The 144,179-nt window shown below is 41.7% G+C and overlaps 2 protein-coding genes across 3 annotated transcripts; both read left to right on the forward strand.

Moving 5' to 3' along the window:
* Positions 1-18,436: 18,436 nt before the first annotated feature.
* LOC133958535 (zinc finger MYM-type protein 1-like) lies at positions 18,437-22,023 on the forward strand. The gene is made up of 3 exons (XM_062393404.1): positions 18,437-20,299; positions 20,785-20,884; positions 21,133-22,023. The coding sequence occupies exons 1-3, from the start codon at positions 18,675-18,677 to the stop codon at positions 21,658-21,660; spliced, it is 2,253 nt and encodes a 750-aa protein (XP_062249388.1). The 5' UTR covers positions 18,437-18,674; the 3' UTR covers positions 21,661-22,023.
* Positions 22,024-42,960: 20,937 nt separating this feature from the next.
* gfra3 (GDNF family receptor alpha 3) lies at positions 42,961-120,974 on the forward strand. 2 transcript variants are annotated; one of them, XM_062393419.1, is made up of 8 exons: positions 42,961-43,416; positions 87,723-88,019; positions 98,899-98,970; positions 99,745-100,099; positions 100,575-100,684; positions 102,525-102,659; positions 107,247-107,383; positions 118,739-120,974. In XM_062393419.1, exons 1-8 carry the CDS (start codon positions 43,377-43,379, stop codon positions 118,952-118,954), a joined length of 1,362 nt encoding a protein of 453 aa, XP_062249403.1. In that variant the 5' UTR covers positions 42,961-43,376; the 3' UTR covers positions 118,955-120,974. The 2 variants fall into 2 exon arrangements, with proteins under 2 accessions (XP_062249403.1, XP_062249404.1); XM_062393420.1 differs by lacking the exon at positions 118,739-120,974 and adding an exon at positions 107,568-108,195.
* Positions 120,975-144,179: the final 23,205 nt, after the last annotated feature.

Consider the following 144,179-nt stretch of genomic DNA (forward strand, 5'->3'; position numbering starts at 1 on the left):
CAGATGGCCACACTGAAACAATGAAAGCTATGGTCCTAATAAATACATCTCAGAGTCTTACTCCTGATTTGTCAATTTTATCTCAAGGTTTCTTTTAAATATCTGTTAATATATTTTTTTGTGGTTGTGTTAGTCTGAAAAAAAGTTTCGACAGCTTTCAGACAATGATCCAAACTAATGCACACTTGTATCACATCCTGTTGAATGGGTTGGGACCCTTATCTTGTTAGTCACAAACTTGCTGCCCTGGGCGTCAACAGTATGGTCTTAAATCAACTGACATAAATAATATGTGCTTAAGTGTGATAGAAGGTCCTGATCAGGTAGTGACAGGGCTGTCATGTCTGCAGGTGATCTAACTGTTTCTGACACTGAGAACAAACCTTCTCTGTCAACAAGCCGTTCTCTTTTGCGCTGTCACTTTCTTTGTGTGCGGATGTGTTTGTGTGCGTGAGTGTGCATATGCGCCTGTTTGTGGTTAATGGCATTGCTCATGTTATGGGGACCTACAATTCTATTCTATGCATGCAGTCGCCAGGAAATTAATGTAAGTCAATGTAATATCACCTGAAGATGAGGTAGAACAACTAGTTGTGTGTTTGTACGTCTGAAGTTTTGCTGGTTAGTTAATTATCATCATCAAGAGCCTTGCAGTGCATGTTCCCCTGGCAAGATGTGAAAAGTTTCCTGAGTGTCTCATGTTTTCATCCTCAGAGTCTTAGTTAGTGAAAATTAGTTTGTGAAAATCTGTCAGTCTTTCAGTGTGTCAGCTGCTTAGCGACAGCAGATCTTTTGCCGCAGGGCCTTGTCTGACACACACACCCTTGTGCAAACAGACACACAGGCCAAAACTGTCAGACACCACACTCTCACACACACACACACACACACACACTCCCATGTATGCACTTAAGCTTGTGCATGTACATGCTTATACTGCATGCTCAATCCCTCCCGTTTTCTCTCTGTCCGCACATAAACACACACACACATACAAACACACACAAACACATACACACACAAATACAAACACAGCTGTGCTCTCCATCTTCCTCTCCTAAACATCAGTGGGGGTGATCTGTCTTCCCCAGTCTCACCTCAGGGTGAGCTCTAAGCGTCTGCAATCTGTCAGCTGTCACTCTCCATCACTTTTCAATCCTCATTCCCCACCGATACACACAATCCAGAGCCGCAGCAACTCTTTAAAGACTTTGAAACAACTCGAGTCATTTGACTGCAGTTCAACAGCTGCTCAGTAATGAAGGGACCTTGATGTGGGGAAGGCCTGCAGTCTGTGGTCCGTGTATCTTTGGGTCTTTGGATTTTCCTTTCAGAAATGGATATTACAAAACATAAGGGGAATGGTGATTTGATCTTTATTTAAAAATGCAAAAGTTAAAATTTAAAAACAGGGATAAGGGAAATTTTGAAAATTATAACAAATCTGTATTTAATCCGTTTATTATGTTTTGCTCAGATCAAAAATAGAAAATGAAATAACCTGTCACGGGCCAATTGATTTTGATAGTTAATTTGTTTGATTTCTGTGACACGAAAGTCAGAGAACTAAATAACAGACTGCCATAAATAAACTTCCTGTTTCCACAGACTAATTTGACTTCAGAATGATGGTTCACCATCTCAGAGCCTCGGTCTGACTGTATCATGGTCGTGTGTTTTGGATTGGAGGCTGGTTTAACGGCAGTTACTGATCCATGTTCATCATTGTCAGTTGAGCAGACAACATCGTTTTTTTCGCTCTACACTTGCCAATTACCACATCTGCTCTTAAAACTAGAAAAATGGGCCGTGTTTTGTCTCGTCCTCAAGTGACATTTTTTGTTGTACGAAATCATTGTCAAATATTGATATAAACAACATAAAAATAATCTGAAATCTGCTGTACTGACAGCTAGCTACCTATTCAACGTGGTCTCATGAAACGGTTCGGAAGATATCGTACTAAATGTTATGTTGTAGTGTATGTGACTAACATAATTCACCCTTGTTCTTAGTGTGGTTCTATACACTGTTGTTTCATGCCGTTATTTAATTAATGTGTTAAGTATGACTGTGCCGGGATCGTGTCCCTTTAAATATATATGTGTGTGACGACGTTGAGCCCAGTGCTCGAGACACAGACTTGCATTCCCAACTTCAGGAATTGTTTTCTGTGTTTAAAATGCAATTCCCACAATGTCCAAATTTCCGTAAAGAATCATACGAATTATACCTGCGTAGACCTTCGCAGCGCTCTGATAAAGCAAGAAGACGGAGATTGCTGTATTCCTGGTGGAAAACTCTGTATTTTAGCAATGTTTTCTTTAATAAAACTGTGTTTTGATGATATTGTTGGGCAAGAGTCCCTACAGAACTAACCATGTTGTAGGTTCCACACACAATGGGTCGTAAAAGCGGGGCCTTTGAGCCAAGATTAAGCCAGCTAAAGTCTCCCTCTAAGATCCAGCATGGAGATTGTATCTTCTGGTGTTAACTTAATCCCTGGGGTCTCCCCAGAAACCCCTGCTCTGCTCCTGGCCCCTCCCACTCTCCTTTGACCTCTGACACTCAATTGGCTAAAAGCCAGCATCATCCCATGACCAGCACCTCAAGGAGGCAGAACCTCTCAGGTAGAATAAAACCACTGAGACATCAATGCTCGCTGCCATTTTTTCCCTGCTCTGAAGACATCATGAGGCCCCTTCGGGGCCTCCCAGCTGTTTTAGTTGCTAAAGGGGGCAACCAGAGTTATTTTCTTTCATTTCTTTCATTGTCTTTTATCTCAGTCGACGTTTTTATTTTCAAAAGGACTTTGCTGTTTTAACTTGAAAAGACCAAACAGGAAATTGCACGCGGAACAATCTCAGACTGTTTCACTTTCCCCACGGACTTTACTTTCTTTTCCCAACAATCTACAAACGGCTTCCACAGCCGTCCCCTGCAGAAGCGCGAGATTCATTCCGCTGAGGAGCACGACCTCCACATCCCTGAAGAAGGACGATGTTCATCCCGTTGAGGAGCAAGACGAATCTACTCCTATTCGGCCCGGCCGACGCCGCTGCGACAGAGGAACCAGCGCAACAGAGCTTGAGCGGCCACGATTATTCACTGGACTTCCGAAATATCCGCGCGACACGCGCATGCAACACCGTGAAGGTCACAGTAAGAGGCTTTATTGTCTGGGCAGATGTTAATCTAATACGTAGCGTATTGTTTTAATACTTGAATGTATTTGTTTTGTATGAGACCGCAGAGTCTCTAGTGTTTTAGCGGCGATTCGCCACTTCCGGTTTCCGGTTACGGCCTTGTGCCATAGTTTTTAAGCGCCGTGAGCAGCGTCTCCAGCTCATTGTGACCGTTTGAACAACGTTGAAGATACTTTACCGGTTAAACCTCAGCACACAACGCCACTTGGGTGCTGAGTGGTAAAGTAAATGTAACTTGTCTCTGACGGTGCTTTTAGAGAGCTTTGCTCTCTCCTTGTATTCTCTCTCTCTCTCTCTCCTTCTAAACCGACCTATACACACATCCGATCTGTATTTAGAATACAGTTCATGTATCATAGTTAAATCTATATTCAGAGAGGCTGGACACATCTGGAAGCCATGCGGCCGAACGCCAAAGCAGAGACAAAGAATTCTCTTTGTCTGAAAATCCCTTTGTGTAATTCATGTGACCACCAGTGTGAGCTCCGGCCACATGGTGTCATTAACATAGACTCCATTTTGAAGAACGCAAGTTAAACCACCATTTTGAGTCTATTATTGCCACGCCTCCTCTCTCACTCTCCTCCCATTCTGGCTCTAAATTCATAACGGCTCTGCCATCTTGTTTTGTAGTCAATTCGCCATTTTGAGAGTTTTTAGGCCTTGGTTCCACGAATCATGATCGGCCGCCATCTTAGATGTGACGTGACTTCGTCATCGCCACGCCCCCCTTCTTTTTCTCTCTCTCTCTCTCTCTCTCTCTCTCTCTCTCACACACACAGACACAGAGACACATTGATAGACACAGACAGATACACACACACAGATACACATAGATGAATACATGTGTTTTCTAAATTGTGATAAGCGGCTGCTGTTGTTATCTTTGAAATATGGGAGTTTGTTAAAATGATGAATCATTAAATAACACTAACTGTATTTCACATGCACCCACATAGACACACACACAGAGAGACACTTTGACACAGACACACACGCATACCATGACAGACATACATAGGTAGACCGCCGGTTTTACATGTACTTTCTGACTTGTGATAAGTGCTGCTGCTGTGTTTATCTTTGAAATATCGGAGTTTGTTAAAATGATGAAACATTAAATAACACTAACTTTATTTCCCCTTTTTAATAAATGCTTTTGTAATTAAAGTATCTGCAGTCTGTGATTATTTGTGCATATGTATGTGATTGCAGCTGGATTATGATTGCCTGTGCTCGAACTTAGAAGCCTTCACTGTTAATTAAATAATTATTAATATTAAATATTGAGATTATTGATTTGACATTTATCATTATGAGACTGATATTTAAAGATTGAATTGTTGGTCCCTGTAACCAGGGTGGTGCCCCGCGACAATAAGCAATGATTACAGATTTGTATTATTCTTAATTGATAATTTTATTGTTTTCATTAATTATTTTAACTATTATTAATGGATAACCGTATCATTTCTAATTAAATGTGTTACTGTTCTTAATTAATAGCTTTATCATTTTTGATTATTTTTAATAAATAATTGTTAATTTAATAATCATATTTCATGATTATTAATAATAAGCCAACGTCAATTCTACTCCTACTATTGCACAACATAAATGGATCCCCGTGTGAGGCCGGAACGCTGCACCTAATTAACATAAATGGTGCAGCCCGTGTGAGGGAATCTAACTCCAGCTGTATCATAATACTGTGTACAATAATCCAGATTCATTTTCCCCAGAAATAAAAACATTTTTTTTTTTTTTTTTGAAAAATTAATTTTTTTCCCCTCTCATTTTGAATTGATCATGATTCGTTGTTAAAGAAGAAAGAAATTTTCGAAATTTCTTCTTTGCAAAGTTTTATTTTTAATACATTTGAACCTTTAGCAAACCGGTATACCAGTGCCTGGTGTATCCATGGTTGGCTGCAGATTGCAAGCGGTGTTTGTGTTCTCGATGCACAATAATCATAAATAATTTTAAGAAAAAGAAAGATAATTTTGGAAATTAATTTCTCTTAGAAAGTTTTTTTAATCCCGTTGCACCTGTCCCAAGCAGGTATACTAGTGCCTTGTGTATACGTGATTGGTTGCTTATAGCATATCAGTGGTTGTGTCATTTCAATGCACAATAATTATGATTAATTTTTGAAGAGAGAAACAGGTTTAGAACTCATTTCTTTTTGAATTTTCTTCATTCTTAATTCCCTTTGCTAAACAGACTTTTGTGAAATTATGGTTGGTTGCTAACTGCGTTTCAGTAGTTAGTTATTTTTATAGGAGATTTTCTGTATGTTTTTTTTAAATTTTAAGGAAACAAACTAGATTTGAGAGACTTGTTTTGTTGAGATTTGTTGGTTAACCAACTAGGTCTTAAGGATTGAGCCATCGAGCTATCCTTCAGTGACACTATATAGACACAGGGTGAAGCGCACCTCTGCATCTTGTTGTGTAGTTTTAATTAAGTGTTTTACCCACTTTTTCTAAGCAGGCGTGAGCAGTCCACCAGGTGCCTTTTCGCACTCAGAAGATGAGTAGCATGTAACACCATGTGGCAACTGCTCCCTCAGGACCAGACGTCCTATAAGAGACTGTAGCAGTCTGATAAATTTTTCTAATGATGCGGTGAGTGAGTTGAGTGAGTATGATTTAAGTACCTGCGATCATAAGATTAAAGAACTGTCCATTCACCTGATCAACCCCACTGGCCCGCATCCAAAAATACCCCATGCTCTGGGTCAACTGACACTCCTCTACCAGCAGAGAGCCGAGCTGCAGGCCCAAGAACATGCGAAGGAGCTCCAGGCCATGCAAGCAGCATGTCGAGCGGAGCAGGAGAAAAACTCCCACCTGCGGCATATCATCGAGACCCGCACAGAACAGGACCAGGCGGTGCAGGAGCACGAAACTCTGCACGCGAAGGTCAAAGGTCAGCAGAAAGGGGGACACAGTCAGACAGAGCTGCCCCCCCCTCGAGCTGATATCCCTGATGACAGGGCCAGGAGCTGACGTCATTTCCGGTGGAGCCAGCGGAACAGAGACACTGGGAGAAAAGCTGCGAGCACAGCTACGCAACCCTCATGCAGAGGAAGCTTTGCTCTGGAGAGCCAGACACACCCAGCAGTCGACCGCTCCAACCCCCTCGACACAAAAGGGGGGGGGGGCTGGACTCAACCCCTAGACGTGCAGTGACCTGGGACCGCTATGAGGCACTCCAAATGCCTTTCCAGCGGACACACAGCATCCACTCCAGCCAGAAGGAACACGTCCTGCATGGAGCCATGCTGATCCACACCACAACGACGGAAGGAATCCGTCCTGGAGGGCTGAAGGAGATTCCCAGTCTGCCACTCAGGCAGGGGCGCACCATGACTCACGGTCGCGTCCTGGATGGTCCTCCACTCCCGGTGCAAGAGATGGTGGCCACAAAGATGAACACTGTGGCACACACGAGTCAGAAGACCCTGATGACTCAGCACCCCCTCAAAGAGAGGAAATCTGCACCCGGCAGCTAGAGCCCCTTAAAAAAAAAGACATTTATCGCTTCGACCCAGACAACCGAGGGTTCAACGAAGACGACACCGTGGTTCTGGCAGTTCAAATCCAACTAAATGTGGACCCGGCGCTGGAAGATGACAACTTTCCCCACGCCAAGATGAACCCCAGCAAAGAGAACCAGGAACAGCGACCCTTCCAGCAGGGCGCCCCACAAAACCAAGGGGGTGAGGATTTCAACCAGCCCCACAAACAGTTTCGACCTCAGCACCTGAATCCCTCTCAACAGAGAAGCAGGGGCTGGAACAGACGGAAACCCTATCAGTACCAGGAGTATAGATGTGGTGACCGAAATCCAACACATGGGATGCATCCTGGGACAGAGGAGTAAATACGGAGATGTGTGGATGAAGCAATGAGAAGACATTGTGCCACGTGTTCCTCCAGGCTCCACTGAGAGACCAGACACTGAACCCCGTTGGCGAAACAAGGAGCAGACGCCCTCCTTCTCCACTCCCAAAGATGACTTCAATGACGGGGAAGGACCAAGGCGCTGCCAGAAACCCCCTCTCACCTCCACATCTGAAAAGGGGGGGAAGAAATCCCAATTTTAAAACAAAAACCGCTCAAACCACTCACTCCATCAGTAGCTGCATGCTTTAGACCCTCTGTCAGTAAATTGTATAACATAGTTCAGGTAGTGAACCTCCTTAGACCTCGTTGAGGATTTTGAAGTCGTTACCACTACGGTTGTGCAGCCCTCACGGGTACACTTGGCAATTCAGTCTTGGCAGTGAAATTCCAATATCTGTAGATCTGAAAACCTAGAAATAGGATTTATCATAAATTCACAGATTAGCGAACAACAGAACGTGACTTGCCGTTCTAAATGTTTTGGTTTGACAGGATAACACATGTTTACCTCAAAACACCAGCACCTACTCAAACATTTTCTTCTGTTTGTGTTTCCACTTTTCTTTCATTTCACTCTTCACCGAAATTCATTTGGTATTTTAACAATAACTGCTGATAAGCATTATGTGAAAGTGAAAATGTGTGCCGTGTTTTAGAATATGTTAGTTAGCCTGTCTGCCCAGACAATTACCTCTCTCTGTTTAGACTCATGCCTCGAAGACATTTATGCCTCTCTGCCTCATAATGAACTAACTTTCAATGCTTCAACTCCACTCAAGGATTACCTCTCATGGATTATCACTGGACTCTCGACCATAGTTTGCCCTGGAGACCGGGGTCACAGCCCACTCTCCAGACCAAAAGGGGGACTGTTGGGCAAGAGTCCCTACAGAACTAACCATGTTGTAGGATCCACACACAATGGGTCGTAAAAGCGGGGCCTTTGAGCCAAGATTAAGCCAGCTAAAGTCTCCCTCTAAGATCCAGCATGGAGATTGTATCTTCTGGTGTTAACTTAATCCCTGGGGTCTCCCCAGAAACCCCTGCTCTGCTCCTGGCCCCTCCCACTCTCCTTTGACCTCTGACACTCAATTGGCTAAAAGCCAGCATCATCCCATGACCAGCACCTCAAGGAGGCAGAACCTCTCAGGTAGAATAAAACCACTGAGACATCAATGCTCGCTGCCATTTTTTCCCTGCTCTGAAGACATCATGAGGCCCCTTCGGGGCCTCCCAGCTGTTTTAGTTGCTAAAGGGGGTAACCTTAACTTCTAGTTTATCAGCCATTTTTACCCTGCTCTGAAGACATCATGAGGCCCCTTCGGGGCCTCCCAGCTGTTTTAGTTGCTAAAGGGGGTAACCTTAACTTCTAGTTTATCAGCCATTTTTACCCTGCTCTGAAGACATCATGAGGCCCCTTCGGGGCCTCCCAGCTGTTTTAGTTGCTAAAGGGGGTAACCTTAACTTCTAGTTTATCAGCCATTTTTACCCTGCTCTGAAGACATCATGAGGCCCCTTCGGGGCCTCCCAGCTGTTTTAGTTGCTAAAGGGGGTAACCTTAACTTCTAGTTTATCAGCCATTTTCCCTGCTCTGAAGACGTCAACAGACCCCTCCGGGTCTTTCCAGATGATTTAGTTGCTAAAGGGGGCAACCAGAGTTATTTTCTTTCATTTCTTTCATTGTCTTTTATCTCAGTCGACGTTTTTATTTTCAAAAGGACTTTGCTGTTTTAACTTGAAAAGACCAAACAGGAAATTGCACGCGGAACAATCTCAGACTGTTTCACTTTCCCCACGGACTTTACTTTCTTTTCCCAACAATCTACAAACGGCTTCCACAGCCGTCCCCTGCAGAAGCGCGAGATTCATTCCGCTGAGGAGCACGACCTCCACATCCCTGAAGAAGGACGATGTTCATCCCGTTGAGGAGCAAGACGAATCTACTCCTATTCGGCCCGGCCGACGCCGCTGCGACAGAGGAACCAGCGCAACAGAGCTTGAGCGGCCACGATTATTCACTGGACTTCCGAAATATCCGCGCGACACGCGCATGCAACACCGTGAAGGTCACAGTAAGAGGCTTTATTGTCTGGGCAGATGTTAATCTAATACGTAGCGTATTGTTTTAATACTTGAATGTATTTGTTTTGTATGAGACCGCAGAGTCTCTAGTGTTTTAGCGGCGATTCGCCACTTCCGGTTTCCGGTTACGGCCTTGTGCCATAGTTTTTAAGCGCCGTGAGCAGCGTCTCCAGCTCATTGTGACCGTTTGAACAACGTTGAAGATACTTTACCGGTTAAACCTCAGCACACAACGCCACTTGGGTGCTGAGTGGTAAAGTAAATGTAACTTGTCTCTGACGGTGCTTTTAGAGAGCTTTGCTCTCTCCTTGTATTCTCTCTCTCTCTCTCTCCTTCTAAACCGACCTATACACACATCCGATCTGTATTTAGAATACAGTTCATGTATCATAGTTAAATCTATATTCAGAGAGGCTGGACACATCTGGAAGCCATGCGGCCGAACGCCAAAGCAGAGACAAAGAATTCTCTTTGTCTGAAAATCCCTTTGTGTAATTCATGTGACCACCAGTGTGAGCTCCGGCCACATGGTGTCATTAACATAGACTCCATTTTGAAGAACGCAAGTTAAACCACCATTTTGAGTCTATTATTGCCACGCCTCCTCTCTCACTCTCCTCCCATTCTGGCTCTAAATTCATAACGGCTCTGCCATCTTGTTTTGTAGTCAATTCGCCATTTTGAGAGTTTTTAGGCCTTGGTTCCACGAATCATGATCGGCCGCCATCTTAGATGTGACGTGACTTCGTCATCGCCACGCCCCCCTTCTTTTTCTCTCTCTCTCTCTCTCTCTCTCTCTCTCTCTCACACACACAGACACAGAGACACATTGATAGACACAGACAGATACACACACACAGATACACATAGATGAATACATGTGTTTTCTAAATTGTGATAAGCGGCTGCTGTTGTTATCTTTGAAATATGGGAGTTTGTTAAAATGATGAATCATTAAATAACACTAACTGTATTTCACATGCACCCACATAGACACACACACAGAGAGACACTTTGACACAGACACACACGCATACCATGACAGACATACATAGGTAGACCGCCGGTTTTACATGTACTTTCTGACTTGTGATAAGTGCTGCTGCTGTGTTTATCTTTGAAATATCGGAGTTTGTTAAAATGATGAAACATTAAATAACACTAACTTTATTTCCCCTTTTTAATAAATGCTTTTGTAATTAAAGTATCTGCAGTCTGTGATTATTTGTGCATATGTATGTGATTGCAGCTGGATTATGATTGCCTGTGCTCGAACTTAGAAGCCTTCACTGTTAATTAAATAATTATTAATATTAAATATTGAGATTATTGATTTGACATTTATCATTATGAGACTGATATTTAAAGATTGAATTGTTGGTCCCTGTAACCAGGGTGGTGCCCCGCGACAATAAGCAATGATTACAGATTTGTATTATTCTTAATTGATAATTTTATTGTTTTCATTAATTATTTTAACTATTATTAATGGATAACCGTATCATTTCTAATTAAATGTGTTACTGTTCTTAATTAATAGCTTTATCATTTTTGATTATTTTTAATAAATAATTGTTAATTTAATAATCATATTTCATGATTATTAATAATAAGCCAACGTCAATTCTACTCCTACTATTGCACAACAATATCTATGTCGAGATTTGTGTGTTTTCAGTTTCAATATTTTCATTCATGGTTAAAAAAAACCAAACTAATATTTTCTAAACCCTATTTTCAAAACCCTAATCTCAACCAGGAAGAACCATACAGAGAACTACAATTTGAATGGCGTTGTGAAGGTGGAAGTCAGGTTCGGACCCCGAAGCAGACACAGACGGGTAAATAGTTGAATGAAGAACAAAGTTTATTCATGTGAACGCAGGAGCAGGTTGGAGCGGCCGGAGCTGGCTGGCTGGATGATCCGGGATGAAACCAAGAAGTGTTTGTAGAGTGGAGAGTCACCAGGAGATTCTGAGTAGGAGTGAAACACAGGTTAGAGGATATCCAGAGGCAGTGAAGGTTAGAGTCTCTGCAGCGCACACGATACCGTTGAGTAGTGAATAATCCGGCACTGAAGTGATGGACAAACCAGGCCTTTATGGGGTGGATGATGAGTAGGGATTGATTGCAGGTGTGTCTCGTCTGTAGCACCCAGAGCCAGCCACGCCCCGTGCCACAACCAACCTGCACAGGGAGGAGACGACAACAAAACAACACAATACACACAGTCCTCACAGGCGTCCCTGTACGTGTGTGTGTGTTGTTCCCATATTTTGTTGTTCTAAAGTGTTTTCACTATTATGTGAGATTGCGACCGGGTACTTTGCTTTGATAATCATAAATAAGATATAAAAAAAAAAATGCCTGGTGCTCCTAGGGAGAGGAAAGTCAGTGTGCAATCTAAAAATTAGGTTGGTTCATCTGTAAATGAAAGCCTCTCATTCGGCAGGTTACAGATGCAGGAGAATCCTCTTGGATTTTTGGACAGATCAATCCAGGTTCGTCTTTTGTTGTCTCTCCGTGGAGTCGAACCAGAGACGAACCAGAGACCTTCTCTGCCCATAGTCCAAGTTTCTGCCACTAGACCACCGCCTCTCCGTACCAGCCCCCTATGTATTAAACTTAAAATGCTTAAACAGGTCTATTCTAAAATATGATTTAAACATATGTGATTAGTTACATGATGATTGGACAAATATATACAGAGACTTAGTCGCACAATGCTTTATACTGAAATTGGTGTTGATTGGTTGAAAAACCAAAGAGTAGTTGTCAGATTAGTTTGTAAATTTATGCAAATCAGGTAAATATTTATCATGGTGAGCAGTTATGGTCCAAGAGGCTTTTTTGTAGAGCAAATTGAGTTTGACTTTGTGTTTTAGTGTGTCAAATTTCAAGTCAATCAGATTTAGGGTGTTAGGGGCATGACCTGTCAAAATTGATATTTTTGAGACCTAATTACAGCACCACCATGTGGCCAATTGAGGTCATGTTCCAGAGAAAGTAACTGCAAATCAATTGTTTTTCTGGGTCATTTCAGCTCACGGAAATTCCTTAACCTTTGACAACCAAAATGTAAATGTGCGCAGAAATGAGGCGTACAGCTTTTCAAGGTGCTTTGCGCGATTCTGCCTCCAGTGTGTCTCCGGTGCTGGAGGACGATGGTGTGACGTTACTGCATTGGTTAACATTGCATTCATCACGTCATGATAAATAAGCCTCTTGAGACGCCTACTCGACATTTTGCGCCCTAGGCAACCGCCTATGCCAGGAGCCGCCCCTGAGTCAGACTTTTGATTGATTGATGAAAATCTTAACCCCATAACAGAGTCAAGAATGGTACTCTGCCGAGGCCCAGTCCCCTTATGGAACCAACGTTCAAACTCACTAGATCCAGTTTTTTATTTAGATCTGCACCAAATTGCACACACTCCAATATCAGTTCATTGAAAATGTATTTTGGCCTTATGACGCCTGGTCGGTGACCACCCATAAACACTAGCTGGCAATCATTCTAATGCTCTAATATAAGCTGTTATGTGACCACGACAAGATGCAAACACTGCTCACTGGGACTGGCCTGCTGTAGTGCTACAGAGCTACTGACACATGCTACAGACAAGGCTGACAGCTGGGAGTAAGAAGGAGATGATCAAAGGAGATGGATGCTACAGGTAGAGAAAACCAGGTCCCAGATTCAAAACATTTGTGTGAAATAAACTGAAAAGGGAACATTAGTGGGGGAAAGAATGGGCGTGTGTGTATGTGTGTGTGTGTGTTCTGTTGGCACCTACAAAACATCACAGAGTAGCAGTAATCTTACCAATAAGAGGAGGAGGTTTATGTACAACTCCCGATGGAATTCAAAGCCATGTCCCGAAAAATGTCTATGACGTCACTGCGGTTGATTGGAAAATCCTTATCAATTGGCAATAAAATAAGCTCTGACAACCACTTTGCAAAGGCTGCAGAGTTTGGTTTGCACCAGCTTTCATTGTGAAAAAGAACATTCCAGATGTCACATTGATTGGTGGGGGGCAAGAGTATGACTTATGAAAGACCTCAAATTCAGTCTGCAATTTGTCATCCTCTTCAATGTCATAGAAGGGGCAGAGTTTCTACACAACTTGCTTCTGTCGTACTTTCTGCTGTTTTTCAATTATTTGGGACTGTCAGACAATAGAAGGCATTCAAGATTTCCTATGTGGAATTATCTCCTCTTTTGAAGCATCTCTGAAGCTTCTGTGTCCACAAAAACATCATAAACCTTCACATGGTAGTACTCTTCCAAATTTGGGAAAGCAGGGTCAGCAGTAGCTCGGTTCAAGATGAAGATTAAGATTAAGATGCATTTATTAGTCCCAAACACATGCACTGACATGCAAATGTATGGAAGAGGATTAGGGCCACTGTGGAAAAAACAAGTGAGTTCTGAGTTTAAATTCAGAATTCTGACTTTAATCTCAGAATTCTGACTTTTTTCTCAGAATTCTGACTTTAATCTCAGAATTCTGACTTTAATTTCAGAATTCTGAGATTAATGTCAGAACTCAGAATTCTTACTTTTCTTCAGAATTCTGAGTTTAAAGTCAGAAGTATTAGTGCCTGTAGTGAACCAACTTCGGGGCTCAGAGCAACACAACATAGGCTACTACTTTCCCACTTCCTGTGGACCGAAAATGTCGGACCTCAGTGAGTTTTTGCGTGCGCGAAGGGTCCCAGAGGAAGCCATTTCATTCATGCAAGAGCAGAAGGTGAGTGAAGAAGATATGTGTTGGTTTGGTGCTTGGTGTTTGCAAAAACAAAGAAATGGCTGCAGATATGATGTATGTTTCAAGCTCGTTAACTCGTTGCATGTTTGTTAGCTTAAATGATTGTGCTACTGCTACCGGACAATATCCACAAGTGATCTGCCGCTGTGAGGAACACTGCTCGCTGTCTACACTGGGCACTGGTAGGGATGTAACGATCGTGAATGCATCGGTTCCCAAAGACGAGTTGCCTTTGGGAACTGATGCAGAGACGAACTGCTGCAAATAATTTGAGAAATGGAAGACATCTAAATATAAACATGAAGTTTTTCCCAGTCACATAATGTGAAAGTACTTGTCTTATCTAGATTATTATTTTCTTGTGTTTTATACAAGATATTCGATTTTAATAAACTTGATATGTGCAAACACAACCTATAAGTTTTCTTGTAAAAATGTACTAAATAAAGGGCCACAAACATTTGATTCGGCAGGGAAAGCGAAGGGGAAATTAACTTGATGAGCGACTGTTTATCCATTGATTGTCCGTTTTTTTGTGCATGTTATTGATGTAAAAACATTCTAGAAATTTTAGGTAAGACATTCACTTTGCCTGACACCCACTATTGAACTTGTGGGGATAGAGGGCCAACTGGAGAGACAGACTGCCCTCCAGGAGGAGATGGTGCATATCAAACGCCAGAAGTGGGAGCTGCAACGGTGACAGCTGGAACTTGCCAAGGTGCAGTTCAACCGTCCCTCCATCCCGGTCCCAATAATTCTCCCCCAGGATGCAGGTAAGGGGCATTTCTATTTTTTTCTCCGCATTGCACAATGTATCCCGTTCAATTTCACTAATCAATCTCCCTTCATTGCAGGTGATGCAGATGCAGACGCCCGGTAAAGACAGCGGTGCCACCGCTTTTTGTTTCTCTTTATGTTTTTTTAATTAACTACTTTTCCTTTTCAACCATGTGATGTGTGGATCATTTTGCATTGAAATAAGGGTGTCAAACCTAGCAACAAAAAGTTCCAGGCAATTTGTATTGTGTGTCATTGATTTGAGTAGATTCATGACATGTGCGTCCATATCCTCTCACTACTTTCAGCACCGCTAATTCCCCACTTGTTACCTGGCCTCCTCTATCCAAAAGTTGGATTTCATGTATACTTTCACATACTGTACGCAGGAATACTTCCTGTGCTAGACCTTCAGATATAGCACCCAAACATTGCAGCAATAAATTGGTGTGAGCCCCGAAGTTGGTTCGCTACAGGCACCAATACTTCTGACTTTAAACTCAGAATTCTGAGAAAAAAGTCAGAATTCTGAGTTCTGACTTTAATCTCAGAATTCTGAGTTTAAACTCAGAACTCACTTGTTTTTTCCACAGTGGCCCTAATCCTCTTCCGTACAAAGGCACACTCATGCCGGTAGGGAAATTTAATCTCTGCTTTTGACCCATCTGGTGCAGGACACACAGAGCAGTGAGCGACCATGTACAGCGCTCGGGGAGCAGATGTTGGGGGAGTAAGGTGCCTTGCTCAGGGGCACTAGACAGGGTAGGGAGACTCGTATTTGGAGTTTTGTACAGATCAATCCAGGTTCGTCTTTTTGTTGTTTCTCCATGGAGTCGAACCACTCATTATAGCACCCATTCATGTTTGCAGCTCCATCATAACCTTGACCCCTAATGTTGTCTATGTTGTGCAATAGTAGGAGTAGAATTGACGTTGGCTAATTATTAATAATCATGAAATATGATTATTAAAATAACAATTATTTCTTAAAAATAATCAAAAATGATAAAGCTATTAATTAAGAATAGTAACACATTTAATTAGAAATGATACGGTTATCCATTAATAATAGTTAAAATAATTAATGAAAACAATAAAATTATCAATTAAGAATAATACAAATCTGTAATCATTGCTTATTGTCGCGGGGCACCACCCTGGTTACAGGGACCAACAATTCAATCTTTAAATATCAGTCTCAATGATATAAGTTATATTAATAATCTCAATATTTAGTATTAATGATTATATAATAAACAATGAAGGGTTTTAAGTTCGAGCACAGGCTATAGTAATCCAGCTGTATTCACATACATATGCACAAATAATCACAGAAATACAAATACTTTAATTACAAAAGTATTTATTAAAAGGGGAAATAAAGTTAATGTTATTTCAATGATTCTTCATTTAACAAACTCCAATATTTCCAGGATGGCAACAACAGCAGCAGCACTTATCACAATTAAGACCACGCATGTGATACGGGGTATCTGTGTGTGCGTGTGGTCGTGTGTGTGTCTGCCTGTCTGTGTGTGTGAGAAAGAAAAGGGGGAAGTGGCTATGGCGTAATGACGAGGTCAAGGTGATTACATTCACGTACTTTCAAGATGGAGGTTGCCTAGTGAAGCCACGTTGCGAAAAGCAAAATGGCTGCCGGTCACTGACCTTAACAAAGGGGATCTTTAAGACAAAGGGATTTCTTATCTCTTGGTTTTGGCGCCGAATGGCGTCGAGATGTATAAAGGCTCTTTAAATCTAGATTTCTCCATGTAACATGAAATGTATAAATGTAGGTCGGGACGTGTGTAAAAACAGGTTTAGGAGGAAAGAGAGAGAGAGAGAGAGAGATCAGGTAACATCAGAAACATCGTCAGAGACAACTACTAGCAAAGCAGGCAGTCCAGTTACGTGAGATTTATCTTTTAACAGATGTAAATCTCCGCACAATATCTCTGACGGTAACACGTTAACATGCTTCTCAAAAACACAGTAAACAAAGGAACCGGATGTGACGTCTCGGCCCGCCGTGTAGCACGGCTAAAGCAGATCAGCGATCTACAAACAAACATACAATCAAACAAATGACACGCTAAGTATTTAAACTAGTCTCTGCCCAGACAATAAAGCCTCTTACTGTGACCTCCGCGGTGTTGCTTGCGCGTGGGGCGCGGATTTCGGAAGTACAGTGAATCTCTCGTTAAGCCTCAGGATGCGTGCGAACGGGCGGATTCCTGGAAAACAAATCAGTGTCCTGGCCTCTTAAGTGGTGCTCCCGTGGGTCTCGTGGTTGCAACGGAGGTCAGCGCTGGGCCGAATAGAGCGAACTTCTCTTGCTCTTGGAACGGGATTTTGCTTCGTCTCTTCTCTGACGGGATACTGCTTCGTCTCTTCTGCAGGGATGAACAGCGGTTGACGCAGCTGTGGATTTGGAAAGAAAGTCTCTGAGCTCGGCCAGCGAGCGAGTTCCTGTGCACGGCCTTTTCAAGTTAAAAACAAAAATAGTCTCTATCAAAGTAAGATCAAACTTAAGATAAAAGACAATGAAAGAAATGAAAGAAAATAACTCTGGTTGCCCCCTTTAGCAACTAAATCATCTGGAAAGACCCGGAGGGGTCTGTTGACGTCTTCAGAGCAGGGAAAAATGGCAGCGATTATTGATGTCTCAGTGGTTTTATTCTACCTGAGAGGTCCTGCCTCCTTGAGGTGCTGGTCATGGGATGATGCTGGCTTTTAGCCAATCGAGTGTCAGAGGTCAAAGGAGAGTGGGAGCGGCCAGGAGCAGAGCAGGGGTTTCTGGGGAGACCCCAGGGATTAAGTTAACACCAGAAGATACAATCTCTATGCTGGATCTTAGAGGGAGACTTTAGCTGGCTTCATCTTGGCTCAAAGGCCACACTTTTACGACCCATTGTGTGTGGATCCCACCACATGGTTAGTTCTGTAGGGACTCTTGCCCAACATTTATTATCAGATGATTTTCTTCCATTAGTTCCATCACAAGATCTTCAAGTGCATCTCCACTTGTTGAATGCACATTGCTCAGCTGAATGAAGCGCGCCTTGATTTTCATGTTGTGTGCATATCTTACAACGAAGGAAACATGTTCAGTGTGTGAAAGGGTGAATGTAAATGTGTACTGTAAAGCGCTTTGTGTGGTCATCAGGACTATAAAGCGCTATATAAAAACAAAACCATTAAAACCCAAAATATCTGTGGTTTCATTGATTAGTATGGAAAATATTTAGCTGTCTTGAATTTCTGTTTGGATGAAACGTGTTACTCATAAGGCCAAAGCTTTGATTAAGTCGTTCTTGGTTCTGTTTGAGAGGAGCGAGAAAGGGCATATTTTTTTAGTTCATTGCTTCTCTTTTATGGCATCAAGGTGTAATTCAATCACACTGGCATGCCGGTTGAACAACTCCAATAACTTTCCCTCGATTTTGGCTTGACATGGTCTCAGGGTCTCACCTGAAAGATATACCCTGTCTTACCAGGAAAACAGTAACGGCTATCATAGGAGAGAAAATGTATCTGCTCTTCTCCCTCTCTTTGTCTTTGTAGCTCGTGACTCCATGTCCCCCACTTCAAAAGCTGCCCCCCAATCAGGGGCGGCCGGCCAATAGAGGGCGATAGGGCGCCGCCCTCCTTGAGTCAAAAAAAAAAAAAAAAAAAAAAAAGATAATATGCCTAATATTTTTTTTTAATAATATATCATATGTATATATTTTTTAGTGATAATGATGCTAACCAATACATTTTGTAAAAAATTAAGCCTGTTTTCCTCTGAGCAGTTGTGTTTCATACCAACCGAGCGCTATGGGCGATTTCAGCCTGCCTGGAAATCGCCCCCAGCGCTCTCATTGACTTTCATGTAAAAGCTTTTTTTTTCAAACTGCAAGCCCTGCAATGCATTCTCTATGGGTTCCGGGAGTGCTTGCACTAACGTGATTCCGTCATATCATACGTACACTACAGTGAACGTCACGTGGTGCTTTGCTGCCGCCGCAGTCACGTTCACGATCGTCATGGCGAATATTACAGCTCAGAGCAACTCCATCATTTCATTTAGAGAATTACCATTTAGTCGTCGAAGCAATCAGGAAAAATTGGCTGTTAAACAATTAGGACCACCCCGACCAAATTTAAATATAAAACAAATATCAAAGAAAGGAGGCAAGTCGTACACCAGGGGATTTTCGCGGTGCTGGTACGAGAGGAAAAACTGGCTAGCAGGATGCGAGCTAGCCAACGGACTCTTCTGCTACCCCTGCGTCCTCATCCACCCTGATGGCTGCACCACGGAAACACCTTGGACTACAACAGGTTTCAAAGATATGCATCATCTGTCCGAAAAAATAAAAAAGCATGAAGCATCGAGGATCCACATTGACAGCTGCTTAAAACTGTCAGCGTTTGGGAGCGTCAACATTGCTACGCAGTTGGACGATGGCTACAGGCTAGCACTGCGTCGGCACAATGATGAGGTGGGAAAAAATCGCCACATTCTGGGCCGCCTGATCGACGGTGTTAAGTTCTGCGGTGTATTCGAGTTGGCCTTGCGTGGCCGAGACGAGAGCGAGGGATCCAGCAACCCCGGAATTTTTCGAGGATTGGTACAGTTTATTGCATCCCTAGATGAAGTTTTTGAGGAGCATTTAAAAACGGCCACCGTCTTTAAAGGCACATCCAAGACCGTCCAAAATGAGCTGCTCGACTGCATGGCAGCTGTCATTAGGGCACGCGTTACGGAGGAGGTGAAGTCGGCCAGCTTCGTTGCGATACAAGCTGACGAAACAACGGACGTCTCGACTCAGACTCAGATGGTCATGGTATTGCGATACATTGATGGGAGCCATGCTGTTCAAGAGCGTTTTTTTGAGTTTGTCCCCCTCTCGTCTTCAACGGCTGACTCGATTGCCACTGCTATTATGGAGAGACTGAACAGTCTATTCACCGAGGAAGAGAGGGGTAAACTCATCGCGCAAGCATATGACGGGGCCAATGTGATGAGAGGAGAGAAGGCTGGTGTGCAGCAAAAAGTGCGAGAGCATTACAAAAATGCACATTATTTACATTGCTATGCACACCAGCTGAATTTGATCATGCAGCAAGCCACTTCTCAGGTCCCAGCAGTGAGGGTTTTTTTCTCGGATCTGAATGGCATTTCTAGTTTTTTTAGTCGGTCACCCAAACGCACCACCATCCTCGACCAGGTTGTTGCACGAAGGCTGCCAAGAGCATCGGCCACAAGATGGAACTTCAACAGCAGGGTCGTGAACACAGTCTATGAGAACCTAGATGACCTCATAGAGTGTTTTGAAGCCATCAGCACAGACGGCTCATTTGACTGCACCACAGTGAGGGAGGCATCTGGCTACCTGAGGATGCTGCAGGACGATGACTTCAAGTTTTTCCTGCATCTATTTCATCAAATCATGCCTCACGTTGACATTATGTACCAACAGCTGCAGAAGAAGGACATTGATGCAGTCTTCATCAAACGTGCTCTGCAGAGCTTCACAAGCAGTGTTCAAGCCATACGGTAAGATAAGTTACACTTTATTGTCACCATGGGGAAATCTGTCTTGGGCACAGTGAATGATTGATTCATTAAAAACTATTAACTATAACTATTGCACTTGAACTTGGGAATAAGGTGCAGGTGCTAAAGTATGAGTGCTAAAGTTAAGTACTTTCCTATTTATTGCACATTATTCTATTGCACGTTCTATTGCATCAGCTTAATGGAGGCCAGAACAAATTATCATTTTAAGCGATTTGATTTGCATCTTAATACACATTCTTCTGCCTGATGGCAGCGTTTCATATTCAGGGAAACTATATTATTTGCCTTTTTCCTAACTGCCTTTTAATATAGGCTCTGTAATGGCTCGTATAGGAGATCTTAAAACAGGACAAAACATACTATTATTACTGGTTTTCTAAGACAGGAACTGTAGGTAATTGCATTGACATACTGTATACGTTCATATACTAACACACACTCTCCTTGTCTGTCGGTTTCAGGGACCAGAGCTCATCTCCAGAGCAGCATCAAGTAGCAGCAGGAACTACAGGAAAAAGGAGGGCCTTGGGAGAGCAAGACAAGCAGAGGCTGTCTAAGGAGGTAGATGATTTTGTAGTTTTGTTTGTTTATTTTCTTTTTTTGTTCTATTTTTCTCTCACTTCACTTCATTGCATACCTTACTGTATTGTATTCTAAAGTCATGCAGACCTCCTTTTTAAGGCCTCTGGAACCTAGTGTTAAAAAATCACCCCTTCTGTATTTACAGTTACATTCAAGGATGGATGGTGGCAGTGTTTTTAACTCATAGTGTACTTCCAATTTGTGATATACTCTCTTTATTTTGACAGGTCTGTGACACCATCTTGGGCCATGCAAACGAGAGGTTCTCTTTCACAAGCCACCTTGTGAGTGCAACGCTGCTACAAGGAGACCTGTTTGAGCAGTACTCCCATGTGTTCCCTGATGAGGCTCTGAACACCACTGCCAAGGCATACCCCATGCTGAATAAGGCGAAGCTCAAGACTGAACTGTCCCTTATCTACGAGAGTCCAGATTTCAAGGGCTGCAGTGGTGCTTTGGCACTCTACCAGGTTCTACAGAGGAACAACCTCCACGAGACCCTATCTGAGACTGTGGCTCTGTTGAACATCCTCATAACCACTCCCATGACAACTGCTGAAGCTGAGAGGTGTTTCTCGACCTTAAAGAGAATCAAGACATTCCTGCGAAACTCAATGGGACAGGATCGTCTCAATGCTCTGGCCATGCTTTCCATGGAGAGGGAACTAGTCAGGAACATGCCTGATTTTAATGAGAGGGTCATTGATCACTTTGCTGCTTTGAAAGAGAGACGAGCAAAATTTCAATACAAGTGAGAAATGTTGTTTTAATGTTGTTGTGTTGTTGCACTACTCAAATGTTGAATTGGAAATAGCTGTATTAATTGCATATCATTAGCCAATTTTTTTGTTTGCTTTGTAATGTACATGTGTCTTATGGGTAAATTCTTGTTAAATAGCACCCAATGTTTTGATTATCACCTTGGATCATTCTTGTTTTAGGAATACTGTAAATATTGCAATGAGTAGGCTATGCCACTAGTTTTTATATATGCTGTCATCAAGTTGTGTGATGAGAACTGTAAATATTATAATTACTAGGCTATGCTAACATCCATTTTTTGTTAAATCAGAACACAACTGCTGCACTTAAAATAAATGTTATCAGATGGAGAAAGAGTATTGTGATTTATTGTAAAGCAGTCTCTTTTAACTTTCCGAGGTATTTAAGGAGGCAAAATGGTAGATGAAAATGTACCGTTAGATGACCACAGTGGGATAGTTCATTCATCAGCCAAAAGCATGTTAACATTCACTATAAACTTGATTTAGCTGTATCAAAAAAATCATATAGAACATGCAGTCGATGTCTGATGTTGCCATTTAGCTGTTCGATGAGGTAAGCAGAAAACAATCTGATTGTACCGTGGATCTTAGCCATCATCGCAACAATTGCCCCCCCTGAGAAATTTGTCAGGAGCCGCCACTGCCCCCAATGATTTTATCTTAAATGTGTTCCACCTCACCATACCACTCATGATAGTCTCTGAGGCACTGTGCTCTTAGAAAAAGACAACTGCTGAAACAAAACATGGCCTCAGCACTCTGAGAATATTCTAGCCATGGGTTATCTCAAACAACTTCTTTGGAAATGACCGTCAACATTCTTGAAATGACAGTGGTTGGCAGGGTCCAATATTGGTACACATTTGGATAAAGCCTCATAATACTTTACCTAATAATTGTGGGACATGGGCAGGATCAGTTGGATATTGTAGTTCAAGTAGGTTCGAGAATGCCCCCTCTCTGGCTTTAGACTCTGTCTCCTCAGCATCTGTTCCCTGCACTCTTTTTCTGAGCTGTGACACAATGTCTTCCTCTTTCTCTTGAACTACTGCATTGTGGAACAGTGGCACATGTCTTATTCTTACCTGTTGTGGTCTTTGTAATCCAGCTGGTCAGGGATCCACTGCTTTTAGCAGCCTCACACACACAGTGGTGTTTTATAACTTTTCCACAGTATTTTGATTTCAAGAACATTATTTAGCCTACTGAAACTCAGATTTGTTTCCAGTGAGATATGTTGTTTATTGTGATTGGGCTGTTGTAAATATAACTGTTGCCGCTGTTGAAATAATATCTATTCTAATCCTTTTCTGAATTTATATTTTTTTCAATTTTTGATGATAATTAAATAAAAAACAAACAAAGTATTGATAATTGAGAGGATGAGAAATCACAGTTCAAATCCATTCACCTGTCTTGTGATTCAAATTTGTTTATGGCACGCCAGCATGCCTAACGCACACACTCACACACACACACACACACACGTTCATGTAGAAATACACCAAATAATGTGCACTCTGCTGCTAACCCCATTTACCGGCATTGAAGTTTACGCAGGTGCAAAAAACTGTAAGACTCCTTCGTCATATGCGTTCTTCACTTGCATCTAATCTTGTCACCTTGCCTGTTGTGTCAGACATTTAATTTGGTTTTTGTTTAATTGACCCCGTCTTAAGCCACCGATCCATCTTGGCAGCTTGACAGTGCTGTTCATATTTACCTCAAATAAAGTTGTCATTGATGCAAAACGGACACAAAACAGCTTAAGTCAGACAACAGGGCAAAAGAGCAAATTCAAATATTACAGTTTGGGTTTATATATTGATTTAATATTGGAAACAACACATTAATGCTACTCAAATATCCATTTCTCTTGTTTGTAAGTTTTTTGCCCTCACAATAGGCTTTTGTCTGACATCTTTCACTAGGTGTCTAAGACCATAAGCACATCAACAAACAGGGCTTCCTGAGGCTTCCCCTTTAATATCAAAGGAAGCAGGTCTCTGTGGCGCAATTGGTTCTGTCGAGTTGCCCACATATTTGCCACTATCTATGTTGAGCTTCAGTAAAACTTATTTCGGTAGCTCTGCATAATGCTGCCCTGTAGATGATTCACATCCCACCATAGCAATTAATGACACATCACAGTTTAAAATAACACATATCCTTTAGAGTTGGTCTTTGTAAGCTGGCCTCCCGTCCACACCTTTCTTTATGATGTCTTTTGACAGCAGGGTAACAACAGATACTATCCCCTTTGACCCAGTTTTATCCATTCAACTGATTACATGCTGTTGGAGACAAACATCATATTTGCTCAAGAGTAGAATAATTCCTAGGATGTGTCCATGATGAACAGCCATGTTTTTTAAGCTAAAGACTGCCTCTTGATCTCCCCTGTAGCTAATGTCACATTTGCTTATGACCTTTGTGACATCCACTACACACTCCCTCACCTGACGATTCTTCCTCATCTGCTCGGTATGAAATTACATTTGGCTGCCTGTCAACTGGCTTCTTACTACATCTCTCTTTTTTACATTTATAAAATAAACATCTGCACTATCTCTGTGGAGTGTACTTGACCACCTTTCTTTGGTAAATATGTTTCCAGGCTTTCATACCTGGTATGGGAAGTTCCGGGAGCTTTTGTGGAGGATAACAAAAGACCATATCTAAATCCTGTGGCTGAAACCGTGCAAAACCATCTGTGTTTTTCACCAACAAATTCTACTTTTGCTGCTTGTTATGTACCTTCAAGCAGGTGCAAGCTGGTTTTTTAAAAAATGGTCCATTTGGTCGCGACAACTTGTAATGATTAGATCTTTTTAATTCTGGCCTTTTCAGCCCCTTAATTTATTTTTTTATTTTCCATCTTGTGTATTTCATCTCCGTATTCTCGCTCACTTGATCTACCTCCTCCTGTGCTGTGAGTGTCCTGTGGGGTTAAGTGAGAAGCCTGCATGCATGATGATTTTGAATGAGATAAAATTATTTTTTCATTTATTTATCTTTATGCACCCAGCCTCAAATACCAGTTATCCATACTGAAGTCTGAAAAATATGACACAATTCAAGCCTGAAAAACAGGTCAATCAGAAAGCTTATTTTCTTTCTGGCGAAAGTATACAGATGTGATCTCCCGTACGGGTAAAGCGGATCTCTAAAATTGAAAAGTTATAGACCAACAATGACTCTAGAAATTAAATGCCTGGCTGAACTTAGGCAGATTCAAATATAAACGTGTATTTCTGCAGCATGTACTGTATGATTGAAGCTTGTGTTCACCCGCCGTCCCTCCCTCTCATTGTGTGGTGTGTTGCTGATCAGACTGACAGACGGAGGCTAATTCATCCAGATGATAAGGCGTATCATTGGCTCTTCGTTCTCCATTGCTACTGTCTTTAATGTGACCTGCAGCATGTCACGAGCTTGCTGGTCAATATTAGCTCGGCACCTACTGACTCAAAAGGACATGTTTGTTCACCCTGCACCCCACCCCCCCACCATAGAAAACAAACACACACTGACAGACAGACTGATGATAGCCCTGATAGTAGCATGGAACAATCTCTCATCGAGGCCTCGAGCCAAGAGCAAAACAGTGGCAGCAGATGTTTGGGGAGCTGGGGTATCACATGTTTTTTTATGTTTCACGTGGTTGTTAATGTTATTAATTATGTTTCATAGATTTTTTTTTAACGCTTTCATGAAGACTGGTTGCCAATTCCTGTTTCATTTTTCCATGTTAAAACATTGCATCCATCAAAATAACCAATCTAACCAACAAATTTAAAGTAACCTAACCTAAAACAATTTTTTACAAAGTAGAACATTTATAAGTTTCTTCATCGTTTCTTACTATTTACATTTAAATGAATTATTTGATTGCTAAATCAAACATTTAAATGAAATAATTGATTGCTAAGTATCAGTAAAGATTAAAGTTCCTCTCCTGGCATTGATTGCATCCCTAGAAACTCATCTCCCATCAAAGATTAAAAGGTGGTGATAAAAAATTCTCCTATGAAGTGACCTGGAATGAAATTGTGTGCATGATAGAGGAGAGAGAAAGAGAAGAAATTAACAGCATACATAGCCACATCAACAACCGGTACCAGAACTAACAGCTAGCTATAAGAGGCAACTTGCTCGCCATTCTCAGTGGGGACATCCTGGCAGAGCCACCAAAGAAACCAGAGGACATTGTCAGAAGAAACGATGACGAGGAAAATAGAACGTGACTGAGTTAGAAATCAAACAAGAATGAATATCCCACTTGCTCCTGTGTCAAATGATTTTGCAGTAGCCACCGGTTTAAAGCTCTGGCTCAGATAAGCAATGGAAACGTGAAAACCAGGGTAAACTCACGCTGTATTTGTGACGTCAAACATGAAGCACTAGGGGTAAAATAAATTGCAATTGCAAAGGAGATAATATGATTTTTTAGTGGGTTTACTTGGATTTGAAAAACTGCATATACCTGCTTTGTTGTAACAGAAGTATAAGGGAAGTTATCGACCCGCTAGTTTATCATCCGAAGCCAGGTATAACCATTTTAAAATTCATGCTCCACATTGATAACTACGCTGACTACTTAGTTAACAGTCATTTGTCTTTCATTCTTTTTATGTAATTTTCATCTCCAATGTCAAACTTTTTACCTTTTTGTAAATACCTACCTTGTCAGTCAACATGGTTTTTGGCTTCTGAGGTTGCCAGTATTTTCTCCGCCAGCTTGTCAACAAATGCACAAGTCTAATCATGGGGAAGCTCAGACCAGTTCACAACAGTGGAATACGCATCCCAACTGTAGGGAGGCGGAATATATCCAAGAGTGAATCTCACATTGTGTTGGCTTTCAGCGTGCCTGCTTTCCTTTCCTTTTTTGGGTCAATGAGCAGGGTCTGTGAGGGGACCAACTGGAGGCAGAGTATTTCCGGTTTCACAGTTGCACAAACTCTGTCAGAGTTAGATCAGCTTGCTCAGGCCGCTAATTTGCAAAACTGGGAAAGAGGAAGGCTTGTGGCTTGAGTGAATACTCCTATTCTGGCTACCTGAGGTTCGAAACTCCTGCAGCGAAACAGGGCTGGGATCCAAAAACTCCAGGAGAGGATCATGGTCAGAGTCAGGCTGAAATCATAACTATGTGAAATTATACAGGGTGAGTAGAACTCATGTTTTGTACTAGACTAATTACCAGGACACTTCGGGTCACGGCAGCAAATAGCTTGCTGTAACAGAGATAGCATAATTAGGAGATATGACCCTCTTAAGTAGGTTTTTCGGAAGAAAGTGGTAATTCCCAGTTTACGTTTTGAATTAAAAAGTGATCTTGGGTTGAAAAGGTTAGTTACCACTGATTTAGACTATATGTAACAGTGAAAAACTGATGGAAAATATTCTTAGAAATACAAATAAAAACATGAAAAGTATAATACATTAAAATCACTGAAGCTTACATTAATTCAAAGGTAAAAAATTACTATTTCTGTTTTGCCTCAGCTTGTGTGTGCTTTAATTCTATATGAGGAATCGTGGTGGGTGGGAAGGTGTGGAATGTGTGCATGTTTCAGCTTATATCTGTTTGTTTAGTCTCTGCAGCTCTCTGAGGGCAGCGAGGTAGCAGCTCACTGGGTTTAGATTGTATATCATTTGGCATTTCAAGTGGAACTAACAAGCCTATAAAATGGTAAAGAGAGGAAGACGAGAAGAGACTGAGGGAAACCTGAAGAAGAGAGAGAGGGAGAATGAGGAAAAAAATGAGAGATGGGGGAGAGAGGAAGAGGTAAGGAGAGGAAGTAGGCCTGGATGATAGAAAGAAAAGAGAGAAAAAAAGTAAGATATAGGAATAGGTTGAGCGGGAAAAATTTCTTGTGAAATTGTTGGTGAGTTCTGTCAGACAACTCACGTTTGATCATGTAATATATTTATTACAACAGATTTAGTGTTTGGCGTCTAGGCTCCAACTTAATCACTCCCCCATATGATTACACAGGAATGATGGGAGTGATGAGCAAATACTTGTAACCCCCCGTTGGAGCCTACAGGTGGATGCTGGGCCTACAGGTGGATGCTGGGGTGGTGGAGGGACTGAAGCAACAGGTAGCAATACTGCAGCAGCAGTGCGAGCAAGAGGGGTTGATGGGAAATGTCTCTCTGGTTAAATAGACCACCTGATAAGGTGGGTGTGTATTATAGATGGTTGTGGAGATTGAGGTATGTCACATGATGTATGTCACGTGATTGGCGCAGCGCAGCTCGAGTTGCCTGCCAGAACTAGCTCGCAGGCGTCGCCATATTTCTGTCAGACAACTCACGTTTGATCATGTAATATATTTATTACAACAGATTTAGTGTTTGGCGTCTAGGCTCCAACTTAATCACTCCCCCATATGATTACACAGGAATGATGGGAGTGATGAGCAAATACTTGTAACCCCCCAAAACTGCAAATAGTTGGAGCCTGACGTCCGGATCGGTATCTGCTATGTGTGCGCCATTCACCGCCGCGGTGTGGCCATTCTCCGTAGGGGCATTAGCCTGCAGGAGAATATGCTACCTAGTGAACTGTTATGTGTGCCATTCACTGCCGCGGTGTGGTCATTCGCTGTAGCCAAATTGTCTGCGGGGAATATACTACCTGGTGAGGTTCCCTATACGTGAATATAGTGAACTTGGCACATGGCAACATATGCACCGGAATTTCACCTTTAAGCCCAGCAAACCACCTGAAATGCAATAAAATAATCAGTCTGAAAGCACATACAAATTATTCACTCACATGTTTTGTTTGTATCGCCAATATTCAAACATGATTCGTTTCATCGGGCTTAACAAATGCGACATCCTGTCCTTAACCCTCGACAGTAAGGAAAAACTACCAAAAAACCCCCATAAACAGGGGAAAATGTAGAAACCTCAGAGAGAGCCACATGTGAGAGATCCCTCTCCCAGGATGGACAGGAACAGATGTATGCCACGGCAAGGGTGCAATGAATCCCTTGGCATCGTTCGCATTGTATCGTCACCATTTGAGGGGATGAAGGCGCACCGAAACATGCCTGTGACTACCCCGGACGCGGAGACGTGATGGATCCCGAGATCTGACATGCAACAAAGGATTTATGCAGCGGAGATTACATATTAAAACATCAAGGCTGCAGATGATGTTTGAGAGTCAATATTCCTTCTTGTGGTGTCCAACATAGCATGAGTAGCATTGATGATGGAGTGTTGCAGTCATAGCGGTGCAACATTTTAGTGAGTGCGGGGACAGCATCCAGGTGTTAGGCCTCAGCTCTGGCAGGGATGGCGAAGCTTTGAGGAGATCTCGTCATGCATTTTCGACCATTGTTGGTAGGCAAGGGTGTCGTCAGATGGGTTGAAGAGGGATGCAAGCGTTTGATCATAGAGGAGAAAGAACAGAAAGCAGTATTATTCTTAGCAATGATAATTCAGAAGTCTCGACAAGATCTATCTTGGATGAATACCATGGGGTCAAGACGCTCGGGTATGGTTGGACAGATGGGATTTCCCTCTGCTTAAATAGACCGCCTAATGCGGTGGATGAGTGCTGTGGCTGATTGTGGCAAGTGAAGTATGTCACCTGATAAATGTCACATGATTTAAGTCACCTGATGTATGGCACATGACTGAAGCAGCGCAGCTCGAGTTGCCTGCCAGAACTAGCTCGCTGGCTTCGCTCCATTTCAGTCAGACAACCCACGTTCGATTATTTATCTTATTTATTATGATATTTATTATTCATAGTAGAACAGGTTTGTGTTTGGCATCTAGGCTCCAACTTAATCACTCCCCATATGCTAACACAGGAGTGATGGGAGTGATGAGCTAATACTGTAACCCCCCAACACTGCACAGATTTGGAGCCTGACGGATGAATCTGTATCTGTTATGTGTGCGCCATTCAACGCCACTGCGGTGTGGCCATTCTCCATAGGTGCATGCCTGCTGGTAAATATGCTACCCAGTGAGCCTGTTATGTGTTCCACGCCACTGCGGTGTGGCTATTCTCCATAGGCGCATGCCTGCTGGAGAATATGCTACCTAATGAGCCTGTTATGTGTTCCACGCCACTGCGGTGTGGCTATTCTCCATAGGCGCATGCCTGCTGGAGAATATGCTACCTAGTGAGCCTGTTATGTGTTCCACGCCATTGCGGTGTGGCTATTCTCCATAGGCACATGCCTGCTGGAGAATATGCTACCTAGTGAGCCTGTTATGTGTTCCAAGCCACTGCGGTGTGGCTATTCTCCATAGGCGCATGCCTGCTGGAGAATATGCTACCTAGTGAGCCTGTTATGTGTTCCACGCCACTGCGGTGTGGCTATTCTCCATAGGCGCATGCCTGCTGGAGAATATGCTACCTAGTGAGCCTGTTATGTGTTCCACACCACTGCGGTGTGGCTATTCTCCATAGGCGCATGCCTGCTGGAGAATATGCTACCTAGTGAGCCTGTTATGTGTTCCACGCCACTGCGGTGTGGCTATTCTCCAAAGGCGCATGCCTGCTGGAGAATATGCTACCTAGTGAGCCTGTTATGTGTTCCAAGCCACTGCGGTGTGGCTATTCTCCATAGGCGCATGCCTGCTGGAGAATATGCTACCTAGTGAGCCTGTTATGTGTTCCACGCCACTGCGGTGTGGCTATTCTCCATAGGCGCATGCCTGCTGGAGAATATGCTACCTAGTGAGCCTGTTATGTGTTCCACGCCACTGCGGTGTGGCTATTCTCCATAGGCGCATGCCTGCTGGAGAATATGCTACCTAGTGAGCCTGTTATGTGTTCCACGCCACTGCGGTGTGGCTATTCTCCATAGGCGCATGCCTGTTGGAGAATATGCTACCTAGTGAGCCTGTTATGTGTTCCACGCCACTGCGGTGTGGCTATTCTCCATAGGCGCATGCCTGCTGGAGAATATGCTACCTAGTGAGCCTGTTATGTGTTCCACGCCACTGCGTTGTGGCTATTCTCCATAGGCGCATGCCTGCTGGAGAATATGCTACCTAGTCAGCCTGTTATGTGTGCCACGCCACTGCGGTGTAGCTATTCTCCATGGCGCATGCCTGCAGGAGAATATGCTACCTGTGAAACTGTGATGCGCACATGCACCCCTGTGGTGTGGTCATTCGCTGTAGGCACATTGTCGCGGGAGACTATATACTGCCTGGTGGGGTTCCCCCCAACTGCCCTGGCTGTAGGAGAATATATTGTGAACTTGGCACATGGCAACCTATACCCCAGAATTTAACACTCTAAGTCCAGCAAACCACCTGAAATGCAACAATTTATTTTTGTCCCTCTGCTTCAACTTCTACAGACCTCAGAGTGACAATGGGAGCCACAACAACTAGGGCTGCACAATTAATCGAATTGCATGATCATCAGCGATATTGACATTTAAAATGCGTGCTTTGCTACATATCCAATCAAGCGCTTTTTCGACTAACATTCGCTAAACACCAGAGGGAGAACAAGATGGGAGTTGTCACGCACGCACCCTGCAGCGATAGCCAGAACAAACGTTTTGTCTGCAGCCAGTTCCGGTATTTCTTAGAAGAGTAGAGACAGAAAGTAGCCAGTCATGGTGTTGTGTGAAAGGTAAATCAATTATCAGGAGCAGAAGGCGAGAAGCTAGTCCTTCGAAAAGGATCATCATCCGTTGTTTGGTAATTTTGGATTTTAGGGCAAGTGATGATAACCAAGAACAAATCATGCCAGAGTGCGTTTAGAGTTGTGTTTGCGCCGCATAGCAATACAACTACCTTGTTTAACCACCTGAAAAAAAACAACCCACAAACCATAGTACAACAAGTGCATCAAGGCCAAAGCTAACATTACCTCCCTGAATCTCCGTCCATGTCATGCCAGAAGTCACAAGAACGTCATATATACAAGTTATTTACAATTATTGCATTCAACATCTATGAGGGCCCATTTGAGGGTTCAGTATCTTGCACAAGATTGAACCCCAACCTTTGGTTGGAGGAAGACCACTCTACCCACATATATATTATATTATATAATTGAATGTTTCCGGAATAACAAAACATATTACCTGCTAGCATTTGATTCCTTTGGGAAAGGTACTGTTGTCAGGAGACAGGAGCTTCCAACCGATGGCTGGAGATTGGACTACAACTCCCATAATCCTGCTGGAGTGACGTACCAGGAAGTACTATAGCACGAGCCGGCCGTAGTTTTGTTTACATCACGTGCAGGGAAGATGGCGTGTGATTCGAGACTGGATTGTTTCATTCATAACGTTCAGTGCAGACTTCATTCAGCAGAGGCGACAGGATGAAAGCCCCAGCGGATCCAGGCGCGCTTCGTCTGCCTCTGAGGGACAACATCCCGCGGTGAGGGAGAAGTTGGTAGAGCAGAGATGTCCCGGGAAGAATCCGTCAGCGAAGCTGCCTTCAGTGACGCTGCCACCAGCGTTTGTTCGGCCTCGCGGAGCCGTCTTCAGTCAAGAAGTAGTTGAAACTAACTCGTGGCTCAGACCGGATGAATTAAACGCTTCGGGTGCGCAGCTCCTCCAGGATGTGGTGCGCACTGAGAGGCCCGCGGGAGTCGTGACGCTTGACGTCCGATTCACACGTAGTGAATCTTGAGGACGGAGCCGATGAAATCAGCAGATTACAAAAGCAATCCAAAAATATTTTGTCCTCATGTCAGAAAAGGTCTTGGGCCTTTCAGCAAGGCAATGACTCAAATAAGCCGCAGAGCAGCACTACATAACGGTAAAAATGTTAAAGATGAACTAGCCAGCATTACCAGCAATTAGTTAGGAACTAGCATATCAGACATGAACGACAAAGCCATCACACGACTAGCAGTTGCCAGAGCAAATGACACTGACCACGACCCTCAATCACCATTTCACAATAGTGCCATCAGAGGAGTCTCTGCCATTGCAGCGCTAAAAAAACTGTCACGGTGAATGTGTCATTTATGGATTTATGGTTTTATATTTCATGGCTGAAGTGTATCTGTAAAATGTGCCTATTTGTGTTTATCTTTACTGAATTGGCTGTGAAAACAAAGGGGACAATAAAGTCATTGGATGTCTAAATCTCTTGACAGTAGGTTAGAGTAAATACAGACAACCAGTTAACACTGATACTATTCTTTACTACATACTAATTATTAACAATAAAATACTAACACACATTTAAGGCCATGATAACAGATGAATGTAAAACCAGGGTTTGTTAGGGAAAATATTCAAAAGGTTAGCAAATGCGACCGGTAAACTGGTGTATTAGGAATCAGATTTGGACAGAAAAGACTATGTAACATTTTCTATTACGTGCTGTTTGTAAAGTGGAAGGTACTTGTGTGTCTCTGACACAGCTTGGTCAATATGGCAGTGACTAGAATGAGGAAGATGGTGATGGGGTCACAGCAGAGCTGAAACCGTGAAGAAGAAGAATGATTTTTGTTGAAGCTGGTTAGGCAACAAAGAAACAGAATGGGACCTTTAAATCATGTTTAAAAAAATGCTTCTCACCGTCAGAGTGTCAGAGAACTTGTTGTATCGCCTATTCATTTCAATAATCCCATTCAAAAAGGCAAGATTATTGAATTCAAGGAAGGCTGCGGTGTCCCCAATCTATAAAATGTAACAGGATTAGTCGAATATCCCAAAAGAGACAGAAAGGAAAATATTATACAGCTTTAATCATTTCACACAAATATGTCGGCTGTTCAACCCATGGTGATCTGCAGTTGTGTTTCTGCTGCGATGGTTCGGTTATAATATATGTAATATATAATATATATTTTGGGCTCAGTGTCTTGCCCAAGGATATTTCGGCATACAGAATTGGGAAGACTGGGATCTAACCACCAACCTTGTGTGTGTGTAAACAGATTTGACAGATTTGACGCTCACTGTCAGAAGATATTAAAAACTACTAACTACTACTACTGGCTATTCACTTTTACAAACTAAGGTTCTTATGGAACAGTTGTGTTGCACAAACAGAAATAACACTGCTGGTTACATTTTTATTTCCCTGCTTCATTTTCAGGTGCAAAAACACTTCCCAGAAATGTAATTCCTTTCTGAAGTGCTATTCTACTAAATATCAACAAACTTCAAAACATTGAGAAGATTGCCTCACCATCACACCATCATCCTCTCCGCCAGTGTGTGGTATCTCCACCCTAAATACCACCTCTTTCAGCTAGTTAGTAGAACCAGGTAAATCCCCTAAACTTGTTGGCATGACTCCAGATTTACTCATCTTTCAGGCCTCCCTCCCAATGTATCTCCAAGCACAACCAAGTAAGATGTACCATGCATGACCTCCACTCATCCCTCAGGTCGTTCCTTTGTCTTTCATTTACTATTCCTGTTTGCATCCATCTTGTGCCTCTATATTTGCATTGTGTTGGATCTTACCTGCAAAAGCCTAGATTTTGTTGTGACTTTCTCTCCTCTTAAAATGGCACTACAATGTACTATTCCCTTTAGTTTTGCTGTTATCTTCTCTTTGGGGACCTGAAGCCAATACCAACTAACATTGGGTGAGAAGCAGGGTACACACTTGACAGACATAGTCAATAAATGTAGTCCTAATTATTCCAAGTAGGTCAAAATTTCGGAAACATTGCTTGACAGGCTGCTTCTTACCAATTCAACTTATGCAGTGATTCTTAATTATGTTAGAACATATTTGTGATAAAATATTCTTAAATCTACATTTGGTAAGTTCAGCTGACAGATCTCTGTCAAAGTTTTATCAAACTTCACTACTATTTTCAGTGTCACGTCATTGACTCCTTTGTTAGACTAAAGCAGACAAAATATCTATAATTTCGGTATGAAATAAAGAAAAACAAAACAGTGCATATGATGTTAATAACTTTATTGGGCTGATTCTGCATCAGAAGCACCATGTATTTTATCAATATCATCAAACAGAAGGTTTGACAAATTGCAAAAAACAAGAGGCCATGTAGAGATGTCACAGTTGAGGAGTGAGATTCCAATTGGGAATGTACATTTGTTTAGATGTTTTGAAAGGGCGGCATGTTTTATAGATGAGCCACATGAAATAACTGAATATTATCACAATAGTTACATAACTTGACTTTCAGTGTCCTAGCTGACGTTCCTCATAGATATGAGAATAATAATTTTCACTCTGTCAGATTTTCCTAAACAGGTTTATTTTCTCCATCAGCAATCCAGGGGTTCACGCACCAAAAGAAGCTGCCATAGAATGCATCCTACCAAATATATGTTGTGCTCTTTGTCCTGTCTTACAGACTTCAACTGGGGTCCTCTTTATTGTTTATTAGATTAGTCCGTTTTAAGGAAGCTTTATTGTAAATCTACTACTACTTCTGTTAAATATTGCACTTCTGTAAGACTCTTCAGAATCTTTCAGGAGACTGGGATCAAACCGCCAACCTTGTTGGTAGTAGACTACCCTCCTAAGCCTAGGCCACTCATGAAATAAAAATCAATGCTGTTGTATTTTGTATGTTTTTCTGGACCCAAATTGCAGATAAAGCAGCAGGTTTGTTGCGCAGAACAGAATATGTTCAAACAATAAATTTGGGTTACCATCTCTGATTTCATTTGAAGCAAGACTCAAACTAAAACGCAGATAGAAAAACACTGGTAAAACTCAGAAACATAGACAGAACACTCCAGGGGATAAAACCCCAACTTGAACAGAGACCTGTGAAACAAATCAGGGTGGGGTAAATAATCACAGGACCAGGAAGCAGGACAAAGAAAGGAAGGAAGAGACATACAAGAGCTGTATATCAATTCAGAGGCTGCATCCTTTAAAGGATGCGATCACCCAGCCCATTAAGACCTCATTCGAGTATACGGTGAAGGCTGAACTGAAATCATTCTACAGAGGCTTTCTGTGATAAGTGTCACCAGCTCATCCAGCCTTACTCCTGTTGCCTGGTCGCAGAGCTGAAGTTGGACACAACATGAACAATTTAACGAAGGTTGTGTACTGTTAGCTTTTTGGATGAGTTGAAGTATGATACTCGAGCGCTGGAAATCTTGTCAGTTGCCACCCCTTTGATAAATGGTCTTCCACTGAGACACAGTGGATCCTGCAACTTGGGCAGGATAAGAGCCACCTTTTGGAGCCTTTATTTCTTAGGATGGATGGACACATTTGTTGACTGTATTTGAAGGAGCAGTAGATATGGAACTGTCATGCACCACCGCTCTGATTCCAATGCGGCCCCTGAATTTAGACACAAACAAAGGTACTGACAAAGTAAAACAGGAAATAACCAGAATGGCACTCAGTAGGACACATGCTTCCATCACGGCCCAACAGTCCCCTTAAATTCAATCAAGGTGAACCAAATTTTACACAAAATTTGTAGCATCAAAATCTATGGATTATTCCCTGTGAATAATAAATACAAAATACAATACAAAAATCATTAATGCGTTAACTTTTTTTGTTATCTAACGAACAAACATGGACAGGGGGAAACAACTTCCTTGGTCATCTGTTCAAAGTCCAAACAACTGAAATCAAGTGCATATCCATTCAATAAATCTTAACAAGTCCTAAGCATATCTACCCAAAGAATAAAAAAAAAAGTCCATATAGTCTGTCAGATGAGCTTCAAAATCCTTAACAAGGACAGATCATAATCAGAACAAGAAATGTGGTATTTTTCTATTCCACAAATTCTACTTCATTTATTAAATTTATCTCTACAGGTTCAAAAATATTACACTTTGTTGGCAAACATAACCTGGAGCCTCTAGCTAGCAACTCTACTCTACCAGATTTTTTTTCTCGAAGTGATCCTTGCAAGAATAAGAGTTAGATATTGGATGGAAAGATGTCTAAAATGCAAGCTGCATATTTGCAATAAAATAGGAATGCTATCTTCCAGTCCCTTTTAAACTAAGTTTTCTTGCACATTGGCAGATGGTATTATAAAGATGAGTTTTCCACGTAGAATAAGACAGCACTTTTCCGGAGAGGAAACAGTTTAAATTTGCCCAAAAGGAGATGGCTTGTGCAAGCAGAATGTTGAAGTGATAAGCCCTTAGAGGCTGTGGTTAATGTTGATTTTAGAAAAGCTAAGGGGGTAAAGGCTGATGCTACTCCGAGTCCGTTAGGCGTGGGGGGACGGACGGTTCGGACAGACTCTTTTTCATGTATGGTTCTCCGCACTTTGGGTGCTGAAAACAATTCACCGCGAGAACAGTAGGTGGCGCAACGTTTTTTTTGTCGATGACGAGCTTAGAGAAGCCTACCTCGTGACGTGTTTATATGTAGAAGAAGTCCATGTAGGTTTATTTACCTCCTCCCGGCTTTCCTCACACACAGTCAACGATGGCAACAAGCAGACAAAGGCTGTTGATGGAGCTGGAGATGCTTGACATGGAAGAGGACTTGCTTGGCAAAGCTTATGGAATCGTATTGACTCTGAACACGCATAGAAAGGACAGTTTTAGCTGAAATAAAGTGAAACCCAGAAGGTAAAAATGCTTATGTTATCGTTTCTTAACACAGCGTCAACGCGGTCTTGTTTCCGAACTGTGTTGCTAATTCAGTTTCATGATAGCCGTGGAATTAAAGTCGAGACAGCGGGTTTTTGCACTGTTACCACCGCAGTTAGAATGGTGGCTAGCATGCTAGCGTCGCTATGACAGGGCGTTATAAATGTATGTGACTGTACACACATGCCGTTAGTGCTCTAGCCAGCCCCCGTAAGCCGAACAACTCTGTTGGCTTAACACACTTGTCACATTAATCGTAGAATCGTAGAATCATAGTTGTGGTTGGGTTTATTGTGCTATAGGGAATGAAACAGGAAGTTTGAGGTCCGGAAATGTGAGATTCCGGAAATGATGTCGTTCGGAAATGCTGGTGTTAGCGGACCAATCACAGCCAGGGGCTATCTCTAGGCTCTCCGAAATACCGACGGATAGTTAGAAAATCAGAGGTGCACAAAGAGCTCTCCGAGGTGCTCGGAGAGGGCGTTCCACGGCCGCAAAGCCGTTCCCATGTGTCCGTTTCCGTCCCCAGATGCAGGAGCCGGGTTGGCATTGGCCGGGACCCCCTGATGCAGAAAAAAACTGAATGTCGGCAGAGAGCCCTCGGCTTCTTGGTGTCACTGGAAGTGCTGTGCAGTGAAAATCCAGAGGTGCTGTGCAGTGGAGACCCAGGCAGCTTGCAAGCCTGTGACTTTGGCATGGAATGACCCCTAGAAAACTGAGGTCGAAGCTTGGAATGGTCACCAGGGACCTGAACTCCCTGTCCCCTAGGGGCTCCAACCCCATGATATCTGGATTTGGCAGCTAAGCGAGTCCCACGAAAAGGGGACTGATCATCCAAATATGGTCAGTCTAAGTTATATTCAGACCAAGGATCTAGCAGCATGCTACCAAGTCGGACATAAACAGACTGGGTGGCTGTCTTAAGGCTAACAAGCTAAAGGCTAGCCGACAGGAAAATGGGATGGAGGCTAGCAGGCTGGAGTCTGACTGACTGGGTTATGGTCCGGAGGCTAGCAGGCCAGAGGGTCGTAGACTGAGAACCTGGCTGGAGGCTGGCAACTGCAAATACAGACTTGATTGATTTAACTGCAACGGTAATGTCCGCAAAGTTGTTTAGGAATGGTGGCAAAAAACATATTAGCCATAAGGGGCTTTGTGCCTAATTCTGTGCAGCCTCATGGTGCTCCCGGGTGTTGCCTTTCTTCTTCTCATCATACAAATAATTATTGTATAAATTATTAATTATTTCAGAAGAAGAAGGGCTAAACCAGAATTTATTTACTGGATCCATTTTGGCCAATTTGTCCTGTAACGTCTTGAGACTTGTGAGGAGCCATAATACAGATGACACACAAGGATGAATTATATTTAAAAATGTCAGCCCAAAAGTTGCTTTTGAGGAATAATCACAGTAGCACAAGGGTCAGATGAAATCAGTCTGTTCAGAATTTCAAGGCAAATCTATGAGTATGTGTTGAGATATTTAAGACTGAATAGAACCAAACAGAAAATTGCTGCTTGTGTAAAACATGTATACAGTATACAATATACACATGCTATGTGGCACATAATACAGTAGTGATAGAATTTATATGACATGGAGCAGCTTAAATTGTTATAACATGACATCGTCGCATGATATGTACCATCTCTTAAAATGACCTACAGCCTCATCACTATGGAGTCCTGTTGGCCAGTGGCTGCATGTAAAGATTTACTTCCAGATTGGCAGCAGACCTCCATGGGGGAGCCAGATGTGGTCACAGAGCACACCTTGATTATGATGTCACAGAGGTTGTTATTTGTTGTGATGTCACAGTGCTGTGCACCATATGTCATTCCCTGGAGAGTTGAGGCTCTCCACTGATTAGCTGAACAGCTTGTTGTCCAACAGGCCATGACGTTGAATGACCTCTGGGGGTGAACAGAGGGGCATGTAATTTGCTTGATGGGATAAGGTGGTACACTTTTGTGTGAGCCTGAGTGTGTATGTGTGTGTATTTGCATATCATTATTATAATGAGCCCCCTGATTTTACGTTGAAATTGCATGTTGGCTGAAAAAGCGGATCATACATAAAGCTAGATTATATATTTCTTCATCTCCATGCCCTCTTTGCTGCTCGGCTGTCTAAGGAGCTGGCTGATCATCTTGTTTCTCATGTTGTTAACATTTTGTAAATGCAAACCCATAATAACTCTGTCCCCTCTCAGCTGCTTCCACCACAAATCACAGGAATTGCATGTGATGAAACTGAAGCACACGTGATGGGGGATTGTCTGTGAGCATGTGTAATTGTGTAAGTGTTTTACATGTTAATACTATTTATGGCTGGCCACCTATAAAACTGTCTGGGCCCGCTCTTCTCTCCTCCATTTATACAATTATCCAGTTCAGCAGTGCACCTAACAACCTCACACTATAGCAGCAGACAGCGCCCCACATTTTCAGCATTGAATCCACACGCCATCTACACTTTCATCACAATGAAAAACCACATGCTGTAAGTAACAAAGTGTGAGCTAAAATGTTCTTACATTCACTCAAAATCAATAACATCACATACAAATGCAGGTAATTTAAAGTCTGTTATGTTTCATTATATAATTTCTTTCTCTTTTGTGAAAAGGTTCTCAAAGTAAATTAGAGTAAGGTTAAATGTGCTTTTGTTACAATATAAGAAACCTTTAAGAAAAAAGTTGACTCTACAATTATTCTATTATCAACCTTCATTCAATGTGACACCATTGCAGGCAAACAGTGACTACACCATACATTTACATTTGTACACAAAAAGACAATGAAAGTAGGCAACCCCCTTTAACGTAATATTTTTAATAATACAACATTAATAACTGCAAATGATTTATACTTAATGCATGGACCCTATGAGTAGTATCTTGTGCGCACACACACACACACCATCAAACAAGGATTTACATGCATGTGCTAGAACATGTTGGTGCCACACATTTCTAGCTCTAGTGTCACACTATTCAACAGAGAAACACTGAATGTAAAAATAACTTTTGTCTCTGTTCAAGAAAGCTCCACAGGGAACCTTTAACCATGTACAGCACCAGGCTGTTTCCCTATGTTAAGGTGGAGATGCTACAACGTTATAAAGCAACGCAACAGTTCCTACAATGAACACACAACAACAGTGACAAATAAAGTCCCTTTTAACATGAAGAAACCTCAGACAGAACCAGACCCAGGGGGGGTGGGGTGGGGTGGTCATCTGCCTCAACTGGTTAGGTTAAAAGGAGAGAGAAAAAAGAGAAAAAAATAGAAAGAGAGTAGGAACAGTGGAATAAAATTTGTATTTAATCACTGTCAGACTGGCAATTGGAATGACAAAATAATAGTGATCTTTTAAGATGTAATATCAGCACCAATCATTTAATTATAGTAATAATGACAACAATGCTTAGAGCAGTCCCCTCAGCAGTCGGCTTGAGGTCTGTACAGGCCTCCCATTTCTCCCATTCTACTCTTACAGGTGCTTAGAACTACAAGTGAGTCTGTATTTAGGGACCAGATGATCTTCTTCGGGGTAAACCTGGAGACCAAGGTAATTAGGTAATATATTGTTTCTCTAAGGGGAAACAATTAATAGAAATAAAAAAATAAACAAACTGAACTTGGAAGTGAAAAATATATCACAGGTCATTCAGGCCACTATGTTTTTACGACATTCCTGAAGTTTGTTCATTTTATCATTTTAATCTGGCTTCATGGATAAATTCAGATTTGTGTCATCTGCCAATGGAAGTCTCCACCCATTTCTTGTCATCTTAATCAATTACAATCTCTATAATATTATTTAAATGTTTGTGTGTATACAGTATTTCTATGGCATTCGTTCACGATTTTTGTCTTGCTGAGAAATGTGTAAATTAATCTGATAAATATGTGGATGTAAACTAAATCACACCGGGTCAACAATTAACAGATGATTATCATCACAGAGATTATGTGACAGCTAATATAGCTTTTAAGTGATTTGAGTGGTTTTATTCAGCATTTATCCTGAAACAAACTTAACTAATGGTTGTGTGGCATAATAAAAAATAAAAGGTATATTATGAGAGGATGACTCATCTCTTAATGCTGCAACTGCTGAAGTTGCACCTCTGGGTACTTCTCAGAATTCAGTCCTCTTTATCCTGTTATTACAGACACGTCTGCATCCCTTCAACTCAGCTCTGTGAAGGTGCAGGGCTTATAGAAAATAGCCTTTGTTAAAGACCAATAAAACCTTAATATTGAATAAATAATATTATATCATTAACAAAAAGTAAATGAATTGAGCATCATAGCATACCATTGAGAGAGACAGCTTAAAATTATCTAATTATCTAAATTAGTTCTAATGTTTCACCGATTTTAGTGTTCCTTTTATTTCTTGTTTTTATTCAATTAAATTATACTTCTGTAGCGCAACATACATTATCTCAACACACAAACAATGAGCAGCACTTTGGTGACTGTGGAGATAAAAAAAATCTGTCATTGACTGGAGGAAACCTCTAGCACAACCAGTCTCAATGTGGGCAGCCTTCTGCCTCAACCAGCGAGAGAGAGAGAGATCGAGAGAGATCGAGAGAGAGAGAGAGAGAGAGAGAGAGAGAGAGAGAGAGAGAGAGAGACACTATGGGATGGGGGGGTAGTGACATGTGCTAAAATAAAATAAATGGGGGGGGGGGGGGGGGAACAAAGAGAAAAAGAGAGGGAGAGTGAGAAATGCTCAGTGCATGATGGGAGGTCCCCAAGCAGTCTAGGCCTATGGCAGTATAACTAGGGGGCTGTCCAGCCAGCTATAAGCTTTATGAATAAATGTTTTAAGTTTAACCTTAAATGTAGCGATGGTTCCACAGGAGAGGAGCATGAAGGCTCTATCTCCTGTTCTATACCCAAACAGATTCTAGGAACCACATATTTTGGGAGCAAAGCAATCTGTTGTGCTATGAGCTCTTCAATAACGGACAAACGATGCTTCTTACTTGTACTTTATGTTTCTTTTATCTCTGTAAAGCACATTGAATGGCCTAATGCCCTCTACAAATAAATAGACCAAAAGTTCCACGTCAATGGAAGAATTTTAACTTATAATGTATAGTTACGATTACATGATTTTTAATGATTTTTTTCATACCTTCAGGCCACCTAGATGGAAAACAAAACGAACTAAAAGATGAGCACAGAGCTGTGAAGAAATGCAAAGCATTTGATTGTATGTGCAATGACTACAACTATCAAGGTCTGTAGGTCATAATAACCTTCTGCTTTAGAAACATTCCATCAACCGAATTTTAGAGTCTTCCAGATGTGTTGAGAACTGCAGCTATTCTCAACTTGTCCTTTAAAAGACCAACATACTTCCCTGATTTTGTTGCAGTTTTCAAACATATAAAATGTGTTTACTAAATGTTAGGATCATTTTCGCCGGGGACAAAAGTTTCAGAGTCCACTGGAAGATTCGTCACTGTCTTTACCACATGCAACAGTGGGCTAGATTGATAATAAAACTCAAACGAAAGCAATGTGAGCGGTATCATCATGATGGCTCAGTTCTAATGACCTCAATATACGAATTATTCCCATCCCTTGGTTTATTGTCCCCAAGGTGATGATGTGAAGAAGAGGAGGAGGAGGAGGAGGAGGAAGAGGAGGGTGAGGAGGGATACCACCAGTTAATAACCCCTGCCTCTCCTGTCTGACAGCATCATGAGTGCACAATGTGCGGGACTTCTTCAGCAGCGGAGCCGCGTCGTGATGACTGTCCGCGGGCAGAGCAGCAGCCCGGTGACGCCTGACGTGTCCTCCATCCAGAAGCGGATTTCTCCCCGCAGCGCGCCGTGAAGCTGGGCTTACAGACACTCACACACTGCCACACACTCGCAGCGCTTGTTTGTGTTGGCTCCGACACATTTCTCCCAGGCGGCTCAGTCCTTCCATCTGGGGATTGAAACTTGAGGGACTTTACCGTGGCAGTCAGAGAACAAAAGGCGCACGGAAGGACGGAGGGAGCGCGGTGAATGTAGCGGCCGGCTGGGTGTCTGTCTGCGGGGCGCAAAGCGGTGCTGCTGGAACAAGTCCCGTCCCACGTCCCGTTTTACCCCTGGTGACACGCACACGGCAAACATGATTCTCCTCGGGACTGTGCTTCTTCTTTTCTTCTCAGGTACGTCCAGCAGTTTCCTTACCAGTCAGCTATAACACATGCATGATTAATCTGCTGTGAGACACGGGAACAAAAGCGCAGTTACACAAGTTATGTTGCAAAGAAATTCTTCACACTTAGCCAAAAAGAGAATTGCCTCCTCATTTTTATTCTCCACTTCCATCCGTGAGAGGTGCAGGGTGAGGATCCACAGGGACGTGATGCTTTTTCTTTCCTCTCAAATTTTCAGCAGAGTGGAAAAAGCATACGAATGTTACTGACTTTATAAGTTATCAATGGTAGGTTATGAATTCATAACTCAGTTTCAATTCAGAATTGTATTCTTATAAAACGTAATTTGGCTACGCCCTTCCAGCTCCAAGCTCAGAACTGAAACTTTAAAATGAGCGCAGAAAAACTCAGGCTGATCGGATGAATCCCAGCAAAAGCCAACGTCAACAATTAGGTCAAGTCTTTGCTCAATCTTATATGGACCAAAAGATAACAAAAATACCGTGATGAGTTCGTCCTAAAATATTTTTCTATTTTTTAGTTTTGGGTATTGTTTGATCCCATATTTTGCACGATTGTACACAAATTAGCCATAAAGCATAGAAATATCAAGACAATAAAAAGTGACTTTGTTGAAGCCAATGTCCTGATATTTATGAAATCAGCAAATATAATTTGATGGATGTCTTGAACCCTAAAATCTCCTTAAATGTGTGATTTAGAATGGGGTCACTGGGGAGAAAAAGGCTTTTAATAGAAAATATGATATAGAGAGAGAGAATATGATTGTACATCGACAAAGCCTTAAATATGTCCTCAGTCTGCTCTCATGACTAAGGATTACCGCAGCGCCATCTGCAAACAAAAGCATAAAATGAATTGATTTTGGCACCTGTATTTAATTTAGACATAAAATAAAGTATTCTTTCTAAAAATCTGTTTTCCAGCTGCTTATATTTATTCACTTTTATAGATTTTTAAACTGTGTTCGAGAGGCGGATTTTGGTTATGGTGAATACATGAGTCATTGAAAAGGTTTCAATATTTTTACCTTCGTCGTTTTACTGTGAAGGTCCCAATAACTTATTTGTGGTCTATAGTTGACCTGTAGTAATTGACTTGAGTTTTTCCCATGTATTGTTTTTTAATGATGCAGGTTTGACTGTTTTAAAGTGTTGTAATGATACTCATGAACATTGGAACCTATTAATTCCATGAATAATTTTGTGACTTCTGAGAAATACCCAGCAAAACTTGAAATTTCAAACGACGATTAAAGTCATATATTTTTTGAGTATTTGTAGGACTGAGGATACGTGCTTTTACTATCAACCAGTCAGCTTTTTGATCATGACTTAGTAAATGATGAACTTATTGTTGCTTTGGGTGTGATTTTGTCCTGAGGATGAGCTAGTCTTTTTCCTCTTTGTGTGATATGTATGGAGGTGATGTGTTCAGTAGTCAGAGCAATAAATAATGACAAAGCATAAAAAGGGATAGTTAACTGCACAATATAAATACTCTGGACCTTCTCTAAAAGGATGTTTACAGAAGCCTAAAATAGTGGGTTGTGCTCAGGCCTTTAACGACCATTTTGTGGTATTCCATGGCACACATCTGGGAGGGCAGTGTCACCAAAACAGCAAAAGGGAGTTTCCGCATCAAAGACAAGAAGACTCAATTCAGTGTTTGAGGATCTGTGATTCTTCCTTACAGATGTAATAACATACGTTCATAATAGTATATGTCAGTGTTAAGAAGCTACTTTACCAAACCCAGACAAAGAAACAAAGACGGATTTTTGGTCTCTAATGTTGGGAGTGATCATGACTGAACAGACTCCTGAAATACATGTTACCACAGTCATAGGAATCAATAAACGTCTGAAAAACATTTCTGTTCATCTGCAATAAAGAGGGTTGTGTGAAGCCTTCCTAGGACTGAAGATTAGATAACAGAAGTAAAGACTTTACACTCTGTGGGTAAATGGGGAGATTTGTCTGTGACAAAATATGAGAGTTACAATTTAGTACACAGGGAGAGAACCAAATTTCTCTGCAGAGTTTTAGCTATCTCCTTTCTGGTTTTTGTAAGATGCTTAGAACTTTAAAATGTGAGAAGGCCTTTCATAACAATTTCCTCAGAGCATGTGTGGCTCTTACACTCAGACGCTTTTCACAGTTAGAGTATGATCTTATTGTGAAAACATGACAAGAGCACATGGAAAAGTCGCCTGACATATCTTATAACATGGAATCTCACAGGATGACAAATCAGCTTCAGTTCTGCAAACCAAACCTGTCCTTCCTTGATGTGAACTTTAATTAAACTGAAATAAAATAAATTGTCTTAATGTGTATAAATGATGAAAGACTTATGAGACAAACACCCACAGCTCTGTAAGATAGGCTAATTGGATGGGTTGGCTCTGTGGACTTATCTGACAATATTAGGTTACAGTGGTTATGGTCCACTATTGCCTGTATGTGGTTCCACAGGACATACAGCAATCCTGGATTTGTTGATATTTAGGTCTATTTTTCATAAATGTTTTGTCTGCATTTGTATTTTTGTCATTGTATTTACACAGTGCTGTAGGGGCGGGTGGTAAAGCGGACAGAGGTTTGTGGAATCACATCCAAAATGCTAAAGGTCATATATTTGTGTTTTTTATCCAATGAACACACATATATGTCCCCGCCCCCCGGTAGCAGAAGGACCTCCTAGTGCACAAAGACGACTTTGGAATTAGATCATGTCAGTGCGTTGGAAGGACTAATGACATTCCCCTACAGTGGCTTTACGTGAGCATGGTCTGTGCTGCAGAATAGCCCCACTGTGTTCATTAGCCATGTTAATGATTGTCCAGCTTGTAGTGACAGTGTAATGTTGAGTGACAGGCTCATATATCTCCTTGTCTCTCTGCGTCAGTTTCACCCAGCCACCCCCTGCTCTCCCTCTCCCCCAAGGCTTTCAGGTAGTGTCTGATTTTTCCTTTTTTCAGGCTAAATCTAAATTCCCCCTCGGATTCAGTGGCGCGTCAGAATAAATTGTTTAAGTCGTTCAATGAGGAAGTGCAGTCAACCAACGCCGGTGTGCAAACACATTTGGTGCAGTGGTGGTTGAGGTCTTATCGGTGCACAGGCAGGTGTTTTTGTGTGTTTTTATCGGTTGGAGGGCGTGTGACAGGGCTCATTTTGTGTAGACGGCCCTAGTGGGTTTTTGAAGACCTATACTGATACCAATAACTTGGGAGAGAAGCTGCCAAGTGGGAATATTTACCCTGTGTTTTGAGCTTATTAGTATATATGCTTATGGTTTCCCTCAAAGAAAAAACTGTCTCAATCATAAGCATGGAGTCAAAACAAACACATCCTTTTTGTTAAAGTTACACTTGGTCTCCTTATTAAACAGCACATATGTTTGTGTGAAAACAAAAGGACAGTTTTCTTCTCCTTGGTTCAAAGTGTGTGCAGCTCTGTAATGTCACATATCCCTATGCACCAATTAGAGGTTAGCAACATTTTAACGAATTGTCAATCAAATATGATCAAACTATTGCAATTTATTTAGTTGATCAAAACAAACAAAAAACACATCACTTTAAATTGATTAACTATTTATACATTTATATTTAATGACATGCAGCTACATTTTCTGGGTGTTTGTGATGCTTTATTACAATATGATCCAAGCCAAGATGTTTTTGTGGCTTCACCATTCCATCAAAGGCAGTAATCTACATGTATTGTGAATGGCTTGTAAACATTTCCCCTCAAACTCACCCTGACAGATTAGTATCTTTCGGAAACCTTGAACGTGAGTTTAGCTGATTTCCTGTCAAAAAAAAAAAGATGAAAAAGTGATAGCAGTGATTAGTCCAAACAGCTCTCCAAACTTCCCCGTACTTCCTATGTATGCTAGTCTTGTGTTTTGTTCCCCATTTGAGAAATTTGTATTAATTTAATCTAATGTAATTTCTTACCAACTGTTAATATTTACCACTTCTTGTTAAAACTTACAACAAATGTACTCTTGTATCTGTAACAAAGTAGTTTTTTGTGTAGCAGTATGTTGAAAATAACTACTTAACTTACTTGAACATTTTTAACTCAAGTATCTTTGCTGCATTTCATTAGTGCTGCTAAAGTCATATGGTGAAGTTATGATGAACCATTTGAGCCTAATCAGCAGCTACAGCAGCGAAGATGCTGCTGCTTTAATGCACCACCTGGCACTCGTAAAGTTTCCCGAATAAACGTCATAAAATAAATATAATGTCATATTGCGTCATCAATAGATGTTTGCTTGTCTGGGCTAAAGACCTTTCGATAAGATATTAAATGGTTGAATTTTTAGTTCTGACTTCAAAGTGGTAACTTTCTGCTGTGTTTGATAATCAAGTTGTTACTGAACAGTTGATTCAGCTCAGTGTTGGAAAATATATATATTGCTGTATATATAGTAATATGTTTGTCAAATTTACAAACATATTACACACAACCTCCACTTATGGCACAGAAACACACACACACACACATGCACACAAAACCATGCCAGGTATTTCAAACTGTAGGCTATCCTACCATGGTAACACACCTATTACTGATGATTCTACAGCACTGCAGGGGTGTGTGTGCTGTGAACAACTGGAGTCCTTCCAGTGGGCAGAGAGAGGAAAGAGAGAGCGAGAGAGAGCGAGAGAGAGAGAGAGAGAGAGAGAGAGAGAGAGAGAGAGAGAGAGAGAGAGAGAGAGAGAGAGAGAGAGAGAGAGTATAATATACTTAGTGAAAGAAGTGAGGAAATCCATCTTCCTTCTCCTGTCACATCCAGTGAAAGATGAGCAACTTATGTGGCCTCCATCCACCTGGTTCCATCTGATCTGGGTGCAGAGGTGTGTGTATGTGATAGAGTTCTTCTCAAAGGGAATGGTGTAAGCAAGAGGAAGTTTGGAGGTCTTCTTTGTGTTTTGTTGATAACCAGGATTTGGAACTCAAACACAGGGGCAGCAGATGGTGTGTTGGCTTCTGCTTCCTTGGCGGTGTGTGTTTGTGTTTGTATTTGTGTGTATCTCTGAGTGTGTGTGTTATAGTTTGTGTGTGTGTGTGTGTGTGTTCGTGTGTGTGTCAAATAAGTGAATGAGAATTAGATTGAGTGCTGTGTGTGTAGGAGCTTATCCTTACCCAAACTCAGTGTCGGGCATGCCTCAGTGGTCCCTGAAGATACCACTGCTCTCTGCGGTCAGAGCCTGGACTGATCCCAGGTCAGCCATGGCCTGACCTCAGGCCCATCTGCTATCGTGATGACAGCTGTGTCAGAGACTGGCTTCAGATCTGTGGCTGGACCCACAATCCCTAGTTAGACTTTCTGAAAGACCTCACTCCTTGTTGGCAGGAGGACCTCTTCCAGAAATTTTGTCAGTAATTTGAATCTAAAATATGTTTGGATATACACTGGACAAATTGGCTTTTGATCTTGACTTCTTCTTGTCTCATTGTAGAAGGAACTGCAGTATTATTTCATCCAAGTTTATTTCTAAATGTCTCTAGCATAGCAAAGCCATCCTACAAGTTTTCACAAATAAATTGGTTTTACAAATTAAAGAAGGTAGAAAAGTTAAAGGCAGAAGGATCAGTGGCTCCTAAACGTGAAATAGTATAAATCTGACAATGGGTTGTGAGTTAAACAACAAATAAAAGCAACCCAGTTACCTGCAGTTATAGGCCAGAGCGGGGTAATGTGAGACATCGGGTAATGTGAGACATCCCCTGTATCTAGACAATGGTACACATTTGTGGTCATGTGACCATTATGTGTTCAAGCCCCTCCCATTCCCCCCTTGCCATGAAGGAGAAGTTGGTGCTGGTGCTGTGGTAAATATGTTTGTTCACAGTATTTTTTTGCTTTGAACTTAATCAACTGTTATGTCATAACAAATTGATTCAGGTAGAAAAACTTCATGTTGATGAACTTCCAACATATAAAACCATGTGATTGATGCTAGCTGAAGATTAGCCTGAATTGCTAAGACATGTTTTTTCTAAAATGTTGGCCGTGGGGTAAAGTGAGACAAATGCTGTGGGGTAAAGTGAGACAGGAAGCACAAGTTAAGTTTAGTATTAAACATATTTTAGTGTAATATTACATTACATATGTTTTATTTTTAATGTCATAAACATTGTAGAAAAGCCATCATGACAAGAAACTACACCAGGAATACAACCTGGGGCCAAACACCCCTCGTAGAGATGGCGAGTGCAGCTGGAAGGGATAGAAATATTGATAAGACAACCCTCAAAAGTGAAAAAATGAAGTAAAATCAGTAGCCTGGGGTGCAGTATCAATCAATCAATCAAATTTTATTTGTATAGCCCATATTCACAAATTACAATTCATCTCATAGGGCTTTAACAGGGTGTGACATCCTCTGTCCTTAACCCTCAGCAAGAGTAAGGAAAAACTACAAAAAACCCTTTTAACAGGGTAAAAATATGTAGAAACCTCAGAGAGAGCCACATGTGAGGGATCCCTCTCCCAGGACGGACAGAAGTGCAATAGATGCCACGTGCAGGAGAACATCATCAAAAATCAAAGTCTCTAGCAGCATTGATGAAGCACAGTCCATGCTCAGCAACCATCTAGACCACGATCCACCATCCAGACCAGACGCCACTTCAGTCCTCAGTCACCGTCCACCGCCGCCCACCAGGAGGACCCATCACAAGCCACCACTGCGGTCTTGGTCCACCGCCCGTGCCCAATGCCAACGCGACACAGGGTCCGCCACCAGCACCACGATCAGCCCACATGACTCAGAATCCGCCACACTGGATCCAACACCGCGACCCCCGGTGCGCGATCCACAAACCGTAATCCATGGTGCGGCCACAGAGGCCCTGGATCTGCGGGTGATAAAGCAAAGGGATTCCGGGGAAGGGGGATAGGGATGGAGAAGAGGAAGGAGAAGCTGGAAAGAGAAGCTCCGTGTGTCATGTGTCATAAAATAGAACAAGTAACGTTCTGGCGCACTAATTAGCTCTAACTATAAGCTTTATCAAAAAGAAAGGTTTTGAGCCTACTTTTAAACGAACAGATGGTGACTGCCTCCCGAACTGAAAGTGGTAGATTATTCCACAGCCGAGGGGCTTGATGGCTAAAAGCTCTGGCTCCTACTCTACTTTTAGAGAATTTAGGGACGACAAGTAGGCTTGAATTCTGGGAGCGGAGTGCTCTAGTGGGTTTATAAGGTATTAACAGCTCTTTAAGGTATAAAGGCGCTATATTATTAAGGGCCTTGAAGGTGAGGAGGAGAATTTTAAATTCTATTCTAGATTTAACTGGAAGCCAGTGTAGCGATGCTAATATTGGAGAAATGTGCTCTCTTCTCTTTGTTCTCGTCAGGACACGTGCTGCAGCATTTTGGACAAGCTGTAGAGTCTTTAACGACTTCCTGCTGGAGCCTGATAATAATGAATTACAATAGTCCAGTCTCGATGTAACAAAGGCGTGGACTAGTTTTTCTGCATCTTTTTGTGAAAGGACATGTCTAATTTTTGAAATATTACGCAAGTGGAAAAAAGCGGTCCTAGAAATTTGTTTTAAGTGACTATTAAAGGATAAATCAGGATCGAAGATCACTCCCAAGTTCCTGACTGTTTCATTGGAAGCAAGGGCAATGTCGTCTAGCGCAGCTATATCATTAGATAATGCATCTCTAAGGTGTTTGGGGCCAAGTATTATAACCTCTGTTTTGTCTGAGTTTAATAAGAGAAAATTGCGGGTCATCCAGGTTTTTATGTCCTTGAGACATGTTCGAAGTTTAGTTAATTGATTACTTTGTTCAGGTTTTATTGACAAATATAACTGGGTGTCATCCGCATAGCAGTGGAAATTTACCGAGTGTGTCCTGATAATGTTTCCTAGTGGAAGCATATATAATGAGAATAAAATTGGGCCGAGCACAGAGCCCTGTGGAACACCATGATTAACTTTGGTGCGCACAGATGACTCATCATTAATTTGCACAAATTGGGAGCGATCAGAAAAATACGATTTAAACCAGTTAAGGGCGGTTCCATTAATGTTAATTAACTGTTTTAGTCTTTGTAATAAAATTTGATGGTCAATTGTGTCGAATGCTGCACTGAGATCTAACAGAACGAGGACAGACACAAGTCCCTGATCTGAGGCTATTAAAAGGTCATTAGTGACTTTTGCCAAGGCTGTCTCTGTACTGTGATTGGCTCTAAACCCCGATTGAAAGTCTTCATATATATTATTTTCCTGGAGAAACTCACACAGCTGATTGGCTACCACTTTTTCTAAGATTTTAGAAATGAAGGAGAGGTTAGATATTGGTCTGTAATTGGCTAAAACCTCTGGGTCTAGGGTGGGTTTTTTGAGTAGGGGTTTGATGACAGCTATTTTAAAAGACTGTGGTACATAACCTGATGATAATGACAGATTGATAATGTTAAGTAACGAACTATCAATTAGGGGCAGAATGTCTTTAAGTAAGTTGGTAGGAATGGGATCTAAGATACAGGTTGTTGGTTTAGAACCTGAGATTAATTTGGTAAACTGATCACGGGTGATCAGAGAGAAGCTGTCTAAGTAATGGGTAGGATTCTCAGCCGTTTCTGAGATCTCTGTTGTTGGGAGGGTATTAGTGCCAATTGAGGACAGGAGATGGTTGATTTTATTTCTAATAGTTTGAATTTTATCATTAAAAAAGGTCATAAAGATATTGCTATTTAGGGATGGAGGAATACTGGGTTCGGTGGAGGTGTGACTCTCTGTCAGCCTGGCTACAGTGCAGAAGAGAAACCTGGGGTTATTTTTATTCTCTTCTATTAGTTTTGAATAGTAGGCGGCTCTTACTTTGTGGAGAGCCTTTTTATATTCTTTAACACTATTCTTCCAGTCTATGAGGTTTTCAACATTGTTGCTGGAGCGCCACTTCCTTTCTAGTTTTCTTGATAATTGTTTTAACTCATTTGTCTGGGAATTATACCACGGAGCTAATTTACTATGTTTGACATTTTTCTTTTTTAGAGGCGCTATTGAGTCTAATGTTAATCGTAATGAGTCTGCAGAGCTATCGACGAGGTGGTCGATCTCAATGGAGCTCAGGGTTTTAAAGAATTTGTTGTTTATATCTACTGCTAATACGGGTTTAAATGTAATTGGGATTATTTCCTTAAATTTAGCTACAGCACTATCAGGTAGACATCTAGAAAATGAATTTTTTATTAGTGGCATATATTCAGTTATTGAAAAATCAAAGGTTATTAAATTATGGTCTGATAGAACTGGATTGCGCGGAAGTACTGTTAAATTTTCAATTGCGACACCGTACGATAATACAAGGTCAAGTGTGTGGTTACCACAATGAGTAGGTTTGTGCACACACTGACTGAAACCAATAGAGTCTAGTATTGAAATAAATGCTACGCTAAGGCAATCTTTATTATTATCAACATGAATATTAAAGTCACCAACAATAATAATTTTATCGGTCTTTAGGACTAAGTTTGATAAAAACTCAGGGAATTCCTTTAAAAATTCAGTATAAGCCCTGGGAGCACGGTAAACTACGGCAAATATGATTGGCTGTTGGTGGTTCCTTGATTGGCGTGGAAGACTAAGAACCAGACATTCAAATGACTTGTAGCTGAGTTTAGGTTTAGGATTAATTGATAGACTGGAGTTAAAAATAGCAGCAACTCCACCTCCTCGCCCAATTTCTCTAGGAACCTGTGAATTGATATGACTGGGGGGAGTAGATTCATTTAGACTGACATAATCATCAGGATGCAGCCACGTCTCAGTGAGGGACAATAAATCTATGTTGTAATCAGAGACTATTTCATTAACTAAAAGAGCCTTTTTTTCCAGTGATCTAATGTTTAAAAGACCACATTTAAAAGTCTGGGTTTCCTGTATTGTTTCAGAGGTTGTTTTAATTTGTATTAAATTTTTGTGTGGAGTTCTCGTTCTATTATTGTTTAATTTCAATAATTTAATCGGACGGTGAACAGACACAATCTCTATGGGGTTTTGTGACTGATCCAGAGGGAGCGCAGAGAAGTGTTTAGCACTGCAGCTCTGCTTCCTGGTCCCAACTATGGGTTGTCATGTTATAGACTTAGTAATATTCCTAGATAAGAGAGCTGCTCCATCCCAAGTGGGATGAACGCCGTCTCTCCTAACAAGACCAGGTTTTCTCAAAAAAGTTAGCCAATTATCTATAAAGCCCACGCCGTTTACAGGACACCACCTCGACAGCCAGCGGTTAAAAGACAACATGCGGCTAAACATGTCATCACCTGTTGTATTAGGGAGCTGAGGTAAAGATAATATTCACAGATGAGATGGAGGAGGAGCTTGCCAAACACTTGAAACAACTAGCTGACCAGTTCCATGGCCTTGCTCCAATTAAGTGCCATGAACTGGCATTTGAATACGCAGAGAAAGACAATATCCCTGTCCCTGCCAATTGGACAGAGAAACAATGTGCAGGTAAGCTAGGGTGTGAGATCACATGAATCATAAATGTACTTAATTGACCAATCCCCATGATTCTGTTACTAGTCCGATATTAGTTTTGGAATGTGTGGTTGTCAATCTAGCTGTCAAGATTTGAACTATTACAACATGTGTTGTAATGGTAGTTTTAAAGTGGAAAAAGTAAGTGGATCACTTTACCCCCTATCATGATTTCTCTGGTCTGTCTCACTTTACACAAGCTGGGGTAAAGTGAGACACGAGACCACTTTTTTTTTTAAACAGTCATATTTTCACTGCCCTTTGTCCTGAAGACATTCTGATTATTTTCATTGCAGGGGAACATCCTCAATGAAATGTGTACATTTTACTGATATACCATTTCAGCTCGCCTAGAGTGGAGCAAATGTAAAAAATGTCTCACATTACCCTGCTCTCCCCTAGTATGTTCCATATGTTTGAAAATAAAAATTTGATATGATGTATTATCATAAACCATATAGAATGGCAGAAGCGTGCATAAGAGTTTATAGCTGTTAATGGGTGAAAAGCCTTCTGTCAATATCACACTGTCCCCAAGCCTATTTACAAGAATGTGATGTATCAGACAAAAAGGGATAAGAGTGCTTTCTAACTGACTCTAATCAATTGCTAGGTGTTGTAATTTAGCACAGAGTGAATGATTGGGGAATCATCTCCACATAGTTACAAAAACAGCTGGACGCAGCCCCTCCACATCCTGCCGTTGCAGACATCTTTGATTTCCTTTGAATGCAATGGATAGTCTAATCTGAATGGTGTTAGTTATGTTAAAGACTTTGTTACATGTCATTCACCATCTCTCCTTCATTTTTTTCAGCTCTCTAAAGTCACTTATAAAAGCAAAAATGGAAATAAATATGACACGAAAACAGCATCAGAAAAAACACTGTTACAGTTTAATAAAAAAACTATGATTATTATGACAGCGCCCACAAACCTTTATAGAATGTCAGTTAAATGGGAATGGTTAATAAAATTGAAAAACTAAATGTGGAAAATTGGGAATATTTTATTACCATGAGCATTTGAAACTGGCAATCTGGTGAGTGGGTTTACAGGTACCTTTAGTTCAGTAGTAATACTTGGTCACTTGTGGTCTGATGCATGTTCAGGATCCTGACGACCCCACTAGCTTAAACATGGGCGTGTTTGCTACTGAAAGGTGGGTTACATCCATTTTGTATCTATGCTGGAAGAAAAATGATCACAATCATCTTACCTGGGGCTTCTAGAATCGCCATACTTTCTTTACCACAGCAGGCTCAGTGCAGACCTAAAAGCTCGTAATTTTGGCAAGCATAGGTTTCTAAACCTTGAAGGGATAGTTTATCCAAAAATGAAAATGTACACATTATTTACTCACCACTATGCCAATGGAGGGACGGGTAAGTGTTTAAGTCCACAAAACAGAGTCTGGAGTCTCAAGGGGTAAACTTTGTTAGAGCAGAATCCAATACAATTGAAGTCAATGGTGAATCCTTCTTGAGACGTAATAAAACAACAGAAAAAGACAGGCCTCCATACTGCTCCTGTGGTATCATCCGAGTGTCTGCAAGCCCCAAAATTATTCAACTCGTAACTACGTATATTAAATCGTCAAGCATAAAAGTCCATCAGAAGTGGCTAAGCTAGTGGACGTTATCATTTTTCCTGATTGCACTTCGTCGTAAGATATCAGGAACATTTAGGCTAAAAACATGGTGTAAATGACGTTGTTTAATGTCGAATAGGAATGTCGGGGCTTGTGGACACTTGCATGACACCACAGGATCAGTATGGAGGCATGTTATGTTTTTTATGTTGTTTTATTACATCTGAAGATAGGTCACTTATCAGCTGTTTACACCTGAAACTCCAAAAGTGTTTTGTTGACTCAAACACCTATCCTACCCCCTATCGGCATAGGGTTGAGTAGATTATGAGTGAAATTTTTGGTTGAAGCATCCCTTTAAAGTAGTCAAGGTTTGCTACCCAAAATTTGGTCAAAAAACAGGAGTTATGGGTTTATCTACTACTCTAACAGGACTTGGAAAGCTTTTAAAGCTCTCTCCCACATGTGTTTTCCAACGTTGGCTCTAGTGTGCTCTCTGGTCACTGTCTTCCAAGTTCACCCTATGGCCAGTATACAGGCGTCAGCAGTTGTACGTGAAACTAAAGACAAACACACATTTAATGAAAAATGTGGCAGATATAACTTTGATAACATTCTCCTGACTGACAGCGTCCTGAATGAGCTGTGTGCCTTTCTCAGTTCATGCTAGCGATTGGCAGTTAGAAAAATACTTGTTAAAATGGGATGTGACAGTTATATAGATATTTTCATGCAATTGTTAATGCAAATGAAATTCAGTTCACACTTAGGGATATTATTGATCATACTATCAATTTCAAAAAAAGTTAGCACAGTAGCAATTTTAAATGGTGACCACGGATGCTGAGGCACTGCATCGCTGGATATGTTGTGTCCGAGATCACCCACTCACCCACTATTCTCTACTTCACTATAAAGTAGGGTTTTCAAAAGATAAAAAATATCAGCTACTTATCAATACAAAAAATGTGTATCGGATTAGATTTAAGCTGAGAAGAGTCGACCAGCAACTATACATAAACAGTTATGTTGATGATATTGTCTGAATTGTTATAATCTTTATTTTTTATTTTTACATGTATGCTTCTTAATTTTTGGTAATCTTTCCCCTGTGGTATCGAAAAAATTCTATTGTGTCCTTTTCTTGGTATCGGTATTGATTTTCAATTTCTAGTATTGGGACAACCATATTTTATAGTGACTTCTATATAGAGAACTTTTGGACACGCTTTTTCTCTGCATCGGTAATCACGTCATTGCCAAAGGATTATTTTGTACAACAACAGCTTCAGCCAGTGGAAATACATAAAATACATTTTAAATGTATATTTTACACTTAGTATTAAGTATTATGAAAAAAAACATGGTGAATGATCATCTTTTAATGTAGGAATACTCCTTTTAATGTAGTTCTAGCTGTGATGCACTGCTCGGCTTGTATTTACATTGATAAGACAGGTTGGGCTGTTCCTGCTGCCATCGCTCCTCTCGTCTCACCACCAGGAGTAGTACATGTTAGTCGGTTGTGCACTGTTTTTCATGATGCCTTATGAGAAATAATGAGTGCACTATTTAGGTTATAAAAACAGTCACTAAACCTTCAAACACAACTACAAAATGGCAAACTCACTATATAGTGTGCTATATAGTAATGAGGGAGATATTTCAGACACAGCCAAGTTGTTATCTATTTAACATTTATAGTTAACAATAGAAGCGAAATCCTCAACGATACTTTCAGGAACTGACTCTCTAAGTGTTAGTTCTGTAATGTAAAAAAAAAAATTGTTTTGATGTGTAGGTGTTTAAAGGAGGTAAAAATGACATGGATCACTACTTGGCAGAATACACAGACTATTCAAATATGAATTCAGGTTGCCAACAAAAATTCCCAAAACTATGTCTTAATGAGGGCTCTAATTTGGATACCCTCTAAGTCTGTACTATGGTGACCCTCTTACTGCAGGTCTTAGCTGTTGCCTTTTTTGTAAAAGAGAATACAAATAAGAAAAAAGCAGTCCTACTCAGCAGGAGTTAGAAATTGGGAGACATTCATCACAGTCTGAGACCTTTGCAAAATTTCAGACATGATCCATTATTTTGCTCTTTGATCGTAATTACAGCTTCTCTATTACGTCAGTCTTTCATAAACAAGGAAGTGAGGGAAATGAGAATGTCTAGGCGTGCAAATTCAGAGCCTCAGTGTTGGACTTTGCAGGTGACTCACTGACTACACATCTTTAGAGATATAAGTGGACTTACCCTGGTGTAACATAGCTAATTTTACCAATGCGATGACTCGGAAAATTCAGCCATCAGCCATAATTGGACCCTTGTTTGAAATTCAATGAACGCTGCATGGCTGAGAAAAATGAGATTTTGTAAAATGTTCTATAGTTGAAACTTGTTTTCTGACCAAAAATCATCATTGGCTGTGATTCTTACTTAAAAATGTACCATTTGGGGTGTTTCACTTGTTTCATATTATGAAGGATCCTCATGTTCGCTGTTTTCAGTAATGACAAAAAAAAAACTACATAAATACAGCCCAACCCTGTTTACATGAAAACTTTCCAATGCAGGTTTTTGAGAAAAAAACTTTTTGAGGATTGGCAACACCTTGAAACTCATCCTGTTTCTTTGAGAGCTGACCAATCAATAAAGGAATACTCATCATCATTGGAGACTTTTCACTTGTTTAAATGAAACATGAAATATGGTTATATCACATCACTGTATCTGATCAGTGGCAGACTTAGACTGTCATGCTGTTGAAGCATCAGAATCATTGTACGTTTTACAGTTAACACTTTACTGACTTCAGTCTCTTTCGGCTCATCATCTGAAACACATGTGATTTGGGGCTTTTAGACAGATTTTCTCGTTTTCCTGCAGTGAAGCTGTCGCAAGACGACATGAAAACTTGTTTTCACTCATCATGAATTTACTTCCTCTGCCACAGCAAAAAGATGAAATATCCTGCAGGTTAAACGGGACTGGCCATACACTAAGTGGTGCAATACCACAAACACACTGAAACCCTTGGCTTCAACATCAAGGTTACAAACAACATATAATGTAATACGCAATAGAAGATTGTGCGACAGTGGGTTATATGTGAGAAGTGTAGGATGGATAGAAGAAATATATTTCCAGAAAAAGAAATATCATATATTTCATTATTCACCTTACAGGAATACTTTGACTGCTTTATTTAGCTCAGAGACAAGCTAGTTAGTTGGCCTTGATATGTGCTAATTCTGTCAGGCTGTTATGTCATTTTTAACAACAAAGCTGCAGAAGAAGACACCATTGCTTTTTGTGTTCATAATGTGGAATTAGAGGATGGACGTCTCTTTTCTAAAAGAAGTCCATCCATTTGTTGGACGCTGCACTTTACCATTGCTGTAGTAAGTCAAAAGCTCCAGAATTTTCTGTATATCCCTGATAAAGTATGAAGAAGCTTTCCATAAATAAGGCAAAGTGTATTGTATTCATCTACTGTTACTTTACGCAAGCCCTACTTCAGCTTTACAGTGCAGTGAAGTGCATGAATAATGAAGAAGCTTCCTGGTCATTTACTGATGATCTCAATCTCCATTTGATTATGACTGTTTTGGCTCTTGCTAAGCACTGGTTGTGCTTTGTGTGGTTTCTGCCTTCTGTACAGTTATATTTTCCAGCACACACTGCTTCCCCCAGAGAACTTTTTCTGTGGTGTTAAATTGAAGTTGTTGTTTTTATAGATGTTTGTCTTCTTTTTGTCTGTTTGTTCAGTTCTTGTTGCCATCACTTCTCAATCTGACCAGACAGTTATTCCTCTCTTTGTCCCTAACAAAACCAGAATGTGAAACACATCACTTTCACTTCCACCAATGGTGGAATTTTTTTCTCACCCAGAGTAACACATTTATTCACCACAGCCAGCTCAGAGGTTTGCTGTGTATTTTATTTATATGAGGGAGGTATTGGAACAAATAGAAGGATACATATAAAGCATATTGTGCAGGTAAGTCAGTGAGATAAGTAGTTACAGAATAGAAATTGAATCACATGTGGATTACTTGCAGATTACTGGCACATGATATAAACTGAAGGGTTAGCCAGCAGTATCTGCTGCTATATTTTAAATAATGATATCACTGCCTCAGAATTAATGTAGTAACGATTTATTGATGTTGGAGTGCATTATTATTACAAGATGAACTGTTTGAACTGTAGCCTCAGGTTATGGTACAGTATATTAACCTCTTTGTCACACTTCATTGCGATTTGGCAGCTTGTGATTGATTTAGTTTTGTCAGGTTTGTCTGTTCATTGTCCTTCACACACAATATATCAAGAGTGGTGAGAAAAGCATTATAACAATGCCATTCAATTGTATGTTATCAAAATTCAACAATCCCTTGATGGGGTTGAATGGTCTGTATTAGTTTAGCACTTGTCTAGTCTTGAGAACCACTCAAAGCGCTTTACAGTACAGATTTCCATTCACCTATTCACATACACATTCATACAGTGCATCTATTACCAGCACTTTATTTTCTATTAGGGGTGCAATTCGTAGTTCAGCATCTTGCCCAAGGACACTTCCGACCTTCTGGTTGGGGGACGCCCGCTATACCGCTCAGCCACAGCTGAAAAGTTGCGTAAATGTAGCAGTTGTTCATATTCCCTTGCTGGGCTCACCACTCACAACCAAGTTAATAAGTGTGTGTTAACATTGTAAACTGATGGTAAAGTAGCAGCACCCCCACTGTCCCAACAAACCCAGTCCTCTTTAAAGCAAGGTTTGACCCCTGAAAACTTGACATAACTGCCTCTGAAGCAAAACATAACAAGTGTGTTTTTTATTTTTTGTTGGCTGAATTTTCAAAACCCTATTGATAGACATCAAAGGAGTGGCAATGATTTACAATAAAAATTGTAATGTCTGAATATTACTGCAGAGAGCGACCCACTCAGAGAACACTACACATTGATTAGCAGAGAAGAAAATAACCTACGAAGCTGAACAGAAGTAAAGGTTTACAAGTGTTTAAACCTATACATATCAGGTTATCTGTATATGTGATGTTGACCAGGGCAATGGAAAAACCGGACAGGACATCTAAGAGAGGTGTCAGTGACAGAGGTATCTTAAAGAAATGAAGCAGACCAGTGTGCAACAGTCATACATTTACAGTAATTTCATCCTGTTGTTAAATCTATTTAACGGTAATTGATGATGAATCAGTATATGTGAGAATAATTCTGCTAGCCATGTCATATTTGATTGGATTGGATTGGATTCAATTTATTGTCATTACACAGAGTACAAGTACAGAGGTAACGATATGATGGCAATGAGACAAACCAGGAACACTAACACCAGCTTGTGACCATTTTACATTTACATTTTTACAAACCCTTATTGAGGCAAAGTGTATTGTATTCATCTACTGTTACTTTACGCAAGCCCTACTTCAGCTTTACAGTGCAGTGAAGTGCATGAATAATGAAGAAGCTTCCTGGTCATTTACTGATGATCTCAATCTCCATTTGATTATGACTGTTTTGGCTCTTGCTAAGCACTGGTTGTGCTTTGTGTGGTTTCTGCCTTCTGTACAGTTATATTTTCCAGCACACACTGCTTCCCCCAGAGAACTTTTTCTGTGGTGTTAAATTGAAGTTGTTGTTTTTATAGATGTTTGTCTTCTTTTTGTCTGTTTGTTCAGTTCTTGTTGCCATCACTTCTCAATCTGACCAGACAGTTATTCCTCTCTTTGTCCCTAACAAAACCAGAATGTGAAACACATCACTTTCACTTCCACCAATGGTGGAATTTTTTTCTCACCCAGAGTAACACATTTATTCACCACAGCCAGCTCAGAGGTTTGCTGTGTATTTTATTTATATGAGGGAGGTATTGGAACAAATAGAAGGATACATATAAAGCATATTGTGCAGGTAAGTCAGTGAGATAAGTAGTTACAGAATAGAAATTGAATCACATGTGGATTACTTGCAGATTACTGGCACATGATATAAACTGAAGGGTTAGCCAGCAGTATCTGCTGCTATATTTTAAATAATGATATCACTGCCTCAGAATTAATGTAGTAACGATTTATTGATGTTGGAGTGCATTATTATTACAAGATGAACTGTTTGAACTGTAGCCTCAGGTTATGGTACAGTATATTAACCTCTTTGTCACACTTCATTGCGATTTGGCAGCTTGTGATTGATTTAGTTTTGTCAGGTTTGTCTGTTCATTGTCCTTCACACACAATATATCAAGAGTGGTGAGAAAAGCATTATAACAATGCCATTCAATTGTATGTTATCAAAATTCAACAATCCCTTGATGGGGTTGAATGGTCTGTATTAGTTTAGCACTTGTCTAGTCTTGAGAACCACTCAAAGCGCTTTACAGTACAGATTTCCATTCACCTATTCACATACACATTCATACAGTGCATCTATTACCAGCACTTTATTTTCTATTAGGGGTGCAATTCGTAGTTCAGCATCTTGCCCAAGGACACTTCCGACCTTCTGGTTGGGGGACGCCCGCTATACCGCTCAGCCACAGCTGAAAAGTTGCGTAAATGTAGCAGTTGTTCATATTCCCTTGCTGGGCTCACCACTCACAACCAAGTTAATAAGTGTGTGTTAACATTGTAAACTGATGGTAAAGTAGCAGCACCCCCACTGTCCCAACAAACCCAGTCCTCTTTAAAGCAAGGTTTGACCCCTGAAAACTTGACATAACTGCCTCTGAAGCAAAACATAACAAGTGTGTTTTTTATTTTTTGTTGGCTGAATTTTCAAAACCCTATTGATAGACATCAAAGGAGTGGCAATGATTTACAATAAAAATTGTAATGTCTGAATATTACTGCAGAGAGCGACCCACTCAGAGAACACTACACATTGATTAGCAGAGAAGAAAATAACCTACGAAGCTGAACAGAAGTAAAGGTTTACAAGTGTTTAAACCTATACATATCAGGTTATCTGTATATGTGATGTTGACCAGGGCAATGGAAAAACCGGACAGGACATCTAAGAGAGGTGTCAGTGACAGAGGTATCTTAAAGAAATGAAGCAGACCAGTGTGCAACAGTCATACATTTACAGTAATTTCATCCTGTTGTTAAATCTATTTAACGGTAATTGATGATGAATCAGTATATGTGAGAATAATTCTGCTAGCCATGTCATATTTGATTGGATTGGATTGGATTCAATTTATTGTCATTACACAGAGTACAAGTACAGAGGTAACGATATGATGGCAATGAGACAAACCAGGAACACTAACACCAGCTTGTGACCATTTTACATTTACATTTTTACAAACCCTTATTGACGACAACAGGCATGATTAGATAATCTGCAGTAATTGGAAAATAGGGTTGAAATGACTGACCTCCGTTGACTTCATACTTTCATCAGACTGACATCTGGCACCATCTTCAGCAGTACATGGCCTTCAATGCAACTTGCCTTGCTTTAAAATGAATGTACATCTGTTTTAATGGCATCTATGAACTAAGTGACACCTTTCCCTCCAGGGAAGGTGTAAAACTAATGTTGGCTTATACTTTCTTCCAAAAGCAGCTACTTATTTTGCTTTAGTGCTATGTTACAATTACTGAACCTTCCACATTCCTTGTGGCTGATTGCTTTTAATGGGGTTTGATTGCATGTTATGATTTAAAATCTAACCGATTTTACTTGAACCAGAGTGAACCTGCAATGGCACAGAGGGTCGACCAATCACATAGATTGAAAAAAAGTAAATCAATACCAATTCGCTGTAAATAAAAGTGGGAGTGTCTGGGTTGCAGAGAGCTGCATCCTGTTGACAATCTTCGGAAACCAATTTAAAAGCGGCCTCAGGCTGGTGGTTGCCGAAAGTTTAAAGAATTGCATTGTAGGGTGCTCGCCAAATAAGGGTGACTACACCCTTCACCAGGAAGTATTTCAGGTATTTAGAAATAAATCAAATGTTATTTGAAAACAATTTTTATTGAATTATGACAGGCACTGACGGTCTACCAGGTGCTTAATCTGAATAAACCACTTAAATAGTTTAACACCTTTACATTTTTTTTTTTTCTCAGGATGTGGGAGGGGGTGTTGCCTAGTGGCCCATATTAACAAGCCACCACTGATCACAACAATTATTTATTACTAAATGGTAATTTAATAAAATATTAAATTGACTATATCATAGGGACTAATAGGGATGGGGGATATGATTTCAAATCAATCTCACGATTATTTCAAACTTTCAACCTGATTACAATTAATGAACGTGATCGTGACTTGAATCCACATGAGGCGCATCACTCGGTGCCAGTCAATAAGTGATTCTGCTCCTCCACTCATCTCAATCTAATCACTCACACGTAGAACTGATCCTTATTAAAACCTGCTGAATTCATATTTATGTTGATGGTGAAATGGGGCGTTGCTTCTTCTGCTACAATGAGTTAATCATTTGTTGACATAATCTGCAGGAAAAACTTTTCTCCTGTCTGTAACAGTGCTTGTGTGCGTGTGTGCTTGTCTCTGTTGCTCTTCACACTATCTGACGATCACATTTATTTAGTTATTAATTGATGATGTTGGATCATGAATCTGGATCGTTCTGGATATAAAGTGAGTGAGTGGAATGAAACCTGAAAGTTCTGGTTTCAGTTTGTCCCTCTTTCTGCCTCCACTCTCCCAAGTCTGCATCGTCACCTTAAAGAGCCTAGCTAGCAACACTTATAGTTGTGTGTGTGTGTGTGTGTGTGTGAAGACTTTTTTTTTGCTGCAGCTCTGACTGATCTCAAAACTCACCATGCTGTTACTTTCCTCCAATGTCTCAAGTGGAGTTATAAACTTTTGGCATAAATTCAACTCTTTTGCTCAGCCTGAAACACTTTCACTTCACACACAGAAAGCTGTTTAAAACATTTGCATCCTTCAGTGTATTGTGTATGTTGTGATCCATTTATTAAAATAATTTTCAAGTAAAAAAGATGAATTTTGACTTATCAGCAACATAATATATTTTCTTAACAGAATTGGTTGTTGTATGTAAGTATATGAATTATATGTATTTCTTCGCTGGCAGGGTTAGGGTTAGGGTTAGACTTTCTGATGTCGCAGTGAAGCCATACACCGAGGAGAGAGGCCCTTGCTTGGTGAAACATTGGTGGAGAGACTTTACTCAGGACAGAGCAAGTCTCAAGGTCTGGCTTGGGGGTCCCGCTAAGGGGGATAGGGGTTCGGAGGCTTTATGGCTTTATGGAGCTCCGCAGCTGATGCTGTGGAGCTACCTTGTTGAATCTCTGTGGAGTTTGGCAGCTTTTGCGATTTGACAACATAATGACCCAAGCTTTCTTCTCAACCCATAGATCTCTTGGGCAGTAGGCTAGTTAAAAATGAAGGGGCTTGCTCAATGTTTTCAAGGTCAGGATGTGACATAATGCTAGCAAACTGGGGGGCAGAGACAGGCAGGTGGCTACCCGCCTTGATTGTAGGCCAACAATGGGCCCAATGCCAACTGAGTAGAGACCAACAGAGGCTAGATTGTTTGAACTGGTTGGTTCCGAATAACTTGCCACCAAATAAAATGTCATTGATTGATGATCTGATCAAGCAGGCTGGGAGTAACCCAGTTGGGAAAAGTTGCTTGTGGACCTGAACTCAAATGGGAAGGTCAAAAAGTAAAATTGGAAACAGATTTGGGACTAACAGATTTAATGCTAGCTGAATCAGGGGTGTTGTCAAGTTTCTGAATCACTGATGCAATTGACTCTTGAACAAAGGTTTCTTAGACAATTCTCTGCATTTCTTGCCCTAGTTTTATTCCAAGGAAACATGTCTGTACTTCAGCATCCGTGTTTGTGATAGTTCATTAAGTTCATCATTGAAAAAAATTTCACTGGGACCATTTTTTTTTTCACAATGAAGAGGAAAGAACATAAATAACATAGGCTGAAGCGTTGAAGGTGCTTTGATATGAAAAATCCTGGCATACAAGCAGTGGCGATGACAGTGCTGGCAGACAGGCAAAAAACAGTATACTGGACCAGGTAAACACACTGGACAGCAGGCAGCAGTAACGCAGGGACAACACATGGGAACTGAAACAGACAAACTGACAATGAGTGAGAGGGAACACAGAGACTAAATACACCGGGTTGAGAAGAGTAATTGGGAACAGGGGGAAAGTAATTGGGGTGGTGTAGGCAATCACAAATATGTGAAACACTCAAGGGCAGAAAGTAAAACACCAACAGACACACAAGGTAGTCAGTTTTAAAATGTAGGGAGCACAGAGAAATTAAACAAGAAACATAGAATGTTTCAGAAACCTCAGTTTAATTCTACAACTTAATAGAAGCTCACAGTTGAATCTTGAATCTACATACAGCTGCGTCATCTAATGCACATGTAAGTCATGAGGTGTTTCCACAATTAAAACATTCATAATTCTGTGATTTCTCATCCGATTTTCAAGCTGTTCTCTTTGTTACAGATGACAGATGTGTATATATGTTAAAGAATGCTTGGTTACAAGTCTTTTTTACAAACATATGTGATCTTTTGTAGATGATAATGTTATATGTCTATAATATTTAAGATGAACTTACCCCAAACTATATGGTTCTAAGGGCATTATTTTTTTCTTATTTCATATAAAATGGCTGTCATGGTGTATGCCATGCATTGTCTGTATCTTTTTGGAAATAAATGAAGTCTTATTTCATTGAAAAAACACTAAATCAAACTGTTAAATATGTTCAGTTTCTAGAAAGCTTCATAATGTTGTGGACTTTTACACAGTGACAGCAAACAATTAGAGATCAGCTTCTTCAGGATAACAATACCTAATAAGGCATATTATTTGTTTATTATTAATTTATTATTAATGGGTGTTGCTTCTCTACTACTAGTGTAAAAGACTGCTGCTGTAAATAGCCTGTAAAGAAAAGTCAAGTCAAGTTTATTATATAGCACATTTCATACAACAAGTGTAAACTCAATTAACTTAAGTAGATTTTATCACTGCAACAAAATAACAAGTAAGTAAAAGGAACCCAGTGATATAAGTCTATATAAGAAAGAAATTAAGTGCTTATGGAAATTATTCAAAAATATGTCATCAGGCAAAGGTAACTCAGAGAGAGGGGCTAGGCAGAGACAGGCAGGGACACTCACACAGAGGCATAGACATAGGTAACTCTGTCTCCAAGTTATGATGTAGATCACTATCATATTTAGACTTGTAAAAAGTAAAATCATTAGTCTTGTCGTGTTGAACTCTGTAGTTATGAGTTTGGAAAAACCCTTATTTCTCTTCTAGGAGACAGACTGTTGGGGGTCATTGACAGTGGTTGAAGGGTCAGATCCAGGGAGAGAACCAAGTGACAGGGGCCCAGCACATCATCTTTAATCTTACTGTTGGGGGGGACAATAAACAGAGAAATTTCTCAAGAGCAATTCCTGGAAGTGACAACAAAGGGGACCACAGAATGCACTGTAAATATATATATATATACCCTCAATGAATATCGATAAAAGAGGAGATGGGACCCAGCCCGGAGGAAGCCCGGGGCCCCCGTCTGGAGCTAGGCCCAGACGGAGGGCTCGATGGCGAGCGTCTGGTGGCCGGGTTTGCCACGGAGCCCGGTCGGGCATAGCCCGAACAAACTACGTGGCACCCCCCCTCTCTTCATCTCATGGGCCCACCACCTGTGGGAAGACCCGTTGGGGTCGGGTGCGCAGCCACATGGGTGGCAGCGAAGGTCAGGGGTCTCGACGGACCAGACCCGGGCGGCAGAAGCTGGCTCTGGGGACGTGGAACGTCACCTCGCTGTGGGGAAAGGAACCGGAGCTTGTGAGGGAGGTGGAGCGCTATCAGTTAGATCTGGTGGGGCTTACCTCCACTCACAGTCTCAGCTCTGGTACCGTACTCCTGGATAAGGGTTGGACTTTATTCTTCTCTGGAGTTGCCAAGGGCGTGAGGCGCCGGGCGGGTGTGGGGATACTCATAAATCCCCGGCTGAGCGCCGCGGTGTTGGAGTTTACCCCGGTAGACGAGAGGGTCGCCTCCCTGCGCCTAAGGGTTGTAGGGGGGAAAACTCTGACTGTTGTTTGTGCGTATGCACCAAACAGCAGTTCAGAGTACTCGGCCTTCTTGGAGACCCTGAATGGAGTCCTGTATGGGGCTCCAGTAGGGGACTCCGTACTTCTGCTGGGTGACTTCAACGCCCACGTGGGCAACGATGGAGACACCTGGAGAGGCGTGGTGGGGAGGAACGGCCTCCCTGATCTGAACCCGAGCGGTTGTTTGTTATTGGACTTCTGTGCTAGCCATGGATTATCCATAACAAACACCATGTTCGAACATAAGGGTGCTCATAAGTGTACCTGGTACCAGAGTACCCTAGGCCGAAGATCAATGATCGATTTTGTGATCGTGTCATCTGATCTGAGGCCGCATGTTTTGGACACTCGGGTAAAGAGAGGGGCGGAACTGTCAACCGACCACCATCTGGTTGTGAGTTGGATCAGGGAGTGGGGGAAATTTCCGGATAGACCTGGTAAGCCCAAACGAGTAGTGCGGGTGAACTGGGAACGCCTGGAGGAGGCCCCCGTCCTAGGTATCTTCAACTCACACCTCCGGCGGAGTTTTTCTGGCATTCCTGTGGAGGTTGGGGGCATTGAGCCGGAGTGGGCGGTGTTCAAAGCCTCCATTGCTGAAGCTGCGGCGGCTAGCTGTGGCCTCAGGGTCTTAGGCTCCTCAAGGGGCGGTAACCCTCGGACACCGTGGTGGACACCGGTGGTCAGGGAAGCCGTCCGATTGAAGAAGGAGGCCTTCCGGGATATGATATCCTGGAGGACTCCTGACTCGGTTGCAGGGTACCGACAGGTCCGAAGGGCTGCAGCTGCTGCCGTGTCGGAGGCTAAGCAGCGGGTGTGGGAGAAGTTCGGAGAGGCCATGGAGAAGGACTTTCGGTCGGCACCAAAGTGTTTCTGGAAGACTATCCGGCACCTCAGGAGGGGGAAACGGGGAACCATCCAAGCTGTGTACAGTAAGGATGGGACTCTGTTGACCTCAACTGAGGAGGTTGTCGGACGTTGGAAGGAACACTTTGAGGAACTCCTGAATCTGAATAACACGCCCTCTATGTTGGAGGCAGAGCTCGAGGTTGATGGTGTTTCATCGTCAATTTCCCTGGGGGAGGTCACTGAGGTGGTCAAACATCTCCGCAGTGGCAAGGCCCCAGGGATTGATGAGATCCGGCCAGAAATGCTAAAGGCTCTGGGTGTTGAGGGGCTGTCATGGTTGACACGCCTATTCAACATCGCGTGGGAGTCGGGTACAGTGCCAAAGGAGTGGCAAACCGGGGTGATGGTTCCCCTGTTCAAAAAGGGGGACCAGAGAGTGTGTGCCAATTACCGGGGCATCACACTTCTCAGCCTCCCTGGTAAAGTCTACTCCAAGGTGCTGGAAAGGAGGGTTCGGCCGATCGTCGAACCTCAGATTGAAGAGGAACAATGCGGTTTTCGCCCCGGACGTGGAACTACGGACCAGCTCTCACTCTCGCAAGGATCCTGGAGGGGGCCTGGGAGTATGCCCATCCGGTCTACATGTGTTTTGTGGATCTGGAGAAGGCGTATGACCGGGTCCCCCGGGAGAAACTGTGGGAGGTGCTGCGGGAGTATGGGGTAAGGGGGTCTATCCTCAGGGCCATCCAATCCCTGTACTCCCAAAGCGAGAGCTGTGTTCGCGTCCTCGGCAGCCAGTCAGTTTCGTTCTCAGTGGATGCTGGTCTCCGCCAGGGCTGCGCCTTGTCACCAATCCTGTTTGTGATATACATGGACAGGATATCGAGGCGTAGTCGTGGTGGGGAGGGGTTGCAGTTCGGTGGTCTGAGGATCTCGTCACTGCTTTTTGCAGATGACGTGGTCCTCATTGGATCATCGGCTTGTGACCTTCAGCACTCACTGGATCGGCTGGCGGCCGAGTGTGAAGCGGCTGGGATGAGGATCAGCACCGCTAAATCTGAGGCCATGACTCTTAGCAGGAAACCGATGGATTGCTTACTCCGGGTAGGAAATGAGTCCTTAGCCCAAGTGAAGGAGTTCAAGTACCTTGGGGTCTTGTTCGCGAGTGAGGGTACTATGGAGCGTGAGATTGGCCGGAGAATCGGAGCAGCGGGGGCGGTATTGCGTTCGCTTTACCGCACCGTTGTAACGAAAAGAGAGCTGAGCCGCAAGGCAAAGCTCTCGATCTACCGGTCGATCTTCGTTCCTATCTTCACCTATGGTCATGAGGGCTGGGTGATGACCGAAAGGACGAGATCACGGGTACAAGCGGCCGAGATGAGTTTTCTCAGAAGGGTGGCTGGCGTCTCCCTTAGGGATAGGGTGAGAAGCTCAGCCATCCGTGAGGAACTCGGATTAGAGCCGCTGCTCCTTTACTTAGAAAGGAGTCAGCTGAGGTGGTTCGGGCATCTGGTAAGGATGCCCACTGGGCGCCTTCCTTGGGAGGTGTTTCAGGCACGTCCAGTGGGGAGGAGACCTCGGGGAAGACCCAGGACTAGGTGGAGAGATTATATCTCAACACTGGCCTGGGAACGCCTCGGGATCCCCCCGTCAGAGTTGGTCAATGTGGCCCGGGAAAGGGAAGTCTGGGGCCCCCTGCTTGAGCTGCTCCCCCCGCGACCCGACCCCGGATAAGCGGATGAAAATGAGATGAGAGATATTAGTGCTGTCATTATTAACGGCGTTAACGCAAACCCATTTTAACGCCGTTAATTTTTTTATCGCGAGATTAACGCAGAGCTGCCAACTCTCACGCTTTCGCCGTGTGACACACGCTTTTGCATGTTGGTGGTTGACTAAGTCACAATAATTTTTTAAAACATCATCGTATCAGGCCGTCATGAAGTAAAAGGAGCGGGCGAGTGTGTGTGTGCGTCTGTGTGTGTGTGGTTCCAGATAGCGCACCGTAGCCCTGACCCCTGCCCCGCTTCTTAACTATGGAAACAGTGAAAACACAGAGTTTCTCTGGTCTCAGCTGATCAGAGATCAGCGCCTCAGCTTCTCGATCAGAGCAGAAGCTGCAGTTGGTTTCTACCGAGCTTCAGTATCTGTGTTTGCCTCCAGTCTGACCTGCTCTCGGTTTTTGTTTTAGTATTTCGCCAACTAAAATATATATTTTTAAGCTATTAGGCTGCAGGTATATGTTTTTATTTATTTCAAAATAGGGTACTTCTTATTTCATACATTATCCACAAATATGGGGATTAATCACGATTAATTTTTAGTTAACTATGACATTAATGCGATTAATCACGATTAAATATTTTAATCTCTTGACAGCACTAATATATATATATGCTGCTCACCAAACTGCCCTGCATCAGCTAGCAAATCATCAGCTCCAAGCCTTTAAAAGAAGACGATGTTGAGTGAATGTATAAAAATACTGTTTTTGTGCTGTAAAGGGATTTCAGACACTGTTATTCATTCAATGTTTGGTATGTGTGACTGCGGATGTGTGCAAGTTTTGTGTGAGAGCATTATTATGACCCAGTTTGGTCTGTGCGTAATATACAGTGCGTTCTGTGGTCACCTTTGTTGTTCCTTCCAGGAATTGCTCTAGAGAAATATCTCTGTTTATTGTCATGCCCAATAGTAAGATTAAAGAAACACCCCTGTGTGACAAAACAACAGGAACCTTAAAGCCGGGGATCCAGCAAAGAACCATTTTGCACAAAACTACCCTAATATTATGTGATATTTGGTGTAAAATTTAAGACTAGCTGAAAGCAAGTGGTTTGTTAATTCAAGGGCTCTAATTTCAGTGACCCTGAATTAAGTCAATGTCAGTCAGGCCTGCTTGGAGGTTGGAAGAGCTTGGGTATGGGTAATGTCTCCCTGGCCGGGTGAGCATGAGAGGAACGCCTCTCCTCCAGGAGCAGTGATAAGAAGAGAGTAGGAGAAGTGAGAGGAAAAAGAGAGAGCAGAGGAGGACCTGGGGTTTTATTGGCCTGGTGACCTCATTGGTCCTCAGGAACACACTGAGGGAAGGTTTCACATCTAGATGAGAAAATAAAGGACCCTGGGAGTCTGAGTTCTGGAAGCTCTCCTTTATCTTCAGGACAAAAGGAATCATGGGGTCAGGATTTGTCTAAACATGTAGTCCAGACTATTGATCACAAATAGTAGGTCCCAACATTAGGAATGGAGATGACATTTTTTTACTTTTCCGACTTTAGCCCCCTTGCAGTTCATGCAATATGACTTTCAAAGTTGTCTGAATACTGAGCAGTTTACACTACACAACTTGCTTTGTTGTGATCGGCAGAGTTCATATATGACGGACTGGTGACAGCGGGTCACACACAACACAATCTTTCACAAACCCACAACCAGTGGGCTGTGTCTGCTCTCCAAACTACATTTGATTATGAGAACACTTGCAAGATGTGCCACGGTGAGTCCAAATGAGTAATCAGTGAAAATAGGAGTTGGGGATCCAACATATATTTCTCTTGGGTGTGAGTGAGAACAATCAAAGCTTCAAGTTCCCTTCAAAAGCTTGAATGTTTGATGACCATGGTTTTGAATTGAACTGTGAATATTTAACATACATGCTCAGTATGAATGGTCTTCCATAGAAGGCTCTTCTGTGATGTCCCACATTGCTGATGTGCAGCAGATGGCATTTGGGATGCTCATCATCCATCCAGTGGGACAAAACAATGATAAACTCCACTAGCACTGATGAAGAATGCTGCCTGCCTTCTGCAGCCACAGTGGTAACAAAAATTGAATTTCCCCTTCTGCCATCTACTTATGACAAACAGCTTTTGAAAATGTGAACAAAACTGAGACATGTTCATTTATTTGATAAATATATTAGTAAAGTGTAAACTTTCTCCATCAGATGATTTTGAAATCTGGGAGGGAAAAATCTACCAGGGCCTATGATAACAAGGCAAAACAAAAATATATCTACCTTATTCATTTCGATCGATCGTACTTTCTGTAATTTATTAAGAGAGTCCTAACAGTGTACTACAACCCAAAAGGTAAAATATTATATATAATATAATTAAAATATTAGCAAAGAAGGTGCTTCTATTTGTTGTTTTGTTTGCCAATATAGCAAGTTAATACAGACTGTTGACATATAGTGTGAGTGTGTAGGATTTACATTTTTATATTGGCAGAGAAAGATAATACACTCATATTTGGAATGTTATTTCATTGGTAGTAGGGTTGGGTAATTGGGAAAAATATATAGAATCCGACATTTAGAACCTCTAACTGACCTCATCCTGTTCATGTCGGTTAATTGAGTTAATACTTTCCCCAATGCCTGCATTCATGAACTGTCAGTGTTATTAGGACATGTACAGTCCTTGAAGTTAACTTTGTGTTTGGTTGATTCACGCTTGAGTTTATGAGGAACATATTTAAAGACATTGAAAAAAAGTCACTTTGCACTCACTCAGTTCAACTGCTTCATACAACACAAGACATAATGTGACGTGCACAGGACATCAGGGTTAAATTGTCCAGAACGATCTGGATTCCTGATCTGACATGTGATGAGCACACACACACACACACATCTATCTAAGTGACGACACTTTACGGCAGAAAGGATTTCCTAGCCCGTTACCCCATCCTCAACCAACAAAACAAAAAATCGGTATCCTCACCACTGGAGTCATCTTGATCTTATACACTGAATATTTAAAGTAACATACTTCGTCAGACCCTCTAGCTGCCATCCCTCTTATACCTTTATTCCCCACAAGTCATGATTTACAGAAAGCATTCTTTTCTATCTCGTGTCTAATATTCATCACGATAAAGCTGAATTAGATGTGTTGTCATAATTTTACTAGATAAGAAACTAGTAATTAATTTAATCAAAAATAAAAATGCGGCAATGGCTTTGATAAGGTTGATAGTTTACTACAATATATTCCCTTTGCCCATAATGAGCAGTATTGCAGATCCTGTACGATACATAAAAAGTATGTATGGGTCAGATATGTGGTCCACCTAATGGATATTTGTCTTGATTTGGAAAACATCCTCCATGGTTAGCAGTCGCTGCTTAGGTTTTACTCAGAGAATGTGCTGTGAATTGTGTTCTCTTAAACCTTTAGTACCTTCTTGTGTGTATTCCTACAGAAAGCTTAGCAAAGGCCAACAGACAGCAGTGTTTCTGATGTGGTATTAGGCTGTCAACAGCTTTGACACAGAGCCAAAGTGGCCTGCTTTCTGCTGGATTCACTTGTCTGTTTAGCATTGAATAAAGCTGTTTTGATTAGTGTCTCAATAGAAATAAATAAATATCAAAGTATTATATAATTATTTGTTCAAAAAAATTACTTGGGGGTTTTGTGTTATCCATTTTGCTCCAAGTAAAAATGCTCTGCAACCAAGTAAATCATTTTAACATCTCTATGCTTGAATTTATTTATTGGCTTTATTTTTGAGAGTTTTACCGGTTAAAAAACAAGATATAGCATGTTAATTAGACAGCTTTTGAGCTGTGGTCAGATTACCTGCCTCCTTGTTTCCTTTCTGTATGTTGTGCAACAGTTTATTAGATTTCTTCGAGGGATAGTTCACCCCAAAAATTATATTCACTGATTATCTGCTCTCTACTATGCCGATGGAGGGGTCGGTGAATTGTTTGAGTCTAAAACACTTTCGGAGCTTCAGGGGTAAACAGTGTTGCTTTTCAACAGAAAGAAAGTACTGCTCCTGTGGTGTCATCCAAGATTCTAGTGGAAACAACATCATGAGCATCACCTCACAACTGCAGCAGTCATTTGGAGGAGGAAAAGACCTGACATATCATGTCCTCCATGTTATAGCGAACTGTACCTTGACTGCTGAGATGAAATCCTCAGAGCGATTGTCAGACCTTTCGCTGGTGCAGTGGGCCCTGGGTTCCTCCTGGTTTAGGATAATGCCCTTTGTCTTAAACCATTTCACAAAGGCAGTGGTGTAGCGTTATTGTAGTATCATCTCGGCAGAAATGGACTAGTTGCTTTCTTTGAGAAGACTATGTAGCTGTCTGAAAAGCAGAGGTTAAGTGTTATTTGTACCTAACTGCACCTAACCAATAAATATATTATACAACACCTCAAAGCTGCATGCCGCGAAATTGCTCAAAATATTCTTGTCCACCATCAACGACTGCAGTCGAATATGACAACATGATGCTAAATTCAGTGTAATTCACGGTTTTACTCATTCCTGATACCTTATAATGGAAAGGACTCCAATTTTGCAGTACTCTGCTTGCCTATTTCACCATATGCAAGCACAATATACATTTGATAATGACCGATTCAATTGCTGTTGCTGCCAAATTCCAGCGGCAAGGGAAATAACAGTGTTCAAACAGACTTAGGAATTCATAATTGGTCATCGGAATTTAACTGTGAAATAAAAAATCTTTAACTGAAATAAAGTCTTGGTTGGTAGTGCATACTCGGTTCTATGTAAGTGTGTGTGTTGAAATGCTACTGTCAGACATTATATTTATGACCTGAGCTTGACATTACCCCACATACAGCTGTGAACCTCAGAGGACACTGTGTTTAAATCTGGAAATGGAGTGTCTCCTGTGAGATGAAATTGAATTTGTTTGTAGAAGGTGGAGGATGGAATGAGTGGACAGGTTCTGGTCAAAGCGGTGGTCAGGATCAAGCCAGTGGGGCTGGGCTTGATGTGTGGACACAGTGAGTGTTAGGATGTGGTGCTCCACAAAGGCTGTTTGTTCACCCAACAATGTTTTATGTATGTGGTTAGTCTTTCATCAGCACACTCAGTATTCAATTTACATACTGTGTACTGATCCGGCACTGAATGTTAAGCTGTTTATGCTATCTCAGCCACTTTATTCTGACACTGAGATGTGTGTGTGGAAATCTGTATGTGTGCTCTAGACAGATTGCTTTGCCCCCTCTGCCCCCTCTCCTGTGGTTGTGCAGTATTGTGTTCTGGTAATAATGATGGGTTCCGTGCCTCCCAGTCTCTCTCCCAGCAGGACACACACATAAAAGGGTCCTTCTCAGGGTCCTTCTGTGTGTGTCTATGTGTTGCTTTTGCAATTGTGTATGTGTGCGTTTGTCCACAATTTTGTGTGATTCTAAGAACATCATTTTCGAAGGTGCATGCTGATTGTGCCCCACACTGTGCGCGTGTCCAACCCATCAAGGTTCACATTGGTTCGCTCGCTCTTTGTCTCTGCTATCTCTCTCGCTCGCTCTCTCTCCCTCACTCCCACCTTTCTCTCCCTCACTCCCACCTCACCCTTTTTCCATCTATCTTTACGTTCCCTTATTTTTCCTCCACGTTTGATTTCTGCTGTCCTCAACAAACATTTCTGCTCTTCCCCTGTGCAAATGAGTGATTGGATTTTACCAGGGTACCCTCTCCTATTTTCTCGGATGTGTGGCAGAAATTGAAGCAACGGTGAACGAAAACAATAGTTCCTCCTGGAAAAACTTTGAGTTCCAATGACCCCTTATTCCAAACGCTTTCTGTTATAGATAAATAAATTAAAACTAGTTCAGATCTTCATCCATGCCAGCCAACTGTGACTGTCTTGGCTGAAGACACTGTATTCTGCTACAAAAGAGGAGGACAGTAGGACAAAGAGGGAGAGAATAAGAATGAATCTCACTGAGATAGCTGAGAGTGTTTTTTTGTCTGAAGCACACCATGGTGTGAAAGCACCCTGCAGGTCAGAAAACACTGTGGACCTTTATGTATGTGGTCAAACAAACTTGTGCTGTTTGTTTTTCCTGTTTGTTTCATTTCATTGAGGCATATGTGAAAGCTTTACATTAAACTCTCATCTTGTTTGATTCATGTGTGGGATGAAAGCAAAACAGACAAACAGGATTTTTTCACGATAGTTTTAATTATTTTTAACATGATTAAAAAGGCCAAACCCTTGTTAAATGACTCTATTTAACCATGGAAACTCTCCGGAGAGTTTTTCGATCGCTTCAGCAATCTATGTCAGGACATGTATATTGTAGTAGGATGCATCTTTTCCATCCTCCTCATGGCAAACAGTATGTTTCTATATAATATTGTAAGGTTACATATGTGTCAAGTGCCTTGAGATAATGTATATTGGGATTTGGCGCTATACAACACAAAATTGAATTGAATAGCAAAGCAAACTGTCCTTACAACACAATTATAAAACACTGTCCTGTTGATAGAACACCTTAACTGCAAACAAGGTTAATCACTAGTCATTATTATGACAGGATATAGAGATTCATTACCAGTTTTTTATTTAAATTCACAAACTCCAAAAACTATTTCTGTTCCAAAAACTGTATCCTTACATTAACCTTTAGAACTTTCATTTACTTTACATTAAATAAATGAGCAACAATGTTGATTGTCTTTAGTAAGAGATGTTTTATGTCACATAACCGGCAAAAAATTGTCCTGATAGTAACTGTTAGCAGAGGATGCTTCAGCAAAATACAGACATCCCCTTTGTCTGAACTCATTTTGAGCACAGACAGGAGAGAAAGTGAAAGTCTTCTCCCTGAATCATCTGCTCTTTTTCACCCCATATCAGTCTGATATTTGCAGACTGCTGTTAGCAGCAGGGACTGCTGAGTCTACGGCCCCACATCTCATAGCAGAGATGATAACTGTTCAACAAACACAAACTGAGCTACAATCGGTCTTTGTCAGTCTCACAATTCTGTTCAACTCACAGTTCATGGGACTGTCATAACTCAAGGTAGCTCATACTTTCTGTTACATTATAAGTTAAAATCATAATCACAATTTATTGATTAAAACTCTCAGCTCTAACTGAAAGCTGCAGCAAGTAATCACTGAGGGGTTCTCAAATTCTTGCAAGCTGGGCCCCCCAAAAGCTAGTTAGGGGTAGTTGGGGCCCCCCCCGTGGCCCGCCACCGCCGCCCTCAACAACACCACCATATATAGATAGATAGATAGATAGATAGATAGATAGATAGATAGATAGATAGATAGATAGATAGATAGATAGATAGATAGATAGATAGCATATTGTTATTGATAGGCCTGACATGTCAAGGTTAGGCCATTGTTATTGTTAGGCCCATACAGACAATTATTATTACAATTTTGTTATTATTATTATTAATATTATGATCAGTAGTAGTAGGACTATAAGTAGGCTTTGAATATTAGCAGCTATGTGAGCCAGCGCTTTCTTATTATAACAATCATCATTATTATCACCATCATTAAATTATTATTATTATAATTAATGATAATCAACAAATTATTATTATATTATTATCATAATAAGTTTTATTATTGCTATCATTAGGATACTGTTATTATTATGGGCCTCTTGTGATCTTTAAAAAAAATCTTGCAGGTCTGTCAATGTGAGACATGAGACTGCTTTGCCTTGCAAAGGTCCTCAAATCTTGGTGCAATGTTTGACAAACATATCCTCAGGTCATCCTCGATCTATGTGTGGTTGCGATATTTAGTTTTGAGCGCAGTCAGTCTTGGAAACAAATAAGTTGACGAGAAAGGAGGATAAGGCTATGTCACAAAGCTGAAGATATTCCGGCATCATTGCTACCCAGAATGATGAAAGAAGGGAGGTGGTAAACAGATGCTTTACGCTGGGTTCACACCGGACGCGGAAGCGACGCCAAAGAGTGGTGTAAGTGCTAAGCGCTTTCCAAAGCTTCTCTATTTGCGAAGCTTTGGCTTCTTTGCAACTGCTGCATCAGTTGCCTGACTTTTACGAATCAGAAACTTGCACATAGTTGTGTTTGTTTGCTGATACAGTGTGTGTGAAGTAAATAAAGTTCTAATTGCAACGTCGTGTACTTGTGAGTGTGTTTGTATGTGTGGCTTTGAGCGACTTTCACACGAATAATGAATAAGGCTGTGCTAGGCAATAGTTCCTAACAAAACGAACAGTACACAATGTAGACAGGGACAGCACAGAATAGTATTCAAGTGCTGGTGTTTTATTTGTTGCAACAGGGTGGATGATTGAAGATGTAAAGGTAGGTGTTAAGGAGTAAAGGGCTAACTGCAGTTGGAAGAAGTTAGCTAGCAAGAAGGCTAGTTCTTGGGGCTACGAGCTTTCTGAAAAGACTGTGGAGCAAATTACTCCTTAGATGAGGCTACGAATAGCTTTACTGCTAGTACAGGAAGGTATTACTAAGGAAGGAGTGAGTTTTTAAAAAGACTGTCTATAAATCAATGAATATCTGAATGATTGAGGTAACGAGCAATTGCACAAACTCTGCAGGGTGTCGTCTCAGTGAAGGTGAGCACTGACCATGCCTGCAGTTACTTTTATACTCGGAAGCGTACATGCAACTCGCGTTGAAATGATAATACTCCTCTTTTGATTGGTGGATCAGGAGCGAAACAGTATTTGATTTGTTTGTGTCAGTCCAGCCCCTTGCATTTCGCCACTTTTTTTTTCTCTGTCTGTGACATCGGACCCCCCCTGGAGAGTGTTCGCGCCCCCCACTTTGAGAACTACTGGTATAGGGTATATAGAAAACTCTGGTTAAACAATAAAAAGAGACATTTTGCTAAAGTCATTATAAAATAAGAGGAACTACACAGTTTGTGCTACTGCTAATTCAAATCAAACCAATTCAATAATATTTGGTGTGCAGACATCCACTGAGAAATATCAGTCAGACAGGCATTGACTCGTGCTGCTACCTGAGTTTCAGATTGGTAGGAAAGCCATGTGAAAAGAGAGAAAAGGAATGTAATGGAACTTTGTGGGACCCCAGTAGTGAGAGGACAAGGTTCTGACACAGACTCTCTCCAAGTTAGAGAGCAGGGAGAGAACCTGAAGGGAGGAAATACGGATCTGGTGGTTCAATGTGTCAAAAATAGCAGAAAGGTGAAGAAGAATGACCACAGAGGAGAGAGAGGCTGCTCTAGCAGTGTGAAGTTGTTCAGAGACAGCAAGAAGAGCAGTCTCAGTTGAGTGGCCTGCCTTGAAACCAGATCGGCGAGGGTCAAGAAGGTTGTTCTGGTGAAGATAGGAGGAGAGTTGATTCAAGATAGTAAGTGCTTTGGAAAGGGGAAAGAGAAAGGGAAGAACAGAGACAGCTCTGTAGTTGTTTACATCAAACCCGTTGAGGGTGGGTTTCCAAACTATTTTAAATCATGCTGTAATAATTTTGGCAACCCTTACTGTTCTGAAAGAAGTGTTTAATTTCATCCTTACTTGGATTGAATACTGTAATTTTTTTTTTTAAGGTGTGTTTAGACAGAACACAAAGCAGAACAACACGCAATCCACCAATTTAACTGCTGGATTGTGTGTTTACTCTAAACTGAAAACTGTACAGGCGTTAAGCTAGTTACCTGACTGTGTCTCACACTCTCTGTCTTTGTGTGTGTGTGTGTGTGTGTGTGTGTGTGTGTGTGTGTGCACGTGTCAGTGTCTCCGTTTCTTGTTTCCCACCAGTCCCTCTCCTTTGTCATCCTTTCTGTTTCTGTTTATGAAGTAGATTCATAAAGCCTCAGGACAGTTTCAGAGCACATTTATCCCACATTTTGCATGTGAACAGGTACGTCTTCACTTCGTTAGTTAGTTCACAATCTAGCCGACCACACCTATTATCGTGCCGATCCATACAATCTCTTTTAGATAAAAAGGTCCAAAAAAAAATTCAAAGGAATTGCCACAGTTAATGGCTTCACATGCAGGTGTTTAGTATGTGTATACTGCTGACAAACAGCAGTAAGAGTCCAAAACAAAGGTTGCTGGGAGATACCTTATTAGCTCTGTCAGATACCTTTAAGCAACCTCTGCAAACCTTCGATACCAGAACCAACCTGTTGATCACAATTATTTCTCTGATAATTGACCTGTTAATGTGTGTCACCCATAGATATATATATATAAAGGCAAGATGTCTTTTCTGCGTTTCCGGTCAACGGAGTCGAACGTCCGCACATGGCGGCCATCTTGCCAAAGGCAGCTCGCCCACCCATAACATTGTGTTGGTAGTGGTACATGTACTTTTTAAATAAAAAAAATAAAAAAAGAATCTTGATGTATATTTGTTAAGGGAAATCTTGTACCTATATAGAACACTATTCTATTTTTTAGAAAATAACATAATTATTCATAAGTATGCAGTGTCATAACTACATCTCTGACGTTTGTAACAAACCGAACCGAAAAATCGGTTGAGAATTTAGCAAGTTATGGTTATTTTAAAAGTACATACCACTACAACACAATGTTATGGGTGGGCAAGCTGCCTGTGGCAAGATGGCGGCCATGTGCGGACGTTCGACTCCGCTGGCCGAGACATCTAGACTTTATATATATCTATGAGTGCACCTGTGCATTGTAGGATGGGGCGATACAAGTGTGTGACTACGAAAAGTGATGGAGCACTTAGCGCGTTAAGTGTGTGACTCCAGCTGAATAAAGACAGTGGCGGTCTTAAACTCCCAAAACGTCTCCTCCTCCTTGATAAAGTGGTCCGGACGGCTGGTTACCAGCCAGACAACGAGCCTAGACAACAGTGAGCTTCCAACTACGGTTGAGAAGCAGAGATACTGCGCCAGAAAGGTAACATTGGGGGCTCGCATTTGGAGCAGATTAACGGAGGAGATGTCGGCGCTCGGAGCTAATGCTAATGCTAATGTCGTGAGACCAAACTCCGACACAAATCCGTTTCTGGTGGACATTCAAGAGGCTGCACGGGTTAGCGCGGAAATCGCTGGCCGGGCGCGCGGAGGATACACCGGGGATGGCGACAGCACTAACCCCTTCATGACGAGCATGGAGCTAACGTTAGCTGCGCATGGAGCGGCAGACCACGGCTGCTGCGCGCCATCACTGGCGCCATTAAACCCTTCTATCACGCCGACAGATAAGCATGTGCCCACGAGAGTTTATAAGCGCTTTTCAGCGCAATTGTGACTGTTTAAAGAACATTGCATCCACACCGATGAAAGCTGTGCAAAGCGGGGAAGATAACCCGACTAAGCCAGCTAACCCTTTCATTTCAACAGACAATATTCATTCTATGTCGGCAAACCCATCCTATTCAGCGTATGCATCGTGCCTTCAGCCAGCCGAGGCACCTTTCACCCCATGCATGCCCCAACATGTTACAAAGCATTATGGAGCACAAGTTCAACCCAGCCCAGTCGCCCACTGTGGAGCAGCACCGCAACGGAGCATGGAGTTTGACCGGTGTGAATGTGAGCAGCCTGACAGGAGGGCTCTGCCTGAACCACGTAGCTGCCCAGCGCGGGAGCGTGAATATATGGACACTAGTGATGATGATGACCGTTATGGAGAGAGAGAAATAATTCCCACATTACACCCAAGTCAGTTTGATGGGACGGGCTCATGGAAAGACTTCCTTTAGAGACAAACAGATTGAAGCAGCAACAGAGTCTAGAGACTGGAGTAGCACAACCCAGCAATAGCAGCTGGGCTGCCCCAATTGTAATGGTGAAGAAAAAAGACCAAAGCACACGACTATGTGTGGATTATAGACTCCTCAATGAAAGAACTATTAAGGATGCTTATCCTTTACCACGTATCCAGGACACGTTGGACACTCTTTCCAATGCCAAGTATTTCAGCACACTAGACTTAACATCAGGCTACTGGCAGGTTGAGTTGACACCAAGAGCCCGTAAAGCTGCAGCTTTCTGCACCCGCAAAGGATTATTCGAAAGGAATGTGATGCCTTTTGGATTGTGCAAGGTGCCTGCCACGTTCCGAAGGTTAATGGATCGGGTGCTGGCTGGGCTGCAGTGGGAAACATGCCTGGTGTATCTCGACGACATCATCGTCCTGGGGAGGGATGGCGCAGAAATGCTAGACTCAGCGAAGTTTTCACCCAGCTACGTGAAGCTAATTTCAGCTGAAACAAGCAAAGTGCTGCCTGTTCCAGGAAAAGGTGGCCTATCTAGGGCACATTGTCTCTGCCCAGGGTGTAGCAACCGAACCTGAGAAGGTGAGAAAGGTGGTAGTTTGGCCGGGACCTTGTAACATCTCTGAGGTACGTCAATTTGTAGGCCTAGCTTCCTATTACAGAAGATTTGTAGAAAACTTTGCTACCATAGCTAAGCCGCTCCACGAACTCACCAAAAAGTATGCACGCTTTAACTGGACAGAAGAATGCCAGGGAGCATTCAATGAACTGAAAGAACATCTGACAACAGCTCCTGTCCTAGGCTACCCCCTCGATAGCGGTGAGATGCTTCTCGACACTGATGCAAGTGACTGTGGGATCGGAGCGGTCCTCTCCCAAGTTCAAGGGGGCGAGGAGAGGGTGTTAGCCTATGGAAGCAGGAGGCTGTCAGCCACAGAACAAAACTATTGCATCACCAGACGAGAACTCCTGGCAGCCATAGAGTCCACCTCACACTTCAGACAGTATCTGTTAGGAAGAACGTTCACACTCCGAATTGATCACAGCAGCCTGCGCTGGTTAACCAGGTTTAGGGAACCAGAGGGGCAACTCGCGCGCTGGCTTGAGAAGCTGGCAGAGTACAACTTTCAGGTGGTCCATCGCCCAGGGAAGCAACACCAAAACGCTGACGCACTCTCCAGGAGGCCCTGCAGAGAGTCATGCCCCTGCACGATGCCAGAGCCTGAGCAAAACAGTGACCAATTCCAGCACAAAGGGGTCCAGTGTGACCTGACAGACATAACAGCTGAAGTTGCCATGGTGATTCCGACAGAGCAACCTCTAGTGGGGGTAGAGGACGCCTGCAGTGAGGACCTGTTACATCCAAGCATCAACAGGGTGAGTGAGCCTCCCAACACCAACTTATTCGCTGGTTGGACTCAAGAACAGCTTAGCACTGCCCAGGAGTCTGATCCTGACATAGGACCAGTGAAGAAATGGATGGATGAAGGGAGAGACAGGCCACCATATGCAGACATAGCACACTGCAGCCCCGCCACCAAAGTCTTCTGGGCACAGTGGAAAAGACTTTATCAGAAAGACGGAGTCCTACTAAGGAAATTCTATTGCACTGAAGGAAGTGAGTTTTACCCTCAGATCTTACTGCCTCACAAGTATTGCAACTCAGTGATGGAACAGATGCACGACGGTCCAGTGGGTGGACACTTTGGAGTAGAAAGAACTCTCACACGCCTTAAGACCAGGTATTACTGGTACAACATGAAGGATGATGTCACCCTCTGGTGTCGCACTTGCCCCAGCTGTGCTGCAAAAGCTCGCCAAAAGAAAACACCATGGGCACAGTGCGAGTTGGTGCTCCCATGGAGAGGGTTGCAGTCGATCTGATGGGACCTTTAAATGAAACAGATAGACATAACCGCTACATACTGGTAGTTCAGGACTATTTTAGTAAATGGGTAGAAGCCTATCCAGTTCCAGATCAACAGGCATCCACAGTGACAAAAAGATTGCTTCTGAGTGGGTGTGTAGATATGGAGCACTAACTTTGAGTCAGCTGTTTTCCAGGGGATGTGTAAACTCCTGGGAATTGAAAAGACCCGAACCACACCATTTCACCCTCAGTCTGATGGACAAGTGGAGCGCTTTAATGCCACCCTTCAGAAAATCCTGGCTACCACTACAGAGAGATGTCAGTGGGACTGGGATCTGATGAGTCCATATGCACTCATGGCTTATAGAGCAACCAAACATAGCTCCACAGGACTGACCCCAAACATGATGCTCTTTGGAAGAGAAATCACTGAGCCAGTTGACCTGGTCGCTGGTTTGCCACCTGACAGTGACAATGAAAACAGCCCACCAGTGTATGTCATGCAGCTCAGAGAATGGCTAGAGCTGTCTCACCAGCTGGCACGAGAAGCTCTGGGGAAATCTTCTGAACGTGCTAAAAGACAGTACGACAAAAACATCTGTCAAGTCCAACACAAGGTCGGAAATGCTGTCTGGCACCTGATTAAAGGCACCAAAAGAGTTTAAGACAGGATGCGAAAGTTTCTTCCAGCCTATGAGGGCCCCTACTTCATCGTGGGCCTACTAGACGACTTGATCTACAGGATTAAAAAGAGCCCAAGAGCCAAGGCCAAAATAGTCCATCACGACAAGCTCAAACCTTATTATTCCAGGGCTCCGCTGGACAACAGCTGGGTCTTCAACGACACTGACACCTGGGAACCTGTAGAGGTGGAGCCCCCTCAGCCAGTTCTCAACTCATCTGACACAGTCATCGGGCCCCTCAACCTGTGGGACACACCATCAGACGCAGAGGATCCTGCTGTGGAGGACCTCCAGGGCCCAAGTTCTTCGTCACCTGCCAGGCCGGACATCAGCCTGTTTCCTGACCACCATTCTCAGTCACAGCTGGATGAGGCTGGGACTCAGCATCCGGTTAGGGGAGCAGCAAGTGACTCCCCTCTGCCAATTACCTCTGCCCGGAGGTCCCAGCGGACCAGAGGAGCACCAGACAGGTTTGGTAACTTGGTCGGTCACTGAAGTGTGCAAAGCCTTCAACCTGAGTCAGGGTGTAGGCGGATCGCTGCCCTACTCAGAGATATAAGAAAATAGTTCCTGAATTGTTAGATTCCATGTTGTAACTAAAAGTGTTTAATGAAAGTTGCCTTATAATGTTTCGCACATTATTTATGGGCCTATTTTTGTAGTTATTTATTGTTGTCAAAGAGTCCTTTGACTGTTCTATTGTTTTGAATTCGCTATACAATATGTCGCCATGGATATCACATTATGAGAGTAAACAACCGGAAAGAAGGTGGAATGTTTATTGTTGTTTGACAACAGTATCATTTTAGTCACATTTTCAAGTTTAAGGTAACTGGAATGATTAATAGCATCACTATATTCAGCATGTGTGTCACAGACATCTTTGTTTTGCATTAAAAAAAAAGGATCTATGCAGTATGCTTCATTGACATTATATGGACATTGCCTCCTGCTTTAAGCTGTTTCCACTGTGTAAAGATGCCTTCAAGAACTGTGGGAATTCAGGGCTTTGGTTATGGGGAATGTGTTTGTACCATTTGTGTCTCATGCTTTTCCTTTATAATGTATACATGCTGGAGTGATGTTAAGGGTTTAATCATCATCCAGGTGGGGGTAGTGTTGCAGGTACGGCCTGTCCCTTTAACTTAGTTGTTGTGTTGTGTGACGTAGTACCCTTAAGGATTGTGGGTAGTGCACCTGTGCATTGCGGGATGGGGCGATACAAGTGTGTGACTACGAAAAGTGATGGAGCACTTAGCGCGTTAAGTGTGTGACTCCAGCTGAATAAAGACAGTGGCGGTGTTAAACTCCCAAAACGTCTCCTCCTCCTTGATAAAGTGGTCCGGACGGCTGGTTACCGGCCAGACAACGAGCCTAGACAACAATGAGCTTCCAACTACGGTTGAGAACCCGAGATACTGCGCCAGAAAGGTAACACTAGTCAACCACTTTAACTAGTTATAATTTTGCATGCACATGAGGTCACATTACTTCAACTATACAAAAACAATATGGACTTCACTCTGTGGCTCATGATTGGGTTTAATAAAACATTTCTGGATGTGGACCTAAAGGGCCACAATAAGATTACACAAAATACCAATAAAAATGGGATAACTGATTAAAGCTATCTGTGGGGCAGCTTTAATCAAATGTAGAAAGATGAATTCAATTGTAATTACTTTAGTAATTATTTCAATGACTCTCTGGATTGCAAAAAAAACATTGCCCACAGTTCCTTGTTTAAGCTGAGTTCTCCACTCTGGAGTCATACATCCCGCCAAGTAAAAGTCTCTTTTGCTGGCTGTGCTTGATGCCAGGATGGCAAGCACATTCTGCACAAACAGTGCCAGATTACAAAACATTCTTTCCATCAGAACAAAACCTCAGAGTCGTTGAGGCTGCCACCTCACCCTGAGGCTGTATATTTCTGTTGCTGGAGTTCTCCACATCAGAGAAATATTCTCCTGTGGAACATGGAAAGGGTTTGATTTCTGGTGGTGGTCTGAGGGTGAAGAGCAGGTGGCATCCATGTTTCTCTTTTAGTTCCCACAAACACCTGTAAGCACCTGACTCACATGAAGCACTGAAATATAAAATAGAAGGCTGCAGGTGGTGCCGAGGTTCTCCACTCACACAACAGTCCAGTGAATGGTTGGATTTCTTGATGTCTTTGGCAGAGTGTGAAATTATTAGTACACACCATCGTCAAGTTAAGTTAAGAGTCACTGATATTTTGATCTTGTGAAATGATTTTCAAAAATCATTTCACACCAAAATGTGATGTATACACATTGATTTTCCATATATATATTTTTTATATAATAAAAATCTTGTTTTTAAAATTGTAAGGCTACATGCATCAAGTTGCTACATTCATCACCTTGCTCCATTCTCTAAGTCTATCTGTGTGTATAGAGTATATATATATATATATATATATATATATATATATATATATATATATATATATGTGTGTACATGTAGCTGAATGTGTCAATTTGTAAAGGAAATGTTTTTGATAATGTAATGACAAAAATATAATTTGCATGAGTTAAACTAAGTTTTGTAGTTGTAGAATTACCATATGTGTTATAAAAATTTGTGCTGTAAAACAGACATTTACTATCTGTCCACGTCATACTGAAGTTATAGGCTATGAATTACAAGCAAAACTTACAGCTTATCTGCACACTGTCCTCTGATGAGCCAATATGACAAAGTCAAACTGTCCAACTGGGCCAAAAAAGACCCGCCCCTCCTGATAGGATAAGACCTTCAAGAGATCTGCTAACATTAGTGTAGCTACAATGTTAACAGGTGCTATGAACCTGACAGGGCCAGGAGGAGAGCCCCCGCAGCCCTGGCAACTCATGTTGTTTATAAATTCAATAATGGGCGGCATCAAATTGTTGAAAATATAATTGGTCTTGCGGTCAAAGGTTCCTCACCCATTCACTCAGAGCTGTAGTTGTCTAAACATGTTGCCTACAATAAACACATCTTTATAGCATGACATTTACTACTTTGGAACCACTTTTTACTACAGTCAAGGTGCCAAGAGTTAATTTCTCAAAGATGTTACGTTTTTGACATTTATTGTGATTACTTTTCAATTTATGTCCTTCTCCATCTTTTTTTCCCTCTCTTAGATGCCTTGTCATCCTCATCACCAATTTTCTCCTACCCCCTCACCCTTACTAACTGTGTTGAAGCTCATCGGGTGTGCTCTGCTGATCTGCGGTGCGAGGCATTGTACCGGGGCTTGGAGCTGTGTGCGGCTGATGCAGCCATTTCCCCACTAGGGGAGCAGGCCGCAGCTGAGTGCCTGGAGAGACGTGATGTTCTGCTGGCCAAACACCCCGCTCTGTTGTCCTGCAAGTGCCACCGTGGTTTTCGTAAGGAGGAGCAGTGTCTGCGCATATACTGGAGGGTTCGCCTTCTGCCAGGTCAGTCCGGGCGCTGTTGGGGTGGAAACGGGTACTCATAAGAATCTGTATGTGGATGAATATCTGAGCTGGGTTCCCATCCAGTATTTTGAAGATATAGACAATGTGTTAAAAAAAACTGGATCAGTCATCCTTGATCTAAATCAGCAAAATATTTAATTTGCAGAATGTAATTTAGGTGAAATTGATTATCAATCAATCAATCAAATTTTATTTGTATAGCTCATAATCACAAATCACAATATGTCTCATACGGCTTTAACAAGGTGGTACATTCCTCTGCCCTTAACCCTCAACAAGAGTAAGGAAGAACTACAAAAAACGACCAACATTTTTTAGCAGGGTAAAAAGAACGTAGAAACCTCAGAGAGAGCCACATGTGAGGGATCCCTCTCCCAGGAAGGACAGACGTGAAATAGATGCTACATCCACATTAGCTTATAATATTGTTGTTGCTTACCATCACAGCTCTTGGTAAGTAAAGGAAACCAGATTTATTCTGAACTTGCAATGTATGCAGCAAAACTTACAAAAAGCAACTTCAAGAAACACTTACTTTCACAGACTGCCGTTTGTGTTAAGCAGCTGATTAGCAGAAGTTAAAGAGTTACTCTTCTCATAGATATACATCATATTTTCATCTCCGACCTTGAACACTCAGTATTTACTCCTTCATCTTTAAGGCTTCTCTTCCTAAAACCCAGAGAGAATGTTAACCTGACTTTCACTGTACTTTTCAAAACTGCCTTTCAAAATGAAAAGTTCCCCTCAGCACATTTGTGCAGGAGTCTGATTGGAAATCTGAAAAAAACAACATCACCAATTAAGATGAAATGTCCATGACTTTTTCCTAATTTAATTGTAATGGCATCTTTCGATAGTGTACTAAAGTTTGACTATGAAACACACACTCAGAATATAATATTTGTCTTGGACTGCTTTAGCTCAGGAGGTAGAGTGGATTCCCCACTAATCATAGGGTTGGCAGTTTGATTCCCATTTCACCCATTTCCCTCATTCTATGTGCGGGTATTGTCAATGGGCAAAATACTGCATCACCAATTGCCCCTGACGGCTTTGCCCTTACCGAGTGATGTGTGATTGAGAAAGTGCTTCACAGAGATGAACTGTATGAGTGTGTGTGTGGATAGAATGGTGTAACTGTACTATAAAGTGCTTTGACTGGTCATCAAGTCAAAAAAAGCACTATATAAACACAGACCATTTACCATTTATTTTCAATAAGCTTTGTACTTTTCACAATATGATCTGGGTTCAAAGCAAGCACCCATCACTCACCAGATTCAAATACAAATACACATTGGCAAATAGTCTTAATCAGGTCTTAATGCAGGATACAAAAGAACAGTAGTTGACAATTCATATGATATTTAGAGTCTTTGATCCTCTAAATTGAACTTGATTGTTTCGCTTAGCTCTTAAAGGAAAGGGTCTCCTACAGATGTTGTGAATTGTGGGTAATACACATTCCCATTGTAGTGTAGGGTAGTTAGAGTCAGACAAAATAAAATCTGCTTGCAGAAATTGTACCAATGTGCTGATTTGCCCTCTAGAGGTTAACATACATGGTACAATAATGTAAATGATTGTGTTAACATTGCAGCTAGTTGTTCACACAAATATGTTGTTAAAAAGCAAATATAGCTTATAGTCTGACCAAGCTTGTGGCTGTAGGAAGTGCGGTTTGACCAACTCTTGGTCAAGCCGTGAGGTGACTTTTTTCGAAGTCACCTCATGGCCGGTCTATTAAATAAATGTATATAACATTATGTCGGCGACATACATACTGGGGATCACAGAGTAGTGAGGTATTTACGGTTACAACTAAGCTAATAACAATTAATAGCATCTTATGTATTGTTGCATAGCTCAAGCCATAATTGTCTCACAGTTTCTGACCGTCCTTCAAACAACATTAACATTAGTAAAGTATTGCTACAATCTGTGGATAAAAAATGTACTGGCCACAGTCGGAAAATTATATTGCAAAACTTACAGACTAATGAAGTTTGTCGGTTTATTGGTGGTCAGAAGCGTGGACTGCCCTTACACAACAACTCCAAGTGTTTTACAACGAAAGTCTCATTCACCCTTTAACACACACAATCACACACTGATGACACAGCAGTAAGAGGTTCAGAATCTTGCTCAAGGACACTTCAACACACAACAAAGAAGAGGAGGACACATACTCTACCTTTTGAGCCCAGCATCCCTGAGTGTCACTTTCAGAAAGCAGTCAGAAGTGCAGTGATGTGCACAAACATACAACATTTTTGCAGTCTTGGGGACATTGCCATTGAAATAAACGTATGCCACTGGGTCTTCACTTCCACAGTTGACGGGAGGACAAAAAGGCTGTTGTGTTGGTCCTTGCATCCAACAAGAAAGCATTTTACATGCTCTTGTTTTTCTCTCTTGATGTCAAGAGGGGAGCAAAATCTGACTGGCATGTTTGCAAACAGTTCTACTGAATGATGGACCAAGAGAAGAGACGGTCTGTACACACAAAAGAGACACACAAAAGTTGAATAAGTGCATTTTGCATTATATCGTCCCTTTTAAGGGTAAGGCAGGTATTATTCTTTCCTCTTGTTGCCAACAAATCTAATGAAAATGCCGAAGCCAGCATACACATCTGTTTCAATATTTGTATTATTGTGCAACTCAAAGGCTACTAGCAGCTACTTGTAATGTTAAGGTTTTTACTTTTTTTGGAGTGTTACTCAGTTCATGAATTTACCTTATGAACAATAAGTATAAGTAAAATATTAATTTGATAACCCTGACCATTCCATTTGATTTTGCTTGACAAACGCTGATATGTATGATGCTTCAAATATATATATGAATTCTTGGAGCGACATTCCAGTGTGCTCCGACAGCACCACACCAATACAATATATGCATCCTCATTTGCTTTTGGCAGCAGCAGGATGGTGTATGTGGGATTTAGTGCAAGTAAACTAAAGTCAAGTCAAACATTACAACTATTACCAAACACAAATGTGCAGCACAACTTGACACCCTCAACTTAATAATGTTGTATATTTGCTAGAGTAAATCATTTTGGCATGTGGTATACCATGGTGCCCGTCCTGACATGCAAATCTTCTGTGCAATAAACATATAATATAAACAAGAACTACGTCCGCTGAGATTCCTCCATCAACATCAACTTCAACAACAACATCGCCATCTCGGCTGCATAGAATATACCATAATAACAAACTAAATGTGAGAAATATGTATTCTTCTTCAGAAACCTCATAAGAATAACCTCTAACCCCCAAAAAGTGGTGAACAATTGAAAAAAACTCAGAATGAGCAGCAGATGAGGTAGACATGCAATATTTGATTTGTATGAAGTACATAGAAAATTCACAGTATGAATAATTAGGAAATAATTCTATATTAAAAATATATAGGAAGACCTAAAACGAGGTTAGCCCTTACAACCACATGAGGCAAGCCATAGTAAGCACACAGGAGAAGAAAATACAAAGAAGGGGGGAAAAAAACAAGGAAGAGGCTTGGACTCATGGAGGACAAAGCTCCAAAACAAGGACAGCCAGGGGAGCGAGACAGGTCCCAGGATGGCAGATGGTCCAGCACAGAGAGCCTGACTGATTAGACAGGCTCTCAGACAAGCTGAGAGAGAAGAGCTCACAGTCTGGATGCTCATGTGTTTGAGGGAATAAACAAACAAAGGTCCAGACAGATTCAGGTGTTATCAGCAAATGTAAATTAGCCTTGCCAAAAGGACCCCATGGACTGTGCTTTATGTTTGAGGTTTGACACATATTGTGATTATAACTGACCCAGTGCATGTATACAAAGTGTTTAAAGCATTCTGTTATTGCATGAAGATTTAGGGAAGGGGGCATGATAGGATATAGGTCAGACCCGTTAGGATTTTGTAGGTGATAAGAAACAAGTCTGATCTGACATAAGAAGGGAGCCAACAAAATTAGTCTATAATGTCGTCAATTGTTCTGGATTCAGCTGAAGTTCTACCTGTAGCGTTCAAAATCATCTGATGACTATGGCACCAGCTTGTTGTTGAACAGAAAACATAATGGCAAGTCTGGATGACACAGAGGAATGAGTTAGGGTATCTTCATCTATGGAAAGCAAAGACCAGCATTTAAGTGAGTCATGTAGTTAATAAAGGTGCTGATCAAATAAGAGCATAAGATTAAATGTAAAATGAGTTGGTTGTCAAACTTTATAGAATAAGCAAAGTTTTCCAGAGCTGCCGTTGATTGATCAAACCAGTGTTAGGGTTGGCAAATGACCAGCATCTAGGTTTAAACCGACTTCAGGAATCCAATATGAGCAGATCTTTCACTGCTTTTCTAAGTGTACTTAGTGGAATGACACTCTGAAAGCAAACTGAAAAGGTGCATATAGATTACTATTAGACATTGCATTCCTGAATGTGTGTTTTTTTAGTAAAGATTTGGAAGTTGTAAGTGATACACTGACAGTATCCCGAATTGTTAAGTCCCTAAACTGGCATGACATCTTTGAACAGTGTAGGGGACCTGGAGGTAATTGGAAGGTTTTTACGCCAACACCAACCTAGACAATCATTTGAGTCTTAACAATCAAATAGAGACTATCTTTGATTCACTTTAATCCTCAGCTGGTTCTGTAGAGGAAGCTAGAGATGGAACCTAATTTTGTTTTGACTAATACACAGCAGCTTTTGGGTAAGTTTGGTTACAGTGTGTTGGGTGATGATAAGGAGGGGATATGTCATCACTTGCAACAGTGTGTCTTTCTGATGTGTTCTAATCATTTTTTTAGACAACAATGGAGCTCTACGGCAAATATCAGGCTACACACAAAACTGGTCTTATTTGTCTTACTGCAAATAAATCTAACCATAAAATGTGAGGATATTTCAACTTTTTGGTGCGATGTTCATTATGCATCATTCAACACACTATACACAGAAGTTACGTTAGATATGGTAGTCCTTTGCTTTGCCTTTACAATTTGTAAGATTAGTCATAGCTATCACCTCAGTAGAGTAAGTGTTCTTACACTGAGAATTAGTGGAGTGAAGTGTAAAGTGTAGCACTACAAGTACATCAACATCACTACTTACAGTCAGTACTAATATGTAAATGCCTATAACTTTCCATGACTGGTGACTTATTAAGAAACAACAGGAGTAGGTGTTTTAACATACACCACAATACAGATGAATATAAACAATAGATATATATTAACTCCCTAAATCCATAATTGCCCAATTTTCGATTATTAACTTTAACCATAAATATGTCACCTTGCCAACGAGACTCATATGGTAGACTTCCATGTACACACACACACACACACACACACACACACACACACACACATTAATACAAGCCTATCTGGAGAGCTGGTATGATGTATGCATTAGTAAGTGAGCTAACACTAGCCAGAAGACTTCTTCTCCCCTGTGGCCTATTAGTCAGCGGAGCATTAGTGTAATTACACACTCTTCAGTTCCGAACGCTGCTAGGCTGCTCTAGCGTGTCATTACCATAAATATATATCGCCTGGAATAGGATTTACATACATAAACACTTTACATGCCATTACATTCTTGATTGAGTTTGTACTTTGGAATGTGTTTAAATAATTGGCACGAAAAACGGCTCGTCCACTGGTCAATCAAGGCTCAGCTAATGGTTTTCACAATTGGACAAAAGCCGCCCTCAACATGAGCTGATGATGAGTATTGGCCTTACCCGCATCTTGCTTACTACTAATTTCATCCCTTATATTTTGATATAAGCAGCAATAATATTTGGAAGTGATATTGGATGAAAGATCATTATTAAATGTAATTTTGTATTAATACAATAATTATTTGCTTAAATAGCCTACTTGGGCAACTAAAAGGTTTTTGAGTGGTGTCATATCATAGAAGCTGACAAATATAGGTGGAATGATATAAGAGAAACATATGGTCTTTTCTTCACCCACTTTAGTCCAACTGTGCTTCTACTTCTAGTTCTGGACTGATAGGAAAGTCAACCCGCACTTTGTCCAGTCAGGAAAGGTTGAACCAAGCACAACTGGGCTGTTTTTAGAACGAGCACTGCATCCTACTTCTTAGAATTGTTTGTATCCTCTAACTTTGAATTTAAAGGGCTTTTGTTTATGACCAAATATAGCACCTGCAGAGATAACAGTCTCATGAGCTCAAGGTGTACAATTGTAAGCATGCTAACCTACTTATCTAACATTACTAGAAACCAGGGGCGGGGAAGGTTTGGCCCCAACCCCACACACAGTGAACATGGTCAGTGAAGCAGAGATGAGAGAGGAGACCTCTGTAATGTGAACGAGGCTGTTTGTCAAATTAGTTTAAGAAGAGTGGCAACAAAGGTATGAGCACAGGGTTTCCACGACGAACTGAAATTATTACTGCAGCTTCTTTTTCGGAATCAGAGCAGAAGCACTGGTTAGCTTGTACCATGTTCCAAGTTTGTACCTTCACACCTGTGCTCTCTTTACACTGTAACAATAAACACCAACACTTATCAGAGGTATACAGACACGTACAAACACAGACCCAGAAAAACACACACCTTAAGGGAACTCTGAAATACTAACCTAATAAGGTACAGGACTAAATGCTCATGTAAACCATAACCATATCGTTTGATATTCATTATAGAGCAATTTATGTTAACAGGGCCTGAGAGTCCATTTTATTCATCGTTTAAGTCATGTTTTGTTTATTTTATTTATGTTTATGATATTTTAATATATTTTCCTTTTAATTCAAATGTCAGACTGAATATTCTTAAAAATGAAGTTCATTGCCCTAAAACAGGTTGTACTTGTAGTGTTATGCTATTACCTTATCAGTATATCAGTAGTATAAAATGTTTTTTAAGTAATAACAATAATATGATTTATCAAAATATTTTCTTGGACAATATATCTACAAACAAAATTGGTTGTCATGAAAAGCCTAACTTAATATTTGTTATAATGCACCAAGTTTGAGGTTTCCTTTCATAGTGAAACATATCCAAGAATTATGGTATTGTACATTTAAATAATCCCTAATTTAACCAAGAATCAAATTGAGACCTTGTGGATCAGAAACAAATCGATTTGGGAAAATACCCAGGCGATACCCAGCCCTAGTTAAGAAAACAACAGTGTAATGTATATGGGAACTGTCATGAACAGGTTTAACAGTGTGGTTAATGTGTAGATATCTATGCATTAAAATACTGACTGAAATGTCGGCTTTGGCTCCTTCTTAGCAGTATTTTTATGATGACAGCTGATGATTTGTTGAGAGAAGACAATATCAAGCAAGTTAAGAAAGGCTTTGTTATCTGTAAAGCCATTGTCACTACAATGCTGCTGCTTACTGCGGTCACCTTACTCAATCGCAGTGACCAGCGCTGACTCAGGCCATAGGTGACAGAAAACCTATATGGCCTAAGGCTCGGAAAGTCAGGGCACTGAAAGACTAAGACTAAGACTCCAGCACATTTTCAACCTGAGCCTACACCTTCAGAGAGTGCCAGTGCTCTGGAAAACATCCTGCCTGGTCCCAGTGCCCAAAAAAGGACGTCCTGCTGCACTGGAGGATTACAGGCCGGTGGCACTGACCTCTCACATCATGAAGGTCATGGAAAGACTGGTCCTGGCCCACCTCAGACCGCTGGTGTGCCCATCACAAGACCCCCTGCAGTTTGCATATCAGCCCCATGTTGGGGTTGATGATGCAGTCATCTACCTGCTGCAGAAGGCTTACTCCTCCCTGGACAGACCCAACACCTCAGTCCGGATCATGTTTTTCGAATTCTCCAGCGCCTTCAACACCATTCAGCCCAGACTGCTGAAGGCCAAACTGGAGGGCATGCAGGTGAGTGCTTCCCTCATCGCTTGGGTCGATGACTATCTGATCGTCTGATCAGTAACATCGGGGCCCCCCAGGGAACTGTGCTGTCCCCCTTCCTCTTCACCACATACACTGCTGACTTTAAGCACTGCACAGAGACGTGTCATCTGCAGAAGTTCTCTGATGACACGGCCATTGTGGGGTGTGTTGAGGGCGGGAGGGAGGCTGAGTACAGGAACCTGGTTGACCGCTTTGTGAAGTGGTGTGGGGAGAACCGCATGCAGCTCAACGTGGCGAAGACGAGGGAGATGGTGGTGGATTTCAGGAGGAACAAGCCCCTGCCCTCTCCTGTCTGCATCGGTGGGACGGCTGTGGAGGTGGTCCCTGCATACAATTACCTGGGTGTCACACTGGACAATAAACTGGACTGGTCCACCAACACAGAGGCCGTCTACAAGAAGGGCCTGAGCCGGCTTTATTTCCTGAGGAGGCTCAGGCCATTCAGTGTCTGCAACAAGATGCTGCAGATGTTCTATAAGTCTTTTGTGGCGAGCACCATCTTCTTTGCTGTGGTGTCCTGGGTTGCAGGCATCAAGGCTAAGGACGCCAACAGACTGAGAAAACTAATTAGGAAGGCAGAGTCTGTGGTTGGCTCTAAGCTTGTCACCCTGGAGGAGGTGGTAGAGGACAGGATGCTGGCAAAACTGCTGGCAATCATGGACAATCCCTCTCACCCCCTCCACAAAACACTGGACAAGCTGAGGAGCAGCTTCAGCCACAGACTCATTCAACCCCGCTGCTTTAAGGAACGATAAAGGAAGTCGTTCCTCCCAACCGCAATAAGACTGTACAACTCATCTACCTCTGTCAGAGCCACCATCACAGAACTGTACTAAATATACCTGTCTCAATTCATCATTTTATACAATAATATTGTCTTCTACACACTCTGTCTACATATTATTACACTCATAGTATATTATATTATCTATTGTATCGCCAAATACTTATATCTATACCCGTACTATATATCATATATTATATCATACTGTTTGTATATTATTTGTATATATAAGTCTATATACACATATTTATACATGTGTACATGTTATTATTATTATTATTATATATACTGTTGCTGCTATTATTACTATATACTGCTATTATATTGGCATAATTACTATCATATATAAATATATATTATATACTATATATACTGTACTTTTTTTTATATACTGTCTAACAATAACATTACCATCATATCATCAGTACTATTACCATCATCTGCCACTGCACCTTATCTACCTATTTATCTTGTGTTTCTGTTTTTATTCTTTCTACCGCAATATTTTATATTTTATATTTTATTCTATTGTATTGTATTTTATTGTATTCAAATGTACCGGCTGCTATGACGACTTAATTTCCCTTCGGGGATGAATAAAGTAATCTATCTAAATGTATATAATTATTGTAGTTAACAGTTAACATTATCAACAAAAACAGCCTTTTAATTTCATAATCTTGCACCCCTTAACCTTCATTGACACTGTGCACCACTGTGGGGATAATGGCTGTAATATGATGAGCAATTGTGCTTCACTCAGCCCAAGTCAGTGGCATGAGGCTAACTGACTGTTGGCAAATTTAGCTTAGATCAGTTGCTGGAATGCTTCAATTATTATAAGTATAACAAGTATATGTTACAAAGATATTTCAACAAAGAGGTCCAAAGACTCAAATGAAGAGAATAAGAAAAAACAATAGGTACTGGATGACATATGTCACATTGCAGTAATAAAGATAATGCTTTTGTAGCTGCAAATAAAGCAAACTACAGCCTGGTCATCCACAATACATGTTGCTGTGTTGCCATTTAAAGGGATTGTCTGACTGAATAAATGAAATAATGCAGAGTGGATTTATATGTATCTATAGAGGATATCCAAGACTGGTGCTTACTCTTTGCTTCTAATAGAAAATTGTAGACTTGTGCATGTATGCAAAGATGTTTAAATTTCTAAATGTGCAGAGACAGCGTTTCCTTCAGGGACCCTCTGCACTGCAGGGGATGCAGGGGGAGGTCTTTGTTCTCCTAATTCGTGTTTGAGAAGTCAACAGTCCCAAGATACACTGCACTACTGAATTTAGAGATGGAATCAAATGTAAAAGCATAGTGTACTTTACACTCAGAGTAACATGGTGGTGGAGGCCAGTTTTGATGTTGTGTCAATTATGTATTATTTAAGTGATTAGAACTTACTGAACAAACGACTCATGTTTACAAACATTATCTTTATGGTTTTCTACCACCTTCATATTGTATATTGACTTCATCACTATTACTTTACACCGCTTTGTTTCATTATATCCTGATGAATGTAATCTTGACTCATCGTGTGATGACACTGAAAGGGAAATGACAGTAATCTACTACTCTAAGAGAGTAATCTTCAAACCTTTATTTTTAACTGTTGAATATTTGTGAATTTCTGTTCACAGATCTTAAGATACTGTATAGAAACCATTCAGCCTTTTACCCTATGTGGCTCTCACCTGTTTTCTTTCCATCTTTTACTCTCATCTGTGTTTGCAGAGCTGGTTTGTCTTTGGTTATCAAATCTTTGAGGGAGTGACCTGGACACATTTCCATGAGTGATCCACAGTTTCAAATATCCCACCCTTATGGGTCATGGCACCATCCCTGCTTTAATATGCCTGATCACATAACACCATTTCATTTCTTTTTTTAAATTTGTCAATGTTCTGGTTTTATTCATGATTTATAATCTATTGGTCTCACTCCAAATAACACTGATGACATCCTTGCAGTGCTTTAAATAGAGGTCATGAGGAGCTTTATTGGTGTTTCTTTTATTTCCCTTTGCTGTCTTTACCTCTGTGTTTGTCATAGATTTGTTCCTTTCATGCAACTGTGGTTCACATTTTAATTGATAACTGTGTGAATGTGTTATTTTTCTCCAGGGGAGGATGAGCTGGAACTCTCTCCCTACGATGACACACTAAAAGACACTCGCATGGCCTCCTTAGTGGCAGGTAAAAAACACTCTGGGATATTTGCACACACATACACACAGTCATTCATGTGGTCTGTCTTATGATTACATGATTTGAATCAGCATCCATCAGTCATACATGTATTTGGAATGACAGACAGCTCTATAGCCATCCTACGCGGCTTACAAATAATGCCAGCTCATGAAACAAGCTGTATTAATTAATATGTATCAATCAATAGATAATATAAATTAATGACTGAGGGAGCTCTAATTTTTGCATTTGTTTCCCCTTTCTTCTGTGTCACTTAATGACCTCAGAGTTTCTCCTTGCGCACACAGTCTGCCGGTGTTGGGAACTGTAGACTACATTATAGGTCTACTATGTTCTGAGGCTGTTCATTTGCATTATGGTGGAATTGTTGTGCTGGATTTGAACCCTGATTGTTGAAGCAAATTATTATGCACTGTAGACCCTTGAGCAAAATAAATGCAGTCAGTCAATATAGTTTTCCCTGCTGATTCTGGGGCAAACATTTTTTTAAACCCTATCAAGGGTCATTTCTGTTTTTAGAACATGCTTCATGGGCCACACTGATAAACTCATACAGTTATTACACTTATTTGTGGTTCTCTTTAATGAGGCATCTGATGGCTTCTTCACAGATTCTCCTTCTTGAGGAGGTTTTGGTTTAATTATACATTTCCAGCTGTAATTAATATCTAAATGGACTTTTTTTGCTTATGGAGGCACAGTTATTGTGGGTTTGTACATTTTTTGTTTTTGCTAATTTAACTTTTTCTCACTGCCCAGCCTCATCTTTCATGCAACTGGATGGTGAGAACCAGTGCTTGAAGGCGGCACAGGACTGTGGTTTGTACGAGAAGTGTGGCTCCCTGCGATCAGAGTATGTCCTGGCCTGCACCAAGCGGGTACCTGGGTCCAACCGGTGCAACCAGCACAAGTGCCACCGGGCCCTCCGGCGATTCCTGGAGAGGGTGCCTGAGGAGTACAGCCTCGGTGTCCTTTTCTGCCCCTGCACGAACACCCTGTGTGGTGAGAGGAGAAGAAAAACCATTGTACCCTCCTGCTCCTACCAGGAGATGGAGGGACTGCAACTTAACTGCCTCCATCAGCAGAGTTTCTGTCGAAGGGATGACCTCTGCAGGTGAGACTTTAAACTTGGTGCTTATATTATCAGTAACTTATAATATTTGAAAAGGTCTTCATGACAGCTCAAATGTACTGCAGAACTGATCACATATATATACTGTATATACTATTTATAAAAATCACATAAAACACTGATAGTAAATATATATAAATTTACATATACATAAGAATGTAAATAAACCAAATATGAATTTATTATCCTGAAATGTGCACTACAGTCCTATGTAAAGGAAAAGGCAATGGGAACAATAGGGCCAAAGCAAAAATATGAAGGAAAAAAGTGATATTGACACAGAGAAAACAGCATACATTAAAATATGCTATACTTCTACTGTACCTTAAAACATGGGACTGAAACCCACTGTACCGAAATTTACATGAACGCAAACACACCCAAACATACACTCACACTCAAATGTCCTGCCCATTTCTTGTTTTTGATGTTAAGTTGCTGTTTGTGTTGTTGCCAGGTCCAGACTTGCTGATTTCCTTAATAACTGCCAGCCATCTCCTCTGACGGCCAGCGGCTGTCTGAAAGACTCAGCAGGCCTCTGCCTCCGAGCATATGCTGGACTCATCGGTACGGAATGCAAGGGGGGGGGGGGGGGGGGGATTCGTAGTTAGCTATCTACACATCTACAGCAGCTACTGTCGTGTTAGCAAACAAGCAATTTTAAAAGTTTGATTATATAACAGATAAGCTTTTTAGTGACTTATAAAGACCATTTAAAGTTTTAACATATATAGATGTTTTATTTATCATTGAAGCTAATTCTTTAAAAGTCCCTTGACCCGTGGCCCAGCATAACTGAACCAACCCTGCATGGAAGACTGGTGTTAGTTTGTCTATGATATTGTTTTTTTAGGAAACACTGGCAAGCCTGAGGGGAGTGACTGCAATGAAGAGAGATGACAAAGTATTTGCAGTAAATCATCTTGACAACAAAATTAAATGTTGAATAGACTCTTTAACTTAAAAAAGATTTGATAATATGCAATCTCAACAAAAAATTTACTGCACAGAATGCAACGAGTGGATTGGAGGAAAGATAGAACCGACTCGGAGAGTAATGGGTTGTAAGTGTGCGAAAGGGCTGATCAGACAGAGCAGAAGTGGAGGAGAAGCAGCAAGATAGAAAATAAAGACCCATGACAACTGACAAAATTTGTGGATACTGAAAATGATAGTGGTTTTTCTATTAGACTCACAGCTTTTTAAAAGGACAACCTGCACATTCCAAGCATTTACAACAGGGTATCCTGTGAGAAATAAACAAAGAATGTGTTAGCAGTTCACTGAAAAAAATAGAGAGAAGTTTTCTATTTTCCACTACAGAATTCAACTCTACTAGTTGTATACCATTCTAGTATGAATTGAAACTGTTCAACCATTTCTTCGACAAATTGTTTAATCTACTGATTTGCAATGTGGGCGGCTGTGGCTGAGGGGTAGAGTGGTGGTCCTCCAACCTGAAGGTCGGCAGTTCAATCCCCAGTCTGACCCATCTGCATACCGAAGTGTCCTTGGGCAAGATGCTTAACCCCGAATGGCCCCCCATAGAATAACAAAGTGCTGCAAATAGATGCACTGTATGAATGTGTGTGTGAATGGGTGAATGTAAAGCGCCTTGAGTGGTCATCAAGACTACAAAAGCGCTATATAAATACAAAACTATTTACCATATGGATAAAAAAAGTTGGAAGAAACATAATGCTGACTGACTGTGTATTGATAATATATTTAGTACAATATGCACAGATGAAGGGAAATGATCCGGCACAAAACTTACCTGTTGATTTATGAATACATGTGTATTCCTGGATGCAGTCTTGTGTCTAAAAAACATGCAGCTTTCATGGTATTATTGTTCTGCATGTTTATAAATTATGTTAAAAAACAGTGTAGTTTCAATCTTGCATTATTTTAGGTTCAGGGACTACAGTTACTAAATATGGCACATTTAAAGAAACCATAACCCTTCCATTTTTTATTTGACCTTGGAAACGAAGCAAAATGTATTTCTCAAAATGTTGGAATGTTTTTAAGTTTAAGTGGTAAAAGTTCATTTTCAAAATCCGAGCTATATGATTCTACGATTGCGTCAAAGACGCATCAGCAGAAAACCCCATGTTTAAGTTTGAAAATGTTGTTTCAGCACCTTCAGTGAAGTCGACATCATGTTTTTTCTGCAGATAACCTTGGCTGGAATTGAAAAAACTAAACTACCGAAACCTTTTCTGATTTGTGCCCAAATTGCTCAAAGTTAAAAGCAGTGGAGAAGCCGTTCAAGACTGGTAGCCTTTTCGCCCATGGCACGATTAGTCTCCAGCTGCTTTATTAATATTTTGGATTTACTATGATAAAGAATTGTTGAAATAAAAAAAGTCCTGTGACAAATTTTGCCTCTTATCACCTACAGGTACCATCATGACACCCAACTACATCAGTAACAGCTCCGCTGACGTGTCACTGGGGTGCAACTGTGAAGGCAGTGGTAACCAGTGGCAGGACTGTCTGCGACTGCAGCGTATGTTCACCGAAAACACCTGCCTGCGTGAGTCTGTCTAAAGTCTTTACACATGTTTCATATGCTATCTCAGCAGAGTATCTTATCAGAGGATTTTGATAAAATTTCAGACAGTTAATCATATTTTTTGTTTAACCAACTGAAAAAATCTGTCAACTGCCTCAGGATCCTAGACAGGGATTTTCCTTATCACCTGCAATGGACTTAAGGCAAAGCTTGCCGTTTCTCAGGCTTCTTAATGATTAGCATAAAAATATGACCCCTAAAGATTGAATAAATAACATTGACATTTTATGGTCTGGTAAATATTAGACATTAAGTGAATGGTTGGTTCTTGAGGTCAATAGGTTGACTGGGAGAAATGGGCAGGTGTTATGATCCGAGTAACTTTGACAAAGGGCGAGTCATTATGGCCAGATGGCCAGGTCTCCACATGACAGACTATTCCATATCCTCTGAATTGTAAGGAGGTTTGCTGTGATTCAAGTTGCAGAAAATTCAAATGATGGTGAGTGCATCATAGCCAACTTGGGCCCACAAATCACCATTGACCCAAAACCATCTGAAGACCCATTTATCTGCTTCCATGTTGGTCTTGATGGCTTTCTGCTTTTGCAGTCCTAGTGATATCTCTGCCCAGCATTTTTTTTCTCACATTTAACGCAGCTGGAGATTCTCTGCTCGGACACATTCACAACAGCAACAACAACAACAGAGTGAGCGTCCAACATGTGCAATCACCACTGGTTTATGTTCAGTTGCAATCTGATGTACCAGTGAAGGAGAGGACTGAAAAGTATTCAGGGCTTCCGGGGATACAGCCCTTAATGCCCAAGCCAGGCGATGCCCATGGTCCCAGGAACATTGCACCTTGGTTCACTGCAGCTAATCCAAAGACATCTGGAGCCTTGTCTACAGATAAACTCACCCTCCTCTTCAAGTCCAGTTGCGGCTCCTACTTTGCACACAGACGTAAGCAGGCTAACTGCTGATCTAAACACTTTACCACATCACATTCAGGGTTAGATAGCTACTGTCTATCTACTGTCTACTGTTAGATAGCTACTGTCAATACTATCAATGAAGAATAATAAAATAATCAATTAGAAATGATCCGGTTATCAATTAAGAATAGTTAAATAATTAATGAAAACAATAAAATTATCAATTAAGAATAATACAATCTGTAATTATTATTTATCGACGACGGGGCACCACCCTGGTAACAGGCACCAACGGTCAATCAGTAAGGATCAGTCTTAGTTTATAAACGTTCAATTACTAAACTCAATATTTAATATTAATGATTGTATAATGAACAATGAATGTTTTTTAAGTTTGAGCACAGGCTATCATAATCCAGCTGTATTCACTTACATATGCATAAATAATCACAAGATACAGATACTTTAATTACACTAGAATTTATTTAAAGATAAAAACATTAATATAAATCAATGATTACTATTCTAACAAAACTCCACTATATTACAGATAACAACAGCAGCACTTATCACAATTTAGAACACACATGTAATACCAGTGTGTGTGTGTGTGTGTGTGTGTGTGTGCGTGTGTGTGTGAGAGAAAGGGGGAGCGGCAATGGCATAATGACGCAGTCACGTGGTGACGTAGTCATGCCGAATTCAAGATGGTGGTACTCACGTGATTCGAAATAGAGGATTATGTTAATGGGACCATGAGGCCGAAGTCAAAATGGCGGTAGGACGAATGAGTTGAAAAAAGAGATTTAGGACATAGAGATTCTGATCTACCTCGTGGTTTGAAGCTAGAACCACGTGTTTTGCACAAGGGAAATTTAGAACAAGCTCTGATCTCTCAGAGATGCGACCACACTATTTTAAGTATCCAAGGGTCTTTATATATATTCGGGAAATGTGTCGGAACGTGTATGTAGGCAGGTTTAGGAGGTGAGCTAAGAGCCTTATTCTCTTTATGTGGCAAACATAAAGTTTAGGGCAATGACAGATGAACCAAATAAAGCTTGGTATTTGTAAACTGTCTCTGAATGTGATGGACTAGATGCTGCTCTTGTTTCTGTTCTTGCATGCAAAAGTTGTATGCCACTTGAAGCTATGAATATTGTCAGCATTATCTTTAATAAAGTGTTATTATAATAAAGTTTCACCTCTGCCATTTTCACTTAGGGCAACATCTGTGTGCTGTATAGTTAGAGAGAGATGTCACTGCCCCTTGCATCGAGTTGATGAGATGTAATTGCAAGATAACTTAAATTTAGAAATAATAAGCCCCCCTGGCAGAGCTGCCGCCCCATGAGGTTCGATCCCAGCCTGCGGCCCTTTGCTGCATGCCGTGCCCCATTCTCTCTGCCCGCCTTTCACCACTAAACTCTCTCTCCTTCCTATCAAATAAATGCCATAAAAGCTCATAAAAAATTATTACTATTTTCTTAATTTTTCCAGAGAAGAAAGATAACCAGAGCTGATCGATGCACATTTTTATTGAGCACCAGGGACCGTTTTATACTGAAAAGCATATTTCCCTCTTTGCTAAGAAGTGAGATGGATCTGAACTGCTCTAGTATAGTCTTGTTCTCCCTGGTTATCCATACAACTTCCAGTTGACATAGTTCTTTGGCTTCTGACGTTTTTCCTTTCAGCTCGTCACCAAATGTTAACGTCTGCTACTGTTGAAGGTTAGGCTCACATGTCACTTGTATTTGCACCATTTATAAAAATCAGAATCACACTTCCCATCTGTAGGGGGACCCTGAAAACTCGTCTAACATTGTCCTTTAATCGGGGATCATGTGGCTGAGCCAGGAGGTCAAACCCTAAACATTGTGTTGTGAGGCAACAGTGCTATTTAATTTAATAACATTTTATTAAGTATAGTGGTATATGTATATCTTACAATACATTACCTCAAAGCACTTTAGATAGTAAGGTAAGAGACAACAGAATAGTATAACCACAATACAATCTGCTAACCACTGCTAACCACTGTGCTACAATGCTCCACCAAGCCTCTAAATTTCATTATAAATACGTTGTAATTGATTTAATCTGCCTACTTCTTACAGTAAAGTGAATGTGCTGCCTGCCTGCAGTGTTGTCATCATAGCATTGTTCTCGGATTTGGTGTCATTGTGCCTGTACAGACACTCGAACAAAAACCTGCAATAAGAGGCTGACCATGTCCTGCTTACCACACCCTCTCTCCAGCCCTGTACAACAGATGTACAATATTATTTTAATCTTCTGGTACGATACTTAACATTTCCCATTCTTTCTATTAACCCTCATTTTATTTTGTGCTTCATATTTTTTATGAAAAATATACTAATAGTGAGGAACTTTCTCGTTTGCTGCACCTCTCGATGTGCGATAATTCACATCACTTTCACCGTCTACGGAGAACTTCCTGTTCTAATGAAAACATCTGCTTTTAACCCCTGCCACTGCCGTTGTTGCCAAACCTCAGTGTACAGTAAACCACATTAAACAGTCTTTGGGGAACTCTGTCGATAAGATGTCCACAACACTATTATTATTGTATTTTAAGGATAGAATGCATTACAGCTCATGATCCTCCACATGCCTTTTATCTCTTAAATCTTAAGAAGCAATTTAGATAAAGAATTGGGGGATTGTTAAAAATATAGAAAGTCCCATTTGAAGTCAAGTAAACTATTATTTTCTAAGTTATTGTTCTTATGAAGCCTGTTTTAAAATCGTATCTCAGCATCAGAATTATGAAATCAGAATGAATGTGTCACAGTTAATGATACTTTGAGGAACAGCTCAAAGGGAATAATTGAGAAAAAAGACTTTGCTGTGATGTCTGCTGAATCTGTCCGGGTGGTAGGCTCCTGCAGCGATGATCACAGCTTGAACCGATTTCTGCTTCTTATAGATCAGCTATACAGCATAAGCATTCACAAGGGTGTCAGACCTTTTTTCATGACTAGAATTAGCATGTGTCCTGCGTCATCTGATCCCAAGTGGACAAAAATTGGTGAAAGCCCAAAGAGTTCCAGTACAAGGGTGTTTAACAAGCCTGATCAATTTAAGAAGAAGTCAGTTTTTCCCATTTCTTCTACATCCTTATGATTAAAAAAATAAATTCCATTTGGTCTTTGCAATCTAAAATGATGGATGTCTTTAGAGCCAGTCAAGACACATTTGGAGATGCATTCCAATGCCAGGTGGTGTATTAAAACTGCCAGGTATAAACAGGGTTTTACAGTCTGTGTCTGTAGCAAGAGGCTTCTACAGGGCTCAAGAGGTGTGACATGAAACGCTAGAGGCTAAAGACCTCTGGCTGCCACTCAGTCACAACAGCTGTCAATCAAACTGTCAATACAGACTGAGCCTGCTATGTCCAAACACTAAAGTCTGGATCAATGCATCAATGCACTTCCCATAAAGCTCTGTGATTCATCAAACTGCCGACAGCTCGAACAATAAAGCTGCCAAATAGATATGAAGTTTCACACCCACCCAGCTTCACAGCAGTCCAGCTGAGCCAGCACACACACACACACACACACACACACACACACACACACACACACACACACACACACACACACACACACACTGGCAGTGACGATGCTGTGTCTCTATGCAGGTAATTCTATCAGTTGGATGGGGAGCCCTGGCTCCATGCCCGCAGACGTCACCCCCCCTCCTGCTCCCAGGCCCTCCCCATTTGATCAGGAGGACGAGCTGATGAGCAACAACCACCTGCCTGAACACAACAACATTGTGAGTACACTTTAATCACAAACATCACCCCTATATATCTTGGTGAAGGTTGCAAAGGTTATGCAAGTACATCAGTGACCGCAAAGGAAAGGGTTGCAATTACTAATTATTTTTCAGATAAATTGTTTACCTTTTAAACATTTCTGGGGATCATGAATGTCTCTATCTGACATTTATCCAATAGATGGTGGAATACTTCAGTCTGGATCCCAGCGGTGGACCTACTGACAGTCCACAATTGCAGTCTCTACAGCCAAGTTGCGATTGTGGCTAAAAGATGCCAATTAGACCGTACAATATTAAGATACACAGAATAAGTCTCAAAGAATGGATTCAGCAGCACAGAATCAATGCAAATGGGTTTGTAAAATTGAGACTCTATTGGTATCAAATACTTAAATGAAATGTCCTCTATTCACTGCTTTAAGAAGCAATTTTATTTATTATTTATTACATAACTAATTAACATACTGTAGACCATTATTAAGATTAGTTTACTTTCAAGGATTTATTAAAGGCCTTAGATATATTTCTATAAAATAAGTTACTTGAAGATTGTAGTATATAAATATTAATAGGGAATGAGTGTGTAATATGATATTTTCCTACACGTGGCATCTATTGCACTTCTGTCTGTCCTGAGAGAGGGATCCCTCACATGTGGCTCTCTCTGAGGTTTCTAGGGGTTTTTAGTAGTTTTTCCTTACTCTTGCTGAGGGTTAAGGACAGAGGATGTCACACCATGTTAAAGCCCTATGAGACGAATTGTAATTTGTGAATATGGGCTATACAAATAAAATTTGATTGATTGATTGATACACAAGACTCATCATTATTATGTATGCAAACTGGAATATGGAGCATGCTCTAAGGGAAGCTGTGAGTTTGAGGGAATTAAATGTATTTATTTTCAGTTCAGCATTCAGTAATACTTTTGATTGGTCACATAGGCTTTCACTGACAGTTGTCGTGCCGAGGAGGTCAAACGTCTCTTGAACAAAATGGTGTGTTTTTAAGATCAAACGAGCGGCTGTGTGGCTGTTATCAAAGCACTTTGGCAAACCTTCAAAAGACTCTACTCAGAGTGTATGATCGAACAGGATCAATACTAAACACAGATGTCAAATGTAATGGGTTTAAAATATAATACCACTAAACACATTTTTGGATCATAAACCAAAGTATTGGATAAATTACAATTCTGAGTTGATAGACACATAACATTGGAATAATCCAAATGATCAACAGCAATGAACAAGTCATCCACAAATCTCTATGTTCTCCTTTTCTTTTGCTGTTTATTGGCAGTTGGCAAACCGCTTTTATTAACATTACCATCACCTAATGGAGGGAGTGATATATTACTTATTAACAGGCACTATTTATAGAAAAATAATTACTATTTGGTTTTTATTATTCAAAGACTAATCAAGAATTTGAAAATCATGATCCATCCTTACAAGGATTGCATTGCACATTAAATTTCTCAACTGTTTTGTTATTGGACAAGAACAATATTTTATCATCTAAATTTTGGGAATTGTTTGTCTGTCCTACTTGGCAGTGACAGGATTTGTTTTGTGTTTTTGCTCAGATTAATCTAATTTTGTGGCTGTTTCATTATCATTCATATGGGGATCAGGGTCAGAACTAAACAGTGATCAAATAAATGTTCAAACTGTCCAGACTGCGTCTTAAGTTCCGTCTCTCCCGACCAATCAGGGTTCACACGTCTCTAGCGCACAAACACGTCTTGGCCCTGAAGAGTTTTGAATTCTGTCCTGTTAGATAATGTGAGTCTGCCAACTCAGTAACGTACAGACACTGACAGATACACAGAGATGCAGAAAAGTGCTGTAAACATATGCTAACTGTATAAGCTGCCCTTGTCAAACACTGACCATTAAATAGTGCCCAATCCAATTGTGGACCTGCTGGCTACTGTAACCTTGGCCAGACTGCTATGGCTGTGGCTCCGTGGCTCCCAATATGCCTCCGTGCCCGAGATAATCTTGGCCTCCAGACAAGAGGGGATTCCAACTCTCTCCTCCTCAGTTGCCCTCCTCCTCTTGGTCTCTCTATCTCTCTCTCACGCTCTGTGTCTCTCTCCCACTGAATGGATTAGATGAGGTGCTGGTTGGAAGCAGTGCATCAGTCAAGCTTCATTAGTATGAATTTATTCATGCCCATATGTCTCCCTCCTCTTTCTCTTCCAACCAAAATCCCCCTCTACTTTCCTTTCTTTGTTCCTCTTATCCTTTCCTCAATCCCTCCATCCCACCTTTTCTTCTTTTACTCACCTGCTCGACATCTCCTGATCTGTCTGTCACTCAGCTGCTTGTTTCTTCAGGGGAGCTTTTGCTTGTTTCTCTAAAGTGATTTTTCCAGAGTTTGAAAGGTTTCACTTCAAAAAGCTTAGCATCCTCTCCAGCAGTGGAACAAAAAACGTCACATTCAGAGGCAGAGATGAGTGCTATTTGTTTTAAACGTAACATTTCTGCAGAGAATGTGTAGTAAGGTGGGATGTCATTTTGCGATCCAAAATTTTACTATATGCAGAGATACTCATGTATGTATGCATCAAATCAATTATTCAACAAATACAATTTTATTGCTGCAGCTCATTTTCACGAATCACAATTTATTTTATATGGCTTACCAAGGTGCGCCATCCTCTGTCCCTAACAAGAGTACAGCAAAAACTACCCCAAAAATATTACAACAGGGTAAAAATGTCACGGATATGGTGAGGACCCAAAAGCAGCACAGGCAGACGAAATACCAGTCAGTAATGACCTTTATTGTTCACTGCAGTCTTTAACAGTTCAAACAGTGGCAGGGTGAAAAGTCTTTGCTCACAGTGATCATCTGCGAGATCTGAGCAGGAGCGAGCCTGGTGTCGCTGACTGAAGGTAAAGTCAACAGCTGATGGGTTACCTAGCTGGCTGGCAGACAGGTCCAGTGGTGAGCTGTGTAGCCACAGAGCCGAGCAGGAGCGTAACCCGGAGGGAATAGGCGAAACTCGTGGTCGAACTCGTCCGAGAGTTTTGGACCGGTTTAACCTTGGAGACATGAAACGTGGGATGAACCCACATGGATCTAGGGAGTTTGAGCCTCACAGCCACCGGGTTGACAATCTCCTGGATCTCGAACAGGCCGATGAAGCGAGGAGCCAGATTCTTGGATTCCACCCGGAGGGGAATATCACGGGTGGAGAGCCAAACCTTTTGACCCGGCTGGTAGTCCGGGGCCTTGGAGCGGTGGCGATTGGATGCCACGGTGTAGCGGTCAGCGGCCCGGAGTAGAGCCGCCCTGGCTCGGGTCCAAGCCCTGCGAAAACGGCGGATGAAGCTCTGGACAGAGGGGCAGGATGCTTCTTTCTCAAGTGCAGGAAAAAGCGGTGGCTGGAACCCATAGGTGCACTCAAAGGGGGAGAGACCGGTGGCGGAACTGGTCAAGGTGTTGTGGGCGTATTCTACCCATAGAAGTTGTTCAGACCAGGAAGTAGGGTCTTGAGATGTCATGCAGCGTAGTGCCGTTTCCATCTCCTGATTCTTGCGTTCGGTCTGGCCGTTGGACTGGGGGTGGTACCCTGAGGACAGGCTGACTGTGGCTCCCAGGAGCGAGTGGAACTCCCTCCAGAACACTGAGGCGAACTGGGGACCCCGATCAGAGACCACGTCCACCGGGATGCCATGGAGACGGATGACGTGGAGAAGGAGTAGTTTAGCCGTCTCCTTGGCAGATGAAAGTTTGGGCAGGGGAACGAAGTGTGCCATCTTGCTGAACCGATCTACCAACGTCAGGATAGTAGTGCTGCCGCCGGATGTTGGTAGACCGGTGACAAAGTGCAAAGAAATGTGCGATCAGGGACGATGAGGCACAGGCAGAGGAAGTAGAAGACCGGCAGGGGCATGGTGAGCCGGCTTGTGCTGGTTGCAGGTGGGACAGGCATTGACGAAATCCCGAATTTCCTCATCCAGTGACGTCCACCAGAACCGGCGTTGCACGATGTCCTTGGTCCGTTGGATCCCTGGATGACAGGTAAGTTGAGTGCTGTGGGCTTATTGTAGAACCTCAGACCGTAGGTCAGGCGGGACGAACAGACGGTTGGGAGGGCTAGCACTGGGTCTGGGCTGGTCTTGACCTTCTCCTCTATCTCCCAGGTGAGTGTGGCCACCAGACGGGAAGAAGGCAGGATAGTGTCTGGGTTCGGTCCTGTCCCCCTCCTCCAAGAACTGACGGGACAGGGTGTCAGGCTTGACGTTGCGGGACCCCGGTTGATAGGAGAGGGAAAAGTTGAAGCGGGTCAGGAAAAGTGCCCATCGAGCCTGGCGTGAGTTCAGTCTCTTAGCGGACTGCGGGTACTCGAGGTTCTTATGGTCAGTCCATACCAGAAACGGCAGTTTAGTACCCTCGAGCCAGTGTCGCCACTCTTCCAAAGCCAACTTGACGGCGAGGAGCTCTTGGTTCCCACTGTCATAATTCCTCTCTGCCGGGGTCAAACGTCGGGAATAGAAGGCGCAGGGGTGCAACTTCTGGTTGGAGGCCGCTCTCTGGGATAAGATGGCCCCCACTCCTAAGTCGGAAGCGTCCACCTCGACCACGAACTGCCGTTCAGGGTCCGGCATTTGGAGGATGGGGGCCGAGGTGAATCGTGTCTTCAGGGCCTGAAAAGAGTCATTGGCGGCCGTGGACCAGAGAAAGGGCACCTTGGAGGAGGTAAGAGCTGTGAGGGGGGCCGCCACAGAACTGTAGCCCCTGATGAACCACCGGTAGAAGTGGGCGAAGCCCAGGAAACGTTGAAGCTGCTTGCGGGAATCGGGGAGGGCCAAGTGGTGACGGCAGAAACCTTGGCTGAATCCATCTCCACGGTCCCTCTCCCTACGTCGTACCCCAGGAAGGAGACAGTCGAGGCATGAAACTCACACTTCTCGGCCTTGATGAACAGGGAGTTTTCCAGGAGACGTTGGAGGACCTTCTGGACGTGATGCACATGTTCCTCTCTGGAGCGGGAGAAGATCAGAATATCATCAAGGTACACAAAGACGAACCTGTTGAGCATGTCCCTGAGCATGTCATTAATCAGAGCCTGGAAGACAGCAGGATCGTGGTGAGGCTGAAGGGCATCACCAGGTACTCGTAGTGACCGGTCTTCCACTCGTCCCCCTCGCGGATCTGGAGCAGGTGACAGGCGTTGCGCAGGTCAAGCTTGGTGAATATGGTGGCCCCCTCTAGGAGCTCGAAAGCTGAGGAGATGAGAGGCAGGGGGAACCGGTTCTTGATGGTAATGTCATTTAATCCATGATAATCAATGCAAGGGCGGAGTGTCTTGTCTTTTTTCTCCACGAAGAAGAAACTGACTCCAGCCGGAGACGAGGAAGGGCTGATGATGCCCGCTGCTAGACCGTCATTGATATATGTCTCCATTGCCCTCATCTCAGGAACGGACAGGGAATACAGGCGTCCTCTGGGCGGCGTGGCACCGGGCTGGAGGTTGATGGCGCAGTCATAGGGCCGATGTGGGGGAAGGGAGTTTGCCTTGGCTTTACTGAAGACCTCCCTGAAGTCCAGATACTCAGCCGGGACCCCCAGCACATCGGTGGCAGGAAGAACTCCACCCCAGGATCGCCCCTGTGGTCCAATCAAGGTGTGAATTGTGACGTCGGAGCCATGGGACCCCAGAAGAAAGGATGACGAGGAGAGTGCAGGATGTGAAACTGGGGTGTTTCATGGTGGTTCCCGGAGATTAACATCCGTATAGGCGCTGTCAGGTGGGTAACAGTTCCCAGAAGTCGGCCATCCAGCGCGTTGGTGGAGACTGGAGCTGGCAGTGGAATCTAACCGACACCCAGCTGCAGAGCTAGGTTAGAATCCATAATGTTGGCATCAGAGCCAGAGTCAATGAGGGTGGCGAGGGTCTGGGATCCCTCAGGCAGTAGCAGGCGGACCTGGCACAGGGATCATGGGCTGGAGAAGGAGCTAGATGTATGACTCAGCAGGAACTCCTTCCTTCCTGGTGAGCCCGACCTTATAGCGGACACCCGGAAATAAAGTGTCCCGCTTGGCCACAATACAGGCAGAGGTTCCCCTCGCGCCGTCTCCTCCTCTCTTCTGGAGTTAGACTGGCCCGACCCACCTGCATGGGTACAGGCTCCCCTGAAGACCGGCTGCCAGAAAGCATCGATACCCCGGAAGCCGCTGGTGACATGGCGGGCTGGCGTCGTCCCGCAAGCCCCTGATGTCTCTCCCGCTGTCTCGCTTGAATGCGAAGGTCGATGCGGGATGCCAGCTCGATGATGCCGTCGAGAGTGGAGGGAAGTTCGTACGAAATGAGTTCGTCCTTAATGTAGTCAGCGAGCCCCATCAGGAATGCATCGCACTGGGCAGCCTGGTTCCACTCGCTGGAGCTTGCCTGGGTGCGGAAGTGGATGGAGTAATCGACCACTGAACGAGACCCTTGGTTCAGACCCAGAAGCACTCCTGAAGCGTCCAGACCTCGGGAAGCTTCTCTGAACACTTTGCGGAGGTCAGCGACGAAGGCTTGGAAAGAGGAGCACGCTGGAGTGCGACTTTCCCACTCGGCTGTTCCCCACAGCCGAGCGTGCCCCGTCAGATGATTCACGGTGAACGCCACCCTGGCGTCCTCAGAAACGAAGGTGTGGGGTTGGAGGGCGAACAGGATGGAACAGTTCGTGAGTAACGGGCGGCAGCCCTCCGCGTCCCCGGCGTAGCGTTCAGGAACCCCCACACGAGGCGAAGGCAGAGGCAGCCGGGGCTGGTGGAGGCTGAACTGGTTCTGGAGGCAGAGGGACAGCTTGAGCAAAAGCTGAGGCGAACTGTTGGACCTGCGAGGCTAGCGAGGTAAACGCCAGCTCCTGCTTAGCCACTGCCAGTTGAACCTCTGCTGAGTTTGAAAGCAGCAGCGCCCCGTGGTGCTGGAGCATCGCCTCTACATTCTCCAGGCGATCCATCGGCGTGTGTGCTGGGTCCATATCTGGGCAGATTGTACTGTCACGGATATGGTGAGGACCCAAAAGCAGCACAGGCAGACGAAATACCAGTCGGTAATGACCTTTATTGTTCACTGCAGTCTTTAACAGTTCAAACAGTGGCAGGGTGAAAAGTCTTTGCTCACAGTGAGCATCTGCGAGATCTGAGCAGGAGCGAGCCGGGTGTCGCTGACTGAAGGTAAAGTCAACAGCTGATGGGTTACCTAGCTGGGAGACAGGTCCAGTGGTGAGCTGTGTAGCCACAGAGCCGAGCAGGAGCGTAACCCGGAGGGAATAGGCGAAACTCGTGGTCGAAGACAGAAGGCTGAGGAAATATCCAGGGCAGGCAGGTCTGGGATCGACAACAGGTGATCAGTCCGGGGAAAATACGCTGGAAGTCAGGCATAACGCACAAGACAATCTGGCACTGAAGCAGAGACAGGAGCAGGCTTAAATGCAGCCAGGGCTGTCACAGGTGTGGAGAGTTGGCCTGATGAGGAGGTGTGGCTGACTGGCAGAGTGGAGCAGAGACAGGTGAGTGGAAAAATACCAGCAGACAGGAGATGAGCAGACTGTGACAAAAAACCTAGAACCTCAGTGACAGCCACATGAGAGGGATCCCTCTCGCAGGACGGACAAAAGTGCAGTAGAGATTGCAAGTAGCTGAACACTTCAACCAAAAGAAAACTACTACTATTAAACTATTGTTATTTTGAGTATTAAAATAACAATTGCCTCTTGATCACACTAATCACACCTCCAACCAATTCCCATCAGGCGGCGGGGTCGAAAAATAAAAGAAGCAACTACAATCATAACACAGTTGCCCTGTGAACATATTTGACATGCCTCTGTGCATTCACCAAGATTCAGTCTAGAGAAGCATAATTCTACCAATAACAAGTTATTGTTCTAAGAGGTCCATCATATAACAGTGCACAATCACGTCCCACGTCACGACAAACTGAGGTGACTGCATCAAACAATTTTTGTAGTTTTCCAAAACCAGTGATCTGGCAATCTAACCCACTTCAGGTAGTAAATGGCCCAGGTGTTATATAAAAGTGGCTATTTTTTCTTCACAGGACTTTGTCTTTTCTTTTCATGTTCATTTTACTTTCTATACATTGGTATTTAGATGTGGTCAAATCATATATGTCAAAAACAGATTTGTTTCAAGTCAAGGCACAAGTTGACATTTCCTTTAGGTGTCGGGATTTATTTACCACTGAGTAATGTATGGAGCTAAATTTAATGCAAAATCTATACAAACACCTTCAAATTCCACACCATTCACTTACAAAATCAGTGTGGTTTGCAAATACAAAACACCATTAACAAACTAATGCATTGGTTTCACGAATACAAAATGCGCTTGGCAACAAATGCACTACATATTTCAAAAAAAAAAATTATGCTTCAGAAACAAATAGCCTTCCCCATGTAAATGTATAAAACAATTGATTCACTCTAAATAAAAATAATGATACTTTACAAGTATGACAGAACCTGCTGTTGTTGCCTGGAAGTTGAATTACTCAGTACATGTGTGAGAAATCCTCAATATGACACAACACCGGAAAAATCATGACAAAAGTCACTTAATATAATTTGTGTCATACTTGTAGAATATCTGCTTTTTGTCTTAATGGGATATATATTTTGTATTTGTAAAGCGGAAGGCTATTTGTTTCATTTATTAGAAATATGTAGTATATTAGTTTGACAGGTGCATTTTGTGTTTGCTTAATAAAATGCATTAGTGAATGGTAGGAAATTAGTAAAAACATGTTTTGTTTGTTTGTTAGGTTTGGCATGATTGTATCTCCCATTCTATTGCCTCTCTTAGAGTTACTAATAGGCATAAGAGCCTTTATTTGATCAACTTGGTCTCCACAGCTTTTTTGACTGCTCTCTTTTCTGGTATCACAAGCTATGCACTGAGCTTGTTTTTGGTTCTCTATCTCTGTTATCAGAATTTGAATAATTACATATAATATGATCGTTCGCGGAATAGTTTGTAGGAAGTTGGCACGAAGGTGGAGTGAGGGACTTTTCATTACTGTAACCATATTTATAAATGTTCTGTATACTCTTTAGCCCAGTTATCTTTAACATTAATTAAAATGTCTCTGAGGTTTTGAATTCCACCACCAATAAGTTATAATAGCAGCAGATTAAAGCTATAAGACTGTTAATAAAAGAACGTGACTAAGAATAGCTGTGCAAACTGGATGAAAGTTGAAGTTAATCAGAGGAGGCTCACTGTTGGTCAGGCTGTATATTTTTAACATTCCATCTTAAATTATTGTCAAAGACTGTACATAATACTGACTGGAATCCTTTTCACAAATAATTAACTACATTTTTTCCAAATCAATACAAAGGGGATACTAACATAACTATAATTAATATCTGCACCCTGAAGGAAAACTGGATAACTGCCTTGTTTACGGCTTCTGCAGCTGTCACACTAGATGATGAAAAGTTAAAACCAATCAAAAAATATAAACTAAACTGGCAAGCAGGCATTAGAGGCAGTATTTCAATGGAATGATGGAACAGAATATTATTATCAGTAAAATAACTATTTGCACACAAGATCCTAGCATGGGCCTTGGGCTCCTCCAGATGCTGCTGCCTAAATTGAGGATGAACAGCTGGGCGTAAGTTAGCAGTGGATTATATTCATCAATAGCTTTAAAAGTTTCAAACAAAGACTTATGTTGATCAAAGTGTTTAAAAATGAACACACAACACATTTAAAGGTCACATATTTCAAACTTTTGATATGTTTTATTTGAAGTTTTGTTATACATAAGAAGATTTATTTCCGCCAAAAACCAGCTCAAAATTGTATTACATTTCTTACTTAGTTCTCTCTGGAGCTCTAGAGAGAGGTTTATTAACCAATCAGAGCTACTTTCTGAGTGACGTACATGCAGCCAACCACAGCTTGCTACTGTAGCCTCATGAAACTTTTTGGATCAACTCATCAAATGCAAATGGAGATGGTCAGTGCTGAAATTAGACGGACAGTCATATTCAGACGAAGATTAAATGGCTGGTTTGGTGTGGAACTATACACCTCCGCCTTGGGCCTGGTTCCACTGCATGCCTGGATTATCAGTTGCCATTTGGATGCCCTCCCATGGTGTTGCAGTATCCAGGTTCAACACAGGAGTGCCGGAGCCTGCTGTCCTCTCCTACAGCTCACTCTCTTCAGCTGCTAGTTCCTACAGGTAGACTATTTAGTTACCAGAGTGCATTGAGGCAAGTCAGGGGAGCATGCAAGTCCACAGAAATGTTATCCATCATGGACATTAGGGAGGTGGGTGGTTGGGAAGCAGGGAAGGCTTGAATTGTTTTGGACTGCAGATCAGAGACCAGCAGCAGCATTAAGACAGATGCAAAAAAACAATGTATACTATTGGTGGCGTAATGGCAGAATACTGTGCATGGGTATAATATGGCAGGGTATTCCTTGTTCTGAGCTCTAACACAAGTCGGTGGAAAGGTTGCAGTCCACATGGACATTCATAATTATACTCGTTCTCCGCTCAAATTATCACTGGAAAACCACAGGACAGAAATGTTCCCTTCTTTCAGCAGGAATGATAGAAGGGGACACCAATCCTACAATCATATTGGCTGACTGCAAGAACTTGTTATCTCTGGTTTCATGCATGAAAGCTGGACATTCCTCATACCATACTTCAAAAAGCCCCAAAAGCCCATGTAAAGGCCCAAGGTTGCAGCCATACAACGTTTTTGTTTGAAAATGCATAATTTTTGCCATTCTGTTTGTAGAAGGACATTAGGCAAGAGCAATGTAAGAGAGATGTGATATGCAACAAGAATGCAATAATTAAGGATGAACTGGTTTATGCTGGGCTTTTTTCTTCTTTTTAAATCCTCTGGTTTGATCCCTGCCTCGAAATCAGTTATTGAGTGTGTGTGACTGCATACGTGCAGTCAATACAATACAGAAATAAGACAAAGTTCAGTGATAGAACTAATTAAATTTCATGTCAAATTGAATATATAGAGAATACATTATTTCTAATCATTTTAAGTTTTATTTAAATGTTCATTGTATTTCACTGGCATCACGATTATCCTCAAAATACATTTTAAAACTTAACATTTTATTGAAAATTATCGAATACAAATACAGTTTGACCAAATTAAATGGGTGTACCCGACACACAGATCTACACATATGAGGGAAATCAAAGTAGATCTTTACTATGGACTTTCTGAACGTTTGGGTGAACATTGTAATAGCATTTTTTTAAGCACTGTAAAGTGTGAAAATGCTAACATCCCCACCAGCTTTGACTTACAGTCTCCTCCTTGTCAGGTGGTGGAGAGCGAGGAAGAAGAGGATCTGACACAGATGGAGGAGGAAGGTGATGAAGGCGACCAGTTCGACGTCATTCCGCTGTACTCAGAGAGGGCCACTGTCTCCAACCTGGGCTCCTCTGGGACTGGGGTGGCTGCATCCCTCAACACCGGCCCTGCTAAACCCATACTACTGCTCCTTCTGCTCCTTTCTGCCTCGTTCAGCTGGGGGTAGAGCGAGGGATAGCACAAATATACAAACACACACACACACACACACACACACACACACACACACACACACACACACACACTCACATGTAACAGACCCTCCAACAGTCCTGGACTAATTGAAGTAAAATTATAAGAAGAAATGGACTTCACCTTTTGTCAGTAGCATCCCCTCACTTCTTCACTCCTGCCCTCATTCCGTCCTTCCTTCCTTTGCCAATAGCACTTTGGTCGACATGGTCTGACTGCAGCTGCTGTGGTGTATTCATGTCCTGAGAGCACAGGAGACCTTGCCGTTGCAGGGCCTTCACAAGCGGCAATCAACCAATGAGCATCATGCTGCTGTTCCACACGTAGGTCCAGAAATATTGATTCAACTCAAAAGGCCTGCTCAGTTATTGGCAAGTTAACACTGGCAATGTTAGCTAAGGTGTGTCATTGTGAGGATTCCTGACGCAGGCTACATTCTTGCTCTGTCAACAAATGTCCCAAAAGCTGATGATTTGAATGTCTTGTAATTTATAGATGTGCTTTGCCAAGATATTTGGGGAAAGTGGAAGTTAGGTAAATACTGTATATGTCACATCAGACTTTACAGTTTCTAGACATTACAATAGACTAGCAGAAGTAGCCTAAAGTGTGATTATTACTCCTTTTTCATAATATATTATCCATGATGCAGATTCAAATGGTAATAGCTGAATACCCAGAAAAAAAAAGAAACAATAGAGCCAGTATGTTTGTTTTAATGGGGAATCTACAAAAGGGAACATCTTAAACTATACACTTAAATATATTGAATCTATAATTTGCCTGTCCACTACTACACACTACTATGATGCTGCAGACTTTTATTGAAAATTCTGTTTTTATCTTGTATCTATTAAATTGCTACTTTTTATGTTACAGGTGTTTTGTAAATAGGTTGACTTGAGATGCAGCTATCATTACCTATCGAATGTTAACAATGTTATTACAAGGCATTTCACACACTCATTATTGTTCTCGAAAAAAATGTCTGATTTTTTCTGTCATTAAAATCCCTGGGCAACTGGTCCAAAAATGACAAAAAATTATTAACACAAAAATGACAAAAAATTATTAAAAAGCTTGTTAGCCTCTCTCCCCACATTACTTGAAAATCTGTTCAGTAATTTTTTCGTAATTTGCAGAGGTACTAATTTCACATCCCAACACTCTTCCAACTTTGCTATTTAACCTTGTCAGTCAGTCAGCTACACCCACATCCATTCTTTATAGTCCAGCAGAGTGTGAAGCATAATGAGTGAAGAGTCACTAAAGAAATGATGTGACTTGTGCAGACCGGGTGTTTTTGTGCTTGGATGTGAATCTATAACTAATGTAGAAATGCCCCAAAGCTGCAGTCAGACCTTGTTTTTTCTTTCTTTTTTTCAAGGAAATGATTTATATATTTATTTTGACCTATTGATGGATGATGATTTGTACCCCTGGGTTTGACTTACCTGTATATGGGTCAACGTAACAACAATAGAACAGGGAACGGAGGCTGATTTACAATGCATCAGTCAAACTTTATCATGGTGATGAATGGAGTGATGTTCTCTCCCTGCCGCTGTCCCTGCTCTACAGCCATGGTGATGGACAAATGACATACTTGTCTCTTATTGTTTAATGAACATCAAGTGGCAAGTGTGTGATGTGAGTTTATGCACACTGGTACTTGGATCAGCCAGAAAGATTGCAAAGAAAATTGGTTAAAGCTTTTTGTTCTAATTTAAGTCTTGCATGTCATCATTCTCACATACTTCTACACAGCCACACATGACATATAGATGGCCACACACACACACATTTGCAAATATACTGCCTGCCATATATTCAGCCGATGCAGCTCTTTCTTGCTTCATTGCTCTGTCCCTCGCCTTCTCTACCTCCCTGGTGAGTCAGGACCAGGGCCCAAGCTGCCACAAGCACCAATATGAATAAAGCCTTCATAATAAAAACAACACACTAGAAACTATATGAGCTCTAAAATGGCAGAACAAATCAAATAGCTCCCCAGCAGGCAAAAGACACGCGCTACTTCTGACGCCAACAAAGAGACAAAATGAAGCGAGTTAGAGAGAACGAGTGGGAGAGAGATGTATGGAGGAGAAATTACGGGAAAAAAACAAGGCCATGTCCCTGTGTGGTCTTTGTGTGTTTGATGTTTTACTTGTTTATAGTTGGGGGCTCATAATCAGTCCCTGACAACATCTCTTTATCATCTGACAGACTCCTTGGGGGGAGGGGTGTGTGTATTGGGGGGTGGCGGGTTGGTAGAAGTGGGTAGGTTGGGGGTTATCAGGCAATGATAGAAATAGTGCGGTATAGAGAGAACAGAAGGGACCCCGGAGCAAAAACACAGCAGAAGGAATCGCCAGCTCTTGGTTTTCTGTGTCTTATAAATCTTTTGCTGACACTAATTTTTGCCTCATTCCTTCCCATTTCTGGGGAACATGTACAATTAACTTCCATCTGCAGGGGAGCCAATGATGGTGGAGGGCAAGGAGACAGAGGGAAGGAAGAGGAGAGAGGGAACTGAAAGCTAAAGAGAAGAAATTGTGATATGAGGAGAAAATAGAGAAAAGCGAAAGGAGGAATTTATGAAAAGGGAATGGGGTGAAAGAAGAGAAGAATAACATTGATAAAAAAGACAAGACAATAATTCAGACAAGAGACAGAGACAAATGTAGATGAGATAGAAGGAAAAGGGAAAAGAGAAAGAAAACAGAAAACGAGATAAGAAAAAGGACTTTGGAAGCAGTGGTGAGGTGGAAGAATGGAAAGAGGATGTAGGAAAGGTAGAAATGCAAAAGAAAAGGACAGAAGAAATAAAAGGAGTAGTGGGAACAAAGAGGGGACAAACCATAGGAAATTGAAGTAGGAGAGATGTGGAGAAAGACAACAAGTTCACAGCCAGGAGAAGGAACAGTGAAGAGGAAAAAGAGGGCTGATTTGGGAGGCCACTGAGGAAAAACACTACAAAAGAAATGAAAGGATGAGGACAGAGAAAGAGAGAGAGGTGACAGGTCTCCAGTATATTTTAACCTCCGTTTCTCTTAGACTGAGAAACACACACATCTCAAAGGTCTTTCTTCCTTAACACACTCCTCAGACAAAACCTGTGTCGATCAGAGAACCATTGATAAGAGACAGAGTGAAGCTCTGTTGGCTCTTTCAAACTTCTGGAGTAATACTGCTGTTCTGTGAGCAGGTGTTTGCTTCAGTGTTAAGTGTGATACACAGCAATCAGGCACTGTGATCTGACAGAGAGTCCTGATTAGAATGAAACATTCATTCATTGTAATGACTCTGACACATCAAGTGTTTGCATTCAGCGACAAGGGTATTCATCAGGCAGACACAGGTCATGACAGTTTTACAAAGGTTAAATAATTACCACCATCAGATCATCAGACTTAAATCATTTGTTGTCAAATCCGCCTCAAAGAAATGTTTGAAAGACAAATTCTATATTCATCTTAATGTCAATAAAGCCCATGAAAAGACTCAAACTATCTTGTTAACAAGTGTTCTGTACGTATCCAAAACCAAAAACCTTCAGTGTTACAAAGGTAACTACAAAGGTAACTGGACCACATGTTATTTTATTTTCATTAACAAACATGCTGTCGTATATTATATTACGTAGTGCCCCCAGCCCCCATAAACACATGCACACACACATACACCATTCTGCTACAAAAAATATTAGAGCATCAAGTGTGGATCAGTTGCCGTCTCCAACAACTGCAGTGTTTCCTTCTATTGGTGTGTTTGTTAAAAAATAAGTGTGAAGCTGTTTTGCAAAATTAGAATCTTTAAATGAAATGATATGTTATAACATATATATTTATGAAGTGCTCTTTCAATATGAGAACTAGTGGGCAGAAAGAGGAGTCTATGACGGGTTGTGTCTAGTAGAAGAAGACGAGTAATGGATCATCGCCCGGGGCCCTTAACTAGAAAGCAAGGATTCTACCAGTTCTGTGACATAATTTAACTTTACGCTTGGTTTACTAATAATTAAAATGCAAGGACTCTGCAGATATACTACCTCCTAAATTGTTCTAGTTTTATTTGAATTTACAGTTGATATGACTTAGTTTTTCAGCATCATAGAATAAACAGTTGGAGATAAAACACATTTTTATTATGAAATATTTTTATTAAACTAAATTTTAAACCTTTTTGAACGACCCGGCAGCTGAACATATCTGTTGTTCTTCCTCCGATAGAGCTTAAATATTGTTAAAAAAGTGTTCCCATCACTGTTGCTGACACATGCACGCTTCTGTCTATCTGTCCATCTGTCTGTTCACACTGTCTTTGTTCATACAGATGGTTTGTCAGTCAGTTGGGACACATGCAGGAATTATTTGAATTATTATATTTCAGAGCTTCAATTAAAATTGAACCTGTCGTGTAACGAACCACTAAACTGAAAGTACAGCTGTATCTCCCAGACTGTCACTGTCACTTTACCCAAGCTTAGGGGTAAAGTGAGACAGACCAGAGTAATCAAGGGGGTAAAGTGATCCACTTAGTTTTTCCACTTTAAAACTACCATAACAACACATGTTGTAATAGTTGAAATCCTGACAGCGAGATTGACAACCACACATTCCAAAACTAATATCGGACTAGTAACAGAATCATGGGGATGGTCAATTAAGCACATTTATAATTATTATGATTAATGTGATTTCTTGCACAACCTAGCTTACCTGCACATTGTTTCTCTGTCCAATTGGCAGGGACACAGATATTGTTTTTCTCTAGCGTATTCAAATGCCAGTTAACGGCACTTATCTGGAGTAAGGCCATGAAACTGGTCAGCTAGTTGTTTCAAGTGTTTGGCAAGCTCCTCCTTCATCTCATCTGTGAATAGTCTCTTTACCTCAGCTACTGCACCCCAGGCTACTGATTTTACTTTCCCTTTCTCTTCTTTCTTTATGAATCTTTTGAGGGTTGTCTTGTCAATATTTCTATCCCTTCCAGCTTTTCTTAAGGACTTCTTTCCTTGCACTCTCCATCTCTGCGAGGGGTGTTTGGCCCCAGGTTGTCTTCCTGGTGTAGTTTCTTGGCATGATGGCTTTTCTACAATGTGTATGACATTAAAAATAAAACATATATAATGTAATATAACACTAAAATATGTTTAAGACTAAACTTAACTTGTGCTTCATGGTGGGGTAAAGTGAGACAGTGTCTCACTTTACCCCACAGCATTTGTCCCACTTTACCCCACAGCCACCGTTTTAGAACATATATTTTAGAAAAACAACATCTCTTAGCAATTCAGTCTAATCTTCAGCTAGCATCAATCACATGGTTTTATATGTTGGAAGTTCACCAACATGTATGATATAAGTTTTTCTACCTGAATCAATTTTTTTTGACACAACAGTTGATTAAGTTCAAAGCAAGAAAATGTACTTTTACATGCAAAAAACACATTTTTGTGAAAAAACATACTTTCCACAGCACCAGCACCAACTTCTCCTTTAAGGCAAGGGGAGAATGGGAGGGGCTTGAAAACATAATGGTCACATGACCACAAATGTGTTCCGTTGCCTAGATACAGGGGGTGAATTATTACCTGATGTCTCACATTACCCCGCTCTCCCCTACCATTAACATGTTCTTCAGAGGGGTCATGCTTGGACCCATGGATGTAGAGGTTTGGAGGGGGCCAGCCACCTTTCAGATGTGCCATTGTTGTGATGTCCCTTACACTGAAGAATCTCAACCCCCACTGCTACAGAGCACTGTTTGCTTGTTTATTTAAAAATACATTCACAGTGATGAATATATTCTGCGTTCCTACTGTTGGCAAGTTCAAGTCAATTCAATTATATTCTATTTGAACAGCACCAAATCTCAACATACATTATCTCAGTGTTAAAGAGAGAAGCTCAACAGTTTCCACAAGAAGCACTCACTTGAAATGGGGGATTGAGAAGAAAGGGGGGGGCGAAAGTTATATTAGTGTTGTGCAATAGTAGGAGTAGAATTGATGTTGGCTTATTATTAATAATCATGAAATATGATTATTAAATTAACAATTATTTATTAAAAATAATCAAAAATGATAAAGCTATTAATTAAGAACAGTAACACATTTAATTAGAAATGATACGGTTATCCATTAATAATAGTTAAAATAATTAATGAAAACAATAAAATTATCAATTAAGAATAATACAAATCTGTAATCATTGCTTATTGTCGCGGGGCACCAACCTGGTTACAGGGACCAACAATTCAATCTTTAAATATCAGTCTCATAATGATAAATGTCAAATCAATAATCTCAATATTTAATATTAATAATTATTTAATTAACAGTGAAGGCTTCTAAGTTCGAGCACAGGCAATCATAATCCAGCTGCAATCACATACATATGCACAAATAATCACAGACTACAGATACTTTAATTACAAAAGCATTTATTAAAAAGGGGAAATAAAGTTAGTGTTATTTAATGTTTCATCATTTTAACAAACTCCGATATTTCAAAGATAAACACAGCAGCAGCACTTATCACAATTCAGAAAGTACATGTAAAACCGTCGGTCTACCTATGTATGTCTGTCATGGTATGTGTGTGTGTCTGTGTCAAAGTGTCTCTCTGTGTGTGTGTGTCTATGTGTGTGCATGTGAAATACAGTTAGTGTTATTTAATGATTCATCATTTTAACAAACTCCCATATTTCAAAGATAACAACAGCAGCCGCTTATCACAATTTAGAAAACACATGTATTCATCTATGTGTATCTGTGTGTGTGTATCTGTCTGTGTCTATCAATGTGTCTCTGTGTCTGTGTGTGTGTGTGTGTGAGAGAGCGAGAGAGAGAGAGAGAGAGAGAGAGAAAGAAGGGGGGCGTGGCGATGACGAAGTCATGTCACATCTAAGATGGCGGCCGATCATGATTCGTGGAACCAAGGCTTAAAAAACTCTCAAAATGGCGAATTGACTACAAAACAAGATGGCGGAGCCGTTATGAATTTAGAGCCAGAATGGGAGGAGAGTGAGAGAGGAGGCGTGGCAATAATAGACTCAAAATGGTGGTTTAACTTGCGTTCTTCGAAATGGAGTCTATGTTAATGACACCATGTGGCCGGAGCTCACACTGGTGGTCGTCACATGAATTACACAAAGGGATTTTCAGACAAAGAGAATTCTTTGTCTCTGCTTTGGCGTTCGGCCGCATGGCTTCCAGATGTGTCCAGCCTCTCTGAATATAGATTTAACTATGTTACATGAACTGTATTCTAAATACAGATCGGATGTGTGTATAGGTCGGTTTAGAAGGAGAGAGAGAGAGAGAGAGAGAGAGAGAGAATACAAGGAGAGAACAAAGCTCTTAAAAGCACCGTCAGAGACAAGTTACATTTACTTTACCACTCAGCACCCAAGTGGCGTTGTGTGCTGAGGTTTGACCGGTAAAGTATTTTTAAAGTTGTTCAAACGGTCACAATGAGCTGGAGACGCTGCTCACGGCGCTTAAAAACTATGGCACAAGGCCGTAACCGGAAACCGGAAGTGGCGAATCGCCGCTAAAACACTGGAGACTCTGCGGTCTCATACAAAACAAATACATTCAAGTGTTAAAACAATACGCTACGTATTAGATTAACATCTGCCCAGACAATAAAGCCTCTTACTGTGACCTTCACGGTGTTGCATGCGCGTGTCGCGTGGATATTTCGGAAGTCCAGTGAATAATCGTGGCCGCTCAAGCTCTGTTGCGCTGGTTCCTCTGTCGCAGCGGCGTCGGCTGGGCCGAATAGGAACGGATTCTGCTTGCTCCTCAACGGGATGATCATCGTCCTTCTTCTTCAGGGATGTGGAGGTCGTGCTCCTCAGCGGAATGAATCTCGCGCTTCTGCAGGGGACGGCTGTGGAAGCCGTTTGTAGATTGTTGGGAAAAGAAATTAAAGTCCGTGGGGAAAGTGAAACAGTCTGAGATTGTTCCGCGTGCAATTTCCTGTTTGGTCTTTTCAAGTTAAAACAAAAATAGTCTCTATCAAAGTAAGATCAAACTTAAGATAAAAGAAAATGAAAGAAATGAACGAAAATAACTCTGGTTGCCCCCTTTAGCAACTAAATCATCTGGAAAGACCCGGAGGGGTCTGTTGACGTCTTCAGAGCAGGGAAAAATGGCTGATAAACTAGAAGTTAAGGTTACCCCCTTTAGCAACTAAAACAGCTGGGAGGCCCCGAAGGGGCCTCGTGATGTCTTCAGAGCAGGGTAAAAAAATGGCAGCGATTATTGATGTCTCAGTGGTTTTGTTCTACCTGAGAGGTCCTGCCTCCTTGAGGTGCTGGTCATGGGATGATGCTGGCTTTTAGCCAATTGAGTGTCAGAGGTCAAAGGAGAGTGGGAGCGGCCAGGAGCAGAGCAGGGGTTTCTGGGGAGACCCCAGGGATTAAGTTAACACCAGAAGATACAATCTCCGTGCTGGATCTTAGAGGGAGACTTTAGCTGGCTTCATCTTGGCTCTAAGGCCCCGCTTTTACGACCCATTGTGTGTGGATCCTACCACATGGTTAGTTCTGTAGGGACCCCTGCCCAACATTAGTATGTTATGTTAACGCTTGACTCCCTGCTCTGCTAAGCTTCAGGTTTCCTTGTGGGGAGTGGCTGGCTGAGTGACCTACGTATGAAGTTGACAGTGCCCTGCTCAAACACAGTAGGACTCTGTGATTATACCATCTTCTGTGCTCTGTGTGTTACAAGGACATAATCATCTTAATATGACAAAAGCAAGCATATCATGTATAGTAAATTACTTCAAAAGGCAATGAGCAGTTCTCTCGGACTCAACCACCAACCAATAGTTGGGGTTAATTTAGATCAGCAGGGGAAGGCAGGCGATGGTCCTTTACCGGGCACCATTGTTCATCTTAATTGTTGTCTCAGCTGTTTGTTGTCGGGGCCGGCACATACTGGCAGGACGACAAGAGGGATGGACAAAGGCCTATAGGGAGACAGTGGAGCAAGAGAGAAAGGAGGGAGTGGACAGTAGTGACTTACAATAATTTGTACGGAAATAAACAAGCTGAGAAGCCATGCGTTAAATCAACTCAGAGAGAGAGTGAGAGAGAGATAGAGAGAGAGAGACGTCAGGGGGAGAGAGAAATAGAAAAATCTTTGTGTATGTGTGCTTTGAAAGAAGTATTTTTTTTATTGTTCTATTACGATGCAGTAGATTTACATGCACGGAAGGTCATGCATGCACCCACACTTGCACACTCCATATTCGATTTAAGCATCTAAGTGTGTCTTCTTTCTCTCTCTCTGGTATTTTAGTATTCCAATCCATCATTGGCCTGACATGGGGATGCTGTCTCTCTCTTTTCTCTCTCTTTCTATGTCTCTCGCTCTATGATTCTGCACATACACGGCATCCAGACGTAAGATAAAGAGCGAGCAGGGGGAAAAACAAACTCCACAGCAGGGAGAGCTTTATCCTGAGAGATAAAGCAGCAGAATAAAGCAGCGACAAAGAGATATTGAGGAAGTGAAAAGATGAAAAATGAGTCAAAGAAGGGGAGCAGGGAGCAAAAGCGCCAGAAGAGAAAGATGGGATTGGAAATTGAACTGGTAAAAGCAGGGAAGGACAGAAAAATGAAGGCAGAGGGAAGAGGGGGTAGAGGGTGGTTGGATGGGTGAGAGAGCAAAAGATAGAGACGGAGAGATGTGTTGCAGTGTGTCGCGGCTGAAGTCCTCCCTGCTCCATTTCACACTCTGTAGGTCCTGACGCATCGGCGCTGAAAGACACACACACAATGCACACACGCGAAGGCTCTGTCCCTCATTTTCAATTTCTAATTCACACGCACACACTTGTTCCATTTCTCAGTCATCCACGGAGATAAACAAAGATGCACAAGCACAAAGTCACAGTCACCAAACTGAAATTCCTGCAGCTTTTGCCCTTGACTTCTCTCTGCTTTTCAGATCCCTGCTGAATCTATTCAATGGGATAAAGAAATATTAAAGACAAATACTCAATGTGTATTACATAATCTACATATCCAATAAATAAATAAATTGCAATATCATTCACAAATATTTGCAACCAAATTTAATGTTTAACTCCTCACAAATGCCCCCGGAAATGTAATATATCTACAACAATTGTACAAATTCATACATCACAAACTAAATAAGTATCATAATCGTATCGGAAAATGTTTATTTAAAAAATCTCCATTTGTACATTTATAATTATTCACAGAGGATTGCAGTTAAAAATGTGCACCGATCCAAATCAATAAGCACAAATCAGATACATTTTCATGTGGAGTTGTGAGATTGACTCTAGATGCTGGAAAACTGGGAAGTATCTTACAGTACAAATCTTTTCTTTAATTATATTTTTACAGACATTTTCAATCAGTATAAATATCAGTTTTTTCTGTAGAACAACAGACAAACAAGCAAACAAAAAAGTCCATCAATAACCCTCACCAGATTCTGCAGCATCAATCATGTGTGTGACTTGATCAAACCCAAATTCATGACTCATACAAGTGCCTCCAGATTAATAATTTAGTTAATTACAATATTGAATTCAATAGAGTGTGGTCCAGATGTTTAGTCCATCAGTCAGCTTAAAAAAACTGCAGTTACCATGGCAATGTCATGCACAGATCAAGCATATCTTATCAATGTCTCTAAGACACATCTGTGAGTACCCAATATTGTACAAAAATGTTTTTTACAAATTGTAGATCCAGATTTTCCTTCATTTATCAGGCTGACATCTAACAGTGGAGGGGAGAGTGAGGGGAAACCAGCAAACACACACACGCCCAGAGGTGATGCAAAGGTTATCAGCAGATAATTGTCTCCATCTCAATACAATAGAGGATAATACGATTCTAATTGTGGATGTGAAACTGACATTTGAATAACCAACAGTTTTCTTGTTAGCACTCTACAATAAGATACACCCCAAAGAATCAGTCCCAGAATGATAAGCGGATAGAGAACAGATTGGGATGTACTATAATAATGAATAAATAGTTTATAAATATCTCTGAAATAAAGTAAAGACTACGGTCATGATAAGCTCATGATTAAGTTTTGAATCAGCTGCTGAGCAGTACAAAATAGTGAACAGACATTCATTACTCATTACTATTCGATTAGTTACTCTCTTTCTGTCAACCATTAAACAGAAGGTCAGCAGTTTGATCCCCATTTCCCAATTCTGACTGCTGAAGTTTAAAGTCTAAACCAACTGAAGGTTGTGTCAATAGTGTATGAGTGATGTGTGATAGAGAAAGTGCTGCACACGCGTAGTATGTGTGTGTGAATGGGTGAAAACTGTTGAGTAAAGATATTTGAGTGGTTAATTCCTGATTAATTTCTCACTGGAATTTCAGTTATTCCTCATGAAATCACTTTTTTGTTCTAATGGAACAGAAAATATATTTTTTTCCTAACACTGGTCCTAATACTTTATCGCAGAGCAGAGGCAAGTATTTCATTTATTAGTTATTTATTTTTGGAACTAGGGTGAAAAAACCCTTTAAAAGATCAATATCGTTGTTTCAAATCAGACATTGTTATAAGGTCAATAGCAAACATTAGTTTCACTATTATGATTCCATTGACGATTGACAAACCTCTACATGATCTATCACTTCATCCATCAAATGTCAGAAACCCCTCAACAAGCACAAAACCCCTATTTTTCTCAGAACTCCAGGAATCTGTTTGAAGCAGCAGTCTGTCGATCCCCTTTGTTACTTGTTAGGCTGTTAAAACGTGTGTAACAGGGGCTCGTGTAAAGTTTTTTCTAATTTGAGTTTACTAGCATTGTTTGTTTAATTTAGCCTAATTCCCAGACCCATTATGATAATATTAATTATTTTGATTTTGTATTCAGCTGTAAAACTGTCTCATTCTTGTACACTGACTGAGATTGTTATTGTACAATTAAATATGCAGTGAATTCACTTTTGGGGGATTTACTGGAATTTCCTCAATGACCCCCCACGTATCTTTTAACGGACTCCTGGGAGTCTTTGAAAACTAAGTTCCCTCATTAGGCCTGAATGGATGTTTCAGAAGTGGTTCTTCACAGGGTTTTTGTCTTTGAATGTTTGTTTTCAGCTGACACAGATGCACAAGCTCATCACCGTGGCATGCATTGCCATGGTTACCCCGATCTCACCTAGGCAGCTGCACCTGGTGTGAGCTCCAAAGGTAAATGGAGCTGAATGATTTTTGGAAGTCTAATTCTTTTCAATACATCCTTGAGGATGTAGAAGCCATTTTGATACCCACCCCCCATCCCCACACTTGACTGACTAACTGACTGAGCCCCTTCCTCTCTCCTCCTCCACCTCTTATCCTGGCAGGTGCCTGGCTGACTGGGAGATCATCGTCATGGAGATTGAGATGATTAAACATTATCATAGACACACATACGGTCACACACACATACACACACAGACACTCACAGACTCAAAAATGAGACTGGCTTTTGTGATCAGCACAGTCTGATGAAAAGTTGTCTCTCCAAAGGGAAGACAGCCGCACGGATTGAGTTGTCACTTGAAGGGAACTCTGCTCTACTCTATCATCCCTCCTATGCGAAAAATATATGGGTGTCTTTTTCTCTTTCGTTCTGTCAAATGTAAACCTATCCTTTTGGTAATTCCAACTAAACCCTCAACCTAGGGGAAGAGCAGGTGGAGATAAATGTACTCCATTTAAAGAACATTGACTATGGCTGAAATACTCCTGTCACTCCCCAGTTTCCTCTCTCTGCTTCCTGTCTAAAGTATGTCAGTGTACAGCACGAGTGAGGGAGGCACATACAGTTAACGCAGGGCTACTATGTGATCCTTCCAATGCTCCTTTGGTGCTGTGCTCTCTGCCTGTTGGACTGTAGGTAATATTTGAAGGCACATGAACTCCAACCCAATCTATCTTGCACAGCTAAATAACCCCGGCCAATAGAGATTGAACGTTGATTGGTTTTAAACTGTGGTGGTGAAAAACTATGTATCTCTAAAGGGTAATATGTCGCCCTGCATGAAGTATCTCTATTTATGTTAATTTGTTGACATTTTGTCCTGCTGAATGTGCCCTTGGAGGGGACATGAAACTTTTCATGCCTCTGATGTGTTGTAAAGAATAAAATACATGTAAAGCTGACATTTCCTTACCTTCACTGTTCCTCTCTGAAGAATTCTGTTGATTTGCATATTGTTTTATTGTGGTGTTTTGTCTGTAATCCAGCACAATAAGTTTGAGTTGAAAGTGTCACTTTTTCAGTGTAACTTCACACCTCCTTGCAGGCGGGACTGGGACACTCTCTCACACACACACACACACACACACACACACACACACACACCATCCTGCTACCACAAATACTAGAGCATCAAATGTGGATCAGTTGCCGTCTCAAACACAACACACACATACACACTGCTGGGCCATTGACCTCGTTCCATTAAAAGCTGTACCCTGAAAAGCATAGGATTTTGAGATACAAGGATGTGAATGAACAACAATGACACTGGTGAGGTAATGAGATTTATAACGTGCACTGTTACTTTGAACATGTTAGGCTGCATGCTGTGCATACAGATGGACGACGAAAAGTAAAAATGTCTATGCATCTGCAGAAATCTGCGTGGATCAAATCTCCAAGTGGCAGTGATATTCACACTCGCTTGGGAGGGGGTTTGCTCGAACATATGGCACGGTAATAAGCATGCACATACATAATGTTGCACACTTACTACATACAGGGATCGCTGTAATTTGAATTGACTTTACAGACAGATTGATTTTCCTTCAGGCAGTAGTTTTAAGTACAGGACAGATTGCAACCCACACAAATGGCCTGATGCAGCAAGATCTAAGCCTCAGTACTTTCATTGCCGAAACTAAGAAAACACAACTGAGCTGTTTTTGCAGGTTAAGTATAACGGTGCAAATTATTTGCCCTGTAGCTCCTACCTGCATGTTCATATTGGCCTGATGTTGTAAATAAATCAAATTCAATAAAAAAATAAAAACATTTAAACTGGATATGTGTTAACTCCTGTCTGCTTGTCATCCTGCCTGCCATGAGAATTACTCCTGTCAAACTGCGATGAGAATGAGTCCAAGGGTGTTTTAATGGAGCCTGTCAGTGTGAGACTGATGGAAACACACAGATATCCAAAAACTCATTTGATGTTGGAACGAAAGAAAACAACCACACACACGCTCAAACACTTGGAAATATGTCGAAATATTGCTATACTTGCAAGGGCCGTCCAATAATCACATTCACTACCCTATCCCTAAAGTACCTTCAGTCGTGTTGCACTCTTAAATGTATCATCATTTCCTTTTAATTTGTTACTTTGTTTTAGATGAAGTCTGTGTGGCTGTGGGTATTTCACTTCATACATGAATACCCATAAGTGTACCTGTAGGTGTATATAATGGAAGAGACAAAGCTAAGGAGCTGGACAGCGCTTTTTTTAGGTGGAGGTCTTTTCCTCCAATCCCCTGAATCGGACATTGGTGTTATGGAGAACGATCGTGTTTCCTGAGCATTTACAATTCAAGTCAGGAGCTCTAGCTCTAGTAATGGTTTAAGCTGGAACTCTAAGAGAGAAACCCCCCTCACTGAGCAATCACAGCTCTACAACCCCTGAAAGTCATGTGTCTGTGGTGTGAATTGTATTCATCCACTGAACTCTGTCATTATGTTCCGCAATACATGGAGTCCAGAGACAGTGACCTCATCCTCTATTAATTCCCATCTGCTACATTTAGACGTGGTTCTCTAACATCTACAGCAACACAGTAACTAAATGGTCTGTCTCATGAAAAAATAATTCAATTAAAAATGGCAACTCTGCACATCCTTCTGCACAAAGACATTGTTTTCCAGCTCCATCAGTTGGCTCCACTCTCCCCTGATAATGTTTAGCCTTGACTGGAAAGAAAAGGGGTTGATTGGTCATACCAGCTGTTAATATATATTCTGATAAATCTTGCATGTTGTTTGCCACTCTGCTGCAGTTACACTGTGCACCTCAGGCCACAGAAATTGCCACGTATCACTTGACACACCCTGTGCTCTCGTACTGTGCACCATTGATTCACAAAAATAGAGCCCTAGGTGTTTGGAAGAGCAAATACAAAGCTTTCATAAAGAGAGTTTTGGTTCCATCCCTTCTGTGTTGCAGCAGTTTATGATTAAAAGTAAAAGGTGAGCATTTATTTATGTCATAGATTAAGTCCAAACAAGCGTTTAAATGTCTAATAATTTGTCATTGTAAAACATGGAAAGTCCTCACAAAGAGAGGAATACCAGAGAGAAAATTGAGAGTCACACACACACACTAATCTGACCACTTTTTTCAGTAACGAGTAATCTAACGCGTTACTATTTCCAAACCAGTAATCAGATTAAAGTTACTTGTCCAAGTCACCTTGCGTTACTATTTCGGTATTTGTGGTTAAACCGCTGGGCACGTCCTGCGGCTGGGGGAGCAGTCGCCCCGTCAGCCCTCCTCACCACGCCACCGGAGGCTCGGTGTGTGGCACGCCTCAACGTTTTTTTGGGGGGGAGGTGCTCGTCCGCGGTGCGGGGGCTTTCCTTCTAGTGGGCCGCGGGGCGGTGTCCGTCTGCGCTGCGGAAGGCGGGGACCGGTTGGAGGGGACCGGGTACAGCGGTCGGCGGCTGCGACTCTTGACGCGTGTCGGGCCCTTCTCGCGGATCACATCAGCTACGGCGCCCGCTGGGGGAACCCTCGGTTCGCGCGGGGGCCCCCTTCTAATAAAGTGAGTGTTGGCAAAACCAGTTGTCATTTTTATGTTGAGGGGGTGGGGTTGTTGTCGGCAGCTGCTAAATGTAACTAATAAAGTATCTTCTAATCTAACTTAGTTATTTTTAAAATCAAGTAACTTGTAATCTAACTTAGTTACTTTTAAAATCAAGTAACTTGTAAAGTAACTAAGTTACTAAGTAACTATGGCAACACTGTGGGTAAGTCACGTCCACGTGACTGCCTCTTGTCTCATTGTGCAACCATGAGGCGATCTACCTACACTACCTTTGTGATCAACCGGTAGATCGCGATCAACGTATTGGGCACCACTGGCTTAAGATTTGCTCCATATTTGCTCCAATTTTGACTTTTAGTAACTCTGTTTCTGTAGTCAGCGTACTCACCATCTCTGAAGATCAGCTGTTGGCTATTAGCTGCCGATCAGATATTAGCCTCCCCTCATCGCAGGTGTACACACCGGCCTGAGGATTTTTCCACTCAGATTCTATCCCGACTGGACCCTCATCTGCCTTAATCTCAGGACTGTCCCTTCTTGTTCTGGCCCGGTCTATTCCCGACCTCGCACGGTCCCGTTGCCATGGCACCTTGTGGATGGCGCTTGCAGCTGCCTCACTTGCTCATGCTTAGCTGCTGGTGGCCTGGCAAACTGATGGCTGATGGCTGCTTCCTGTTCCGGCTGTGCCCCGACTGGACCCGTGGCCCTCACAACATGAAGATGTGGGCTATATGCACAGGGCAGCCCGATACAGTTTGGAATGGGCACTTCACTAGCACTTATAATATATTTATCCTTATATGTACTTTGTTCAAATCATTTTAGACTCTGCTTACACCTTTCAAATCTTTCAGCCTTACTGCATCATACCAATTGTATAAATCATGACCTTCAGTAAGATGATTTAATCACACTTGTTACCTAGACCAGTTTTAGTGTTTTTCCTCCACTCCCTTACACCCTTTGTACCTCCTCTTCTACTCCTCTCCTGTCTTATCTTCACTGCCATCATCTACCTAAACAAAAGTGATTCGCCGGAGCCCCGAAGGGCAAATGCAGAGGTAGCGGCAGTGGTGAGCAGGGGAAGGATGAGTAGTAGGCAGAGGAAACAAAGTAAAGCTTTTAATCTGTAAATGGAGAAGGGTAATGGTCATTTAAGCATTAAGATATCCCCTCTGTCCGTCTGCTCTGTTTGCATCTCCTTAATGCTCTTTAAACATTTATGAAGGCTGATAACAAAGAAAGAGCGTAGCTACACACAGTAATCAAATCACTGCTGGTTATAGGGCCCTTCTCGGAAGAGGGAAGGTGGGGTGGAAGGAGTGAGAGAGTGGGGGAGAAGCTTGCAATAAAGGGAGAAAACAAAGTGACAGTAATAGAAATAGAGAAAGAATGGGAAGAAGACAAAGAAAAAATATATTAGCTCTTAAAATCTGGTTGTGTGCAAATAAACCGCAGCATGTTGCTGTCAGGGAGAATATACAATAATGTATATAACACATTGTCTAAACACATCTGTCTGTCATCTGTTTCCGAATGGTCCCCTCCAAAACATCATATATTAATTTTACAGTTTGTTCTCTGCAATTCATGACTCGTTACCTTACCTACTGAAAATGGTGGGATCATAAAAGCTAAGATTTTAAGATACCAGTTAAGTTAGACTCTTCCCCTTGTTAAATCTTATACCATTATACTTATTCATATGTCATGACCCACCATTGTTAATATTGAAACTTATTGACTCAAAGAACATGAGTCGTTTTGGTAGGTGGTTTTACAACCCATATACACCATGCATTCACAAGAATGTATTGATTGATCCTATCAGGATAAGAACAACAACACGGTATAAATGCTCACTAAGGTACTGAGACTGAAATGCAATTGGATCTGCCAAACCACTTTTGGAGAATGGATCTCTTCTGCATGTCAGTGCATTTCATTCAGCGTGACCATATTTAGAGGATGAACATCTACCTCAAGCGACCCTATTTTTTGTATCTGATGAGATTACATAAGACGTGATGTTCCCAAAGCCAATCAGCACTGAGAACGAAATTCACCAGTCTCAGGTCCTGGCACCGACCAAGATAGGGGAGGATCAAACTGATCATAGGTAGCACTGAAAACAGCAATCACCCAGATGCAACTTCTGGAAAAGACTGTAAATATTCCCAAGCTATGTGCACCTCTGGATGGTCTTGTTGACCCACACACAACAGGGCTGGCTTCTCTGGCATTTCCACAACAGGTTCAACACAGGACTTGTGGTCACTTCAGCCAGTAGTCCTCCACTTTACCAGAGAGAGCGGGGGAAGGATGATGGATTGTCTTTATTTGCATCATCCTTTTCATGTCCCAATAGTAATCGATAAATAAAGCTGTCTGAATAAATAAGAAAACACACAGTATCTGTAGCCTCCTCTGATTGGCTGACTGCACTCTGAGTGACACGCGACCAGGCCTATCACCGGCGTGTTTCACGATCTCTGGCTGTAACACAGCTGAAATTCACACCATGTTTGGATTCATCTTTAGAAGACCAACCATAACATCCAGAGTTACAGTACGGAGTTTACAACAGAGTTCCAATAAGGTGTAACATAGACGTTAGTCGTCAGAAGAAAGAAAGTGTAGCTGTTGGTCACGAACAGTTACGGTCTTAGGAGGATTATGCATTGATACCTTCTCTTCCTTGCATCCCTCTACACTGCAGTATCTCTTCAGTGTTGTCTGTCATGGTTAGCCTGTGGTAGCTAACATGCTGCTAGCTCAGTATCTTAATGTCTGCTTGGTGTACTGTTCGGTTTGGAGGGGTGGGGAGCGGGGGTGAAGGGTTTGTATGCTGGACTGGTAACGGCTGGGTGGGGCTGATAGACGAGTGCGATCCCATATGACATCATACGGGGGAGGAATAACCAACGAGACGTTTCGATAACATTTTTCTTAGAATGGACTGAGTGACAAAGTCTGCGGAGTGACTGTTTTCATACTTTTAGGCTCTCTACTGACCCCTTCAAGTCATTACGGATAGTGAATGCTCAGAATATGTATTTTACACAATGTGGGTCCTTTAAAGCAATTTTCGAGTCTTAACCATGTAAAGTCCTCTACACTCCGGGTCACATTTACCTGTTCACACATACAGGGATTTTATATGCAGCACTTCAATTTCTACCACAGATCAAAGTCATCAGGCAGTGGAGGATCTAACCACGAACCATTCATTTATTGGACGACCTACTTTTATCTCCTAAGCCACCACGGGGGCTGTATCGAGTCCATCATAGCACCCACTAGTTGTTGATTTTGTGTGACATAAATCTCTAGAAATAAGCCTTCAGTGGGTAAGGCACACATTACGTAACTGTAGAGAACACCTCAGGTTTAAAAGGGAAGTGTAAAGGTGTGTAGTCACCGAGACAAATCTACATCTATTTTATTATTTACATATATTCGATTTTTTTCAGCAGATAGAACTGTATGTAAACGCTATCAAGACATGGTATGAGGTTTCCTGCTCATTGGAGGCAAGCCAATCCTCAACGTTAAATAAAATCCTTTTTTTCTCAACAATTTTTTAAAGACTGATTCATTTAGCATGACTAATGTTTAATCATCACATTGCGGTAGGATTACGGTAAGCGTGCTGCGTCATTTCCTGTTTTCTTGCCACTGGTGGTGGTCGCTCTGCGAATTAGCTCCGCTGCTAAACACAACTGTTTCCCTGTAGCACTACGGCTAAAATCACCGGTCTGTAGTTAAACACTCGCACATACCAACCCTTATTCTATCGTGCTTAGTGATTCTGTGTTCTGTCTGAGCTCACCTTCGTAGCTATATAGCAGCGATGTCTTCTCTCTCTCCCTGTTGCTCTACTGCTCTCTCTTGCTCCGAGTGTCTAATGTTTACCTACTCCTCTGCCTCCCTTAACAGTAGTGGTACATGTAATAAATGTAGTGTGTTGATAGCAATGGAGGCTAGGCTTAGCGACTTAGAAGCTCGGCTCAGCAGCTTAGAAACTCCGTTAGCTGTAGTTAGCCGGCTCCCGCTAGCCGCGGAGCCACCTAGCTTAGCACGTAGCTTAGCCTTAACGAGCAGTCCCCAGACTAGTCCCGTGCAGCCGGGAGCCCAGGGCAGATGGGTGACGTTCCAGAGGGGGCATAGTGCTAGACTTAGAAAGCCCACGATTAAAGAGCCACCAGCTCACGTTTCAAATAGATTCTCTCCACTCAGCGAGGCACCTGCTGATAAACAAACTCTGATTATTGGCGACTCGGTTCTGAGAAACGTCAGGTTAGCGACACCAGCGACCATAGTTAATTGTATCCCAGGGGCCAGAGCCGGCGACATCGAATCTAAACTTAAGTTAATGGCTAAATCTAAAAAAGGTAAATACAATAAAATCGTAATTCACGTCGGCAGCAACGACTCCCGGCTTCGTATGTCGGAGGTCACTAAATTGAATGTTGAGTCGGTGTGTGCTTTTGCTAAAACGATGTCGGACACAGTAGTTTTCTCTGGCCCGCTCCCTAATACAACAGGTGATGACATGTTTAGCCGCATGTTGTCTTTTAACCGCTGGCTGTCGAGGTGGTGTCCTGTAAACGGCGTGGGCTTTATAGATAATTGGCTAACTTTTTTGAGAAAACCTGGTCTTGTTAGGAGAGACGGCGTTCATCCCACTTGGGATGGAGCAGCTCTCTTATCTAGGAATATTACTAAGTCTATAACATGACAACCCATAGTTGGGACCAGGAAGCAGAGCTGCAGTGCTAAACACTTCTCTGCGCTCCCTCTGGATCAGTCACAAAACCCCATAGAGATTGTGTCTGTTCACCGTCCGATTAAATTATTGAAATTAAACAATAATAGAGCGAGAACTCCACACAAAAATTTAATACAAATTAAAACAACCTCTGAAACAATACAGGAAACCCAGACTTTTAAATGTGGTCTTTTAAACATTAGATCACTGGAAAAAAAGGCTCTTTAAGTTAATGAAATAGTCTCTGATTACAACATAGATTTATTGTCCCTCACTGAGACGTGGCTGCATCCTGATGATTATGTCAGTCTAAATGAATCTACTCCCTCCAGTCATATCAATTCACAGGTTCCTAGAGAAATTGGGCGAGGAGGTGGAGTTGCTGCTATTTTTAACTCCAGTCTATCAATTAATCCTAAACCTAAACTCAGCTACAAGTCATTTGAATGTCTGGTTCTTAGTCTTCCACGCCAATCCAGGAACCACCAACAGCCAATCATATTTGCCGTAGTTTACCGTGCTCCCAGGGCTTATACTGAATTTTTAAAGGAATTCCCTGAGTTTTTATCAAACTTAGTCCTAAAGACCGATAAAATTATTATTGTTGGTGACTTTAATATTCATGTTGATAATAATAAAGATTGCCTTAGCGTAGCATTTATTTCAATACTAGACTCTATTGGTTTCAGTCAGTGTGTGCACAAACCTACTCATTGTGGTAACCACACACTTGACCTTGTATTATCGTACGGTGTCGCAATTGAAAATTTAACAGTACTTCCACGCAATCCAGTTCTATCAGACCATAATTTAATAACCTTTGATTTTTCAATAACTGAATATATGCCACTAATAAAAAATTCATTTTCTAGATGTCTACCTGATAGTGCTGTAGCTAAATTTAAGGAAATAATCCCAATTACATTTAAACCCGTATTAGCAGTAGATATAAACAACAAATTCTTTAAAACCCTGAGCTCCATTGAGATCGACCACCTCGTCGATAGCTCTGCAGACTCATTACGATTAACATTAGACTCAATAGCGCCTCTAAAAAAGAAAAATGTCAAACATAGTAAATTAGCTCCGTGGTATAATTCCCAGACAAATGAGTTAAAACAATTATCAAGAAAACTAGAAAGGAAGTGGCGCTCCAGCAACAATGTTGAAAACCTCATAGACTGGAAAAATAGTGTTAAAGAATATAAAAAGGCTCTCCACAAAGTAAGAGCCGCCTACTATTCAAAACTAATAGAAGAGAATAAAAATAACCCCAGGTTTCTCTTCTGCACTGTAGCCAGGCTGACAGAGAGTCACACCTCCACCGAACCCAGTATTCCTCCATCCCTAAATAGCAATATCTTTATGACCTTTTTTAATGATAAAATTCAAACTATTAGAAATAAAATCAACCATCTCCTGCCCTCAATTGGCACTAATACCCTCCCAACAACAGAGATCTCAGAAACGGCTGAGAATCCTACCCATTACTTAGACAGCTTCTCTCTGATCACCCGTGATCAGTTTACCAAATTAATCTCAGGTTCTAAACCAACAACCTGTATCTTAGATCCCATTCCTACCAACTTACTTAAAGACATTCTGCCCCTAATTGATAGTTCGTTACTTAACATTATCAATCTGTCATTATCATCAGGTTATGTACCACAGTCTTTTAAAATAGCTGTCATCAAACCCCTACTCAAAAAACCCACCCTAGACCCAGAGGTTTTAGCCAATTACAGACCAATATCTAACCTCTCCTTCATTTCTAAAATCTTAGAAAAAGTGGTAGCCAATCAGCTGTGTGAGTTTCTCCAGGAAAATAATATATATGAAGACTTTCAATCGGGGTTTAGAGCCAATCACAGTACAGAGACAGCCTTGGCAAAAGTCACTAATGACCTTTTAATAGCCTCAGATCAGGGACTTGTGTCTGTCCTCGTTCTGTTAGATCTCAGTGCAGCATTCGACACAATTGACCATCAAATTTTATTACAAAGACTAAAACAGTTAATTAACATTAATGGAACCGCCCTTAACTGGTTTAAATCGTATTTTTCTGATCGCTCCCAATTTGTGCAAATTAATGATGAGTCATCTGTGCGCACCAAAGTTAATCATGGTGTTCCACAGGGCTCTGTGCTCGGCCCAATTTTATTCTCATTATATATGCTTCCACTAGGAAACATTATCAGGACACACTCGGTAAATTTCCACTGCTATGCGGATGACACCCAGTTATATTTGTCAATAAAACCTGAACAAAGTAATCAATTAACTAAACTTCGAACATGTCTCAAGGACATAAAAACCTGGATGACCCGCAATTTTATCTTATTAAACTCAGACAAAACAGAGGTTATAATACTTGGCCCCAAACACCTTAGAGATGCATTATCTAATGATATAGCTGCGCTAGACGACATTGCCCTTGCTTCCAATGAAACAGTCAGGAACTTGGGAGTGATCTTCAATCCTGATTTATCCTTTAATAGTCACTTAAAACAAATTTCTAGGACCGCTTTTTTCCACTTGCGTAATATTTCAAAAATTAGACATGTCCTTTCACAAAAAGATGCAGAAAAACTAGTCCACGCCTTTGTTACATCGAGACTGGACTATTGTAATTCATTATTATCAGGCTCCAGCAGGAAGTCGTTAAAGACTCTACAGCTTGTCCAAAATGCTGCAGCACGTGTCCTGACGAGAACAAAGAGAAGAGAGCACATTTCTCCAATATTAGCATCGCTACACTGGCTTCCAGTTAAATCTAGAATAGAATTTAAAATTCTCCTCCTCACCTTCAAGGCCCTTAATAATATAGCGCCTTTATACCTTAAAGAGCTGTTAATACCTTATAAACCCACTAGAGCACTCCGCTCCCAGAATTCAAGCCTACTTGTCGTCCCTAAATTCTCTAAAAGTAGAGTAGGAGCCAGAGCTTTTAGCCATCAAGCCCCTCGGCTGTGGAATAATCTACCACTTTCAGTTCGGGAGGCAGTCACCATCTGTTCGTTTAAAAGTAGGCTCAAAACCTTCCTTTTTGATAAAGCTTATAGTTAGAGCTAATTAGTGCGCCAGAACGTTACTTGTTCTATTTTATGACACATGACACACGGAGCTTCTCTTTCCAGCTTCTCCTTCCTCTTCTCCATCCCTATCCCCCTTCCCCGGAATCCCTTTGCTTTATCACCCGCAGATCCAGGGCCTCTGTGGCCGCACCATGGATTACGGTTTGTGGATCGCGCACCGGGGGTCGCGGTGTTGGATCCAGTGTGGCGGATTCTGAGTCATGTGGGCTGATCGTGGTGCTGGTGGCGGACCCTGTGTCGTGTTGGCATTGGGCACGGGTGGTGGACCAGGACCGCAGTGGTGGCTTGTGATGGGTCCTCCTGGTGGGCGGCGGTGGACGGTGACTGAGGACTGAAGTGGCGTCTGGTCTGGATGGTGGATCGTGGTCTAGATTGTTGCTGAGCATGGACTGTGCTTCATCAATGCTGCTAGAGACTTTGATTATTGATGATGTTCTCCTGCACGTGGCATCTATTGCACTTCTGTCCGTCCTGGGAGAGGGATCCCTCACATGTGGCTCTCTCTGAGGTTTCTACATATTTTTACCCTGTTAAAAGGGTTTTTTGTAGTTTTTCCTTACTCTTGCTGAGGGTTAAGGACAGAGGATGTCACACCCTGTTAAAGCCCTATGAGATGAATTGTAATTTGTGAATATGGGCTATACAAATAAAATTTGATTGAGTGATTCCCAGGGATATTAATCCTTTGCGAATGTGATAACTGACAGTGTCGGCTTCACTCCCTTTGGGAGGGAGAAATCTACCTTATCACTGTATTTTTTTTGTGCTCATGGTGCAACACAGCAATATCTCTCCAGTGTCTACATTTTTGATGATTGTGATGGTTACATGTTAATTATTTCAGATGTGGACGCTGGAAGATATGGCATATCAAAATATGTGTCAGTTACCCAACATTAATGGTCTTTGTGATGATCTGGTTTTCTTCCAATTTCTAGTAAGTTATTCATATTTCTGCCTCTCCAACCTTCACCATTTCTATTATCCAAATCTCCCTCTGTGTGACCAGTGATGGGGTCTGGTTTCTGCTGATTCATAGTCGATGGGGCTAAGACAGCAAGAACAGGTAAAAGCGACTGTCAGAGGAGATAAAGATGAATTTCCTTCCAAAAGCAGGTAGAGATAAAAGCAGAAGTACATATACAATCTGTGCTTCCTATAGTTTGACATCAGCTCAGTCAGTCATCCAGCTGGCGGGCGAAGAGGTGGAGTGAGAGTGGAGGGGGGTTACTCAGGGTTAAATGGAGCCAATCACAGACAGAAAAACAGCATTACACACCACATTAGGCATCATCTCACCACTCTCTGTCCCCCTTTCTCTCTCTCCCTCTCTCTTACTCTCTCCCCAGGTGTGCATCTTGCTGATAGTGTCGGCTGTATTTGCACATTCACTTGAAATTCTCCAGAACTAATAGATTCTACCAGATTCAACTAACTCAATACTGCTGAACTGCAGCTTATTACAGGCAAACAGCCAAGTAGCCAATCATTCAACCAACCAGTCAACCAA

This window comes from Platichthys flesus, chromosome 8 (assembly GCF_949316205.1).
Source record: "Platichthys flesus chromosome 8, fPlaFle2.1, whole genome shotgun sequence".
Taxonomy (NCBI): Eukaryota; Metazoa; Chordata; class Actinopteri; order Pleuronectiformes; family Pleuronectidae; genus Platichthys; species Platichthys flesus.

Excerpts from the sequence above, each read along its gene's own strand:
- LOC133958535 (XM_062393404.1), top strand. The coding sequence starts at position 18,675 with ATGGGTTCCGGGAGTGCTTGCACTAACGTGATTCCGTCATATCATACG. Across the intron at positions 20,300-20,784 it reads AGCAGTGTTCAAGCCATACG|GGACCAGAGCTCATCTCCAG; the intron begins GTAAGATAAGTT and ends TGTCGGTTTCAG. Across the intron at positions 20,885-21,132 it reads AGCAGAGGCTGTCTAAGGAG|GTCTGTGACACCATCTTGGG; the intron begins GTAGATGATTTT and ends TTATTTTGACAG.
- gfra3 (XM_062393419.1), top strand. The coding sequence starts at position 43,377 with ATGATTCTCCTCGGGACTGTGCTTCTTCTTTTCTTCTCAG. Across the intron at positions 98,971-99,744 it reads CATGGCCTCCTTAGTGGCAG|CCTCATCTTTCATGCAACTG; the intron begins GTAAAAAACACT and ends CTCACTGCCCAG. Across the intron at positions 100,100-100,574 it reads CGAAGGGATGACCTCTGCAG|GTCCAGACTTGCTGATTTCC; the intron begins GTGAGACTTTAA and ends TGTTGTTGCCAG.